The 144,179-nt window shown below is 43.6% G+C and overlaps 3 protein-coding genes across 19 annotated transcripts; 2 read left to right on the plus strand and 1 right to left on the minus strand.

Annotated features, from left to right (window-relative positions):
• Positions 1-5,143: 5,143 nt before the first annotated feature.
• On the plus strand, positions 5,144-7,616 carry phox2bb (paired like homeobox 2Bb). The gene is made up of 3 exons (XM_035649583.2): positions 5,144-5,773; positions 6,414-6,601; positions 6,808-7,616. The coding sequence occupies exons 1-3, from the start codon at positions 5,533-5,535 to the stop codon at positions 7,261-7,263; spliced, it is 885 nt and encodes a 294-aa protein (XP_035505476.2). The 5' UTR covers positions 5,144-5,532; the 3' UTR covers positions 7,264-7,616.
• Positions 7,617-9,745: 2,129 nt separating this feature from the next.
• Positions 9,746-96,012, minus strand: LOC118319995 (LIM and calponin homology domains-containing protein 1-like). 13 transcript variants are annotated; one of them, XM_047334295.1, is made up of 30 exons: positions 95,867-96,012; positions 94,442-94,737; positions 60,698-60,768; positions 57,565-57,634; positions 49,463-49,569; positions 45,034-45,064; positions 42,103-42,213; positions 40,674-40,872; positions 34,071-34,329; positions 32,057-32,320; positions 29,373-29,756; positions 27,866-27,901; positions 26,233-26,359; positions 25,849-26,006; positions 24,996-25,476; positions 22,468-22,845; positions 21,724-21,832; positions 21,445-21,542; positions 21,225-21,330; positions 20,251-20,325; positions 20,091-20,119; positions 18,687-18,800; positions 16,695-16,787; positions 16,300-16,467; positions 16,109-16,203; positions 15,549-15,725; positions 14,682-14,777; positions 13,533-13,641; positions 13,326-13,428; positions 9,746-11,828 (listed from the first exon to the last, which is right to left on the minus strand). In XM_047334295.1, exons 2-30 carry the CDS (start codon positions 94,538-94,540, stop codon positions 11,803-11,805), a joined length of 4,173 nt encoding a protein of 1,390 aa, XP_047190251.1. In that variant the 5' UTR covers positions 94,541-94,737; positions 95,867-96,012; the 3' UTR covers positions 9,746-11,802. The 13 variants fall into 13 exon arrangements, with proteins under 13 accessions (XP_047190251.1, XP_047190252.1, XP_047190250.1 ...); XM_047334296.1 differs by lacking the exon at positions 95,867-96,012 and adding an exon at positions 95,586-95,733; XM_047334294.1 differs by lacking the exon at positions 95,867-96,012 and having other exon boundaries at positions 94,442-95,064.
• LOC118319305 (transmembrane O-methyltransferase homolog) lies at positions 81,431-104,589 on the plus strand. Of its 5 annotated transcripts, none has more exons than XM_047334308.1 (8): positions 81,692-81,941; positions 82,081-82,187; positions 84,803-84,890; positions 97,290-97,359; positions 98,492-98,778; positions 100,420-100,616; positions 100,695-101,025; positions 103,317-104,589. In XM_047334308.1, the coding sequence occupies exons 5-8, from the start codon at positions 98,523-98,525 to the stop codon at positions 103,376-103,378; spliced, it is 846 nt and encodes a 281-aa protein (XP_047190264.1). In that variant the 5' UTR covers positions 81,692-81,941; positions 82,081-82,187; positions 84,803-84,890; positions 97,290-97,359; positions 98,492-98,522; the 3' UTR covers positions 103,379-104,589. The 5 variants fall into 5 exon arrangements, with proteins under 5 accessions (XP_047190265.1, XP_035505484.2, XP_047190266.1 ...); XM_047334307.1 differs by having other exon boundaries at positions 84,803-84,886; XM_047334309.1 differs by lacking the exons at positions 81,692-81,941; positions 82,081-82,187 and adding an exon at positions 81,431-81,530.
• Positions 104,590-144,179: the final 39,590 nt, after the last annotated feature.

Raw genomic sequence — 144,179 nt, forward strand, 5'->3', positions numbered from 1 at the left:
CAGGACCCAAATGAGAGCAAGAAGGAAAAAAGAATATTCAATAACTAAGGTAACAAAAAAAACAAAATCCAACTCTCCAAACCTCAAATCCCAAACTCCTGAAATTCAGTAATGGCTTTTGGTTTTGGTGTGCCACCCCCTAGTCGTCGTCGCCCCCCCCACCCCCCCCCCGCAAAAAAATTCTGGGGGCGAAATTGGCTTAAAAACACAATGTTTTGGTTATGGAGGATAAGAAGCAGCAGCAGCAGCAGCAGTCGGGCCAGACTCAGGCCCCGCGTGCATCCGTCCGCCTGCAATAAATTAATAACAACCAAACAATGTGTCGCAGAGAGGCGGATTCAATTACTAAGTTTATTTACAGGGGGGGGGGGGGGGGGGGAGATCTCATGAAGGGCCATTGAGCAAAACGTTAAACGGCGCGCGCGCGCACGCTCGGTGGATGAAACGATGACAAGAGCCCGCCCCGATAAGAATTTAATTCCATCTCATTTCAGACAAATTTTATGAATCAAATTCTTGAACACACTGGCAAGGAGAGATTTAATGATCGCGTCTCCGGCGAAATCTTATTTCAGCGCGCGGGTCGATGGCATCTCTCTGCGTTAATGTCGACTTAGAGGTTGGAGTCATTTAGTAATTGATTCCCTTTTCTTTCTCTTTTTTTTTTTTTTTTTTTGCCCGCGTGCCAAGGGCCGCGTTTTGAGGGTAATATGTTTCCTAATCTTATCCCGCAGAATAAGATTTTTATGTTAATCCGCGCTGGCTGGACTCTTGGTCACTTGGGGGGGGGGGGGGGGGCTGCAGATAAAAGGCTCGGATGGGGCCGGAGAGGCCAGAGAGAGAGAGAGAGAGACGAGGAGCTGGAGCTCTGCGGGCTGAGGCATCTGGGAAACACAACAACAACAACAACAACAACAACAGGACGAGATAATGAGAGACAACATGGAAGCATAACAATAGAATTTGATATTTACCCAATCTGTAAATGAATCACTTTGTTTTCTGAAATCCGATGAGCTGACCTCTTGGATTTCGCGCTTCCTCTCTCACTCCAGCTCCATGTTTCACCTCAGGTGTTGTTTATTTGAACATTTATGAGGAGCTGTCAATACTCAAGAAGTAGATTCTGGGATGAAAAATTAAAAGTTATTGGTTTTATTCCTTTGCATCAAGGATCAATTTGTTGCCAGAGACGCAGGATAAAGACGCAGCAGGTGAAAACGTCAACAACAACATGACTCACACACAAACACACTGACGTCTTCTGTGCTGCACGTTGCTGTTTTTTCTTCCCTTTCTTCTTCTTCTTTCTTCCTCGCAGCCGCGGAGAGAGAAGAGGCTCCAGCTCCTAATTGAATTTGTGTCTCTTCTCCCAGATGTCACTTTCCATCTGTGTGTGCTTGGAAACGCGATGCGCCCTTTTTACGCACCGGCCTGGAACGGGAACACCCTTCAAAGTCTGATTTGGTTTTACGCATATTTTTGAAATTGCAACATCACAAAAAAACAACAAAAAATATATTTAAAATAAGATTATGATTCATTGCAGAATGAGTCCCCCCCCCCCTCAACCACCTCCTCACCTCACGTATATTCTCGCAGGTGACAGCGCGACCCTCGCCTTTATCCATCCCCGTCAAATTGAGACATCACACTAAATCGCCAGGGGGGTAAGGGGAGCATCCCCCACACACCTCCCCAAAATGATTTCTTTTTTTTTAATCTGCTCCCTCCCCCCTTGCAACACGCGGCCTTATTAATAACCGTTTTGATAAGCGTATACATGGAGGAGGATATTTCCTCGGGCGGAGTGAGTGAGACGTTGCCGGTGAGCTGTGACAGCGGGACCCTCCCATCCGCTCGCTCGCTCTTTATCCTCCCTCTTGTCTCTTTGCTCTTTTCTGGGGGGGGGGGGCGGGGGCTTGTGGATCCATCCAATCCGTCCGGAGACAATGGCATTTTGTTCCTCTTCTTCTTCTTTTTTTTTGTCCCCTGTCGACCCGCATTCCTAAATTGCTGAGCAACGATATCCAGTGCGCACTAAATGGAGAGGAGTTGCTCCCATAATCTATCCGCGGCCATTGTCCGGGCACTTGCCAAACGGGGGGTTGAAATTCAGGGGGTCTTTTGCACACACACCGCATTTTGCTGATTTATTTTAAGTGAGGCCATGCGGCCGAAGCCCTTTAACGTGCCACACAATTACCAATTAACTCGCGCCATCATCATTATGTTACTGTAAATCACCGGTCCGCACGCGGCGCTGCTGCGCGGGAAGACAACCTGCAGCCCACCACCACGGGCGCCTTTGTGCAAACCGTCTGCGCGCTCTGCAAACTTGCAAAAGCTCCAATATATGAAAGGAGATACAAATAAGTGCATCGTTTAATCCACTGCACGAGACCAAGTCTGTCGGATGTAATGATCCCACATGAAAAGTGTCACACTGTGGCTTCTCGGCTCACCCCGAACCAGCTGAAATAATTAAAAGATGTTGAAACTATAAAAGAGAGAGGAGGGAGGGAGGGTGGGTGGTGGGGGGCGCTTGAATAGCTGCTGGTGGTGGTGGTGGGACTATAGGCCGTAAGAATAAAGAGTGAAAGAAACCGATGGCTAAAAAGCTCTAATTGTGTTTGCCTCGGCGAGAATATCAGAAAAGACCCCTCGTTTCTTTGGGCGTTATTAGATTAAATTCCCAGCGATGGGGTTTTTTTTTCTCCTTGTCCTCGCTGCCAGACGCGTGGAGGGAGGACGGTGCAGCCATTTGGCTCCTTTGGTTTCAATAATCACATTAACCATTTGGTACAACTTTTAGGGTCCCAGCTCGTGTGTGTGGAGAGAAAAGGAGGGGGGGGGGGGGAATAAAAAAAGAAGAAGAAAACATTTACATAATAGGGGGTTTTGTGTCAAGAAAAGAATTAACTTTTTTCTTTTTCTTCTTCTTTCTCTTCCTCTGGTTGATCTCTGCAGAAGACAATGTGCACGGGGGAAGAAAGGGGGGAGCAACACACTGCAGCACGTCAGCGATTGTGGAGGGAAATAATTGATGGAGAATCGGAGAGGTTTGGTTTTTGAAACAGATGATAAAGACACTGAAGCTTTTATGGAGAAAATGTCAGATTTGTTTTGTTTTGTATTAAAATATCCCAAATTCATTCCTTTAAAATAAGAAAAAGTGATGCACCTGTTAATATCCCCTTGATCTTGTGTGAGAAAAATTAAAATATTAAACTGAGGATAAAGAAAGATTTACACCAGAAATATTTAAACTTATTTTTTTTTTAAATTTTGTTGACCTCACACGATGACCTGCGTTGACCTCTTATCAAATATCGTCTTCAATTTTAATAAACAAATGTTTTTATATCTTTTTTTCCCCTCCATCCTTCTTTAACTGTGATGAAAAATAAGATCAATATTGCAGAAGGACAAAATCGAATCAAACGACTCTGAGGTTCTCTAAGCCAAAAAAAAAAAGAAAAGATCCATAATAATTGTATAAGAAAAATTTAATAGGTTGTGAGACAAACGTTTATAATATATCCAGTGTCCAAGTGGATCATCATAGTCAGGTATGATCAAGAATATATTCTGACGTGAACCCACGACTCCGAGGATCGCACTCAAATGTTCCCATGTTGAGCCTCAGAAGAAGAAAGTCGAACACTCCATCTTCTAGATTTAATGCACGCAGCATCATTCGCGTTTCATCGTTTCGCGTTTTGATAATTTGGAAGAAAACAAACACAAACCCGGAGCTTCAAACGAGGACTTGAACTCGCTCGTGTGCGTGGGAGGGAAGAAGAAGAAGAAGAGAAACACACACCGCGTGTTGGTGCGTGTGTGCGTAAAGCTTCCATACAAAACGGTTCACCACCTTATTACACAAACCGAATTAACCACTCAGCCAATATTGTGCGAGCCTAAGAGGTCCCGATGAAAGCCCGGGCCAGTTCGTTACTTTCATTAGAACCACGCTATTTGCCAAATAAACGAGAATAATGAAAGTAATAAAGGCAATTAAGAACTCATTTGTATCATAAAAAAACCTAAAAAAATAAACACAGAGAAGATGACGCTGCGGCAGCGGTGCTGGGAACGTGTTTATATATTTGGGAAAAGGAAAAAAAAACGAAGGGACAGTTATTAGTTTTTATTTCTGTGCGTAAAGTTCCAAATTTCGGATTTGGCTGATCTCACGAAATGAGAATGCCTCAAAATAACTTACTGTAAATTACAAATAAAAACAATGAGAGAAATATGTGAAATAAGCACGTGAGGTGAAATGAAATGAAAGAAAAATAAATAAAAACAAAAGGGGGGGGGGGGGTTGTTGGAACAGTCTGGGTGTGATTGTTATGCATCCTGGGAAATACACCTGCACGAGTCAGTGATACAAATCCCGAGTCAGTGATAAAAAATAATTTCTCTCTGACAGAAAAGAGAGAAAAAAAATCATCCAGGTGAATATATGAAATCCAGGTTTTTTCTCAAAAGGAGGTTTTTCCTCGATAGTAGGAAAAAGAACACGGGCCACACTTACTGGAAACAGAAAGGAAAAATGTCATTGAAACCATCTGAACTTGATTGTGATGAAACTGGTGTTACACATTTTTTCTTTCCTTACAATAAGTCCCTCATATCTTAACCGAGATAGTGAGGTCGTTTCTCCTCGATAATGTCCGTGTTTTGGCTGCAGGAGAGCACAGCAGCAGCAGCAGCAGCAGCCGGAGCAGAGACGGGGAAGAAAAGAGAGGCAGAGGGGGAATACTCTGTGAAATCCATGCCCAAGGTATACGGGCGCTTAAAAGGCTTAAAAGCTCGGAGAAAATTGGATCAGGGAGAATCGTCACCCAACTTTCATTATTTCCAAGTGGTGTGATTGAATTAAAGGGCAAGATGGTGGTTGGAGAGGAGAGGAGAGGAGTGGGGGTGGAGGGGAGGGAGGGAGGGGGGGCTGTGGTGGAGGGGAGGGGGGGGGGGGTGGTGCGTAATGGCGTGGTATTAAATTCTAATTAGAGATGCAGGGGGATCAATGATAGGGAGGTTGGACAGCCCGGGCCCCCAGTGCCAGCCCAATAGACTGATGAGTTATTGTCATGTAAAAAAGCGCCGCGGCAATAAGACCAAACGCGCCGCTATTGTCCAGGCGGAAAGAGCCAAGTTTATTATGAGGACTATATGCTCTAGAGACCTCGGGCTAGGCGGCTCTTAGGGGGCTTTTCATAAAACAGGGCCAGGCTCCTATAAAGGAGGCCAGTTTTGGAGCGGGCGCCGAGCAGTGAACATCTACCCAACAACCGTCCAGCCTCCTTCCTTCCTTCCTTACCATCCAGTCCTAAACCAAACCAGTCTCCTCGTCTCCCCTCCCTTCCTCCTCAGACCGCGCGTCCTCCTCATTTTTTGTAATTTTTTTTTTTTTTTAGTTCCTATTATTTTTCCGTCGACCCCACTTTTGGTTGGCGTTTTTTTCTTCTTCTTCTTTCTTTTTCCCTGGAAGTGCACCTCTCCAACTCCACCGAGCCTTCTCAAATGTATAAAATGGAGTATTCTTACCTAAATTCCTCCGCCTACGAGTCATGTATGGCCGGGATGGACACGACGAGCCTGGCATCGGCCTACGCGGACTTCAGCTCGTGCAGCCAGGCGAGCGGGTTTCAGTACAATCCCATCAGGACCACTTTCGGCGCCACCTCCGGCTGCCCGTCCCTCACGCCGGGCTCCTGCAGCCTGGGGACCCTGCGGGACCACCAGAGCAGCCCGTATGCCGCAGGTAAGCCGCGCGGCTCCGGCAGCCTCCTCGGAAAGAACCGGGGCGTATTATAAAGGACGCCCCTTGATTGCATTTGAAAATGGAAATGTGTTTAGTATTTACCAAACGAAATTTGCTTACACAAATGAAAGAATTTATCGCGTTAGGAGCGATTGCCGGCAAGAGGTAATTCGGTTACGGGGGTTACACTATCCCAGTCACACACACCCAGAAAAACCGCCAACAGAATTATCGTAAGCTGCCAAAATGATAGGCATAATTTATTTACTTTGCGATGAGACATAAAGCTTCGGAAAATAATTAGATAACCCAAACAGACTATAAGCTCATTATTGACACCGAATTGGGAGAGTTACCGTGGAGCAACGAGCCGGGGCAGAGGGTGCGGGGGGAAACATTATGACAAGTTCTCAAAACTCGAGCCTCGAATCTGAGCAGCAACAATTGGTTTAACATTACAATTAACCACATCACGGGTCAGCGGCGTTATCAAGTCGGAGCGGATTCACGTGGCGTAATCGGATTGAAGGATTTAGAAGCACCTTAACTGAATTTTATACAAAATATTGAATTTGAATTTACTCCTATTTAACATCGGAACAATTTCACACCGGTGACCTCTCCGTTTTTTTTTTTGTAGTTCCCTACAAGCTGTTCACGGACCACGGCGGACTGAACGAGAAGAGGAAGCAGCGGCGCATCCGGACCACGTTCACCAGCGCCCAGCTGAAGGAGCTGGAGCGGGTGTTCGCCGAGACGCACTACCCGGACATCTACACCCGGGAGGAGCTGGCGCTCAAAATCGATCTGACCGAAGCCAGAGTGCAGGTACGCCACCAGCAGCCGTTCGTTCTCTCCAACCGGCGCCAACCTGCGCAATTACGCACAATTACGCACGGGGGAGATATGCAAATAAGAACATTTTAACATACTTTAAACACATTTTTTAAACACATTTTTGTGACATAATAGCTTATCTATTAACTATTTTTCATATCAATAACGGTTTAACCTTTTTTTTTCAATTCCTCCAGGTGTGGTTTCAGAACCGGCGCGCCAAGTTCCGCAAGCAGGAGCGCGCGGCTGCAGCGGCCGCGGCGGCTGCCAAGTCCAATTCCGGGAAGAAGTCCGACCCCAGAGACGACGACAGCAAGGAGAGCAAGTCCACCGACCCCGACAGCACCGGGGGACCGGGCCCGAACCCGCTGCCAAACTCCAACTGCGGCGGACCGAGCCCCACCGGCGGGCAGCAGCAGCAGCAGCAGCAGCAGGTCAACACCACCGGGAACGGACAGGTGGTGGACCAGGTGAAGAACTCGGTGTCCAACGGCGGCATGGGGGTGACGGCGGCGGGCCAGGGCTGGGCCACCGCCCCGGGGACCATCACCTCCATCCCGGACTCGCTGGGCGGGCCGTTCGCCAGCGTGCTGTCGTCTTTGCAGAGACAGAACGGAGCCAAAGCGACACTAGTAAAGACCAGCATGTTCTAATGACAGCAAGCAGAGCAGAAGGAAAGGGGACAACGTTTTCCTCCTTATCTCCGGAGACTGAAAGGCAAATTGCCCTGCAAGACAGACAATAATGGACAATAACACGCAGTTTAAAAAAAGAAAAAGATGACAACAACTCCTCTTTGTTATTTTTACTTTTACCGCCTTGCAACGTTTTTCTCGTGGCCCAGTTTAACACCTCCGCTGTAAAATATCCATCTTGGCAAGTCATACTGTCTTATATATATATATATATATATATATATACATATTTTCTTTCCTTAAAAACAAGTTGGGTGAAATGTTTCCAGGGCCTGAATATCCCGAGGAAAGACATTTTTTTTCACTATACTAGTATCAGCAAAGTGACGCCTGCGAGCAAGATGACACATCTCATCCCGAATCCAAAAGGTCCCTCGTGTTTTAAGGAAAAAGAAACAACACACACATACATATTTCAGACTGAACTCCGGATGAGGTGACTCGTGGAGGTGAATATTTGATGAGCAAACACAAGACGTCTGCGCCTCGTTCGGCTTCACCACATCACATGTCAAGAGGTCAACAGCCGCTTCTGTTCCCGAACTGAGACGTTTGCGGAGCGGGAGGATGACAAACAGCCAAACGTCAAACTGCAACACACTTCAACTTTTCTGTCGAACGTCACGACCTGCTGTGTGGAAGAAGCCTCTCACATCAGATGCATTTGATTTTTTTCCTGCTCAAGAGTTTAGTTTCTTTAAATTATCGATATGAAACACAATAATTTCCTCGAGAGAGAGAAGAAAAAAAAATAAGAAAAGAAAAAGGCACAAACTTACTGCAATGTTCAAACCTCTGACAAGGAAATGTGTATATGTTTTGTGTGTGTCTTTCTACGGCAGTGTTTTTTGTGGCTCAAATTATTGTATAGTGTTAATACGTATTACTGTCTCCTCCTATAGTTGATCCATAGGCCATAACTCCCTCGTAGATCGATCAAACAAGTCTCAAATTATTATTTTTTTGGGATGTTTTACACATAATTTTCCCCCTTGGAAGAATTTATTTTGGGTAAAAAGAAAAAAAGAAGAAAAAAAAAGAAGGGGGGAATGGATGCAAACGTTGTATTTATTTCTATATAATTTGCATGTTGTCTATATTTGTCTATTGATTTATTTTTATTTTTACAATGATTCTCCCCCCCCTCCCCATTTTGTGCGAATTATGTAAAACATGTTATTTTTTGTGTCCTGGGATCTGAAAGTTATTTATATGTAGGTAATGAATGCTTATATTTAAGAAGGAAATATTTCTACATGTGCACATAGTTTTCCAGGTGTACCATTCAAATGGTTGTTGATGATAAAAAAAAATCATAATAATAATGGTCCAAGTTCATTTTGTCTTTTTTTTCTCCTTTGGACAAATTAGGGCAAACGAACAAATGGAATATTGTTATAGAAAACTGCACATAATCTAAGTTTACAATGATTTAAAAAAAAAAATTCTTACAAGGTTGCGTTTGAGAAGGCCTCAGACTTCAGCACCACGGACAGCACCGCTTCACAATCCATTCAGTATTCAAGATTTATGTTTTCCAAAAAAGGAGAGGGAAGTATTTGCCTTTAGGTTAAGAGAACCGTGTATGATAAAGAAAAAAAAACTAAAACAACGAATATGTTACTTAGAAATATAAAGAATAAATTCTGGGACAAATAAGATCAGTTGATCCAAACAGGAAGGAAATGGCACAATGTCAATCCAATTATCATACATTTTAATATTATTTGAAGAAAAGTGTATTTTACAAGCTCGGCGATGGTTTGGTAATATATATTTTTTTCAAATACACTGTAAATTATGAATCAAAGTTGACATTGAAACGTGTGAAGCATTACAAAATATTGACAACTGAGGCGTTAGAACTGCGACCAGCGTCTGGAGTCACATCAGCGTTTATGACAATATTCTACTTCTCCCTCTGGGGTCGTTATTTTCTGGTAAATGCAATTTTTTGTCAACATGGTAAGAGGTGAAATTGCAGATTTTCCCAGAATTATAACATTTTTCCCCCTTTGCCTTAATCTGAGCTCAAATGTGTCAGAATTTAAGACAAATACATATTACATAACTCTTTGATTCTTATGTCTGTCCATAGTCGACTTTAAATATCGGCTATGGACAGACATAAAATATATTAAACTTAATGCAGTATTAGTATTTTTATCATAATTTCTTTGCGTATGGTTTTTGTTATTTGACGTTATAGCCTGGTTATTTTGAGCACAGTTCATGTTACTGTTTCAGCCAGGTCTCCAACCTCAACCGGCCAAACCGGGTTAATAAAAGGAAAAATTTAGGATAAATAATAAATCATCTTTCACAGCCAATAGTTCACCTGCAGTATCGGATAAGTATTGATCTTCTTTTCTTTGTTTCATCAAGAAATTAGATTGTTTTTTCCCCCCTGGCTTCAAAAATACAAGACAAAGGCACATTGTTTTTTTTAAATGTATAACATTTTATTTATAAACATACAGTATGCTATAAATGCCATCGCATTTAAACATCAAATTAATCTATATTTTCGGATAGTGTTCAGGTGAATATTACAATAAATACAGAACAGACGTAAAAGGTTTTTTTTCCATTTCCCCCCCCGTTGAAGACGACCGTCTGAATATAGAGCTCCGTCTCAAAGATCCCGCTATAAGAGACTCGGCCGAGATTTATTCAAGAACTAAATGAGGATTTAAAAAAAAAAAAAAAAGGAAAATACACAAAATCGGAAAGAGAAGCTTGAAAAGACTGCTTGGGAGAGGTGAACCCGGAGAAGCGTGGCTACAGGCGGCGGCGGAGGAGGAGCAGGCGGCTGCTAAGTTTGCTCTCATACGGCAAATCATTTGGTTTCAGGCTTAAACGTGCATTTTCTTAAAAACATCCACAATACGTAATCGAGCTCCTCTCATACGAGTTCATGAAAAAAAAATAGGAAAAGAAAAGAAGCGGCTGACTTAAATGTGTCCAGCTGGCGGCACGGATCTTTAGTTTTTCTTTTCCTCCCCCCACCAAATATCGCACAGGTGCAAACTGCTGCTGCTGGTTTGTGTGTTCGTCTCAACCTTCTGCTGTTTCACTACATGGAACGTGATATTTTTACATTTTTTTATTTTATTAAGTGAATCCCTACCACTGAGCAATTATCAAAATGACCTCAACTTAATAGCATACAGAAAGAATTCTATATCGCTCTAGAGTAAAAACATTCAAAATAAAATCAACGGTTTCCCCCTGCAGTTGTTTTATATATATATATGTATATGTACTCGATATTCTTCCGGATGAACAGACGTATTCCTTTTTCCTCGCCTTGGGTTTATCACTGCAACTCACAGAGGAATGAGAAGGGGGAGGGGAGGGGGTGTGAGGATTGAAGGGGGGTTGTTTTACGTGAATATAAACTGTACTTATCAGCTTGAGTGAGGCGAGATGTGAGGGAGGGCTGCAGCTCGTCCGTCCGCAGTATGAAAATTTGGCCAAATCCCTCCCTTCACAGCCCCAAAAATTAAATGTGTGTGTGTGTGTGTGTGTGTGTATGTGTTGTTGTTGTTGTTGTTTGTTTTCTGCACCACTTTCTTAAGGCACATTAAAGTCCTGACTTCTCCCGAGCAACAACCTTCTGTTACTGAACTACATCCCACAATGTGCGCTTACAATATTAGACGATTCATTTTTATTCTGAGCGCAGGGCGAGTGACATCCGAGAGGGGTCACCGCCTGGGCCAAAGGATCAAGAACTTACCATGTAGTGGATTTATTGTGACCTTCGTTTCACTTTCTAAACGTAGTTTGTAAAAAACTACTGTGTGTTTTCTAGTCTCGTCGTCTCGCCGCAGGGACATTTAAATTATTAATATAATTCAGATCCAGCCTGTGAAGAGAAATAAGTCCAATCGGAGCTGCCTCTTCATTTTTCCAGTTCTAGTTTTTGGGGATTCTACATTAAGAAAATCGTGAGAACATGATATACTGCGTTTCCATTAGATGGAGCTGAATGCTAAATATTCACATTTGTTTTTCCAATCCGGGAAAATAGAATCTTATTCTACTTAACCAGGATTCGAACGCCACATTTTCTTTGTGTGTGTGTTGGTTCTGACGGGACAGGAGGTCGACAGACGCTGCCCGTAAATGCTATTGTGTTTTCTTTTCAACATGGCCGCCGCACCAGAACAGTCTCTCTCTCCCTCTCCTCATGATGACACAGAGTCTGTGGTGGTGGCGCGTGGACCAATCAAATCCAGATTTCACTCACGTAACAAGATGACATAAACACAAAGAATATATATATATATATATATATATATATATATATATATATATATATATATATTTCTGTTAACTGTGCCCCCATGATGAATCTTCATTGGTTATTCGAGCAGCAGAGGACGCGGGGATCCCGACGCGCTGTGAAGGACATGATTTGCAGATAACCGGGTTAAAAAACAGGGATGAGAGGTTTTCCTCCGTGAACCTTGTGCTTTTTCCTGGCGAGCGTCACAACGTGGTCGGCTGTCCGGCCGCTTGACAGGAGAAAAAATACAGAGGGGGGGGGGGGGGGGGGGGGGGGGGGGGAAGAAACACACATTTTTTCTTATAAATCACAATCGTTTTTTCTGGGATTTCAAAGGTCAAGGCAGTTCTACTCTTAATTTGGGATAAAGAGTCAAGACTCTTTTGATTGGATCTCCTGATTTGATTCTGTGGTTTCTCCTGATATGATATCAGCTTCTCAGAGGTTATTTCACCGCGAAGAGGAACTGTTTTGCGCAGTCAAGGTGAAGAGGGACGGAAAGTTACAGTCGTCCTCTCCCGACTGCAGCATCACTATTATTTCCTCTTCCTCCTCGTGCGGCTTCAGATCCGTCCCTCCGTTTTACCGCCGCCGCTCCACTGTGCATGACACTTCTTTATTAATGCGGCGGCGGTGAAGATTTTTTAAATATTAAAATCTCCCTTCGCCTCATCAGCCTCAGGCTCACAGCAGGGCTGCAATAATGGATCAAACCTTTGAAACGCACCTTGTGCTTATTCATCATAAAACAGCTTCAGACTTACTTTGAAGCAATAAATCAAACAAACATTTTGTTTGTGCTTCTGTCTGCTTCATGATCATCGTGTTTACTGCATCATTGGAAAACACATTTGTTCATTAAAGAAGGAAGGAAGGAACACTAACTAATAATTCTAATTTTTGAGAATGATTACATTCTGTTTATGAGCATTATATATCTAACGGGGGGGGGTTGTTCATTTATATCTGGTGGTTGTGTGTTTGTTGTTCATGATGGTGGATTCATTTCTTCCAACATGCTGACAGAACATGTCAATATTCATATTTGCTTTTGATGGATGAAAGGAAGAATTTGGTGAAACCATAGGGACGATGTGGGTAAGGAAGACTTGGGATGGGGGAGAGGGGTGAGGAAGACCTGGGTTGGGGCAGATGGGTGAGGAAGACCTGGGATTGGGAAGATGGGTGAGGAAGACCTAGGTTGGGGGAGATGGGGGAGGAGGAGCTGGGATGGGGAGAGGGGTGAGGAAGACCTGGCATGGGGGAGGGTTGAGTAGGAGCTTGGCTGGGGGAGGAAGACCTGGGACGAAGGAGATGGGTGAGGAAGATTGGATGAGGAAGGGGGGTGAGGAAGACTTGGGTTGGGGCAGATGGGTGAGTAAGACATGGGATGGGGAGATGGATGAGGAGGAGCTGGGATGGGAGGGAGGGTTGAGTAGGAGCTGGGCTGGGGGAGGAAGACCTGGGACGAAGGAGATGGGTGAGGAAGATTGGATGAGGAAGGGGGATGAGGAAGACTTGGGTTGGGGCAGACGGGTGAGTAAGACATGGGATGGGGGAGATGGGTGAGGAAGATTGGATGAGGAAGGGGGATGAGGAAGACTTGGGTTGGGGCAGACGGGTGAGTAAGACATGGGATGGGGGAGATGGGTGAGGGAGGAGATGGATGAGGACGATCTGGGATGGGGGAGAGGGGTGAGGAAGGAGAGGGGTGAGTGTTACTCACAGCGGGAGCGGATGTAGCACTGGTGGCAGTTGAGGAGGCCGTTTCTGATCCGCACGTCTGTGCCCGTGGTCGTGTCGCCCAACTGTCCCTTACACACCCCACACTGCAGAGAGAGAGAGAAGCAGAGGAGGCCATTTTGATTCATATTCCAGTGATCAATAATAAACTAAGAGAATCTCTCTCTCTCTCTGTGTGTGTGTCACCCACCTTGAAGCAGTGGATGTGGAAGTAGAGACTCAGCGTCTCGATGATCATCGCTGCACCTTTTCCCAGCGGCTGACCGCAGCTGGAGCAAAGCTTCCTCCCGCTCACCGACCTGCGGCGGACGGAGAGAGAGACACGACGCAACCTTTTACACATGAAGGGCAACGATGGGAAGCACTGGCCCTGCAAGCGTTTCCTGTTGTGCCAGTTAAAACTATGATGTCATTCATTTGTGATTTGTCAAATGGGAAAAAAAAATCGAGAAAGACGAAAATGTTACTCAAAACACGACTGCGACAGGAAACTTTCTTACATCTTTAATGTCTAACAGAAATGTTAGTCTCAATGCAAGTTATCTGTATTTTTTTGCTTAAACAGAGTCATAATATGATATTAATAATATGCGGATATTATTAATATCCGCATATTATTAAAATAGAAAAGCCTTAATATTGTATTTATCATATAAACAGGGTTCCTACACATTTTCCATACACAAAATGTCCTTCTTCTCTGTAGATTTTTCAGACCATAGTTGACATCCAGTAAATATTATTTACATAAATGAATTTTATTATGTAAATAAATAAATCATTTTAGAAATCCAACTCTTAACATTTTACATTTCGACTGTTGCTGTTATTACGTTCCACTTCATACACAGAAAGTCACGGTTTCTCAAGAAAGTTGATTGTGATGTTCATATGCAGATTGATATTGAAATATTAATACCTCCAACATTGACTAGAATTGAGAGAGAGATTGAGACGGACAGTTTGTATATTCTAAAATCTTTGGATTCACGTCTGTTTCGACTTCAGTCTGGAAACACAAAATATTTTTTCCAGATTAATCCAGACCTGGAAATTCCTTAAAATGAAATTCCATACTTTTCCATACTGCGTAGGAACCCTGTATTAAAACTCCAGGCAGGGTGGAGGCAGGTTACAGTGGAACATGTTATGATATTGGGGGGAGAGATGGAGGCTGCAGAAAGCAGGAAATGACAATGCAGAAATGAGCGGCCGTTCCTCCCTCCTCCCTCCCTCTGTTCCTCCCTCCCTCCGTTCGTTCGTTCCTCCCTCCTTCCCTTCCTCCCTTCCTCCCTCCCTCCGTTCCTCCCTCCCTCCGGGTCTGTTTGTGATGCAGTACCTGTTGGGTGCTGGAGGCAGTGAGTCTGGAGAAGGTGGACAAGCTGCAGGGGGCTGTGATGGGCTGTGGCTCGTGTTATTATCAATGGGACCAGCCCTGGAAATGGGACAGCAACATGCAACATGATGATGATGGACTCATAGATACAGAGACACGATTGGCCGCAAGAGTATCAATGTATGAACCAATCCCCAAGACGAGGGGAAAAGCAAGTGATGTTCGGGCCAAATGCTTTAATCTTTGAAAATTCAGTGTTCCTCTCGCATGTGACTTTAGTGATGATGTTAAAAACACATTTTTCTCTCTCACTTTACATTGTGTGGTGTGGTTCAGTACATGTACAAGATGCCATCTGCTGGCCAACAAGGGAACTGACGCTGCAGCCATTTGAAATATGCTGTCACCAGGGATAAAATGTTAAAATGTTAAAAAACGAAAGTGCTGTATGTTTTTCAGCAAAAATTGTAAAAGGATCTGATGCACTCTTGCAGACACTGAGCTCCTAATCTCCTTCTCATATATAAGGGGGTAAACAAATGAATGTACAATTTTAAAATGGTAGAACTCATCGTCTTCCTCAAACAATGACGCCCTTGAATTGTGGAAGGGAACTGGACTGAAGGTCACTTTCTCTCTCTCTGGCTGTTTTCAGACATGAACCCGGGAAAATAGGGTTCTGGACATTCCCCCCCAGAGTTTGCCGTTCACATATGAAGAACGCAGCAGGAGATTCTCTCACTCTCTCACACACACACACACACACACACACACACACACACACACACACACACACACACACACACACACACACACACACACACACACACACACACACACACACACACACACACACACACACACACACACCTCCTGTCTCCCGCGGGCCGACTGGGCTTGTTGCTGTCTGCCGCGACATCTTGTTGTTTCTTCACCGGAGTCGAGGATTTGTCCGATGACGTCGGAGTAGGAAGAGGATGAGGCTTCTGGCCGTTCTGCAGACTGTGGCCGAGTGTCTCTGGCTGACTGCTGCTGTGACTCACTAAGCTGAGGATCACACAGAAAGGGGGAAACTAAATTTGAATATTTTCATCACATCATATACACTTAATTAACTGCACTGATCCCCAACTGAGATCACGTCTTTCTTTGTTGGAAAACTGACGTGACATTCTGTAACGTTGCTTATAAAAATAACTATTAGTGAAAGAAGACAAGAGCGAGATTTCACGTTTCACCCTCTTTCCTGAGATTCTAACTTGTCAGGCGGCTCCTAATTTCTCATAATTAGGGCCAAATGAAAAAAACAAAATGATTTGATGAGTGATATTGTCTCCTGAGCCTCATTCTAAGCCCCTGCGGATCAGTGAGGGTCTCCTGAAACTGCTAAAGATGCAACATGTCACTGCTCTGAGGCAGAGCTCGCCGACCTTCTGCCCGTCTTCATGCTGTCGTCAGCAGTGCTGATGTCACTGGTCCTGTCGTTCTCCCTCCGCTGCCCCTCCGCGCTCTCCGTACTCCCCCTCTGCAACATCCAATCAGGTGAACAGGGGAAGGTTAGCCGACCTCAGAACCGATGAGAGACTGAAACAACTATGCACAGTCGTTATCATTTATTCACCGACTGCCTCTCCAGAAGTTGCTGTTTGCGCTCCCAGTCGGCCAGCGAGCGCACGATGGTGTCGTGGGGCTCGGCGGCGGCGGCGGAGAGCTCCCCGCGGCTCGGGGACGGCAGGGCCGAGGAGCGGGGGGTCAGAGGGGTCACGGTCTCCTCCAGTATCCTACGCTCCTGTCGGGACGTGGAGAGCTCGGTGAATACACAACTCGCACACACATTTTAATATACATGTGTGAGAACACACACACACACACACACACACACACACACACACACACACACACACACACACACACACACACACACACACACACACACACACACACACACACACACACACACACACACACACACACACACACACACACACACACACACACACACACACACACACACACCTCCTCGTGGTACTTCCGCTCCTCCTCCGCCACCTCCCTCTGGGCCTTCTCCCACTCCTCCTTCAGCTTCGCCTGCTCGCGCCGGTACTTCTCCTGTCACCATGGCAACAGACACATGACATAACGGAGCCTCGACCAAGGAGGAGTAAGACTAAACTGTCTCGCGGGTGGGTGGTTGTTGGCAGGAAAAACAAAAGGGGCGATGCGCAGATATTACTCGCATCAAATGGACTTTTGAGAGGCTTTTTTTTTTTTTTTTTAAAGCTTCCCCGAGTCAGTTTGACGGTAATATTCTCTTCCTGGTGCGTCCTTGCTCGAAATCTAATCCAGCGAGGGGCTGAGCGTCCCCGCGCTGCAGTAACTGGTCGACTACAGATTTCCAAGATGAGAGATGCTCTCAGTATGTTCTCTGAATACGAGTGTCGACTTTGAGACGTGAATGAATGAATGAATGGCAAAGGTTCCTCTGTTATGGCTAAACTCTTTGCTCGGATCTGATTTGCTTGTTAGCGATAACAAAAAGCGGACAAAAGAGACCAGAAGCAGGCGGAAAGCAGAGCATGCAGAGCCTGTGGAGCGAAGGGTTCCTACACAATTTTTTAATCTCAGAAAATTGACATAAATCTTTTGAGTTGGCAGCACAAAAGGCACAAACCTTCTACGACATGGTTTATACAATTTTGTCCTTGAGTTGTGTGTGAACCCCAAAAGACAAAGATTTAAAGTGAAAGCAACACAGACACGACAGAGGACAAGACCAAGGTCGAAGCACGGAGACGACACAGTGTAAAAGACACAGGTGACGAGCACATTGATGCACCAGACATTCATCCGTTTTCAGTGCATCTCATCTCGAACGGCAACAAGAGAAAATCTCTTCATCTCGTCACCGTTGTTTTCTCTCGTGTTTTTATATTGATACTGTCGATGAGCATACAGTATAGTCGCGCATTCAAAGCGGACCCGTTGGATGTTTTTAAAGGAAAACACGGCGGGACCTGAGATGCACCTCGTACTGGCTGAGGAGAGAGAGGGTGATCTGGGCAGCAGCAACAGCAGCAAAGGACAAAACCCTTGAATGTGCCTGTGCATGACATGAGAGTTCTTCCGCTGCACAAAGTCCCCCTCTGGTGGTCGGAGTGTGCATCGTGACTTTAGAGGAGGACGTGCTCCATATATAAAACAAATATGGAGGCAAGCTTTGCAAGTAGCAATGACACGCAGTTAATTCTTCTGCCTGCGAGCTGAGCGGGTCAGTGACCGACACACAGAAGCTTACTGAGCTCCTGCAGGGGGCTAACTTCGTTTGACATGTAAAAGGCTTTAAGACACTTTGGTTAACAGCATAACCTTCTCACTAGCATATGAATGGCTATATGTCAACATCTAGTTAGTATAAATGCTGTTTAAACAGTTGGTTTAAAAGCCAGAGGTCATTTTTCTTAAAACTGCACAACATCCAAATGGAACTATCTGATAATTGAAGCTTGGACTTCACATCGACTCAAGTAGTTTTGTCAACACGTCATCGGTGACCCCCGTCTGCCCTTGAATCCATTTGCATTCGAGGCAAATTAAGAGACGGGAGTTTTGATTATAGTCTATAACAGAGAGCCTAGGTGTGTGTTATAATATGTATATTGTAGCAAACTATTTGAAAAGCTCTTCATCTTTAACAAAGGTAAAGAAGTCATATTTGTAGTGTCAAAGCCTTTGTTGGGTTTGACACGTCTTTTGTTATCAAAGCCTCGTTGATGTGTAGCGGCTGAACGTTTAACATAAGAATAAATATGAAGTTAAACTTTAAAGCTGGACTAGGTCGAGTGCGTGTTTGAATACTTAAATCAGCACGCGTGTGAGGTCTCATTAATTACCTAGATCTTAGGTTCACATCAACCAATTGTTTCTTTCTGTGGGACAAGTTGCTAAAGACTCTCTTCCCACTGAGCTCCATTGGTGAGTCGAACTCATGCGCCATGCCTCGCTGTGTACCTGCAGCATGCGCTCCTGCTCTTGCTGCCACCTTTCCTGACGCTTTCGCTCCTCATCCGGGTCCCAGGACCAGCGGTCGACCCGCCTGGCCTGGGGCAACACCGGCACTGACACCTGATAGACCCCAACAAACACACACACACACACACACACACACACACACACACACACACACACACACACACACACACACACACACACACACACACACACACACACACACACACACACACACACACACACACACACACACACACACACACACACACACACACACACACACACACACACACACACACCATGCACATATTCACACCCACCCAAGAAACGCACACACTCACACACAAACACACCAATGTGCACACACGTCCAACCACAGGAGAAGAAGGGGAAGGGAGGAGACAGAAATAGTTGGTCTACCACAACAGCACTACTCCAATGCTAGGCAAAGGACTCCTACTACGAAGAGAGAAGACAGAGAGGGGGAGAGAGAGAGAGAGAGAGAGAGAGAGATGAGCTCAGATGGAAACAAAAGCAGTCTCGGCCGTCGTCGTACAGCCTCCTCATCTGGCATGCTACACCGACAGCTGTGTGTGTGTGTGTGTGTGTGTGTGTGTGTGTGTGTGTGTGTGTGTGTGTGTGTGTGTGTGTGTGTGTGTGTGTGTGTGTGTGTGTGTGTGTGCGTGCGTACACCATGGTATTGTAGCTGAGCCCAGATACATCTGAGTCCAACATCTGCACCAAAACTTCACAAAAAAACTTCTACCCGTTACCTAATAATAATAATAATAATACCCGTATGGTATTTGTCGTGCTTACGAAATACTTTATCAGATTGTGAGACGTGTTTATTAGTATCCATTTAAAAAAAAATAGATACGGAAATGAGTGTTACATGCAAATTATCATATTTTGCTCCATCTGTCTGTCTATTTTTCTTTCTCTCTTTAAGTTTGGACTGGAAAATACTTGAGCTGTTGTCAGACATGAACTCACGAGTTTGTCGTTCACGCATGAAGAACGCAGCAGGAGATTTTCCTGAGAGTCAGACGCGTTCACAACAGCAGGAACGTTTCCGGACACATCAAGGTGAGGGGTGGCGCCTGGGCACAGTGCACATTCGCCTACCATGACAATCCTTCGGAAATTTTCCTGCTGCTCACTCTGACATCTTTCGGGAAACGATACGGAAACATTTGCGTTCTCACAGTTCAGGAAAATGTCCGGACTTCAGCGCACGTCTGAAAGCAGCTTTTACGAAGCTCCCTTAATCTCACCCGTGGGATTCTGTCATTTGTTCTTTTTCACTCTCTTTGTCTGCAGTAAAATAAACTCATGGTATCCACTGCAATGCAGGACGTGATAAGCCAGATGAGAAGCGGTGAAGGGGATTTTTTTACTCACGTTTGCACCACAATCCTTTTCTGCCTCCTCTGTAGAGCAAACGAGAGATAGAGAGAGAGAACGTTAGTCAGAAATACAATTTTAAAACAGACACTTTAGAAAGACATTGAGCACCAGGGGGGCGGGAACACGAGCTCCGCGGATGAATGAAAGTGTTTACCTGCTGGAGCGAAGAACTCCCACCGTAACTTAGGGTTGCTGTTTGCCAGTGGAGAGCTGACACTGTTTGTAAACTCTAAGGCGAAATGAAAAAAAAAAAAATGCAGGTCAAGTGAAAAGAGGGAAGGAAGGAAGGAAGGAAGGAAAGAAAGGGGAGGGGGGTGATGAGGGATAAACAGATGTGAAAACAAGGAGCTGGAATGAACATTAAGAAAATGTCCGTACATTTTGCCTTTCACGGATGACGAACGACAGATGAGATTGTTTGAGTCAGACGTGTTTACACGCACGGGGAAATTACGGAACATTGTGTGGGGTCTCGTAAGAGGCGGGTCATGAAGAAAATGGTGTTTTTTTTCTTGTTTACAGTCGTCGACATGCCCACCGGCGCGCTGGGAATTTTCCACAGATTTCCCCCCCGCTGTATTCTCACGTGGGCCCACTCGGACAATTTTTTCGGAAAAGTTCAGGAAAATGTCCGCACTACCGTGCATGTCTGAAGGGTTTTCCAGACAGTCCTACCGTGAGCTATAAAATCTCTGAGAAAAGACAAAATAGGGAAACCAAAACCGAATGTTTTTGTTTGAACATTTGCCAAATAGCGATAGTTTATAATTCTGTTGTACATGTTTTTTTGTTGGGCCTCGTTCCTTATTAGCGTGTGTTCCTGTCTCCTTGTTGACAAGTGAGGAGAAGACTTCACTTCCATTTCAATAAGGAGACACGACAGGTGAAACAGAGCTTTGTGACAACGGTCATGCTAATAATAAAAGGCTGATAATGGTCATAAATGATCAGCAGCTGTTTTGACTCTGTTTCCATCAACTAGCTCTACAAGAGCAAAACAGAAAGAGTGCCAGGACTCTTTCTCAAGGGGAGAAAAATGCTCATTTAAACGAGAGGAGGAAAAACCAGGAGGTGCATGGAAAAGAAGCTGCTGGCTTTGTGTTGCGTGTGTGCGCCTAGTTCACTGACCTGGTGTGATTTCCTGTGTCGGGTGATATCCAGATGATCCCGATGCAGCTACGCTTGGTACATTCTCTCTTGTGTGTGAAAACTCCTGGGAGCTGGTGAAACTCGCCTGAGGGGAGAATCACAGATTAAACGTTAATTGTGGCTGGTTGATCGCTTCCTCTTCCCTCTGGATACGTTTGGCGATACAAAGTGTATATAATAGTTCTGTTGGCAGCTTCACCTGTGAAGTTACTGGCGGACTTTGCTGTGTGCTGCTGACCAGACCGGAGATGTCCCGACCAGACGGTTCAGCCTTTTCTACTTCCTGTTGTTTGGCATCTGAAAACACACAAACAACACAACTTTGCCACTAATGTTGAGATCAACTGAAAAGCAGACAAGAAAAGGCGTAGAAAAGAGGTTTTTTCTATGGTTCTAGATCAAATTACAGTAGTCCTATTAGACTCAGCAGGCTGTAATGTCCTTGAGTCACCACAAGGTGTCAGCATGCTTCTCAGACCTGAAGGTAGTAGTGTTGGTTGAGCCGCAGCGTTTGAGTTGTTCTCCTCCGGAGCAGCTGCTGTCTGGCCTCCCGTCTTCCAAAAGCTTTCCTCTGGCTTCTGCAGCTCCTACAGGGACAACACAATGTTTACAAATTTACAGTGCATCTTGAGGGTCCAGACCGAGATAAAACTTGTCAAAAGCTTTCATACATTGTACAGTATAAATAGGATTTGTTCCAAATAATTTCTACACATGTAGAAGGAGAGGGGGACAGTGTGTCGTCTCTGTACGTAGTAATTGTTAGATGCAGACAGATTGAAATTGTTTTAAAATAAGAAAAACAAAAGCAGGACTTTCTAGTGCAGTGTTTAGGAAACCTAAAGTTCTACTGTGACTCCAGAGAACTAATTCAATTTACATTTAATCTAAAATCTAAGTGGGGCAATGCAAAATATTGTTTGTGCTGCAAAATCCACACTGGGTCCAAAGAACCCCCATTCGGCTGTTCATTGAAAACTATACCGTAAATAAAATGCTGAGCAAAGGAAGGTGCCATCCTGTGGGCATGTACAAAAAAAATCATTGTCAACTAATTAAACAAGTTTTGTTTTTTTTAAATACTGACTAAAGCAATTGAATATTTTTTTCAAAATACAAACATTTAACAATAACCATTTCAAATACCATATTTTTTCATTACTAACTTCATGCACTGCTTTATTTCAAGGTCTAACTGTCACCAACAACAACTGGTCCTGACCGCTGGCAGTGAGGTCGGCCGACTCGGTGGCGACGAATGCTCCGTTACTCTCTGTTCTCCGACGTCCTCAGAAGCTGCTTTGGCGCCACCTTGTGCCTCCTCGGGCTTTGTCGACACTGGGATGCTTCCTCCTCCTCCTCCTCCTCCTCCTCCTCCTCCTCCTCCTCCTCCTCCGGGGGAGGTGTGTGGACTGGGATGTGCGGGCGATGCTGCCGAGGAGGAGGAAGGGGCGGGGGCAGCTACAGAGCTGATGCTGCTGCTGTAGGTTTTGGAAGGTGATGCCTCGAAGTGAGGAGGAGATTCCCTTCCTCGACTCTCAGGCGTGGTGGGATGGTCGTCACTTCCTACGCTGCCGTTGACTCGAAGCAAACCGTCCGCCTGGATCAGAGGAGGACAGGCAGGGTGTTGTATGTACAGTATTATACTATTAATGCCACAATCAAAACCATCTAACATCAGTGCATTTCTCCTGTACTTCACATTTCTGATATTTTAAGATGTTTTTTTGTTATCAGTCTTCATTTGTGCAAAGGAGAGTGGGATAGAATTTGCTCAAGTGCCAACGTGCAGACAACACACCTGCACTGGTGCATCTAAAAAAGAATATTAAAATATCGTGAAAAAGTGAAAATGTAATACATCCTAAACTCATCACACGTGAACTAAAATGATTCAAGCTTTTTTTAAATTAAAATTTCTATAATTACAGAAAATAGTTGGCCATTTCTGTATTTGATCCTTTTTCGTTTGATCTTAAGAAATATTTGAATATTTTGAGACTTGAGTTTTGATTTTCATGTGCATGAAGGAAAGGCTTGGAATATTTCATGTAGCGTGTAATAAATATGAAAATGTCACTTTTTGAATTAAATTACCCCAACATTTACTTTCCTTATAGTATACATTTGTTTAAATTGCAACTGCTTGATTTTGTGTGTGATATAATATTAGATATTATATGATATTCAAGTGTGTGTTTGTGCAGACGAGGAATTTTGACTTGAGGCTCTTGATGTACTTCTACACATTAAAAAGTACCAATAACAATGTCTGGGGAGATAAATGTGGAGTTGAGCAAAGATAAATACATAGCAACATGCTGTATGACTTTATACTATACTTTATATGTTTGTTATAATCAATTAAAGCAAAAGCAGTTTAAGATTCCTCCCATCTGGTCCTGAGTTTGGGCTTAAGTGTTCAGTGATGTAACTCCACAACTAAAAACCCACTGTAGCTCATTTGTGCTCACTACCAGCCTCTCGTCTCCGTTTGTTATGGGCCATTCATGGAGCTCACACCACCACGCCGGCCCTCGGTGACAAAGAGCCACTAATGTATGTGTGAGGAGCTCCTGGTGAGCGGTAACTTAAGACACAGTGGTGGAGCTGGGTGAATGCAGGCTCTCAGTCGGCCCCCCCCCACCTTCGCCTCCACCTTCTCATCCTCACCCGGGACCCGCCTGTGTGGGCCCTCTTTGTCCGCCGGGAGCCCACTTCACATTGAGAGGGCCCTACTTGTCAACTTCTTAAGTCAATAGGGAACACAGGGCCCCATTCACAGCCGGGCTCCGGACAAGACATTCCAGAAAAGCGCTCTGCTCCGTTTGGTCCGATAATAACTTGCCTTCCCCCTCCCTGTACGCCACGACAAAACATAAGATCTCATTTTGAACATTTCCATTTGGACGTTTTTTTCCCTGAAGAAAAAGGAAATGGATCCTGTCGTGAGCACTCGGGGCTAAATTGAAACATTACATGCTTCGTCTGAGAGGGGAAGTCTTGTGTTCTCCAGAGGAATCAGTTTGGCTCATCACCATGGCGGTTCTGTGGCATTCTAATGTAAATACCGAGAGAGACGGAGGGGGATTTACCCATCGGCCTGCGAGGAGGGAAGCCAACACTGGGAAGGACAAGAGCTCGGCCTGCTACACAAGTGGTGTGGTTACATTCACCAAAAGCTCAATCGTTCAGTTTGTCTAGGAGGAGAACTTTATTGTCAAACACCTTTTTCCATTCATCCATCCATCCATCCATCCATCCATCCATCGTCTACCGCTTAATCCACTTAAGGGTCGCGGGGGGGCTGGAGCCAATCCCAGCTGACATTGGGCGAGAGGCGGGGTTCACCCTGGACAGGTCGCCAGCCTATCGCAGAGCCACATACAGAGACGGACAACCACTCACTCTCACATTCACACCTACGGTCAATTCAGAGTCTCCAATGAACATAACCCCATTCTGCATGTCTCTGGACTGTGGGAGGAAGCCGGAGAACCCGGAGAGAACCCACGCATACATGGGAAGAACATGCAAACTCCACACAGAAAGACCCTGGTTGGTTTGAACTGGGATTCGAACCCAGAACCTTCTTGCTTTGAGGCGAAATTGCTAACCACTACGCCACCGTGCATCACCAAACACCTTTTTAAGACAACTTTAAATGAGGCCGTAATCAGGGCTCTGACAAGTCACCCCTGGTGATGTCAGCGGTAAAACCATGAGCTCTCTCCTCAGACTCAAACTCACCTTGTTGGCCCACGGCTCGGCCGCTCTGCCTCGGAGCTCGAAGTAAGGCTTGGGCGTCAGCAAAGGCACCGGTTTGGGCGACAGGGCTCGCGTGGACGGCGGCTCGGACGAGCGGGAGCGGATCTGCGGCCGATGGTGGGAGGACGAGTCTTTGGGGAACTCCTCGATTCGCGCCTCCAGCGTGGCCGTGAACTTGGGGGCGGGCGCGGACTGCTGGCGCAGGAACCTCAAGGGCCCGTCGGGGTCCTCGTCGAAGGGGTCCGGCGTCGTCGGGGAGGCAGAGAGGGACAGGGGGAACGGCGAGCCGGCGAAGGAGGGGTCGGCGGATACGCTGCGATCCAGGAGCTGGGGCAGCTGCAGGCGCTCCAGGATCGCCTCGCTGATGGAGAAGCGCTGGGCGTAGCGCTGGAGGACGAACGACGCCTCCTCGGGGGTCCGGGCTCTTCGGTAGGCGTTCCGCAGATCCTCCTCACGACGCTCCCTGTTGTCGTCCAAAGGAAATTGATTTAATAAGACAAACCAGGTGGCTGACGTTAGCAGAAACATCCAACGTGGACGAACAAAGAAACGCACAAGACTTAAAAGGATTTAAAATTATTATTATCCATCACAACGAGAGTTCTCTTATTTCTAATTCTCTACATTTAGGTTGATTCTTCCTTTCTCACTTTTCCCTGTGGAAGGGGGAGGAGTCACAGTCACCTTTGAGGTTGTACATTAAGTTCCCTTCTCTGACAAAGACCTACTTTTCCACTACTCTGGTGCAGTTCTTGCACGTGCACCATCGGCGTCTCAGGTGGAACATTAGCTTGACAAGCGCTCGTCCTACTTGTTTTGTGTGTATTCCACGTACTTGTCCTCCACGATCTCTCTGTACGTCTTGATGCTTCTCCTCCTCTGCGAGGTGCAGGGCTCTCCGGTCAGCAGGTTCTCCATCGTCTTCCTCTCCTCCTCCTTCTTGATCAGATCCTGAGAAACGCTCCTCCTGCGGTTTTTCCACCGCGCCAGGTCCTGACACACACACACACACACAAACGAGCAAATTGTAAGTGTGAAAGATCCAAATTAAGACACAAAGCTTGGCTTAGTAGCGATGTGAGACATGCGGCGCTCTCGAGCACTCGGTTCAAGTTGTTTAATTGGGACACAGCGAGATATTACTGGGAGTTTTTCCAACTCAAGAGATGAAAAGGAACACGAATATTGATGTGAAGTGAGACAACGGGGAGACACTCACGTCCTGCCAGTGATCCTCCTCTTCCTTCAACTTGTTGTACTGATTGTGCATCAGCTCGTGGCGCACCTGACTGTGGGGCTGCAACATGGACTCGTCCTCGCCTCGCATGTCGATCATACTCACACTCCTGGGGACGAGAGACAGAGAGAGACAGGGAATATGGATGATGAAAAACTCATTGTACTGCAAGTACAGTAGAACATTGAATTTGTGTATTGGCCATTTAATCGGTTTCATACAGTCCCAATGGCCACAGGACAAAAACAAACACTTTGAGGCTAAACCTTTCCAAGTCTCAGCAGCGGTTAACAGGTCAAAAAAATTAAAAGCACCCATAAATGATTCATGAGGAGGAAAATACAGTGCAGTAAAATCTCATTTTTTAATTAGATGGATTCAAAACTGTGCATCTTCAAAGATAAACTCATGCCCACCCTATAGTAATGACTAAGATTTTAGATGAGCATCATTCTGCCGCTACACCCAAATCAAACAGCGTTTCTCCCTCAATGTCGCTTTGTCTCATGTGTCAATCTAACATTTGTTTAAAACAGAAAATGCATCACATTAAATGTCAAGACTCCATTTAATTGGAAAACATCAGCTTCATGTGCAGGCAACGGTTGTCGTGAAGCTTTTAGTAACATTCTGACGCGAGTGAAAGAGATGCAAAAAAACCCCCAACAACAGTATATTCATACAGGCAAAAAGCAAAGGTTACAGAAAGTTTACAGTATTGTTAAATCATCCGTTTTTAGATAAAAGGCAGGTACAGCATAGGACATGAGCACGATGATAAGTATTTCATGAGACATGGGATGCGATGTGGGGGGGGGGGGGGGGGTTCAAATGGTTGTTACGTGAAACATGCAGCAGAAGCACTGCGCTGATGTCAGAGCAGCATATAGTTTAGTAAGTTCCGTCCACAGCCGCTGCTCCAGGCACTGGAGGAATCGGAGAGGACTTTCAACAATATCCTCCAAACGATTCCTCCAAAACATATGTTTCATACATTACGGATTAAGTGTAAAGGCTAGGGACATTGTTTGACACTGGTAAACCAAACTGCCAAACATGTTCACCCCGAGTAATATCTAACTTATTGTTTTACAGTTTTTACTGCAAGTAGAGGGGGAAAAAATCTGCTGATTTGGGAGACAGTGTCCATGCAAAGAAAGATTTCATGTTGTTGAAATGTAGTGATACATCAGCCCTGGTGGAGTGTACCAGTACTGCAACACACGACTCCATGAAAACAGAAATCTGCATAATTTCCCGTCTTGACATAAAAGTGTAGTTTTGAAATTAATTGATCTCGGACGACTCAAAATTTTGCCTGAAAATGTATTTAATGGAGCTTCAACAAAAATTAGAGCACTTATTAAAAACTAGCAGATAATTCAATTTTTTTTATTATTTTTTTTAGAGTAAACCAGTCTGAAAAAATTGGAGAATATTAGTAAGAAATAAATAAAAGCAACAACAACTAAAACCTCTGACGTCAAGTATTTTAAGTTGTTGTTGGCAGTTTTTTCCTCTTCTTGCATGAATAAAAACTGGTCGAGCAAGGTTTTGCTTCGCAGTGCAGAGCGGCGCGACGCCGGGCAGCGGAGTGCTACAAAAGACAACTTACTGCGAATCATCCGACACACTATCTGTGTGGCTGAATCTACACAAGGATGGAGAGAGGGAGAGAGAGAGAGAGAGAGAGAGAGAGAGAGAGAGAGAGAGAGAGAGACAGAGAGAACACCGTCACAAATGAACACAGGTACATTCCAGAGAGAAACTCATCTTCCACTCCTGAAAACACAGTGATGGAGTAGCTGACAACAACGTAGTTATGCCAGATTAAATACAGAATACGTTCAGGACAGGGTTGGTGTGCCTGGTGGTCTGTGTGTGTTTGCACAGATGTATTTGTCAGTTCCCAGGTTTTAACATCGCTGAACCAGGCACTAGGGGGCAGTCTTATCCAAAACACAGCCAGAACAGGAGAGAAAAAAAATGACTGCAGCATTTGCAAAAACAAAACACTCTGCTGACACACAGCAGATGCACAAAGCAACAATCTCAGAACATTATCAAAGGCAGTAAAAATAAGCACATGCGTCTTTTTGTGTTTGTATTAGACAAGGACAAAGAGCGACATGAAGGATGTGGCTTCTCTTTTTGTCTGTGACCGCCACTTTTTTTTTAATGGAGCTGCCTCCGATGTCAGAGGGGTGTGAGACAAAGTGTGGCTTGTGGTCGCTCGCCACAAAAGGAAAAGAAGACTCAAATAAGAGAAGAGGAAGATCGCTATATGCCATGCGGTATTTGTTGGAGTAATTTGACGTGTTTTGATTCGTTGTCATACAGGGAATGACCAACAATGACAAATTGCATTTATATGTGTTTAAAGATGAAGATGAATTCAAACTTATTTTTTAGTAATATTTTTAGAGCTGCAACAGCTAATCGATTCATGTGATAGTAAATGAATCACCAACTATTTTGATGATAAGTAGTTTTTTAGGGAAAAAAAGAGCAAGATTCTCTGATTTCAGCTTCGGATTTTTTGCTCCTCCGTGACAGTGAACCAAACGAAACAACTAATCGATTAATCAAGACAATAATCGATTATGAAAAGAATCGTTAGTTGCAGCCCTAAATATTGTGGTCCAAACTGGATAAAATCCAATTCACCATCAACTGGAGTCATGCCCTGATCAAGTCTCATGAGGAGATCAAAGGTTTCCAACTAAGGTCATGCGAAGTTAATAATCTAACAACATTCTCAAATAATTAAAATATCTCAAATATAGCTTTTTCTTTTTTTCGTAAAAGCATAAAAAAAAAACAAGGCAGTGAGAAAAAAAAAAAAAAAAGAGTTTCCAGAGTTTCCATGCATTCTGTGTACAATAACAAAACATTTTAGGCAAAAAAATAAATTATAAATTTGCAGTCATGTTAAAAATCTCATGCGATCCTTGAGGTGGTTAAGTCGTCGACGCTCGTAGGAGCATCGCCGTGTGAGGTCAAGGTCACATGCTGAGAGTATTCAACAGTAGATTCCTTTAGTTAACACAAGTGGATATATATTTTGTTCCAACGCCGCAACCTTTCATAAAATGTAGTGTAGTTTGCTGGACGGGGCTCACGTTGCTGGAAGATTGCCGTCCAACCAGGGCGTCCCTCCTCCTCCTTGCGGGTCGTTGCTTTCGCTCAGGGCCCTGGCCTTCCGTCGGCCCGCCTCCGCCGTATCCTTTAAAGTCGTTGCCGCGGTGGCAGGCACGGGGAGGAAGCGGGAGGGACTCGTTTGCGCGGCGATGGCCTTAGGAGAGGTGGGCGTCCGACGGGCCCGCTTCTCGTCCTGCTCCGAGTCGCCGACTGGCGGCGCACCGGGGACCCCCTTCCTCGCTCCGGCCTCTGTCGCCGTAGGTGCGTGTTTTTTCCCGGGGCCTGTGGCGACCGCCGCCGCGCCGCCTCCCGCCAGAGTCGTCGAATGGTGGAAGAGTTCCTCCGAGCATGAGCGAGCTGGGGTGCTGCAGAGAGCAAAGCAAACTAAAAAACGAACTGCAGTCTGGTTATCATCCTACATCATCAGACGGCATTTTTCCTCCTGGAGGAGTCTAGTGTTCCCCCGACACATAAATCTAAGAAAACAGCACAGCGTGGTCACAAATCCATTTCGGAGCAGACTGGATGTGAAAACAAAAAAGAAAAATCCACTGAGCGGCGCTCCCGTGGTTTGTCACCCCTGTGATGAACAGCTAACTCTTTTTGGAGGCTTATTATTGGACTGTAAATTCCCAGAATGCATAGCAGGGAGAGAGAGAGAGAGAGAGAGAGACTGGCCTTCATTTCCAGCCTGCTCGGGGTCGGGGAAGGAAGACGGCCTCATTTCCTTACATCCTGAGGGTGGGTCGCATGTTCCGTGTTCCCTGTGAGTGTGTGTGTGTGTGTGTGTGTGTGTGTGTGTGTGTGTGTGTGTGTGTGTGTGTGTGTGTGTGTGTGTGTGTGTGTGTGTGTGTTTGTTGTTTGTACATGCAGGTTTGTGCAGTTTCTGGCAGAAGTTTTGACGGAAAGGTCAAGTGCAAACAGAAGCGGAGGCCCATCAATTGTGGTTTCTTGGTTCCTGCTCGTTCTATGTCTTCTTTCTCTACATTGCATCTATTTTTCTTTTAATCAGCCAAGTCCCCTGTTGTACTAAAGAGCAATATTTACCCGCGAAATGTCTGACGTCTGCTGAGATAAGAAACACAGTCAACAGCTCAGGGAGCTGATATAAGCTCAACTCCTCCATCCAAACAAACTGTAACAAACATCTCAGCAGTGTTTTGCTTAAAAAAAAAAAAAAGGGACGTTACAACACAAAACACAGATATGTTGGTGCGATTACAGCTCTTTTTGTTTAGAGGTGGCGACACAAAACTACAGAAAAAAAAACCCACCAGCTGTTTCCACCTAAATAAGCCTAGAACTCCCACTTTTCCCTTGGAAAACAGCTCGACACGTCAGATTTCTACCGAGGATCCCTTTCACTCCCTTGAAGTGCTGACAAGCCAATCAATGCCACCGCGTCAGTGCCAGAAAATAGCTGGAAACGGAAAAAATAGTGACTGTAATAAGCTCTTCCAACAGGCCTGGGAACCAAACGTCTGCCTGGCGAGGAAATAACACAGGATTGTGAAATATAACGAGAGAAAAGAACGCGCGGGCAACCGCACATGATCGCACTTGGACGTCGGGAGCTGTAAAATGGAACAACAACATTGTGTTTCTTGACAGCCCGTGATCCTCACCTTGTTACCCGACACCAGCTGTGAAATGCGCGGCCCTGGGATGAAGCATGCTGGGTAAAGGCCGCTGTATAATAATAACACTGTTGTTCCTGTTACCCACTCATTGTTGAGCTACGCGGGATGAGAACGGCAGTGGAAGCGATGATACGGTGACGATAGTGCCAAAGAGCACTAAGTGGCCCAATGGAAACGCCAGCTGTGACAATTGGAACCATTTTCCTACTTTCAAAAGAAAAAAGAAATTGGTCCTGAAGTCTGTGGACTATCCTCACCGACGGGAATATTGGTTTTGGACTGATGCGCCGCCGCTGAGATTCATTTTTCCAGTGCTTTGAGAAGTAAAAATAGAATTCACTTGATCTGTATGCTGGTGTAGGCAAAAGGCCTCAGCAGCAGTGACGCAGTAGTCGAATGCATCCCCCTTGGCAAAACCTGGTGCCTACATTACCCACAATGCAAGTTGACCAATGACGTTTGCTTGGAGTGTTATACCGGCGGCGGCTGATGAACTGTGACCTCGAGCTGCTACGTTGGAGCAGAGACGAGGAGCAGCGACAGGTCTGGTAAAGCTCACTCCTGTCTGAGATTGTTTTTCATTATTCAATGTGTCTGCCTCAAGTGACATCATTTGAGACATATTTATCAGACACCACACAGCAGCTCCCTCGGGAGACACAGATGGCTTGTGTTAATTTTTTCCACATAGTCAGCAGTGCTTCTCAGGATCTGTACACGGACTGCAATGTGTAATATCTGTGGCTTTTCCGCTTTAGATTAAAAATCAAAAAACCATATAAACTATTAATAATAATAATTTTAATTTTGAACGCGTATGACTGCGCTCACCGTATGTGACAGGCAAAATGTTTCGTAAAATGTCCGGAAAATTGGATCACATATCTAAAAAACAGCTTTTAAGACAAGTCATGATGAACATCATTTCGATTTGGTTCAGTAAGAGAAACTAGGAATTTCATATAAAAAAAATAAGAGTATTGGACTGATGATTTCAGAGAAAAGACATGAAATAAGGTGAAGACCTTTGCTCAGAGGTGACCGTCAGGTGAGTCACGGCCTCCGAGGGGGGCTCTGCGTGGGGCCGGGGGAGTCTACAGGGCGGAGGGTCACTGCTCCTCCTCGCGCTCGCTGAATGGATCTCAATGCGAGGTATGGATGATGCAGCACGCCTCCCTTCCTCCTCCTCATCCTTTACACTGTGACGCTCCTGGTGAATCGGTGTCTGGGGTTCAAGGGGCGGGGTGGGAGACGGACTCGGGGTGTCTAAGCTACGGATCTCATTTGGACTGTGACGTTAGCCGTTAGCCATTCACACACACACACACACACACACACACACACACACACACACACACACACACACACACACACACACACACACACACACACACACACACACACACACACACACACACACACACACACACACACACACACACACACGGGGGGGAAGGACGTTGTTATCAGTTAGCGACAATGACACAAGGGGAGTTGCAACGAGACGAGTCGCGAGGTGCGGACGACACACATATGTGGAGGAGGCAGAAGGGGAAACACAATGATAACATATGATGGAGAGGGAGAAAAAACAAAAGGAAAACAATAAATGCAAATTAACACATGCACTTTGATGGAACATAACATGATGGATGAATTTAACAACGGGGGCAAATGACAGCGCACACTGGGAGATGCACACAGGCACAACACACTCACAGTACACACGATTCCCTTCTGTGTATTATCCACCTACTCACGACTGTTTTTGGAAACGGCTGCAGATATTTGTTCAATCTCCCCGCTGTTGTCCTTCAATGCAGCCAAACAGTTATTCATCCAAACCTCAAAACACTAGCCCTGACAACCCCCCAACACTCCCTAACGCCCAACAATAACACTGCACACACACACACACGCGCACGCACGTACGCACACGCGCTGACGCAACACCCGATCAAAAGCACATTGTGGAATCTACTTCTTCAGCAGAAATCGGAAAACGTCTAAAGTGAATTCCACTGACGATCAAATTCTTAATTTACGATCTCGCACGGCGACAAGGCCAAACTGGCGAACGCCAATAAGAGACGTTTAATCTGCCTCAGTTTTGTCCATGTACAGTATTTCACACTCTCGCTTCTATATCAGAGTCCGAAAACAAACATACAAAACCCACATCTGGCCTCCATCAGCCACTCCCATCTGTACAGTACTGGGCAGGGGGAAAAAAAATCCAATGGCTGAAAAGTTTCATTTCAGACTTTTGTAATTTGAGCAAGTGACACTTGGAGCCACACAATTACTAAAATTGTTAAAACCTCAAAATCCATCCATGGAGATAAACACATGATTTGTTTTCCCATCGTTCTGTCAGTCAGTGAAGTAATTTTTTTTGCAATTGATAAAAACTGACCAAATTGTATTAATTACCTTCATGCTCTGCCTTCACCAACATACCACTTTGTCCTAAATTCCATAAGCTAATTTAGTCGAGCAGAATGGAGACTAAATCATCGTAGGTAGGTTTTTCGGCTACAAGGAGAAATGTGGATTTCGCTGCCACAAATAAATTGTAACAAGTTTTTTTTTTTTTTGCAGGAATCAATATCAACAACTTCATGGTCGAACAAACGTGTCCAGTTTATTAAGCTGTCAAAGTCTGTACCACCAGAGTCACTCAACTCACCTCAGTTACTAGATTTATATGTAAATGTCTAATATATGCAGGAAAACCATGTTTTGTTGTAAGTAATAATGTTCTCTGGACAGAAACGTGCAATGTTTAATGTGATATTTGCAATTGCTTTGACGATAAAAAACAAAATTGAGCATCTTCGCAAAAAACCTTGTAGTGAAAAGTGTCATTGTTATTCTCTGAGCACAAATCTTCAGTGTAAGGAAACTGAAACATAACTCTCTCATCATGTAAACTGTATTAAACAATGGTCTGGTCGGATTTGAAGATTTCGTTCGGACTAGCCTGAAAAACAACAACATTTTGTTGCTTCCATCGTTTGTCACCACAGTCACGCTCACCTGAAAGGTCTGTCGCCCCCTACGGGTGACGTGGCGGTGCTCCAGCTCTTGCGTGTGCCCTCCTCTTTGTCGGTTTTCTTCCTGCGGAGCGGCGCCGGCACATATCCGCTCTGGTTGCTCCTGTTGGGCAGGTACTGGTTGAAGGGCATGGCCGTTCGCAGCTCGGTGACGGACGTCCGCCGCGCCGACATGTCGTCCTTGCGGATGTCCGGCATCTTCCTGTGGGGGGCGCCGTCGGACTCGGAGTCGCTGCCGCGGCCTGTCCAGGAGGGGGAGACGAGGGGACGAAGGAGTTTATTAAATGGAAAGTTTAAATCAGAGATGAATCATTCTGTATTTGACCCCATAATTGCCATAAAATAAGCTTCCTCCTCATATGAAACTTAGCCATTTAAAAAAAACCCATATTTTTATTCAAGAGACAGTGAGAGAGAAGTTTATTTTCATTAAGTACAGATGAAGTCAATGATTCAATAACTGCACTTAGAAAGAGGTTTCATTTCTGTGTGATCTGATTGAGGTCACTGACTGAAAGCTTATAAATAAATACATAAAAATGTAAAATTACTTTTAAGGACACATATGATGCATATTTAGTTTTTCGATTTCCTCTTGTGTGTTAAATACTTTTTTTGGGTGTTAAAGGTCTGCAAAGTTAAAAAGCCCAAAGTGCGCGGTAAAGGGAACTCATAAAGCATGTCAGCACTATTCTCATCTGTTCTGTAATTTTCGGATTCGCAAGAGATTCAAATTTTAAGAAAACAACAACAACAAAAATTGGGGGCAGCAAATTCTTTTAACCTATACTGTGGCTAAACCGTCATCTGATTTGATTTGATCTTTATTTATCTCGAACCATTCACAACATATGAATTGCAAAATATTTTCCATGACATAGATCTCCAGTCAACATAAATCTTGTACATATATTTATTTTTGCGGCACTTATGATGAAAGCGTATGAAGGCAGCGGTGTCTCTAATGTGTTTTAATACTTTCTAAATGATAAAGGCTTTTGAAATTGACTGTGATTCCCCCTCAGAGCCTCCCAGAGAGAAAAGAGGCACCCGGCTGCTGAGTCATATAGAGACAGAGCGAGGCAGACTCAGAATGGGAGGGAGGGAAAGATACAACAAATAAGATTGGCAGGAAAAACTCACTTAAAACCTTTACAGTTTATAGACCCACAAAACATTATAGTGCCGCTACCGTGTTATTATACACAGTGCATTCCAGTGGCTGAACATAAATCATCCTCCAACAGGTTGATGGCCGTTTTTTAGCCCTTTCCTTTTCTTCAAGTCACATAAATCATTACTTAGATTTGTATGGTGCAGCTCGGGCTGACTAAATTCTAGCCTGCAGTTCGGAAGAATTCACTTAAGATGCCGCGGCGTCTGTCTGAATCGGGACATTAAGCATGACCGTCGGAGGAAACACCTGGCTTTGCAGAAGTGCATCGCTCAAGGACTTTCCCTGCTCCTGAGTCTTAAATTCCTCTGCGAGATCTTCCAATGTGATGTTTATAATTCCAGGGATCTACCTGAAGCACGTTGGGTTTTTTTTCACCTTAATTTAGCCCCTTTTACGCTCATTCTGCTCCGGATTCAGTAAGTTCAAACGGCAGAAAACGGATACCTGCGGCCTTGCTTTGCCCAAGGTCTCCCCCCGCCCCACCAAAAAATTCCTTTTCGCCCCCAAGATGCTCAGCACATGTGCTACTGGAATTCCCCTCCCTTTGGATGCATGTGTACTCAATCTATGACCTATGGATTTATGACTCAATTTATATATATATATATATATATATATATATATTCCAAGTATAAACCCACAATTTCAAACAGATCAAAACCCCATAAAGTCCTCCACTGGGTTTGAGCAGATACATATGGAAGCAACCGCAGCTATCAGTGGAAATAAATCTCAATTTTTAAAAAAAAACTGTTCTTCTCTCTCTTTCTAGAAATAGACTTTTCTTCAGTTTTATGCGGTCCAAAGGAAGAAAAAAAAAAAAAGAGATTGACAGAACAAAGTCCAGAAGAGGCCTGGAGATATCTGTAACGGTTCAATTATGACTTCTTAACCCATCGGTTGGGAACACGAGGGTCGATCCGTCTTTTAAGGAACAACACGTGTCTTTTTCTCGGGCGCGATCTCGTCTCCAGCCTCGTGTGGTAGCGCTGACGCTCGACGACGGGTTTTTTTTCTTTTCGTGGGGTCAGTGCCAATGCGGTGCCGGAGCTTCAAAAAGACTCATTTACATCAATAATCATCAACATGCCGTCGTGCCACAGGGGAAAAAAGGAAGAGCGAGAGGAGTCCGGTTCAATACGCGTCAGAAGTGACTGGAAGGCTGGAAGAGAAATACGAAATGCAGATTGACACTGATTCCCCCCTTTAAGACTTCTGCTGTCATTTAAGGGAAATAGATGATGACACTTTTCAAGGATGAAGCTTGGACACTATTCATACGGCCACAAAATACATGTATGAATCAGTCCCCCCCCCTTCCTCATGTGACACAGATGTGTGGAGCTTTCGTCTGGCTTGAGAGCAAGAAGCCTGCTTTTGTTTAGTCGTACAAAAGTACAAACTACACATTTTGACTGGTAGATCCGCCTCCGCCGCTGTGAAGTGTCCGGTTAGAACTGGTTCAGTTAGAGCTGACGGTGCTTTCAGACATGCACCAAAGTCCAGCAATGTTCCTAAAATATTCCGGAAGGGCTGTGTAGCTTTTATTTCCTGACGTGAATTGAGGACATCGCGTCCAGACATTTTTCGCCGTTCACATGCGGCGAACTCCGGGGCGTTCTGTGGCGTCTTCCTCCGGCGGAGTTCAGGACTCCAGTGCATGTCTGAGAAGCAAATGCCAGAACTTCTCCGGCCAGCAGCCCAGTTAAGTTTCCGGACAATGTCCCGAGTGAGCCCGTGTGAGAGCAGAGCAGGGGAAGTCGTTGCAGACACTTTATCGTCCTGTCCTGCCTCCTGCATCACCCCTCCACCCAGACGCCACCGAATGTTCCGGAGATGTTCCTTTTCTGCCTTACTCAATCAATCAAACTTTATCTATATAGCACCTTTCAAACAAATCAAATGCAGTTCAAAGTGCTTGACAAAACAGATGTGATTGACTCCGACGACCTCATGCTGCGTTTATCATGAGTGAAAGGCAAATTCCTTCGAGTTCGTGTCCGAAAACAGATTCAACGACTTAAAGAATTATTCTATAAACGTGTGTGTGTGTGTGTGTGTGTGTGTGTGTGTGTGTGTGTGTGTGTTGGATTAGAGTTATGTCCTCAAACAGACAGTGTTACAGTAGGTCAGATATGATCATCTAAACACGGCAGATAGGATCAGCTGTTTGAAGCGGAGCGTGAAGGCGCGTGGTGTGAAATCCTTTCAGGCGAATCCGAGGGGCAATATTTTCTACAAAACCACCTCAGTGACGTCATTCAGTTTATTCTTTCGCTGCAAAATTAAGAGAGGGAGGAGGATGGCTTTACTCTACCAGCACCAGGAGCACAAAGTGCCTCTTTTATCAAAAGTGTATCCATGCAGACTTGGCCCAAACAAAGGAACACGGGCAATATTGAATTTCTTTCAGAGATTGAATTAAACTCATTTTTCCTGTTCCCTAATTACTGTCAGGAGGAAGTCGGTTTACAGGTCTGAATAGTGAACCTGTCTCAAGGCCAGGGGCCGAGTTCAGCCTGTGTGCATGTTAATAAATGGATACTCTTGTTCTGGGCGTAATCAGAGTTCTCTTGTGGTCGGTTTTGATGACGCCACTGTTGTCCCGTTCTCCCCTTTCCCACCTGCGCCTCCTGGGACTGACCCGAACACAGACATGATGAGAACAGCGGCTGAGGTCTAGAAATATGATCAGACATGCAACTCCGAAAGTGTTTAACTGAAAAAAAAAGTGACTAACCTCTTCATTCTATGAAGCCACAAAGAGGTTATGAAAACTGCATCATCAAATCAAGCACCTTTGAGAGGATGTGCAGTCATCGGTTAGCAATTTCCTCCCTTTGCTTCATGGGAATACAAGCTCCTTGACAACGTGACTCATCAGCTGGTGGTCACATGTTGCTGGAGAGAATCGTTGTTGCATTGGTTGTAAAAGCGAGAGGTTTTTAATTTAATGTCTTGTTGTGGCAGCTTTGCATTCTGACCAACTGCGGCTAATGTGGAAGAGATCTCACCTTTATTAATCGTTGAACGTCAATGAAATATGAGCCTGTTGCGTTTGTTTTGGATTCGGAGGATCCGATACTAAAATTGGCTCTAATTGATGACTATCGATGCACTAAATATGGCAGAGAATTTCAAAATTCCACAACCGATAAACAAGAGTGACGCACTACTTTGTTTACTAAAGTCGAATTTTGACCGTCTTGGGTTTTAGACTTCCCTCCACACAAGAACGTGGTCGGACTGGATGCTTGGTCTCGCCCTGTATTTTGTGAAACATATTTAACATTTCGTCCCGACGAGTTGTAACCTTTTATAGGCCGTCATTGGAATTTGAAAAGGGTCAAATTCAAACGCAGCGTAGCAATCAGCTGCTTCCAGTGACGCGTGCACACACTTTATTTTTAACTCCCTTTATTACTTCAACACAAACACAGAAAACAGCCTTCCAGCAGTTTTTGGCAGTTTACATTTGTATTTTATCTAGTTTGTATTATCTGTTACATCTTTTATGCGGTTTTATTATATCTGTGCTTCTTTATTGTACTATCCATCAGTGTGGACTAAGAGTGTATTGATCTCTAAAGTGAAAATAAAGTGGGGAAATCATTATATTTAATCATCTGCTGACCCAGGAATCTTTCTTTGAACACTGTATTTGATGCGATTGCATCCAAAATATTAACCATGATAACACTGAGCATATAGCAACATATGGAAATTCGTCCCTTGTTTTCAGGTTTCGTCATCGCTGACAGATGAGTCAAGTGTCAGATCAAAAAAAACCCCACTAAAAGCCTCCGTTCATACTGTACAACCGCACCTCTGTTTCTCCCTTGTTTCACTATATCACAAAGCTTCATCTCTTCCTCTATCCCGCGCTGTCAATCATCCCACTCCGCACTTCAAGCGTACCATTAAACAGCCGTAGCCAGGGACAACCGGCGCAAAACACTCGAGCAACAGAGACACCTTTGTGCGGACGTCAACGGCAGGACAGGAAATCCTCCGTGACAGGTGTCACAACTGTGCAGTGAGACGACGCACGCTTGGAAAAGTACAGTACAGTGCGTTAAACAGAAGAAAAAAAAAACTTCACAGAGATGCGGAAATAGATCGGATCAAAAGTGCAGAATCAAACGGAACTGATTCAGGGGAGGAAGATGATGGGCAGATGAAAGGACGTAGAGGAGGAGGAGGAGGAGGAGGAGAATTGATTCTTTCATCATACAATTACTCGTCCAAAGTAGGCGTGATTGTTACGTAATAAATATCTCAAAATAGAAATGTTGACTCTCGTCTTCGCACATTCTGCATAGATCTCTGAACGGGTATCTTGACTAAACAGATTCTTTGTTTCCACTGTAGTTTTTTTTTTTTTTTTTACAGTTAATCTCAGACAGAGCAAGCACCAGAGCAGGCTCCATGTTCCTCCGGGCTTTATTCCTCTCACAGGACAGATTTGTGGTGTGAATAACAAAATCATGACACGGGACTGAGTCCTGCTTCGTCTGATTGAAAACAAATGGGCCGCAAGGTTTTTTTTTTTTTTAAATCAGAGTGTGGCAACAGCTTGAATTGCTGTCGGTCATTTCCAGTAGAGAGAAAAAAGAAATAAATCTAATATATCTTGTGTTAAGATGTCACCTGACACTGGTGACAGTTACGCAATGTTGGCGGAGACTTGTGTTAACATCATACAACTGAAGAATGTGTCGGAACAAAAACAGATATTGTTATTGTTACTGGGCTTGGAGGTTTTTTTGACAGATTGACAACATATGGGGGCGACCCTTGAGCTGTCATGTAAAGTTATGTAAAGAATGTACATATGCAGCTTTTTTAAAAAAGTGTATGTGAATGATTACAGAACACTTTAAATTGTATTTTTCGCACTACAAAAAAAGGCAAAGCAGTTTTAAGACTAAAATTTGACCCAAACACAATCAGCATCGCCTCTACTGTTTTTCTGCCCTCTCGACAAAACCTTTATCTGTGTCTTAAATGAAACAATGGCCATAGATTGACTTCAAAACCCGACTGAGATCAGTCACCTTACTCTTTTGAAATAGCCTTTTAACCAACACTGGGTGTTGTCCTGTGAAAACACAGGGAGGAGGAACTACAGGGCTTTAGAGTACAGTAGAACTGGAGGGGACAATGCACCTCATTTATCTATATACTGTATCTGATCAACACAGTTGAGCCAAACAAAACAGTCTGTGCTGAATGACTTCCCTTCCTCAAGATAAATGGGCCTCAAACGACAATGGCTATTGAACAGGTTGGAACCTGCAGCCTTTAATTTAAAAGGGTTCGTCACCGTCTCCGCGGTATCGCACCTTCCCCACTCATCAATACTAGCATCAGCGATGTTCAAATGTGCATATATGTGAGGAGTGCTACCATCGCTGCTGCCGCGGGCAACCAGGACGTCTGGCGACGGGGTCTGTCTCGAGCGCGAGCCGAAGGAGTCCAGGCTGTCGAACGAGTCCTCGCGGCCGTGGCGCGGCGGGGAGAGGGAGTCGCTGCGCTCGGAGTCCCAGCAGTCGATGTAGCCGCTGTCGCGGATGCTGCGTTTCGGGCTCTCTGCCTCCTCCGCCTCCTGAACATTGACACACACACACACACCCGAGTTATACGGAGAGGAGTTTAAAAAGACATGTATACCTGGATATTGAGGGGAAATTCCCTCTGCACAATCAACTCCTCAGTTACTGTAAGTCTTGAATGTCGTCCGACATCCATTTATCAATCATCCTCTGCGTTTTCCCCCCTCTTCACTTTCTGCCGACATCCCCCCTTCATCACTCTCTCGTCACACCGGTGACCCCCCCCCCCTTTTGTCGGTCTACAGATGAAACATGCCGCTGCCGCTAATGCGAGGTGGGGAAAGGCCTTTCCTGTCTACCAAAAGACTTCCCCTTCCTCTCCCCGGCTACCATCTGTTACGCAACTCCCAAACTTTCGACAAAGTCTTCATTATGCTTTTCAAGTTGGATCTACTGCCATATAATTTCTGCATGATTTATGCCTTTTGACACACGCTTCGGTGATGACATCACAAGGTTTCGGATGCACCGGTCGGATCGGTGGATGTGTGCGAATCCCTTCAAAGCCAATGGCCAAGGTTTCAATTCCGAGATCAGTTTTCTACTGTGCAAGAGGTTTTTAATCATCTTTTTTTCTTTTATTTCATCACTAGCAAAAAATGTGTTGACTGACTTTGAACAAAACCTTCCATAAGGTCCATTTTCCATTCAATAAGCATTAGAAGTGAGGTGCGAAGTGCCAATTCATTCTTGAACGTGTGCACCTGATGCTCTTTCCTAAGATTTTCCAATCCCCTTTTTTATTATTGTCCTTTTTTTGGGGGGGGAGGGTTTGTTTCATGGAAACGTGGCTTTGTTTTGGTCAGCTGCACCAGCTGCGCGCACATCTGGGGAAGCCATTGTGCCGTGTTGGCAGTAATTCCTCAGCTGTACAGAACAGCAGCACAGGGGTGTCTAACCCTAACCCTAACCCTTTTGGGTCCGTTAAAGGATTGGCACCGCGTCAAGATGAATGAAACTGGAGCCCGACTTAACCACGGCTCCACGCTAGATCTTGGGTGGGGGAGTGTTATACGATGCCTAAGATGATTTCACCTACACTTACACGCTCATTCGGTGCATTACACAATAAACCATGCCGCTGGACAAGTTTCATCTCGCTCACAATTGTTAACCACAGGGATCTAACCTGCGATCTTCTGCCAACAAGAAAAGACAAGACCATTCCGGTGACAGTCGTACAGATCACAAGTCAGAATATCTTCGAATGGGACGAAACAAACCTTTCGCATCTGTGACAGCAGGCCCTCAAACTCTTTCAGGTCCAGCGTGGGCCCGTTGTAGGAGGTACAGCCGTTGGCAGCACGACCCAGCCAGTAGATGGTGATTAGAACCTGAAGGAGAGGAATTAACACAGTCAGGTGGCGTGATAAAATATGACAACGATTCTTTGTTTTGTAAAAAAAAAAGGGGAAAGGCTGACTGAGGAAGTTGCGTTCACTGCATCTCCCTTCGGAGTTATCCGGATAACTAAAATGCAGAATGTACAGATTTGTCTGTGGGCCACGGGGGACATCGCACAGAGCGGCACTGTTGGCAGAGCGCTCGCGGCTATATTTACTGTGTCCATGTCAACCGGCCGCTCCGCGGGGATTGATTTGATAAGAAAGCTCAGCCGTGGCTTAATGTGTTTATTTCGGTCATACGGTCAGTGTTAACACCCTCTGTCGCGCAAAACACGCGTGAAGGAAGAGCAAAGCAACCGGCCAGATCAGATCAGAGGAAACACAAAGATACAGTAGAGAGCGAAAAAATTGAACATCCACATCGCCATCACTTTATCTCAGCGAGATCAAAACTTCCGGCGTGGTTTTCATCGTTATGCAAATGACCTGCACAAAATGCCACTTCATATAAAAAGTACTGTGCTACAGCAACACTGCCCTTTGCCGTGGTCATGGGTCCCTTATCTGCACTCCCTTGTAGAAAAGGCAGAGCAGCAGATTATGTTTCTTCTCTGTCACCGAGAACAATGAACACATCCGTGCCAGCTCCCGTTGTAAAGTGGGTCACTCAGCACCGAAAATGTATTTCAGTTGCCCCACTAGCGTACTTCTAAAACACATCCATATTGATCTGCGCCGCGCAACCACAGCGGGGGGGGGGACGGACGCGCTCGCGTGATTCAAACATGGCAACATTAGACCCTACAGCAAACAACGCTTCTAAAAACCAGAAACCCGCACACGAGATATCACGTCATTGGGCGGAAGCACGGACGGTCGGCCGCGACGGCGAGGTGTCACACTCGCTTTGCCACTTGAGTTTCGGCGGCTGTCCGTCAGACCTGTCAAAGAGGTTCCACTCTGAACAACAATCCTCTCTTTGTTTCATGTGCAAACACACGTTGACTGATGCAAACACAAAGGCATGAATTAACTGCATGACGGGAAAAAGTAAATAATGCACCAACAGTGTGAACACATGCACACAAGCGCCAGGCATGGGACACATTCCATCACCTGTCACAATCTACGGACCTGTGCCGGTCCACAAAGATATATAGATTCCCTATACACACATTATCAAAACACACACGACCACAATCAGCCCCTCTCGTTCCTATACCTGCACCAGGTGTGAACTGTCATCTCATGACTCCGGCAAAATTCCACCCATTCACGCAGCGCCCTCTCTGACCCCCTCTGTTTGCTAAACATCACCTATTTTTTTTACCCACTCAGCAAATTCCCCTTGGTGCAGTTCCTTCACCTCTCGATGCGTGACGCGCAGCAGAGACAGCTGCTATCAAACCCCCAAGTCCACAGCCCGAGGTCTGCAGGGTAAATCCACAGTGCAGCAGGGGCGGCGGCGGCGGCTGCCGGGGGCGTTTGCAGGCCGTTGGGGTTTTTCTTTGTTGTTGCTGCTGCTATTGCTCGAAAGATTCTGGCCGAGATTCCCTGTGTGTAGTCGAGCTAGATGAGCTGCAGGCAGCCCGGGCCAGCTCTGCAGCTCCACACATTAACTTGTACGGTGCACGGCGGCGGCGGCAGCAGCAGCAGCAGCAGCAGCATCACAGCGCGGGAGAGGAGGAGGTGGAGAGTGTGAGTGTGAGACAGAGAGAGAGGCAGCACCGCTATGACTGCAGAGTGGGCAGGGCTAGTGTTATGTGCTGTACTTCTTAAAGCAGCATTATTGGGATGAAGGGAGAAAAGAAAAGGGGGATGCTGAAGTACATTTGAAGACACACAGAAAACAACAGGGCCCAGATAACTGAAAGAGTGATTCAAAAAAAACTGGTGCAGAGAATCATCAATGATTAGACGAGAAAGATGTAAATATGGTAGAATAAGGAGAAAAATACAGAGGAGGTCTGAGATGACGAGCATTATCTAGGGCTGCAACTATCAATTATTTTCATTATTGATTATTTTCTCGAATAATCGATTAGTTGTTTGGTTCATAGAATGGTGGAAAATGTCGACCGTGTTTTCCCCGAACCCCAAGATGATGTTTTGTTTTGTAGACACACCAAAGATAAGTGGATTTCTGTCACAGAGGAGCAAAGAAACCAGAAAATATTCACATTGAAGAAGCTGAAATCAGAGAATTTAGACTTTGACCGAGTAATCGCTTCTAAAATAGTTGCTCATTAATTTAGTAATCGATTAACTGTTGCAGCTCTAGTATTATCATTTACAAAAAACGCAAATACACCCATGTATTTTATATAGCACTTTGTTACCTTGTCTATATAAGTGCTGTATAAAGTTCTATTATTATTATTATAAATAGAGGGACAAAAAGAACAGCTGAAGCACAAATAACAGGAAATGAAGCAACAAAGGGACGAATGAGAATGAGCCACTTTCTATTTTAACGGTAGAATGAGTAGGTAATGGAGAGTGTGTATTGTGTAATACAAACAAAGCAAGAAGAGCTGATCTGAAGAGAGGGATAGATGAAGGAGAACAGTCTGAAAGGTTGAAGCTAGTATACATTGAGACAGCGCAGACAGAATGAAATGAACATTCTGTCTGATGTATTCAGTCTGACGCTGCTGTGGCGCGAACAGAAATGGTTCGAGCTGGAGCGGGCATGACAAGAGCGGCTGAAATTAAAAGACGACAGCCACAGCAACACAAACAGAAGCACCGCGCGTCCCGACGAACATACAAATGAGTCCCACTGTAAATCCAGAAAACGTCACTTACATTCTTGAGTTTCCGGCTGCAGTCGCTTCCCCTGGAGAGCGACAGAGAGAGAGACAGAGAGAGAGAGTTACATAAGGATATAACTGTAGACACTTTTAAGAAGCACTTAACTCCCACATATCAATGCGAAACTGCAGCATAAACATAACTTGTTGAAAAATATAAAAGGAATCTGCAGTGACTACAGCCCACGCAGGGAGAACTACCGAGCCTTGGCTACTGTACGTTGCATGAGATCGTACAGTAGGAGAATATCTCTGGATCAAAGAGCAAAGCCGCCTTTCTGGAGCTGCCATCTTACACCGATGTTCATCATTCACAAAGACAACTCTGTCTTCTCCTTTTTTTTTTTTCCCCCCCTCCCTCAGTGGTGGCCAGATGGTTCGACTGCCAAGTGATCTGCGGGAGGTGCAGAGCACAAACACCGCAGCCGCGGCCACTTAGCGCCACGCGCGCTGCCAAAGTGAAAAGACGTGGATCTCCGCAGGCGGCTCGCCACTTGAAGCTATAAATGGGAAGTGGAGTGAAGCGGTTTTTGAGACCGACTCCCGACACGCGCTGGCGTTGTGGAAATAAGGCAGATTGTAGTGCTGAGAGAGAGGGAGACCGAGAGGAAACGCATAGCCTGTATTCTCTGAAATCACCAGCAGAGGGCGACTCCACTGGTTGCAAAAAGAAGTCAGTTTCCATAGAAGTCTATGAGAAAATGACAAATTCTCATTTAATTTATAACGTCAGTAAACATTTTATGGTTCTATGGTTCAATCTCTACTTTCAAGTCTTCTTAAATACAGCATGATGATCATGTTGTAAATTGTCCGGTTTAGAATAAAAATAGACAATTTTCCTCCAAATATTTTTACTTCTGGTTTCAAAAAACACTGGCTGCAGCATTTCGCAGGATTGGTCGGCAGTAAAACGGGATCGTATCAAAACAATAATTCATTGTCAATCATATAAGCCAAGTATTTTTTTTCCCACAAATATAAAACTAATCCAGATATTGAAAACAAATTATCAATGGAAAACACATTTTCAGGTTCTTGAGTTAAGGATCAATTTATGTAGAATCTATATATGAAACTTTATATGGTCAACAGATAAATATACAAATAAACCTGTCATACCTAACTACATCCTGGTAATCAAATATAATTCATAGAACATATTGAGGTTTCTTTAGTTAATTGATTTAAATCATAGAATAATCTTGTTGTCGAACACAAACCACAACATAGTTAACTAAATATAGGAACTCTCTCTTACAGAAGGGACAAAATATTGACTTTATATAAACACAAATGTAAATATCATGAGTTTCCAAGGGTCACGAATCCCAACTCACTCAACTCAACAGGTGAAACCTAAATTGCCGTTGCAGGGGTTTTTCCATGACAGCGATGACCCGAGTAAGAAAGGAATGCAAGAGGAGGAGGAGGAGGAGAAGAGCGAGGGCGAAAGTAGCTGGAGGGAACGATGTGAATGCCATCTCTTTCCTCCTCCTCCTCATCATCATCCTCTCTTTGTCAGCCGACTGAATAAACACTGAGACAGGTAGACGGGTTCTCTCTGCTTGTAGAGGTAAACCTGAAGGACAAACCCCAGCGGATTCCATCAGATATTAGATCACACGTCGGGGCCCCGGTCAGCGTAAACATCTGTCATATTCTTTTCTGACAGTTTGTTTTCCCATCAGTGTCAGTACCCATAACCTTATTAAATCAATATTTTTAATCTGTGGAGAGAAACCTTCCAGAAAGGTCACGTTGCCTGAGGACTACTTTATAATTATTACTTGGGAATATCACAATGTGTATTTCTCTCAGATGGACTGTACTCGGTGAGAGTAGATGAATACTAATCTTAATACAAATCGATATTAGAGAAATCCTGAGGAGTTGTTGTTAGTCAGTAAAACTTTGTTGAACATCCCAATACATGCAGAGCTCTCCTCTCGGCAAACGGCCACATCAAACTGTTTCCATCGACATGCAGAGGAACAGGATACACTGTGTTTCTGGCCTGAGCTCGTCGTGTATCAAAACAACCTGTCCGTCTTTTTACGCCTCCCTGTCCGAACCCGTTTGCCAGATGAGAGTGAGAGCACCTGTCCAGAAAGACGTCGAGGGGGAAGAAGCACTGGAACCGTTTTCCTGTCGTGAGCTGCAGGAAATATACGCATCCTGTGCGACACACGGTTACATAACTGGAAATTAAACAAGGACACCAATTTTTTCCTATCAGGGTTTGTGATCGTCCACTTATTCCGAATGTTTCAGTGAACCTATTCTTTTTTTTATTCTCAAATAACACACGTTACATATGTCAACGAATCTATAGGTCAAAGAAAAAATATGATCAGTAATCCATTGTCATTACCCTTAATGCTCATGTTTGTATGTCTTTTGGGAAGCGGTTACATAAATGAGGACTATAAATAACCAGTATTTCCGGGATGATGTCAATTCCACCGCTTCCTCACACAACTGCCAACGGCCTCACGTGCAGAAAAATATGTCTCACCTCGTTCCTCATAGAAAAGAATGGGGGAGCAAAATCGTACGTGGCAGCGTATTTTACGTACCGTCCTATTACCTTCACGCATATCGCCCCATGTACGTGTGTTTGTCGGGAGGATTACGCAAAAACTGCTGATCTGATTTCCCTGAAACCTGGAGGAAGGACGGGAAATGGGCCACGATATAGCCCATTAAATTTTGGTTGGGATCCAAACAAAGGGGCAGATCTGGGACTCTCCCACCCACCGCCCATTTTCTTTAACACTGCGAGATAAGGCGTTTTTTTTTACATTTTTACCCATTTCCCAGGGACTAATTCGTGGATTTTGATGAAACCTTTTGGGCATATTTGGGAGACCGATATCTATGACTTTCCTCCTGAGTGCCAGTCTAGTCATTCATGGGTTGCGTTTAACTTAATTCACACGAAAACAAACTTAAAACACTCAAATTTGCAAGATGCACCAAGAAAAAAAAATCCAGCACATCTTATTAACTATGTAAACCTAGGATTACCATAATATTTGTAAGCTTGGGGCAAAAAAAATGAATTACATTATTAATGCCGAACAAGGCCTTATAAACAAGACAGGGTCTATTACTGTAAACTGGCACGTATGCTCAGAAACAAAAGCTACACGAACACACACACACACACACACACACACACACACACACACACACACACACACACACACACACACACACACACACACACACACACACACACACACACACACACACACACACACACACACACACACACACACACACACACACACACACACACACACACACACGGTATATATATTTAAAAAAAAAACACATGCACATTGCTTTGTTACCAAGCAACAAAGTAGGTGAGTCGTGGTTCAGTGGGTGATTTAAAGTCTCTTGTTGTATTTGCACAGAGACTAGTTGAGTTCAACAGATGTGCCATTGTTGCTCTACTGACACAGACTGACACAATCTTCCATTGACTCTCATTTACTTGTTTGTGTTAGATGTGAACCGGCCGATTGTCTGACGGAGGGAACGACAAGACAGTGTGACTGACCGAGGGTGACACACAGAGACACACACAACTTGTGTCTATTAACACACAACAGAAGTGTTCTTCATCATCGACACTCAGTACCATCACTTAATAAAACACAAAGCTGCCATTATTTTAACGTAAAATGTGAAAATATACTCATAAGGTCCAGAACGGCGAACAAAGGGATCTTGATGGTTTTATTTGCTGCAGTTTACAACGTCTAGAATGAACTTTGAACTCAACTCCTTAAACAGCACAGGAATAAAAGGAAATTGCATCGTCCACAACTCCATGACAACTGGGCAGAATCCATGTGATGATGAAGATCACGTGATATGATGGAGGGGTGCAGACTGCGTTACTCAGTCGGTACAAGAGTTATCTTAAACATATGACCAACCAAATACAAAGCCTGGCATATTATTATCAAGTCAATTGCTAAAGCTTTAATTTATTTGAAAAATATATTTTCTTTTCCTAATATGAGGAACCCACTAGTGCAAAACAATGCTCTTTCTTCATACTGCAAATTAGATTTCACGACTTTATGTTGACAACAGTCTGATGTAGTAGCCTTTGAACGCCATCTTTTTTTATTAATTTTATTCCTCTTAAAGGTATATACCAATTATTATGGTAGTTTAAGAATATTTTTTTGAAATGAATTGAAATGGTAGATACTGTACTTTAGAATAAATCTGTAGGGCACACACACACACACACACACACACACACACACACACACACACACACACACACACACACACACACACACACACACACACACACACACACACACACACACACACACACACACACACACACACACACACACACACACACACACACACACACACTTAGAGGGTCTTACTTGGCGGTGGGGCGTGTCGACGTGTCCTGCAGGTCTCCAGGGTCAAACAGCTGGGAGCCTTTCAGTCCCAACTCCTCACAGCCGCGGAGAAACACACTGAGGTTGTCCTGCACCAAACACACACACACAAACACACACACAGATTTCATGAGGGTAAATACACTGTTAGCAGACGCACAAGGCAAAGCGAGGTCGGGTTTATTCACCGCACAAGGTCTGGACTCGGATGACACACAGTCGGTCTTATTCATCCTTGAATCCCAAAAGTATTGAAGAAAAAACATGCTACGGGCTCAGTGGCTCTGCTACGCTTCAGAAAGAATAGTCTGGTTTATCAATGTCAAACATGGACACGCATGTAAACACAGCTGAAGAATCATCTCCTCACTCGGACACTTCACATTACCTGTTCTTCTACTGCGTCTTTTCTCAGTGACCTTGACATGAGCCCAACTCTGACCTTAGAACAAACCTGAATTAAGTTTCTGTTTGCATTGTAATTATTATTTCAATTTTTTTTATAGCCTGGCGCATTAGTCCGGTACCTCTGAGGTTCATTTTCAATTTCCAATAGGCGTTTGCAGACCAATGATGAGTGGCGTCGTCTTAATGTGACAAATTTTTAAATATTGGATACTTCAAGTCAAATGCTCGTTCATCAGCTGCAGCCCTGGTTATTTACAAAAGTCTCTTCCCGCCCATTATCAGATTAATCGGCTGTGATTGGACCGGCAAAGTTTTCTGCCGGAGCAGAAGCTCCCAGAATTCGTCTGGGTCTCAAGCTAATATATTTCATATTTATACTTCTCATTACCTATTTTTTGGTGGATGTTTCTATTTTGCTGCTGTAACAGATCAAATTTCCCCAGAGTGGCATTATAAAGGATTATCTTATCTTGGACTTAATTTAAACCATGTTTTCACCCTCACATAAAAATTACAGACCTATGAACTGATCAAACTGCTCATATGTTCCAAAAAAACATCACTCTTAAGGTCAACAACTGAAAGACAAAAGTATCAGAACACATCCCTACATGTATTAAGATAAAAGGTCACATTTCTCTTCAATTGCTGCACAAATCTCTACCCAACACAGAAACGGTGCTTTCAAGGTCTCTCTGTTACACCAACACAGAAATGTAGAAATGCAACAGCAAGGCATGACACGAGAGCAGACATTTCATTTCACCGATCTGAAGAAGTTTAGGTCACACAAACAATGAAAATCAGGATACCTGCTCGACAGAAACGTGACACCACCGGGCCTCTGTGGTCAGCAGCTCACCTGCGCCTCCTCCTCTCTCAGATTACTCCCGACTTTCACTCTGCACTTTAAGCTTTTCCTCTGCGTGTTTTTAAAATTTGCCGCTTCTTGTTTATCGCTCCTCGTTCCAGCTGCTCTCCCTCGATCTCTCCCTCCTCAGTCTCTTCCCATCCTCTCACGTCTCTCGCTCTCTGACAAACTCTTTGTTGGGTGGAACCTGAGCTGCGCTCGCCTCCCTCGTTCCCAGGTTCTCTCTCTCACTCTCTCTCTCTTTGTTTCTGTCTCTCTATCCTTCTGAGGGCCACGGCCAAACGCCCTTCCCTCTTACACCCCTCCCTCCCCTCCCCTCTGGGTGTCACCGTTTCCTCTCCACCCTGATTGTCCCGAGCACACACTCCATCTCCGTCACACACCAAAATACAAAGTGCACTAATATCCAACAACAGACATCAGGCACACGTTTAGACAAAACGCTGTCATACACAATTCTAAATGCACAGACACACAAAACTAAGAGAGACACACACAAGCTGGAGTAAGAATATATGCATCACTAGTACACGCACACGAACACACACACACGCACACACACAATCACTTTTTTCTCACGATCCTTTGCCATTTGTTGCAAAACACCTCCTCCTAACCCACCCTGCAGCGTCCTGTGTTTTGGGACATCTCAGTACATCCCCTCCACTACACCGCCCTTCACACACACACACACACACACACACACACACACACACACACACACACACACACACACACACACACACACACACACACACACACACACACACACACACACACACACACACACACACACACACACACACACACACACACACACACACACACACACACACTCGGTCACTGCTTCGTCAGATGACACAGTAATCCCTCTGTGACAGTTTTACTCCAAGGGGGACACGTACACCTACAGTGGGATTAACCGGGCCCGGCCCCCCCCCCCACACACACCCACACACACCCACACCCACACACACACACAAAGGTCATATTTGATTTCAAAATAAAGGTGCTTTCATCTTATTTGCATGTGTGACGGTTTATAAAAATGAAAAATGAAAAATAAAGTTATTTAAAAAAGAAAATAAATGAGTCATTACTCAGGGGATTCCCTTGGACCTGGTTTGTCTCAAGTGCCCAAATAAACTGATCCAACTATTTCCTTTATTTGTTTTTTTCCCCAAAACATTAAGTGAGTAGATAATCCACCAATTGTCATTGCAGACTATCGCATTGCAAACCAAAATCTATACCTCTACATCTTTACCGGGTTGAAAAAATATGGACAGGTAACTGCTGAACTTGCTCAACATCGTCTGTAATTGTTAAAAACGTCCGCAGACAGCTGAAGTGTCGGACAGTGCGCGCTCAAGTTATTCTTCCCTGCGAACGCACAGGATATCACTTTGGGAAGAGCTGGTTTTTAACCTGCACTTAATCCCATTTCGTCTCTGACAGCAATCCAATGTTCAGACATCATCATTGGACTATAAAAAGCAAAGCAGAGCATATGAGTGATTCGATAGATCATAATTAAATTTTGAAATATTAAAAAGTGCTGTCAAACAAGGGCTGCCGTCCGAGCGAGAAAGAACTCCAACATGTAAATCTTTAATCTGCACTGACACCAAGACGACGAGTGATTGACAATGCACATGTCGCACAATCTTTAACTGTAGGTGCTCCAAAAGAGATATTTCTCTCACATGGACCTGTATGAGGATATTAAATTTGAAGAAAGTTACTGGAAACTTCTTCTTCATCAGAGGGCAACTTCAACTTTAACCTCCAGCAGCTGCTAAACAATTGCGTCCCCCATTTTACTCTGTCCTCCATCAGCTGGAATTTAGAACCGTCTGCAACAATAAACAGCATCAGCAAAAAATGATTAAATGGGCTCATTTAGTGGGCAACTTGCGTAATGGCCCCTAAAAAAAAAATGTATTTAGTGGGCGTTGGTGTCTGTGTGAATTCACAGGTCACTGCCACAGGAAGCTGGGCGTCTACTGCAAAGAAATGAGTGACAGCAGAATGTGTTTGTAGAAGGATTGGGAGGTTACGCCGACACAAAGACCCCCAACTCTTTAAAAAATAAAGAAAAAAAAAGGGAATAAGTAATAATAAATTTGGGCAAAAGTCATCCGCAGTGTGGAAATACAAACACTTTGGAAAGATTAACAAGCGATGAAAAATTAGGCAGTAAATTACAGCAAAATGTGTTCAAGGGAGAGGAACAATCATCACGGGCGTGTGGTCGTATAAATAATATTTACAACTGAATCTTAATCTACGATACCGTTTCCAAAAATAAGGAGTTAAACAACAAATTACAGAGACAGCCAAATATTCCCGAATCTAATATTAATGCCAGTGCACATGCGATAAGTATTAGTACAGTGCATGCATGTGTACGAGGGTGTGTAACAATGAGCAAACACAGAACTCGGCAAAATCCATATTGGACTACAACCAAGGAAACACGATGGTTTCTCAGGGAAGAGGCGTCGTGTTCACGCCCTGATTCTGGGTCTTGACAGAATCCAGATGAAAGCTGCAGGACGAGAAAACAAGCCACTTGGATGTTAGGAGATATTTTCCCCCAATTCTTTTTGTGCCTGCCAAGGACAACAAATAAAAACAAGGCAGTGGGAGAACATGAAGGCGAGAGCCCGACTGGCTGCTCACTGCCACGAAGCGTCCCACTGATTCAGAAATAAAGTTACTGATGCTTGTCTGACCCACAAATCAATGCGACATCATCCGGCCAAAAAAAGCTGCAGCGGCCAATCAAACAAAGACATGCGAGTGCATAATATTGAGTGATTAGTAACGTGAACGTGGAATATCTATGACCTCACAATCATCCTTACAAAACACAAAATGGTTATTGATGTGATGTGTGTCAATAGGGTTTTCCTATTGATTTTTAAAAGATTGATTTAAGTTTTCTCAATGACTTTAGATTAAAAGCCCCTGCAATTTAAACTCTGATGCTTCAAATGCTTTTAATAGATCCCATGATACAGCGGGAACAAATATCTCAAAGCAGATTGTACAATCCATGAAATGAAGGTGAAAATTTCAAATTTAATAAAGCTAGGGTTTGACATAACAGTCGATATTGTTTGTTTTCTTTCCTACATATGCGTCACTGTAAAGTGACACCAATCCCTGTTGCCGCGAACTTGATTTCAGGAAAACAACACCTTCTTATGACCATGTGAATTGCTGCCATTCAGCTCGCAGGCCGATCGGCAACGCGTCTGTTTTGCAACACGTTGTTAAAAAAACAACCCGTGCAGCCGGGAGCGGAGCGCGCAACAAACCCACCCGTTCAGACGACCACGGAGCCACGCAGGCCGAGCTGAGGTAGCTGCTCCCATTACAAAACAGTCCAATCTCCTCAGAGACTCATTTTCCCATTAGCCCCCCCAAAACAGGAAGAGGAAGGGGGGGAGTAGCCTGTGTTTTATTACGATGGGCCAGATAACAGCAGACCCCTTGTTTGTGTGTTTCTCACCTCTCTAATCACAGCCAGGGGGAGGGTAAAAGAAAATCCAAAAGCCACTGGAGGGTAAGAGACAGAATTATGAAACGCTGGAAGTACGAAGTATCTTGTTGTTTAGACATAAATACACCTGGAGGGGGAGATTTTGTTGCTCTACAGCTACTGAAGTAAACATGTTGTTTTCAGTGCATGATTCATTTGTGCCGCTTCCGGCTAATTAGTAATGGTCATGTTACGTTTTATCGTCCCGTAATTGTCGTGCCTACGCCCAGCGCTAATGACATTGTTAAATAATGTAATCATTGCATGAATCAATCACTTGTGTTCGAGATAACATACAAACCAACAATCAGACAATCTTTCAAATATTACACTATAAAAAAAAATAAAAATGATATGGCTGTTGAATCAACGTCTCTAACCTGGCTTCTGTAATAGAAGGAATTTTATCATGTAGAAATGTTATTCACCTTTTGGTGATATCAATGTTAGATGTAAAAAGTTCTTCTGCAATTTTGGAAAAATGTGCAACTGTGCCCTGATTGATGAACCGTTGGAGTTGGACCGATTACAGTCCATGAGGCCACACATATATGAACATGATTGGACTACAGTGAAGAATGCAGGATGAAAAAAAAAAAATAATAATAATAAAAAAGTTGAGAAAAAACGACCGTGCACCATAGCTGAAATATTCCAGCGATGGAGTGATGGAGTACAGAAGGTTTAAAAAAGCTCTGATGGTATCATCAGTTGTTATTCTAGCTGTGATTGTGTGTGATGGTGGAAAAGGCTCGTGAAGAATGTGGCGGTGTAATTATCGGCCACTTATCGGCCACAAAGTCAGAGACGGCCCATTGGCAGCCATTAGTGACGCTGTGAGATAAGAAAAGCCATTTCAGCCCAAGACAGACTTCCTTGTTTGTTCTGCCATGCTGTGATCCAATAATACCCAGCATCCCCTTGTACCTTTTGTCTTTAAGTAGTACATCTTCCGTCCAAAACACCTGTACAGCATCTCTCGTATGTGATCGAAGTTTTAACCTCCTTCTGCCATCACTGACCAGAGATGCTTGTTCAACCTTTGACGAAAGCAATCACAAGCAATAACTTTGGTCTGTGCTATTAAAGATTTAAAAATTTGATGATAAATGTTACTCCTCATATAACATGAGGCAAATGATTGCTGGGGAGAAAAAACAAAGTAAATCAGTGTTTCCTTTTGACAATTAATGGAAGTCACAGAGGAAATCAAATAATATTTACCGCGATATTAAGAGGAAAACTTCATTTCCTACATGGCTGATACCTGATCCACTTATTTAATAAGGTCAATATCGATGATGCACTTTTGAAACAGGTGCATCACTAAAACTCAAGTCACAGTTTAATTAATAATTAAACTTTGTGCTTTGAGTATTTTGTAATCTTTATATGTTCATTCAACATTATCACCAACATACCCCAAAAAGTTCTTGACTGTAAATAAAACTTTATGGCAGCACCAGGTAAAACATTCAAGAGCAAATCAGTAACGGCAGATTGAAGCACATATAGTGCGAGCTTCAATAACCATCAACAACTTTCCCTCTGCCCGTGTTTACACGTCTTTCCTGGTGCTGAAAGGCCACTTCATCCATATCAAGGTCTTAGGTCATCATGAAAGAAGGGCTCTACTGTATTTCACTGTACTCCACTGAAGTGCATCAGTGTTCAGGTCGACTGAAATCCACAGACGTTCAACGCAGGAAGTGAGAACTTCCTCAAGATTCCTGACGGACGACAGTGTACAATCTTTGATTGAGGTTTCTTGGGAGAAGGCAACAGATCAAAGAATAACCTGCTTGGTCGAGGAAATGCAGTGTACAGTAAAGGCGTTAGATGATGTTGGAACATGGGATATGTTCAGATTCTTTCCGTCTGAGTATTTCACAGAAAGGTTTCTACCGTCTTATTGTAGTTACAGCGAGTGAACTCAGTGTCACACACGGCTGCTGATGGACACCTTGGCTGTTGCAACTGAAACTGAAGTTATTCAGCTGCAGTTATCTGTAATCAACACCTGATAAAACACCAGCTAGTTTATAAAGTCAAGTCTGTCCGAGCCACTAAACCTGCATGTCATTCGATCAGCGTCAGTGTCAGTGTCTTCAGTTGCCTTTGTTGAAACATAGAAGAAAACTGTTAGCTGTAATGTGAAACCAGGGCTGTGGGATATAATCAAAATTTCGTATCCTGCAGAAGTAAGTGAAGTCTCGGGCCGGAGTTTGTTTCGAGCATTAGACTGGACTTTTGTGGCCCTCAAACATTAACTCTCTTCATACGGTTTAATGTGATTTGTGCGTCGCTGGTAGAAGAGGTTAGTGGTGGAAAGTTCGTGCCTCTAATTTTCTTTTTCTCCTTTTGGCGATATGTGTCGCGTTCACGTTCCTCCATGACCGCTGGCATTGCCTTTGTTCAAATTTCCCGCCTGCATCTGTCTCGTCAAATATGAAAGACTGCAAATTCTGATATAACATTATGACATTAATGTGTGATTTGAAACTAAACTAAATAAACGATTAGAGTACAATATGACAAATATTATTGTCTCATGTTATTTCAAACATTCAATTGAGTTCAGGTTGGATGGACATTGTTCACCAATAAGTTGCAAATGCATCATGATAGTCACTAAAGTTTTGCCAAAAATGACAAAAATAATTTATTTAACTTGGAACGGTGCTCTGACAGCCCTTACGTCCACCCAGGCTCACCTACTGTATTTCATCATGTTCAAAAAAGTCCTGGATCTGCTCAATTATCCAGATCCACTCCAAAATTGAATAGGTTCTTCCTTGGGTCATGCCCCACCACTCCACAAAATAACATATAAATCACTCGAGCAGTTTGAGCATAATCATGCTGAATAAACAAACAAACGCAGATGAAAACATCAACCTACTCGGCGGAGGAAAATATGAAAACAGACGTCAACAACCATAGATGAAGATCTGACCTATGACACATAGGTTCGAACTTGGTTCGGGGGAGGTAACGGGTTACATCGGGTTTTTAACATTAGAGAGAACTGAAAAAGAGGGGAAAGTCAAAAGTATTTTGAGGGAGGGAAAAGAGAGGGAAACATTTGAAAAAAGAAAGCAGAGGAAGAGACACAGACATAAAAGCGGTGACACAAAGAATAAAAGAAAAGGGCAAGAGCCAGCATGGATAAAAGATTAAAGAGGACTGGTTGAAAGCTTCGGCGGAGAAGCTGTAACCTTGGCTTTTAATGAGGAAATAGTGCAGAGGACTCACCAGGCCAGCAATGGGTGTTGGAAGTCTGTTAATCTTCCTCACCAGGCCAGGTTTAATGGAGCTCAGCAACCTAATGGAAAAAGAAAGGGGACACAAAGGGGAAGGAGATGTCACAAGCCCGATTCGAATAACATTAACAAGTGGCCGAGTAGCAATGATTTGAAAATTTGTCCAGAAGAATATGTCAAAAAGACAAAACAGGCAGTGTAAAAAAAAAAGAAAAAAAATTGTGAACAAACAGTTCCTCAGTTCCCACATCTTTGTCTCTGCAGTTTCATCTTTGGAAGACAGAACGGTTATGATTCAGCCTTGTAAAGAACAAAAAAAACCCACGCCCCTGGAAACTCTTAAAGTTTTACATATCAGCCGCCCTGTGATGTTCACGGCCTTCCAGAAGTTATTTTGAGATAAAATTCAGTTATGGACCCTTTTTTTTTATTATTCCCTCAGTCTGCATCATCTACTTTACCTCAGTCAGAGGTTTCGTGCTTTGCGTTTCCCAGAATAACTTTCAAAGGACCTCAGAAGAAGACTGTTCTCACACACACAGCATGTGTAGGTGGGGAGAGAGTGAAGGCAACAGTGAAGGCAACGTTTCCCCCATTGCTTGGAATGAGAATAATGTTACAGTCAGCGCAGCTTTAATTTCTTTCCCACAGAAAAATTACCCAAATAAAGCAAACCTAGTGGATTTCTCAATTTCATCTAAGAAGGGTTTCTGCACGTAAGACAGATGATCATCGGTACAGACGACTTCTGCAGTATTAAAAAAATGTTGGTGGGAAAATTGTGATAAATTCAATTGGGGATGAGACAGTTAATCAATTACTAAATTAATTATCCAACTATTTTGATAATCGATTAAATGGTTTCAAGTAGTTTTTATGGGAGAAAAAAAATCTAAATTCTCTGATTTCAGCTTCTTAAATGGGAATATGTTCTGGTTTCTTTGCTCCTCTGTGACAGTAAACTGAATATCTTTGGTGTGTGGACAAAACAAAACATCATGTTGGGGGTTTGGGAAACACGATCACCATTTTTCTTTTACCATTTTATGAACCAAACAATCGATTCATTGAGAAAATAATGGACAGATTAATCGATAATGAAAACGATCATTAGTTGCAGCCCTAAGTTCAATTGTACTCGAGATAACTCGAACATAAAATCAATTTTTTGCCAGTTATCTGCAGGAAAAGGTCTCTCATTCTTGTCCACTGTTACAGTTTGAACTTACAGCCTGAAGATGAAGTAGTGAAGTGAAACTAAATGCATATATATATATATATATATATATATATATATATATATATATATATATATATATATATATATATATATATATATATATATATATAAATAAATATGATCTTATGAGTATGTACAGGGACAAAGACGTTTCCTGACACCTTGTGCATCAGGGGGGGAAATAAAAAAAGAGGAAGAGGTTGGAGGTTGTTTCACTTGGTGAATTATAGTGAGATCTGTCAACCATCTCCTCTCTCCTTTGCTGCTTGGCAACCACTTGCACGGTGTTAAGACGACGGGACGTGGAGGCTTGATGATTAAATCACACCAGGAACCTAAACGTTTGGGAGACTCGCCAAAAGGATCACAGCTCCGATCACCGCTGCTGCCAGAGTGCGTCCATGAAATCTGTCCGTCTCTGGATGAGCAGCTTCACCTGGACGGTCACCAAGTGACCTGACTGGGAATTTGAATGTATAAAATTCTGGTTTCAGTTTAGTTTGAATTCAAATTTAGCGGAAAGTTTGGTCGTAAGCCAAGGAACAAATGTTGAGAATTTTTACCGAAGTATTCATAATATTTCAAGATTTAAACTCTTGACAATTCTTGCCATTTGCTAATGAACTACTGTACTTAGTGGGGTGAAAATAAATCTGGCCAATGATGTTCGGGCATTACAATAATTGCATTTCAGTGAGGGATGAACATTCCCTAAACATTTGCTGTTGTCAAAAAATAATGATTGTCAGAACTTTGCCGTACGGCCAGAAGTTTGAGCTCTCTGAGGGATTATTGGTTTCTAATTATGATGACCATGAATAGTGATAGGTCTAATAGAGCTGCATAGTGGTAAGTCAATCAAAAGTTTCGTACACTCATGAAGTTTTCTTGCGTTCGATAAATTGTATGAAATCCAAACAAATCTAATCAAAACTTAATTTTCCAATGAGACACGATTAAATGACTAATCCTTTATGAGAAATGTTTGCAATCAATTTTTTGATGAATGGTGACAACGATGTGGCCTCGCTTCATAATTAACATTTCTTAATTACACTGGATCTCCCCCCTGCCATAAATCTCCTTATTGTGTGCGCAGAAATCATTTTGGAATCACTATTACTCCCCAATTATCAGGGTCTGTCGGACAACGGCACAATACCGACAGATTTCCCACGATATTCCAGAAATTCCTGAACCAGTCAGACACTGTTAAATTAGTCCTGAAGTCTGTATTCACAATAAAGACGGTGTAAACACTGGGGCCTGTGTAACTGAACTTCGCTGACAGAGGAATGCAGGAGATGGAAAGTGCAAATGACTGTGTGTGTTTTCAGTCTTCAGCTCAGCACCTCGGCTCAAGGGCGGGAAGACAAGAGTTCAAGTGGTGGACAAATTCAAAAATACGTCAGTCTTTTTGACCGCTGAACCGCAGTGCCGCGGCTAATCAGTGCAGGTATGAAAAGAAAATTATGAGTGGCTATTCTCCTGTAGGTTCTTTGTTTTCATCTTCCCATGAACTGTCAGGATGTTATGACACTAGTGAAACAAACACCGAAAAGGCACAGCCTCTATTCAAATGTGCCACTTGAATGAATTTTATAATAAATGCAGGAAAAGAAATTACTGGGGACTATATGTAAACATTGCAATTCTAACCTGCGCAGATCTAGATTCTCCTTTACTGTTCCAATCATTTTAAGTAACTACAGAAAAAAGTACACTTTTAAAGCCTTGAATAAAACTGTCAAATTAAAAGAACCCATTTATATTCTACAATCACAGTAAGAAATGCATCAGAGTATGAAAGCAAAGATAAAAAGCCTAACAGACAGATACAGTAAAGAATGTCAGACAAAAAATAAAAGGTGTAGTCTGAACTTACTCGCACAGCAGTATGCCATTCTCCAGACCTCCTCGGAAATCTCTGTCACCAAAACATCTTCCCGTCACAGCCTGGAGAGAGAGAGAGAGAGAGAACAAAAACGGAGCGGGGGTCAGATCAAAAACAATGACAACAACAACAACATGAAAAGATCATCTCAGTTTCTAAATCTCTAAAGTCCAAGACGCGCAAAAACGCCACTCGGGGAAACCGAGGAACAACAAGTGCAACAACACCTTTCATCAGCACTCGGCTCACGTCCTTCCCACTCATTGCAGGAACGGCACGGAGGGGAGCAGCACAAAGAGCCGCCGGGCCGTATATCAAGCCCCCTCTCTGGTTAACGGTGCTAAACGCTAACGAGCTTGACATAAGCCGCCGTCATCCTGACCAAAGGGCTCTGGCAGGCTAACGTGTCGTGACAGGGGGATTTATCGGGGGTAGTAGTTGCTCGGATCCTGAGGAGGAGGAGGAGGAGGAGGAGGAGAAGCTGTCGGTTTGCATGTATTTGCATGAGTACAGTGCATCGTCAGGTGTGTGTGTCGCTCACTCTTATCCCAACACATACACACACGTGTCATTTTCAAAGCTGCAAGCCAGAATTCCAGGTTCAGCTGCAGCACAGTTTAGAAATACTCAATAATGTTCTGTTATCTGCTGACTTTTGTGACCTGAGCCCGTTTAAAATCCATTTATTCACACAAACACTGGTAGATATATAGACATAAAAAAATGGAGGGTGCTTCTTTGGGATGCCCGTTTGTAGGCCTGTAACGAAAAATTACGCTATCAACTTATCTTACAATACATGAATATGAACTCACTCACTTTCATTGACCTCAATAACAGCCATGGTGTCTACGTGCATGTTGGTTGACAGAAGAATGAATGTCAACCAACATGCTTCGGTCCTCTCAGCTGTTCTCGTCGTATGATTAATCAAAGACTGGTTTGGTCTGTAAAATAATATTTTTCTAAAGGCACCATGTCTTCAAATTGCCTGTTTTGTCTGAGGCCTAAACTCAAGTCTAAACTTTGGATAACATTTCTCTCAGCGGTGACACAAATCGTGAAGGACTTGCACATGCAACGACCAATAGACCTATACTGCAGTCCCACATGATCCAGTATCACAAAAATGGTCTTAAAATTACGATAATATTGTTTGTCGCGATAATTTCTGGGACAATATTAAGCGCGACAAAAAGGAGTTGTCGTGACAAGCCAAAACAAATTACAAGATTGAGTTTCCTCTCGAGTTTCTTTCACATTTATTTACACGGCTATGGAAAAAAAAAATGTGTGAGTGTTGGAGCAGCTGTGCGTCTCCGTCGGCCTCTTGGCTCGCCGCGGCGCCTGGACCTGTCGCAGAGGGAACGGACTGCCGGGTGGCAGCATGTTAGGCCGTCAGAAGGCGAGGCGATAATGTCTAGCGTCAGCGACAGATGAAGACAGACAAACGGAGAGAAGAAAGTGACAGCCCATCCCTGAGCGCTGGCATTTCGCTATTCGCTGTCGCCATTTCCCGACTGCAGCGCCGCCTCCGACTCATTGTGTGCCTGGCGTTGACAGCACGAAAACGATGTGCGAGACCGCGGCGTCTGCCTCCCCGTACAAGCATATGGTCCATAAGACCCACATGCTGTGATTAAAGTATACTGACTTAGTACGGAAGGACACATACTGTTATTTGTTGAGATAACATCCTAGGGCGGAGACAGCTGAGTGGCAACGTTTGGAAGCAAAAAAGTATTAAAAATAAATAGGGTTTTGAATTCTTTTTTTTCATTTAAACCCAACAACGTGAAAATCAGAAAGGTTACAAATAGTTACTATATATTTATATAACTATATATTTCTAGACTTAGTTTGTGACACCAAAAATCATCTACTCTCCAAAACCTTAGCAAAAAAAAAAAACCAAGAATAAAATATCAGTTTCTGGATTCACATGGATTATGTCTTGGCTGAGTCACTTGCTGGAGTCTTGTCATCACTATCATGTTCCAAATATTCCCAGACAAAAAAAAACCCACAAGTAGACATTTTAGATTTGTGGAATAAGCAAATAAAATAAATAAATAAATAAATAAATAAATATATATATATATATATATATATATAATACAAATATTTTAGGAATTATGTATAATAGTGTGTGTTACGTAGGTATTATTATTCGTGAGCTGTAGAGTGCCAAACCGTATATACCCCCCTTTTTTTGTCTTATGAAGTTCCCTTAGGTGCAAGTTGTCTGGATTTCCCTCCTGTTTTCATGCTAAGCTTACTGTTCGCTGGCATGCAGCCATTAGAGAAAAGTCATCTTCCTCTGGGGAAGACAGACAGCATTATTTGTCCAAAATCCCAAAATTGTCCAGATCTATATTCGAATAGAGCTGATTCCTTTAAAGGTTTATAAAGACGATCTAACACTGGTAGTCTAAAGTCACTAGACTGCAATTTCTCAATTAACCAGATCAGTCTAATTCCGTCTCCAGGTCTGCAACAGAGGAATAAAGTAAAAATTAGAAAGGGGGGTTGTCTTCTGTGTACAACAACTCTATGACTGATCTAGTCATATAGCTGGCGTCTATATATAGACGCAGTCTGCAGGTTCAATTATTAGTAAATAACATTTCCACATTTTACACACTGAAAAAGACATTCCAAGATATACGAACATGAGGGAATAACATTCCCAGATCTTCATGAGAAACATGAGATACTGCAATCCCAGATTTGGTACATTAGAGAATCGTATTCCCAGGTTTTGTTCACAACAAAAGTAAGATACCATGTTCAGTGAAGCTCCAGTGGCCTGGATTCTTTCTTATCAGCAGCTTCCAAAAAAAAAATACTCATAATCTGCAGCTGAGCAGATGACCTTGATTTTGGAGCTCTTCAATAACTGTGTCAGGTGGATGTTGGTGCGGCGCTAAAACTGGATGACCTTTTTACTTCTCTGACATGTGGCTGTCAACCGTCATCCAGAAACCCCTCGGCACAGAGAGAATACTGTACGGTCACGTCTTGATGACTTCCTCACAAACACAAAGACGCATATCTCGCTGCTCATTGGCAGCGACGCTGCAGAGCTGCAGAGGACATTAACTTGTGTGCATCTGCCGCTCCCATAAGTGTCATCCTGAGCTGAGGAGCACACGAAACTCCAGTTGGGCCAGAGGGAACATTTAGTGAAGGACAGCACTCATTTGAACAACCTAAAACATAGAATTGAAATTAAATGATATCATATTAGACTGCACAGAAGTAAAAAATCTAATCGGCCTCACTGTTTTCACCTTTTTGTAAGAAGGTGGGCTTAGCATTTGCAGACTAATAAAACCTCCTTGAGTAACAGCAGGAAGCTACTGTACAGCTACATCGCTATAAAAGTTGAGATGGCATGTAAGGAAGCGTTATTTATTATAGGTGCACGGCATCCAGAATATAATAAAGCCATTTGAAGTCGCCGTTAAACACCAACTCAGTAATCCCCAGGAAGGGACGAAAGGAAGTGATAAAAACACCCACAGAAGACCACCCGGACGAACGTACAGTTTCCCGATCACAACCAAGAAGAGAATAGGATAAGTGTGATGCTGCTGGTAGACAAAAAAAAGAAAGAAAGAAGAGCAGCTTTTTAAAATCGAGCCAACGATCGCATCCTAAATACGCTGGAAACGTCTGGATCCGACTGTGTTTTCAAACCACAGCGGGGTCATACGAGGGGCCTCAATTAAAAAGAGGAATGTGTCGCGCTTGTTGTTTTCAGAGGAATGTCGCCCGCATTGTTTCACAAACAATCAAACAACGCCGGTTGGCTTTTTTTTCTTCTTTTTTTTTCCACCTCTTGCTTTTCACTTCCTTCCTCCCGGAAACCCTGCGTGTCAGGACTGAAGTCGTTCTCGCCGATGAACGTCCAAAGCCGTCGTCACTATTACTGTCACAACTTTGAAGAAGCAAAAGTAGATTTTTTTCCAAATCCTGTTCATTTGAGGGATCACTAGTGAGGGGGGAGGTAAATAAAATACATACGTCCGATATGGATTTTTTGGGGGCCGATGCCGATACCTATATTTGGGAGTACAAGATTCCAGGTAGATACATTGGCCGACAGAAATATCTTTTAAATCTGTCAATGATTCCTAAGATGTCGTTATCAAACCTTCATACACAAAGAAGGTAATGTAATTGAGGCTTGATATTTTAGTTTAACCATAAACTTTATCATAAATAACTACAAATTGAGAATACAAGTGCAACCAAATACATATAACTTATAACAAACATTTATTTTGCATAAAATGTAAAACATTAATGCACATTTAAAGGCTCAAATCAGTTGGTCGATAATATCAGTGGGGCTCATATAAACTAATATATATATATATATATATATATATATATCCTTTGCTTTTATGAATTATGAAATAGAAAACATGATGAAGAACCCGCATGAAAACTCCCTGGAGGCGATACTTTAATGATCCGAGAGATATAACATCTATGTGATGAGAAGAGATTCTTCTACAGTCAAATTCCTCTGGCATGGACCTGCAGCTCAAAGACACTGAAATGTTACTGCCAAGAAAAATACTTTTTTTTTTTTGACCAGCACATGGATAAAGCACCGGTAACTGAATATTCAGTCAACACAACTTCCAAATCCAGAGCTTCCTTTCACAGAGCCATCGAGCCCACGGCTGTATTGATAGTCAGTACTTTTTCCTAGATCCTGTAGAACTACCTTGAAGCAATCCCTCCACCCTGAGGGCCCTTCAATAAAAAACAGATCTACAGCAGAGGCCCCGCGTCGGACGACTATACCTGTCCAAAATGAACCACCACTAATTCAAGGTTTGCAGACAGGCTGGTGATCCGTGACTCGAAGATGTTGAAACCCCACTTACTGTATGGCCCTGAGGCGAAGTGAGATCGGCATGTTGAACAGTTGACAGCTGTGGACTCAAGAGGCTGCAAACATAAACAAGAGACATGTGCTCCCGACCCGCAGGCGCGCCTCGTCGTCGCACGACTGCTCTGTGGCATTCTTTCACTTTACAAGATGTCGTCTTCTCAAGTCCGTTGCGTAATCCCGACGGGACCCGGCGCTCTGCGGCCGAGTTCAAGAGCGCCTGGTAAACACGTCTTCTGGCCCTCAGCCAATAATCCCAATAATCTCATTAATTCAACTTTGCACGAGTTTGTAATCTGTAAATTGCTTCTGTTTTTTACAAAAGCAAACAAGTGGTCATCCCCCCGGACGTTCAGTAGTACAAACTTCGTGACATGAGCCGGAGGGATAGAGTCAAACAATACTATTAGGGCATGATTTGTTTTCTTCTCCAAGGAGGATAGAGAACAATGAAACCTCTTCATCTCTTGAGTGTTGCAGAACCTAAATCAACTGATTCGTGACAAAGTAGAACATCTCCCGGGTTTTGTCATCATAAAAAGACAAACCATGTCTTTGGCCTCCATGAGAAAATCTGATGCCTAGGAAATAGACAACCAGGAGTATTAAAATTGGTAACATCTGACTCTTGATATGAGTGGGGGGCTGAGGCTCATGCAGCTTCAACAAGTTCAGTGAAAGGTCAGGAGCGGTATCTGCCTGCGATCAATCACCCAGACCCTTTTCACAGGCTGCCACCGCCGCGGGGATCCTCTATTGTGACTATGAACTGTTTGCGCGGAGCTTGGTGTGCTGGCATGTCGGTGGATGGTAAGGGGCGGGGCAAGGGGGAAAGGGTATTGGAGGGGGGTGGGGTCTGAGAGTATTAAAACAGTAAGCTTCTAATGATTTTACGATTTTTTTGGGGGGGGAGGGGCAGTTTTAGTCTTAGACAATAATAACAAGAGTTCAAAAGAGTGGGAGGCTAAAGTTTCTATATTTGTATCTTAACATCTCTTCCAACTTAACACCACCAGGTTTGTTTGTTTCCCAGTTGGCATTCCTTGAACCCATCATACCATGACCTGGACCAAATAAAATAAATTAGAGTCGACATTATTAGATTTATCCATAAGTGAATCCAGAGAAAATTAAGGTGAAACCATTTGGATTAACGAGTAATCCTTAAATTATCTTCTTAAGCAAAAATGCCAAACATTCTCTGGCTCCAGCTTCTGGAACATGAAGATTTTTGCTGCTTATATAGTTATATAGGTATAAAAAAATTGTATATTGGAAGGCATTCTCAACTCACTGTGCTCTGGAAAACTGGGACCAAAGAGATTGCTCGAAAAAACTAACATCAAGTTTCCCTAAGGGAGACAATCCACGACAACCACAACATTTACCCACAGATCAACAGGAAAGATAATTATCAACATAATAAAATCAATATCATACGTTACATAATATTATAGCAAGAGCTTTTCTTGGTCAAAAAGTGGGACTCAGAAGCCACTCTACTCTCTCTTGCAGAGGGCAGACGGAGGTACGTGATGCATCTGGGTCCAATGTGGTCCTGGAAAACAGAAGAGCCCTTTTTTTTTTTCCTCGCCTGCGCCTAATTTTAGCATGCATCATGAGGTCTCGGTGAGTTGGCAGAGGTTTTATGAGATTTGGGCTAATATTGGAATCGTGCTTCTGAAGCACCGCGTGGCAGATCGCCGCTAAATAACCACAATCAGTCGCAGATCCGACCCCTGGCCACGTTTCCGACGGATCTGGAGACAGCGGCGCCAGGAGTACATATACATGTGCACGGTAAAAAGAGCCAGACAGATGATCCAACGAGCATATTCACACAGTCCATAGCCAAATGTAAACTGAACTCTAGGACTAGTATTTATTAACGGACGCAAACATATAGACTCACGGACCTCTCAATCACACGATGACATCAGCTCTGACACTTTGATGACAGCATGCGTTTTGCAGTAAACCTCAAAGCAAACATCCCCAGTTCATATTTGTTGCCGGGGGGTTGAAACGGGCCGCTCTGAGGAAAAAGCGGTTGAATTTTTTTTTTTTTTTTTTTTAAATCAAGTGAGCCGAGCCGGAACCACGGCGGAGTCGATTCCCAGTCCCCGGAGACAATGGAACAAAAGAGTGTTATGAAACATCGCAAGTAATGACAGTTAATAGAGCAACAATTGGCATGGTATCATAGTAGGGGAATCAGCACTGGACCGCAACAGTCCCAAACCCCAGATCCGGACCACGGCTTCTCAGGGGGACTATTTATAGACCGATTTGATGACAGCACACTATTTAGACTCAATCTTCTGTGGTGGGGGGGACCGTGTTTCACAGACTAAACCCTGCAATCTCCAAAGACCCACCTCAAAGAACAAGAATAATGACCTCTGTCAAAACAGAAAAATAAAAAAAGCTAAAAAACAGTCGTGAATTTCTAACACAGAGACATCATGAGAAAAATGATGCGTGGGAGAGCGTGTTATGCAAGTTCTCTGTACTGGATTAACACAAGTTTACCACACTCACATGTGCCAACCACACGCCGTAGGCAGCAGCAGTGAATTACGTTGATTTGTAGTCATGGAGAGCGCAATAAAAAGGGAAAGGAAGACATAAATAAATGTGCTGGTCAGAGGTGGAGAGAGGAGAAAAAGAAAAGAAAAAAAAAAATCACACTGAGCCAGATCAGTTAAACAGAAGATGTTTGCAGAAACAACATTTTACGTGATCACTACCAGACTGTTTGTCAGGGTTTACACTGTAAACATACGCGCAGTATGCCGTCTGCAGTCTGCAGTCTCTGTAAGAAAGGATTTTCAAATGTTCTAATTCCTCACCCATGTTTTGCACATTTGAAAAGACAAACTCACTGTTGCTCTAATTTCAAGCCGTGTTCCCAGGCACATGGTGGATCCTGTGAGAGTCATCTGGCGTGGGAAACCTTACGCAACCCCCCCGGTTAGTCATGTTCTGCTCCCACTCAGCGAGACGCACTGGTTCCATCTGAGCAGGAGGCTACTTCGTATTTTACATGTTGGACGTTAACGGTCAACTGACACTGGCTTTGAGCAGATTATACAATTTTCTATAGAGCTTCGAGATACAGTAAACAGCGACTATGTTGATTGTAAAAAGGAATAATTTTAAGCAAAAATCAAGTGGCAGTCTACCGTGACATCCCCCACTGGTTTGTGTGCTGCCGTTTTTGAAGCCTTGAATTAGGCAGATTGACCAGCACAATCTTGGTTTCTTTGCAACCGGACGTAGGAGCGGGGGGTTGGATCTGACTGAGAGTTTGTCCAATGCGTGCCCACCTACACCTGCAACCATGCACCATTGGATGGTACCAGCTGTCAATCACGCTATATCCTTGCCCCAATGTATACAGGGAATAATCGTCAATTTTACTCTAAATGGACCATCATGTACAAAATTAACATCCTGCATTATTTAATTTTGTCCACCATCTGCCGCCGTTTGATTTTGTTTTTGTTTCCATTTTGAGCACATGAGCATGTATAAACCCCCCGTTGGTGTTTAAAACACGTTCGTGTTTTTCATCCATTAAACAAGGGTCAATGGTGACATGTTGTAGTTATGGTATTGGACCACATGTGGGCCAAACTTCCAGGTGGTCTCCGGATTTACAGTGTGAACACAAACGGCAGATGGACATTCGTTCACAGCTTAGTCCATCAGCTCGTCTTGACGGACAGTGGGCACGTCTCCAGAGACAAAGGTGTGACATTGAAAACAGCTCCACTGTGAGGAAACGGACAAACAAGTGGCCCCCTGGGGCGCTTTTATGTTACTGTAACCAATTTATCGGGTGTTGCATGTGACATTGTTTTTTTTTTTATTTTTAGAAAAGGTTTCTGTGGTGACGATATACTGAATTTGCTGGAGTGTTTGCTGCTGAATTAAGGTACGAGTCATTATTTAATTGGACCACTTCTGTTCTGCAAGAAGTAGTTATCTGTTCAAATCACGTTTTACTCTAATGGATCGTGTATTTCATCGCAGTGACGCTATTACTTTAATTGCATCGATTATGCTAATTTTTCTATCCTCAAATACGCACGGGTGTCATTCATTACATTTACGCAGGTCATTTACACACTTTTCTGAAGTAAGAAGTGTTCGTGTTGTAACTTTCCTTACAGACAAATGTAATAATAATGTAGGATAACAGAACAAAAATGTTCTTGCGTGAGGCCCAATGCTTCTAAATCGGGTTTACCGTTTCTCTTTTTACAGTGTAGTTTGTATTGCATACGTTGCAGGACACTTGCAACTGGTCACAGACGGTGTTATCCCTTCAAGCTCTTGTGTTGCTTTGAAACATACACATCAAAACACAGACTGTCAGACGTCATTTCGAGATGACAGATGGAACTTACGGTCATGCAATCAGTGTGTTACCTTGAAAACACACAGAATGGTGACGTGTCTTGGTGCTGTTGAAATTCCTTTGAGCCCCTTAACATTCCGTAAAAAAACTTAACTTTTCTCTTGCTACTGTCAGGACTATCGTCAATTTCTTTCTTAAAGATCTAATCAGATTCTTGAGACCTCACCAAGGCCTTGAGGGTTTTGTTTCAGACTAACACAACAGAAATATTAAGACAATGAAATACAACACGTCACATCGAAGAGTTACACAATGGGTTCTTTTTAGGACTGGTTCCATTTTATCCTTTTCCCCAACGCACAGTAAGTTGGCAAGAAAATTATTATTTTATATTTTCACTGAACAGAAAGTGAACCTCTCACTCAAAGCCAAAGCACCACAAGAGGCCTGGCAGCCTCGAAGATGAAAGCTGCTTTAATACCGTATCCTTGAGGGTTTCTTTTTTTTTTTTTTTAAATATACTATACATAAGGTAAGTGCTGGCAAGCCTCAGTGTACAGCTGTTAAATCTCAAAACCGATCCATGTTCTGGTCTTGGGAAACTGATACTGATGCACTCACACCATAAGCTTTTATATCCAGTTTAATACCGACCACCTCTTCTTATCAACCCCTGCAGACAAACATGGCTGCAAGCAAAACGGTCCCGTCACCTGCTCTCCATTAGAAAGAAAATGTGCACACCGTGCATGCAGAAGCTATCGTGTTCAGCTAGATACTCTGTGAGGGTAATTGCAAAAGACAAGTGAGAAACTCGGGAGTGCGAGCAGGTTTCCCAGACTTGGCTCGGCTTTCTGCCTCCCCGCTTCGACGGAGCGGTGAGTCAAACCGTTATCCGGGGACGACGGAGCCACGTGGGACATCGATGTTGACACACAAGTTCAAAAAGTCAAATTACAACTCTGCTTCTTGTGATCTTTTGTGTCTTTCTTTCGCTCGGAAAGGGGGAATTACGAACAAGCAACCGCTAATTTGCTCGTGACACATGTCATTTCAAGTATGTCGGTAATAAACTTTGAAAAAAAAGGTCCAAGGTGAATTCTTACCCCTTCCGGCATCCGTCAAGCTTTAAGTGCATGGTGCCGGAGGATTCCAGAGCGTCAATGTCAGACAGTGCAGTCTCGGGTTGGGCTGATGGAAGACGCCATAATCTACGCTTAGAGAAAACTTTCTGTTAACGTGTCGCCAATCCCGATACTGACATGACACGAAGCGCTTGGATGTCTCATCCTGTCGGTTTTGATGCGAAGTGCAGAAACACTCAATTTACTCGTGGTTCTACTGTGGTGTAACAGTGTGGTGGTTCTTCTCTCACAAACCATCTTTGACAAGAGAGCGGCGTGCAGAGAGCACGCAAACTGACAACAGCCACGTTTAATTTGGGCCTGCCTTCAAGTTAATACGTTACAGCTGAGGCAGCGAACCACCAACAGGACGGTTGTTATTTTAAACCGGTGGCGGCGGCGGTGGCGGCGGCGGTGGCGGCGACATCAACCAGCTAAAAATAAGAAGCTGTACCGAAACGTTATCCGTGCTGCTTTGCTAATGATCTTTACAGATTATTGTTAATATCCGAGCTTGATAGGCCTGTCCATCATCATTTACCAATTCAACAGACATCACGTAACCCTACTGATATCACCTAGGAACCATGAACTGTGCTGTTGAAAAAATAAAAAATCTTGCTCTCAAGGAAAGTAAGTTTTTGGTCCAAACATACACAAAAAAATTTTTTTGCACATTTTAACTGTTTACCTTTTTCTTTTGTTTGAAGGCAATGTGTCAAGTGCAGGTCGGATAAATAGCAAGCATGAGACTTTTCATTAGAAACTTTTATAGATCTTTTATAGGAACTTTTTCAAACACACCACTATTTATATGGTAGCTATAAACTTAAATGCTTGACTGACTAAACGTTTTTTTTTAATTAACTGGCATCTTTATTTAGCAGAGTTTTATGTCCTTCCAGCTGTTAGGGTTAGGATTAGGGTTACATACTGGATACCTTCATGTCTCCCAAGAAAAACTCCCCCGTCTTCTGTGGGGTTGATAAACAGCTCCGACACAGACTCTCCCCTGGTGCATGTGTTTTCTTCAGGTTGCCAATAAAACCATTAAACTGCAGCAGTGGTTCCTGATCAGTGGTGATTGCAATTCTCCAAGAAAATAAGAACTGTATAGTGAAAAACTTTCTCTCCCTCTCTCTCTCTCTCTCTCTCTCTCTCTCTCTCTCTCTGTTTTAATATTTTAGATAAACCTGCAAATGTATTGTATTGTGCTGTATTTTAGCATGTCACGTCTTTGCAAAAGTTAGACAAACGCTACAGGAGTATATATGTTATACGTGGACGAGTTTGTATTTATAAATGTTTCCAAATCATTCCAATGAAAAATTCAAAACCCTATCCACAGAATCAACGGTTTTCCTTATCCATCAACTTGTCACTGTTACTCAATGAGGCTGAAGCAGCTAAGCAAACGTGCCACACACTCCAACACTGTAACTGATCACATGCCATTTCTACTCAGGCTAGACCAGCCCCACTGTACACTTGGCTGTGAATAAGAACGGGGTGGGAGCGGCCAGGAGCACCCAAAGTAGAGCAGAAAATGCTGTGGTCTTTACATTCAAACCATACACCTGGCATTCACACAGAGACCGCTTTCTTCCTTTTACTTGTTTTTCCTAAGCACATTAACAGTCTGAAATCCGTCCCCCGGTTCCTTTCCTTATGCCTCCCGTTCCCCTTGACTCCTGATAAGTCCCCCCTGATTAAACAAGCAAAATTCCCCTTCGACTGAAATGGCCTGGCCCCGAGCTAAATGTTAGTATTTCAGCCCAGTGCGTCCCATTTCCACCCTGATTACATGATGGGACAGTGTTTGGGTTGTGGATTAACCCCACTCCTGGCCCCCATTGGTGCTACTCACCTACGTTCTCCTCCTTTGTTGGTTCTCCCCAAATTATATTCCAAGCCTTGCGAGGCCTTGAGCCCACATAAGAGGAGAAGGGAAGGGAAAGAGAAGTCTTTGGACTGGCAATTGTCGTGGATAAGTGGCAACTCACCATGACGTCACCCATCGGTTTGTAAGCTGCCGTATTGAAGTTTAGCATTTTGTCCAGCGCCATCCTGTTTTTTTTGGGGGGGGGGGGGTTTAAACCAGAAGTAACCACATTTGGACGAGCGAGGGGGTACCGACTACGTCCATTTTTGTGGCATTTTTCTATGAGAAGGACGAGGGGAAGCTTTTGCTCAGGTCACATGGGGTGTGGTGTGAAAGGCATGTTGAAATCGATTGCAAGGCGATGCCGTGACTTGACTGCCATGTCGTTGACTGTTCTTTAATTTGCGTGAAAAGGAGTGGGGTAGGGGGACATTTAAATTCAGTCATTATTCATAAGCCAAGAACAATATTAGATCCAAAGATTTGTGCGTGTAGGCATGAAATGTACTGTGACAGTTTACCTTTGAAAACGAAAATGATAAAACCCAAATAAAGACACATGTTTGTGGTTTTACTTGGTGAACAGTGTGTGATTCAGCAGTTCCCTCTCTTCAAAGCACCTTACACAGAATTTTTAAGACAAAGCTCTGGGTACGCTATGAATATTTAATTCGAGATCAGCACTTGGCTGATCAAGGAGGAGTCTCCCCGTTGCCAGTACAATCTCCATGTTTTGGAAAATGGGACTCCAAAGGGCGGAACTTGGGAGTAGGACGGGAGACGAGGACTCTGGATAAAAACGTGGCTCCAACTACACTTTGAAAAAAAACAAAAAAAAAACAACAACACGCACATATTCGGTCAGATCAATGTCTTACATTATGTCTTTGATGTTTGGCACCATAAGTTTTAGATGTATTTAGATTGATACCTTTTTTGAAATGATTAGACCTAGTTTACTGCTCTGCTACAGCCGTCACTGACCTAAGCTGCTGCCTGGATGTATTAAAAGGCCTGTCGCTGAGATAAAAGTGAAACAAGGCTATTTCAAATCATGTTCATCTGAATTTTGAACCGGGTTCTTCAAAGTTTTGAAAACCCACTGCCCTCTCTGCAGCGCAGATGTAATGGAAAAAAAGGCTGAAGTGAAAGTAGTGGGGTGGAAGGGAAACGGCCTGATCTCACCAACAATGTCCCATCAGAGGACCAGTAGGGTGGGACACGGACGAACAGGGCCTCATTGTGTCTCCCACACGCTGGCTTTAAGACTCGTGTACGGGAGGGAATGAACCTTCAAACCTTTTTTCGACTCGGTACACACTCCGGGGTCTTCTGAACCCCCCCCCCCCCCTCCCCGTGATACAAATGCCGCCTCTTCAATTTAGTCATTACCCTGGGTGTCCAGAAACAAATCCCCATTCTACTAACCCAGCCTACTTCACATTCTTTCGTAGCTTTAGTGAAAATAGACACAGGAAGCGAAAGTGTGAATCAATGCACAAAGGAGAAAGTTTAAATGGTTAAATCTTTATGGGAACAGGTAGATAACTAATCAAACACACAAGTGGCTAATGATGGACCCCTACTGTTACTTGCGAGGTTTAGGGTTGGGTCTAGCAAACTGGCATATGATGATATCTACAGTGAAATATTGCAATGAACCATGACATTGTTTGGGCAGGGGAGTGGCCGAGTAGTTATATATTCGAGGTGGTGTGTCCGTAACAGACCGACAGCCCAAACCAATGTAAAGGCATAAAAAGTTAATAATCTAAAATTAAAAATTTAAAGGATCATCCACAACATATTCACAAACATTTACGAAGTGCAGTGTCACAGCAGCAGTTACACACAACACACCTTAAGAAATACACAATATATATATATATTTTTTAAAATATATATATATATATATATATATATATATATATATACACATTGCAAGAAAAAAGCTTGCAGACAGCTTTTTTCCCCGTCTCATTCAGAACAAAGTAATTGACCATCAGATTCCTTGTTTTGCTTTTTGTTTGGCTGGATTATCCACTTAAGGTCTTTGCCGTTTAGCTTCCATAATATCCACTAGGACAACAGAGGAGCATCCTGTTTTACTCTGTCCAATGTGGAATAAAGCACACTGTTGTTTATCTTTGGTTAACTCCAGTGTTGACAGTGCAGACGCCAGACAAACTTTTTTCTAAGTCGTGTACACAAGTTACACAAGGGAACTTTCCCCTGACCACTACGAGAGGCTTGTTCAGCTGCATTATAAGAATGAATTTCAGCGTCCCGCTTCTTTTTATGCCATCGTCCATCAGCCATAGCATGGTAAATATCTAAACCCTGGTGGTTTCTGTCCTCACACGTTAACCAAACCATGCAGACCGCAGCAGTACCTCTGCATAGCATACGTCCCCATATCTAGCCGGATTTTAGTGACAACCCCCCACAGCTTTGCAGGATCAGAAACAAAGAGCCTCCGTGTCAACACCAGCCCTCAGAGCTAAGCTTCCTAAGCAGTGGGGCTTTTCCAGGGGCCTTCACTAGTCTCCAATATCCTGCTCGCTACAATTTCCATGAGGCCAAGGGCAACATCCAGCTGCTGGCCACACTGGGAGTCGCAGTCACAGAGTCGGTCGGACAGACACGCAGACGCCCTGGTCTTGACTTACTGAGATGGGCATCTCGATGCCAGAGGTTTTACAAAGTGCTTTCATTGAACAAAGGGGCTCATGAACGAGCATGTAACATCCACTGAAGTACACTGGTGCTAAAGGAAGAAGTCAAAAGTCCTACTTGCATGGGACTGGTAACTTGATGAGGGTACTTCATTTAAACTGTTAAAAAACAATAGGGATGCACTGAATGTTCGGACACCAAAAATGCATTTTATTTTGTTCTAATTTATTCTTTTTACTTTACTGGTATAATGTCTGCTGGAATGTAAAAAAAAAAAAAAGATAAAAAAGTAAAAAGCACTTTGAGGGTATTTAATTTATGTAGTGGTGACAATTTTTGCAAAATAAATGAAAAACTGTAATTTTAATGATTAGAAAAAACGTGTTCAGTTATTTGGTATTCGGCCAAGTGTTTCAGCTGCCGAAAATTGTAATTGCGGTGCATCCCATTTAAAAAATATCATACATTTTGAAAGCAACTAACAACCCAACCTTCCAAAGCTGACTTGACTATTAATTTCCGCGCACAGAAATCACACAGAGGTCAAATCAAAACTGGAGTTCCTGGTTTTATTCAATTGGGGATCATCATCTATCATCATGAGACTGCAACAGTCACCCAGTTAAGACATCCAGATTAGCATCACTGGCAAACTGCTGCAATTACGCCATATCACTGGATGTGCCAGCTAATATCACTCCCATGAAAACAGGACTCAAGCATCAAGTTAGTGGTTCTCACTTCAGCAACACCAGACCAGGCAATGCTCAGGCATGATGCTCAGCACTGTATCCAGGCAACAGACCTCGAATATACAGTAAATACGAGATACGATGAGGAGACGTAGATTCATCTCAACGCTGTCATCTTTTTAAGGAAAGCGAGGACTCGTGTAGCCAAAACAAACAAAAACCCATTTAAAACTTTCAACGCGACCAGATTCCGTTCCTCTGCTTGCGTTCACGTTCAGACATGCGCCCCCCCCTCCCCAACGCTTTGTCCTCCGCGTGGCTGAACTAATCAGCAGCTTCGCTGACATACTGTGTCAACACGGGAGCACAATGCGGGTTAATCAGTGTGTTTACAGCGGCTTCTGTTATCACGATGTGTCGGACGTTTCAGATGCTCGGCGCGCGGCGTTGGTGTAATCGCCACGGCGCAAACATCCACTTGAGAAGCAAAACCCGACACCGATTCTATCACAATCTGGTTTTACATTACGCTACGTACGTAACACGTTACTAGGGCTGCAACTAACGATTATTTTCATTATCGATTAATCTGTCGATTATTTTCTCGATTAATCGATAAGTTGTTTGGTCCATAAAATGTCGATCGTGTTTCCAAAACCCCCAATATGATGTTTTGTTCTAACACCACAGATATTCAGTTTACTGTCACATAGGAGCAAAGAAACCAGAAAATATTCAAATTTTCACAAGAAGCTGAAATCAGAGAATTTGCAGGGTTTTTTCAAAAAACTACTTTAACCGATTAATCGATTATCAAAATAGTTGGCGATTCATTTAGTAGTCGATTACTTATCGATTCACTGTTGCAGCTCTACATGTAACTAGAATTTCCAACACACACACACACTGGGTAGTTATAAGTTACGTTGTTCAGAGTTCGGAAATAGTCGATGTGCAGTTTTTTTTTCATTTTACAATGATTTTCTCATACATGTTTTAACGACATGTTGAATATGAATAAAATGATATTTTTTATTACATCATATATTTTACTTCAGACAAGAGCGACATTAACTTGTGGATTCATGACAATCCAAGAGTCTCGGTAATGGACCGCATCCACAAACGAGTTAGCAAACTGTCTAATCGCAGGACGCAACACGGGATAGGTGAACAATTTGGACAAATACTTTGCAGATTTCAAAGTCGGGAAATGCTTCTTCCATCCCAGGTTTAGTAATTCTGTTTTTGGAAAAGTAATGGAATCCTTCGTCCCTGGCTAGGCCCCTCTGTCACCCCTGGGAACACGGGCGTCTGTCAGTCCACGTTAGCACTGTGAGCTCCCATTAGGGAAAGGGAAGCACTGGAGCCGGCCAGACTTTCCTTGCCCCCAAAAGCACAGAAATCCCGCCATTGTGCCTCTCCCGTGGGGGGCTTGGGGAAAGAATCCCGGGGACTGATAAAGTATCTTCCACAGAGAACAGGGCAAAAACAGAAGGTGACGAGAGAGTGATAGATATTGTAGAACGGGTACAATGGTCCAGAAATGATCCCAAACACACAGAAATAGAAGGTAACAAATTGTAGCAGTAGAAAATAGTGTAACTTAAAACTTGAATGGCAAAACAATCAGACAGACTAATACCGACCAGCTCCACGCATGGTGATTCAATTACCAAGTTACTGATTTACATACTCAATCACCTACTCGCCTCCGAGGAGAGAATGGTTCAACATGAATGACTTACAGTACTGTGCAGAGGTTATGTCCTGTAATAATCCAAGTCACGACAAGCAAGGATTAAAAAACCAAAAGAACAACACGCTGTGTGGCTGTGTGTGCAACACCCCCAAAAAATGTTCACGTGCTTAAATGAACTAAGCAGATTTTAAGAGGGATTTAGTTCTATGTACGCTAAAGCTTCTGTTTCAGCGTTGGATCACGAAAACCAATAGACTACACTTAATTACATGGCAGCCCTTAGACCTTGCAGGTGTGTGTGTGCGTGCGTGCGAGTGCGTGCATGTGGGTGTGTGCGTGCAGGCGTGTTTACTGTAAGCAATCCAAGACTGATGACTGATCAGGTTGGGCAGCAGGATCAACATTATTGTTGGAATTAAGCTTTGAAAAAAGAACGTCTTTGAGTTGGTTTGAATGGTTTCACAACAGCTATTATGCCTTAAACGTTGTGGTGGTGGTGGGGTGGGGGAGTCAGTGACTGAAGCTTAGGCTTTGCTCACATTGCATAAGTTGCTCAGTAGCCGTTGGAATGACTGAGTTTATCACTGAGAACATTAACAGTCCAAGAGTGAACAATGTGAGCCTGAATATCAAGTTCAAAGTTGCCCCTGAATGTGTCGGTCTGCAAACATGGGAACAAAGTGCAGAGAGACAAGTTCATAGATCTTATTTCTCATTAAAAAAACTAAACAAGGAAATAACAAGTTAGTATTATCAGTGGACGTGTTCTGTTTGAACTCCCGTAAACCGTGAGCTTCATTTGACTGATCAGACAAAAAACCAAGCGAGGGTAAGATTCCCATCCTGTATGATCCTTCTGTTCACCACATTGAATACATTTAGCTGGTGACTTCATTCACAGAGACATGCCATGCCTTCAGCAGCTGATAAAAGTTAAAAAGTTAAAAGAAAAAAACCCATCTGACATCGAGTGAGTTTCTGTTTGTGATTCCCCCAAAACCATTAGCGAATTCCAAGGAAGCCTCTCCGTCAACCCCCAAAGGAGGGTCGCGAACTTCTCGCTTCCAGCTGTGGGCTAAATGGGAAGATGGGGAAAAGTGACAACAACACCACAGTGAGGAGGCAGGACAATTTCCAATTATTAAAAAAACAAACAGTTAAGGCTCTTTCTCCTTGCTGGAGTCTGGCATGTGGATGGGAGGACCAAACGCAAGCAGGGTAGGGCCTATAAATGGCTGGCAGGATTTACTAGATTCTTATAATATCAATGCATAATTGAATGTATAAAGAGCAAAACAAACAAAATGGGCCCAGACAATTGATGTGTAAAACACATCCCCACTAGCTGCTTTTCAGGAATGGCGCGAGGTCAAAGGTTAAAGCCACAGGTCAAAGGGTAATGCATACATACAGATAACATTCTACTCCGGACCAAAAGGAAGAGGGAGGTGCCGCTGGCTAGATTAGTCAGGAGGATTAGCGTTTATCCGCCTGCTACCAGCAAGCTGATGGGGATAACTGGACTCAGGAGTCCAGTACTGTAAACTAAGACATTCCACTGTAGGCATTTAGTTGACACTCTTTAAAAAAAAAAAGGGGGGGGGGGGGGGGGGGGCAAGGCGTAAGAATTAGCCTAACTGTCAAATGAATGGCCGAAACAGATTTTTTGAAGCAGGTTTACCTTGCAATCTGATTACATAACAGGTAGTCCGTTTACTTTGCTTATCGCTACACCGTCTGCCAATGTAATCCAAATCAATGAAAAGCAATATTTAGAACAACGAGACCAAAGACTGAATTTGGCCAGCTGGACATAGTCTCCTCATCCCCGATTTCAAATGCATTTTTGCTGTGTTCTTGTATCGGGTGTAGTACTTCAATGAGTAAAGCTAAACGCCCTGTCACAATTTAATCGCTGCCGACATTTAAACACATTGCGTCCGGGAGGTGAAGTGCAGTAATGGCCGCGCTCCAGGACCGGGGGAGACTTTGAGCCTGCTGCTGTCGGGAGAGAACAGGACCTGCCGTACAAGTCAAACATCTGCCAGTTAGCAGATGCTTTTATCCCCTCCACTTCGGTGAGTGCTTTTTTATTTTAAGCGCGGTTGAGCCCAGTGGAAATCTGAACCTCCACCCCGACAGAGGCTGAATGAAGCCAGAGCTACAAATAAAAAAACCCTCCGCTAACTATTGTTCTAGTGCTGGTTGCCAGCCATCAGCTTTGGACTGCCATGTCTCGCAACAACTGCTTCGGCTATTGTTATCAATATGTTAATGTGTTATTGCTCGACCTTTACACTTAAGATTTTAGACTGATATAAACCTCACAACAGATTCATTTCTTGCAGGTGGTACTGATCAAATGGTATCGTCAGGTTCCAGTTGTCCGTCAGTGAGGTTTAGGTTTCTGGACAGCAGGTGGAGCTGTTTATGGATTCAGCCATGATGGTTCCATTACTCCTCTGCTGGTTGCCCAACTCTTCTTCTGTTCTACTCACTTGTAATCCCTTACTCTAATATAATGAATCACATAGGGCGGCAGCTAATGATAATTTTTTTATCGATTAATCTATTGATTCTTTTTTTTTTTCGATTAGTTGATTAATCTAAGGTTAAAAAAAAATTTCCAATTAATATAACAATAATTTTTCTGTTCAGTTGATTAATCTTTCGGTTAATTTGCCATAAATAAAAACCATGACTTCCATTAATCTTTCAAACTTTTACGCAAAGGTTTTCTTATAAGAACACTTACAACAAGAAATTTCAAATCTCAACTCAAAAAAAATAAGGCGCCAAGAATGCCAGAAATTATTTTAGGGCATGTATTAGTAATTAAAATGTGACAAATATGAAAATAAAAATAAACCAGTGACATATTTCAAAAAGAAATCTATGAATGAATGAACGATTTCAAACTCTATACTGCCGAGGCCCTTTTCGCATGTTCCTGCTCGAAAATGACAAAATAGAAATAGTGTACATCTCTGCAACTTCAGGGTTTACATGAATCAGAAATATGGGTCAAAGTAAATGAACATAAATTTAAAAAAAAAATAATTTTCACCTAAAGAAAGAAAGCATATATAAAGTTAATATTCTCTAAGTAATAATGCAGATGAAGCAAAAAACTTCCCTACACAATCCATGGCACAACACCCAAACATTATCTCTGCTAAATCTCCTGCTGATAATTTGAAGAAAAGCAAAGTCACATGCTTTAGAAGGGACATAAAACTCATTTGATTTCACTTATATGTCGCTTTAAGTATTTATTCCATCAGAATACAACTGTTTAAGCAAAGACGGGTGTTCATCTCTCTATGACAAACACTCTTTGTAGTGCTGCGTCATGACATCAGAGCTGCCAGTGATGGTAGGGTGTCATCTCAAAGTGATAAGTTGTCTTTGTGCTAGCTAACAGCAGCGGATTTATGGATCAAAGCACAACAAATCGTGACGAAACATGGAAGGTAAGACGTAGTTTATGTTTGTCGCTCTTGGTTGAGTTGGTTGTAGTGACAAGAAATGCGTTTGTAATGTGTGGAGTCAGAGCTTTCTTATGATGAGTAGCTGTTATTGTAAGCATTATCAAATTTTGTTGAATTTCCAAACACATTGGAAGATCTGTGTGATTTTGTTCAAGTTCACCACCAGCACCCTGAGGTCCTCCGACTCAGAAGCAAACTGGCTTGAGTGTCTATGGTGTGTTGTGGTTTTCACTCTAATGTCGTGCGAAGAATAACAGAACAGAAGAGGAACAAGCATGAAAACGTGAGAAAGAGAAAGAAAGCCGATGCTTATTCTCATGCAAATGGAAGCTAATGGTTTTAGCAGAATACCGAATAAGAGTCAGCGACGGCAGGAAATGGGAGGAGGAGCATGTATGTTATCAATCCTCCATTACAATATTTAATCTTAAACCAGAATGTATTCTACTTATATATCCTTCTCCTATTAACTTCTAGAACGATCACAGATAGAAAACATATTACAAATATTTTCTGTACTCCTAAAAGATAGAATTCTTCAATTGAAAATCAGACTCATCTACCACATCATTCAAGAAACTGAGCCAAGGCCATCAATCTGCCTCTGCAAAAGAAAAGATAGACAGAAATTCGCCTCATGTAAGTGACAGTAAACACAGTATTGACAGCACTGCTGCATCATGCAGGCCGGTCCAGACAAATGACAGTCAGCTGAGGGATGATTGTGTCACTTTCCAGAGTGTGGTGACAGCACGCATTGTGAGCTGGGGGGGAGCAGCGCGCGTGTGTGTGTTTGTGTGTGTGTGTGTGTGTGTGCACGTGTGTGTGTGTGTGTGGACGTGTGTGTCTGAATGGGATGGGATGGGGACCGAGGCGCGCAGGAATGTTGGGGTGAGTTGGCTGAGATTCATGCGCATGAGACTGTGTGTTGGAGACAATGACAGCCATCCCACTCCGTTCTAAAAGCCCCCATTCATGATGGACCTGAGTCATCTGGTTCTCTGCAGCGCCAGTGGGGGAAAAAAAAGAGAAAACATCGACTCCTGTTGAGTCGAACAATCTGATTCTCCAGCTGAAATAACAGACGGTATCTCGTCTTGTTTCATCGATTCGGTATATTTTTTTTTTATGAATTAACTGGGGAAGCATCCTCTACCTGATTTAAGATACCGTCTCTTTTCATTCTCAACATTTTGTTGAAACAAACACGACGAATTGCAGTCACTTTGAGAGTGAATGAATCTGAAGGACAACTGAAGAAGACAAGTTGATTCCAATAAGCGTGGATCAAGCATAAAGAGGCAATTCATGCAAAGAACGAGTAGGAAGCTGTCAAATTCATTGTAAGGACGAATTGAAGCTAAACGCTAACACTAGCATGGAAAAAAGCTTGATACAGCAATGCTAATCTTTAGCAGCGTGATGTTCATCGTTTTAGTTTAGCATGTTAGCATGCTACCACTGGCTAATTCAAAGTAAATTCAAAGAACAGCGAAGATTGACAGGGTATATTTAGTTTAACACATGTTCGGTCGTAGGCGATAGCAAGCCCGCCCCCTGGAGGTCGTAGATTTGAATGATCAGTCAGAGACCCCTCGGTTAAATGGGGGTAAAATCGTTCTATGATGTCAAGTTGTCGCTAGCGTAGTTAGCACGCATTAGCTGAGAGGGATAACTCGGCTTGTTAACTATATTACGTGACAGTTGCCATCATCCTAGAAGGTTCCGTCAAAACTGCAAGCTCAGTAAAATGTTCCTAATAAAAAAGCCAAATTTTAAAGGACCAAAAACAAAGTATTGGACAATTTGGAATTAAGGCCTGATAAAAGTTGGGATAGCCAATCGTTGGGTTATTTCTAACTGGACCGCACTAGTGAACTGCCTGTCCAACAGTGAGATTCTCCAACATCCCCATTGCCATGGCGCTAACAAAAATGGCCCAAACAAAATCTACTGGTGCTCCTCATATCATGAACAATAGAAACAGAGCAAGCAAAAAGACAGCAAGATAAAAGGAACAGGGGCATTTTTTTTCTCCCCATGAACCAATCAGGCACTGTTGCTATACGGCTGTCAGTCAGCCTGCCACCCGGCGCAGGTTGCACTCGCTCCCCCGGCAGTCAGAAGGAGTCCAGCTCCCCAGTGCCCCGGCTCGGAAAAAACTAGGAAACCAGCTCAGCCCACATGACCCAATTAGAAACGTCCCCTGGACAGTGGAGACGCATCCGTCTCTGTCACATCCATCAAACTGTGCCACATGCCTGTCAAGACCAGCTCCAGACATTGCGGGGAGAAGTGACTAACACCAAATTAATGTTTTTTAATTCCAGTTTCACACCAACAAAAACAAAGCTGCCCAGTACAGCCGTAGTCCACAGCTAAATATTCTCCAGCGTATGTGGGACAGGAGCAGCCCACTATTACCTCACAGATATTTGTTACAGCGGTGCACGTTTGCACAGCGCTTTCCCAGCTGGTGTAAGACCTTGTATTGTAACTGGTATATCAAAAGCCCCACAAAACAATCAATACATCTGAATTAAAATGGGAGGCATGCGACGTGACCCACATTGCCTGTGAAAAGGGGCGATCAATAGAGCGGTGGCAGATGACATGACAGAGGATGAACGCCCTGCAATTATGGGCTAAAGATTAGAGAACAGGGCTTGTGATTGAACTGTTTGAGTCCCTCAATGGGTCGTGAAAGATCCGCTTTTGGAGGAAGGGTATTTTTTGACTTTGAACAGTTGTGGTGGTGCCAGTCACTGAACAAAGCACATTTCAGGTATGGCCGCTTTCTCTCCTCCACAAGGCCAGTGCTGAATATCTTACTGTGAATAATCTTGATTGATTCAAAGAAGAATATAGGACAAAAAGCTTCACGGGAGTTTGGTCTGTCTGTTTCAATGCCATCTTTGATTTGTGGCTGCCGCTTAATGAAAGAGGGAGGCAGCTCGAGTAAAACTTGAAGAGCTTAAAAACTGGAAGAAGAAAGGAAAAAAACGCGGGGCTTTTCAGACATCCTGGGGCTTTGATGAGGACGTAGCACAATTAAATTCGTTGAAGACGGCAGAATAAATGCTACATCAAGAGAAAAAAATAGTTGTTAATGGCAGCGTCTTAATTGAAGCAGCTGAAGTTAGAAGAGAGACCAAGAGAAGGAAAAGTTTTGTCAGCCCATTCTGTTTTGTTTTTTTTAATTTTCCCCTCAAATGTGCCACTGTTTGATTCAAGCTTCTTACATCTTTTATCAGGGGGCTGAGAATCTGACATCATGCGTTGCCAAAAACAACTGCAAATAGTGTTGAGGACCCAAAAACGCCAACATGAAGTAAAAAGTAAGTGAGTATATGTATAATATATACACTTGCTACAAGACAGATATAAACAGTGTTACAGATACACACGCAAAGTACAAATGCACTCGAACTAATTGCGTGTCATGTCAAATTTGCTCCAACTTGACTTTTGGAAGAAGCGACAGCTCTGCCAAGTCCTCGCAGTTATATGTTGTCACCGACTGTCAGTTGTATTTCTCTTCAGAGTGAGTTGCACTAGTGTGTGGCAAGTAAGCACAATTGTTAACAGCTTCCATGCACACAGAGAGGCTGTGGAGCCCTGGCACACGGCCGACTGTACCTCCTTATAACACTCAGGTCCGTATGACCTGCTTGTGTGTGTGTGTGTGTGTGTGTTCTGTGAAAGACATTTTTCTCTTTCAGTGCATGAACACACAGGCCTGACAGTTGAACAAGACGAATACGTTCACCTTGTCAGAGACTTGCAACATGAGGCAATCTCTCACACACACACACACACACACACACACACACACACACACACACACACACACACACACACACACACACACACACACACACACACACACACACACACACACACACACACACACACACACACACACACACACACACACACACACACACACACACACCAGAGGGACACATTCAGGCTGAGCAGCAGATTGATCACAGGCAAAGGAGTAAGAAAGGTCGGAGAAGCACTGTAACATTTATGTTTCAACAAAAGCAACTAAGGCATCCTCTCTTTCAAGTTCATGATTTATGATTGAGACCAAAAAAACTAAACGCACGGCTACAGTGCAGTTTCAACAAGACAAGCCATGTCGACTATGAAAGGGTAGAACGAGTAAAAATAATTTTGTTTGTTATAACATGTCATCTAACTCACCCCTTCCTGTGTCCAATTTTATGTGGAGAAGTTTGGTTACAAATGGACTGTATTCATACAGCGCTTCTTCTAGTCTTATCGACTACTCACGCATTTAAGGGTTAAGTGCCATGGCCAAAGGACAGTACGACATGCCGACTGGGGGAAGCCGGGATCGAATCACCGACCTTCCGGTTTGTGGACGACCTCCCTATCTCCTGAGCCACAGCCGTTCCCCCGAAATTGTAAAATAAAGTAGCAGCATATTTTACTAGATAAAAGTTTTGCCATTTGTCCCCCCCCCCCCCTCCCATCACTGATTGTGTATGCTTCCTGTCATCTCCTTCAAATATCCACTTTTCATTATTGTAGGTGAACGGCAGCCAACAAATCCACCGCTCTATTCAGAAAAAGGCTCCTTGAAATGAAGGGCATTGTACAAATCACCTACAGGCAGCAGAACACCAGATTCACTAATGATAAGTGATTTTTGTACAGCTTTCTTACAGCAACTGCTCAAGAGTATGCTCAAGTTCTGGTGTGCAGTATAGTTGTACTGATGGTGTGCAGTATAGATGTACTGATGGAGGCTCTTTTTCATTCTTTACAGCAGACCAAATTCGAAATATTTTTTAAATAAGTACGTTATTAGGGTCACATCATCAGGAATGATCTATGTGATGGTGACCCAAGTTCACTCCACTCTACACATCCCACTTCTGGTGCAGCAAATAGAATAAAGCAAAAATGCAGTCGTCAAGGCCGATACACAAACTCCTCCTTTCTTTTTTGAAACACTGGAACAAATGAACGTCAGTGTTTCAATCACGGTTGCCCATTGTTAACGGAGAGGATTTGATTTGTGTTATTGCTCGGATTTATTTATTTTCATTTATTCTCCTTTTAGGATATGATTTGATATTGACCTGCACTATGTGTCTGCAAGAAAGTTTAAAAGAAAAACCAATGGATTTCCTAGAAACTACGGAACGTGGAATAACTGAGTGGATTCAAGTTACCTGCATGAAAACAAACGTACAGACATAAACACATACTGCAGAGGGAGGGGGGCTAATCTGCACCCTGCTTCGGTAATCCACCTCTTGATCAGCCTCTCACCCCAAACGTGCCTGCGTGTTCATAAAGACCCATCTGGACCCAGATTTGCTCACTACTGCAGCATTTGCATTAGTATATGAATTTTTGTTTGTATCCCATGACATACGCTTTTTTTCATATATACCAGCAGTCCAAGCCTATTGAAATATACAGAAAAAAACTTACATAAACGAATTTGAGCAGTGACATTGTTTAAAAAAAAGAAAAGATAGTTTTTAAAGATAGTTCTATTAGGAGTACTGAGTCATCAAGCTGCCTCTCTGAAACATTTAATCCGCTGTTCTTGCCTTTTTTTTTTCTATATGCCACCGTGTCGACACTCCAGCTCTTTTCCCGGCTTCACCAGGAGAGGACAGATTAAGAAGATCATAACCACTGGATTAGCATCTTACTTTCAGGGATTTCTCATTTGTGCGAGTGGCCCAAGCTGTATAGTGCGGATTTATGTACTGTAGTGGAAATGAAGGAGGTTAAATCATAGCGTTCTGCCGTAGCTGAGCTGAGTAGAATGTATATAAATATGATGTGAGCTGCTAAATCAATAGCCCCGCGGTTGCTTCAATGTGGGCAGTATTCTTGACTGTCAAAGTGCTGAAGCTTTCTTAACCAGACAGTTGCAATTCATAAAACAAACAGGTTGGTTGAGTTTTTTCAAGATCATGATTGGCACATTTTTTTGGCTGTTGAAAAAGGGAAACAGAAGAAATCGGTGTCAGACAAGAGATCTGTAGTTCCCAAAACAAAAATTATAAGAGCATTTTTTCCCATGTCAAATTGACACCGACAGATCACTTATCAAGAATCTTAAATAGACTACTCATGTACAAGTGTTTTGGATGCGTCTTACATACTGTACATTATGACTGCGGGCTGTTTGTCAAAACCTCCACCGTCTCCCTTTTGTACATTAATAACGCGGGTAAAATAGTACATATTTCTATTGATTTAGCAGTTCTTATTTGTTTTTTAACAGCTGCAACCTCTATTTCGGGAATATAACTTTTCTTTACTCTGATAATACAAACAGGCGTGAATCTAATTGATTATCTCTCTACTTAACTACAACGCACAAAGACACGGGCAGCTAAAATGAATCATGTCCATGTTTCACCTCGGTTCTTATCCAGGAATAAAACACTGAACTGTGGACTCTAAGCTCATCGTTTAAGCTCCGAGGTCAGGATGGGGGGTGGGGTGGGGGGGGGGGGTGTTGTGGTAGACCATGGACTTCCAGCTCATCGGAGCATTAAGGTGAGTGATGAAGGGGACATCCTCAATCCAGCCTGAACCCTCCCCTCTAACAGACGGGTTCCCCCCTCTAAAATTACATTCTTCCATAGCTTGTGGTCGTAGCAGCGCAAGAAGACGTGGGGAAGCTCGACACTTCACAAATCAGTCCACATCTGTAGGAAAAAAGAACGACAATGCCCCCGAACTGGGAATGACATCATGGAAGGACTCGGGGAACGACTACAGATCCTTCTGTGTGCATGGCACCGATTTTCCAAAACAGCCCAGGGCCAAAAACACAGAGGTGTGTGGTGCGTCGTTTTTTCAAAGGATGCTGCTGCCACGATATCCAACAGAAGAAAAGAGTCTATACTAGAGCACGTTCAGAACGTTAACATCTAGGTTTGATGCTCATCCTTGAGTGTAACTCGCAAAAACGTTTCCACAGGACAAACACACGGAGATGAATGTGCATTAGCTTCAGTGGGACTGACCTTGTGAGCTTTTGGTTAAGGTAGGGACACACCAACACAACGTCAAACGACTCAACTGGCCACGTCAGGCAAACACAATCCTACCTGGAGCACACCGCCAAGACTAAATCCAACGCCCAACCGGCTTGTATGTTCCTACGACTACATGAGCGGAAGTAGTTTGTATACGTCATTCAGAAAGGGAAACCTAGAAATTGTTTCTCTTTAACTGGTGTCTACTGGTGCTCTGTCTCCAAAGTAACACATATGCATCTACATCCATTGCCATCTAGACCGACGGTGTTAAGACTGGAGAGATGATAAACTGTTCTTAAGGGGAGTGTGGATGATCTCTCCCTGGCAACAAGTATCTTTATTTTTGTACCGTTTACTTGGCATGGTTCACCGTTTCCTGGCTGTTCAACGCAAAGTTTCCGTGGCGAACACCTAGGGAGCTGTCATCAAGTCTAGTCCCATCTGGCACTTTTCACCTGGCGTACGGTATCTCATTCCAGGCGAATGAAGTTGGCTGCAATCAATCAATATTTGTTTGGCAGAGAAGTCTGCTGTCTAATGGATGTATTCCATTTGCCGTTTGCACAAGACTTACAACATGATTTATCAAGTAAAAAATGTTGGGTTTTCTTTTTTGACTCATTTGTGATAACAAGGTCCAAGACAAGGATGGATATTTTTTTGTGTCGACTTCTTCATACTAAGGCTGTTTCCAATGACTAATATCCCTTTGAATTAAACAGAAATTAAAATTTAGTCATTCAGTCAACTTGTCTAAAAGAAAGAAATTGGTCAAAACTGAGCATGATTTAATCGGGATGACAGCAAAATAAGAATGAAGTCGCTTCCATGGTTCATCGAAATTCTTAAGATGATGGACAATCGTCAACGTAGGTATCTCTATTCTTTTGCTTTTCCGCCATATTTTATATGAAATTCAAATCTACTGTAAAACCAATCACGTTGCGATCTCCTGTGTTGTGACCCTTGTGTCCCAGTAATGTTAAAAGTGTCCCAAGATAAAATAAAAAGTATACCTTGAAAAAGCAGAATTGGGATGAAATCTCCAGTCAAAATAATATCTGCACCAAATAGACAATCTAATAACACGGATCAAGTCTGGTGATTTGACAGCTTCGCACGATGATATCACTGGAATGCTATCAGCCATTGGCATGCAGATGATATCATATTTTCCTTTCAGGGCATGTCACAAAGAAAGTTTGTATTATTCACGGCAACCTAAACGTGCCATGACATGGACAGAAGGAGGTGGCGGTGGGATTCAGGAATAGACGGGGGGAAAAAAAGGAACAGAGATACTCAGACAATACAGAACTAGTAGAGAGGACAAACCGAACAAGTTGAGACAGATAGGATAGGATATTATTCAGATGATGCGTTGTACACCTGGAAATCAAATGTAATGGAAATCAGACTGCTACTGTAAGAGGGATATGTATCAATTATTCGATCATCAATCAATTAGTCTACTGACAGGTAAATAACTGCTGTTGCGATTTCAATAATGAAATTGTAAATTGGTTGTTTATCAAGGAAAAAATTGTAATGATGAGATTTCTCCAGTTCCAGCTTCTCTTTGTCATATATATGAGTACCTTTACTATATTTATATATTTTGAATTTCTGTCAGAAAAAACAGAACATTTGAAGATGTCACTGGATCAGAGAAGTGACATTTCATAGACCAAACAATTAAAATAAATAATCAGCAGATTAGTTTATCATAAAAATATTCACAAGTTGCAAACTAAACCGCGATAGTAACGACTAGAAACAAGAAAACGTATTATCTTATCTTTTGACAAGGTGGGGCACTATTCTTGGCCAATTTTCCAATAATTTCAAAAATGTTATCAATTTGTTCTAATACATACCGCGTACTTATTAATCAGTTGGACACAAAATGTCTGTAATCGTAACAAGGCGAGCGATGCAGTTACGCCACCCTCCCAGTTATGCTTTGACATCAATTTGCCAGCAGCACAGTAGTCTTCAACCACCAGTGAGTAGAAAGCTAAGTCATCAAACCACCAAAAGGTGTTACACGACAGAAGACCCCGTCAGATGATATCATCAGGTTTCCATTCGTGCAGACAAGACAACCCTGTGGCTACATGACGCAAATCAATCAAGCTCGGCCGGCGGAGGGTTTTCCACCCTCATCAAAGGGTCAGTAAGACTCAGAGGAGCGTAAACACCGTCATTAGATGACAAGAGGGTGAGAGGAAGTGGCCGTCGGGGAAGTAATGAGTGCAGGTGAGAACGCATCGTATCAAAGTGTTTGGGTTTTACAGACGGGGGCCTTTGAGTGCCGTTTGTCTGGGCCCGGTTCCCATAGAGACAGCATTTTAAAAACACTGCTTTGCAATTCAAAGTGGTCAATAAGGGTCCGCTTCATTTTGTATAAAAGGAAATTGACAAAACCGAGGTGGAGCTTGATGTGCTTGACTGATTAAGACGTGCATCTTGGCGCTACCGCATGGAAACCTTTGTGACTGTGACAGCTCTGCTCATCTTTTCTCCTCAATGTTTGCCGAGCTGGCGATTCTGGAGAAAACATGACGCAAGCTGAAGATTCAGCAAATGTTTTTCCTTCTCAATAACGCTAAATTCAACTTTGTTTTCTCTTCGCAAAAAGCCATTTATGTGCAAACAAGCTCATGGAGGAAAGAAGATAAGTGTGACCTGAGGGAAAAGAGTATTTCTGCTTTGTAGGAAGTAATGAACAGTGAAAATCTCCCATCCTTGCTCCATGTCACAACATGTGTAAAGGATTACTTTTACATATAACGCATGTATGTCACACCTCGTAATTCACGTTACGTTCACCATTACAGTGTTGCTTCGGCAGCAAACATGACAAAATCCAACGGTGAACTATAAATCAGTCCCGAACACCAGATGCAACGACAGAAGGAACGACCGGAACATGTTGACAGAGAGGCATAAATTTGGTTTTCAACAGCAGCTCCCGGGGTCTCTGTGCACAGCCGAGTTCAAATATTCTCACCTTCCAAATCAAACTGAAATGAAAGAGTAGCTGCTTCAAGTTAATAATTTTTAAAAAAGGTCACCCTAAACACCCTCAAAAATAGCATCAGGATGTTATCAAACATGCCTCAGCATTTTTGCTCCGTATCAGAAGTAATCTCCAACACACCAGAAAACGCATAATCACATGGAAGGAAAGACAATTGTCTTCTGTGCAGTTAGTTACTTAGCTGCAGAAAATACTTTGAACAAGAAAACAGCGGGGGTCAAAAGTAAGACGGTAGATTCCTTTTCTTCGACCAACTACGAGGTGGAACTGTTAGCATTAGCGACGTGGTTGCATTCACCGCTGGTCGTCGAGTCACGACTGAGAAGAACCAATCAGGAAGCAAATGCGGGGGATTGTTTCCAAACGTGTCCGTTTCTGCCTGTGCAGGCTAAAAAGTACATACTGGGCCAACAGCGTTTTACAAAGTTCTTCGTTTCCTCCATAAACCATTACACTTAAAGTTACAGTGTGTAATTTTTGTACTTTTCTGGTGGCACCTGGCCGCAAACCAACTGAGAACCCGACAGGGGACACTTTATGGTGGCGCACCACTGATTCCATTTCCGGTTTCCAGCAGCGCTGAAAATTCAACGCAAATGCGACGTATTCTGGACCGTTTTGTGCAACAACAGTATTCAACACGACGCAGCAAACATGCCGACTCACACGGGTCCACCTCATGTTACTTTATTTAACTCATTCAAAGTTGACGAACAAACATTGTTGCAGGTGATTGTAAATATATGAACACATAGTTATGGACAATATATTCAATTTCTGTGAATAAGTTCTTCTAAATATTACACACTGTAGCTTTAATATTAAGCAGTGTGAGCATTTATTAACTGCAAAAACCGCAAATATAAAGTGAAACAAACATTGGAAAAAAGTTTTAGTTTCCAATAAAAGTGATAAACTGACGAGGTGCACAACAAAGATCACTGTTCTGATAAGTCGATGACAGCGGATGGCAAACAGGGGGCCTGTTGTATTAACCTCTAGCCTCAAGGCCGCACATCTGATATGACACAGCAGTTGAATATGAGCAGTCAAAGTTTGGCCGTTGGGTTTCTAACTGAGGCTTTGTGTTGGTCTGTTCATCGTGGAACCAGCAGCCGGTCTCTGGTTGCCTGAGGTGACTGAAGGACCATCGCCAGGTGGGTGTATGGGGAAATGAAATCAGTCCCAAAGGGAAAAGGGTGATGGAGGAACAACAACACAGGAGCGGTATCAGTTCACTCCCTTTTTTCAGCTCACCGCCCTGAGCTGCCTCTGTGATTCTGGGTCAGTAGTGGCTTTTTATAAAGATGTGATACAGGCCCCCGAGGATCGGCCCGTTATAGCTTCTGACACTGACACTGAGGATTTGTCTTTTGTCATAGTAATCTAAGATGAACATTTGCATTGGTTTAAACACGCACGTTAATAATTACTTATGAAAACATTTCAGATTGCTATAGTGAGATATCAAGAGTAAAGCCCAACTGATATGGATTTGTTAATTTTCCTACATCAATATATCAGGCTATATATATATATTTAAAAAATTCTATATAAAATAAAATTGGCAATGATTCCTTGAATTTCATTAGGAAACTCATATGACAAAGATATGTAATTGCTTCATACTTTAAAGTTTAACCTTGAGCTTTATTATGAATAACTATAAACAAAAAAGGAAACACATTCAAATATTTAGAACTACTACATACAACTATAAAAACTAAACTATTTATAAAACTATAATGAAAACATATGCACATCTTTTCTGCATTATTTATTTCTGTGAAATAAAAGTTTTCACTTTGACACATCCGCAAATAATAACGGCTGATTCCGAGAAAGGCTCAGTGGAAAAGAAACACAAACACAAATCTGCATTTCAAAAAAAGGAGAAACCCATTAATGTGGGTACACAAAAATGGTAGAGTGGACGGGGGGGGGGGGGGTTAGTGGGGGCACAATCCTCTCCTCCAGCACGGAGGCCCCATAATCCCTGCCCACTCCCCTGCTACACTTTATACAAAGGCTGCATGCCACTCTGGGCTTCAAATCACAGTTTTTTCCACCCCACACTGTCCCAACACGCAGCGGACAATGTGCCGGGGTCGTCGGCGTTCAGCGGGCTGACGGGAGGAGGACGCCTCACTGCAGGATGACAAAGTCAACTGCAATGGTGGGCAGGGCAGGGCAGGCACAAGTGCCGTGATTGAAACCCCCCCCCCCGAACAAAACCTTGTTTGTGTGATTATTGTGCACCGGGCTCGCTGGGGGGAAAAAATCCATTCCACATGATGCATTCATTGTTTTCAGCCAAAGGCCCCACAGCTACTGTACAATCACTCAGACCACAATCAACTGACAGGCTGCAGCAACATTCAAAAGCAGCATCTCTTGCAAATATTTGCAGCATCATGTGGCATTTACAATACTTACAAAAGGTAAAGTCATGTCAGGTTCAAATATAATATCTGTCTGTTAAACTCATTGTCGACTTTCTCTGACAAGTTATTGGAGGAATTTTATATTATAGGGGGAACAAATTAACCATATCTAAGACAAATGCACCATCAAGCAACTTTGTCAGCCACCACAGGAACTTTGTGGGTGAATATGATTGGAATTTTTCTGTCAAATATTGCTGCTGTGTTTTTGTAGTCACCTTGCAACAGGTGACGAAGCAATAAAAAAAAAATGAAAAAAATCAAGGTGCCGTTTTTAAAGGAGAAGGCGCTGCAGGTAACCAAGGCCACACAGACACAAACACACCTGCGACCAAAAGGACCCGGATTCGGACTCACCTCGATCCACGTCTGCGCCTCTCGAAACGCGGAGTCTGCGGCCGAGTCGGGGTGATGCTGCTGATGAGACTGTCCGATGTCTGCGACCGGACTTGCCATTGGGCGAGGATGATGCAGGCTTCGGCACTCGGTCTTCAACTATTATAAAGGAGCCTGTGGAGGTGACGTGCAAGCAGCTCGTTATTCCACCGACAGTGTGTGGCCGTCAGTCGGCCGGTTTCTTCTCTGTCGTGCTGGAGGCGAGGGGAGAACGGACCAGTTGCTGCTCGCTCTCCGGTCGCGCTCCTGTCGGGAGTCTGTGGGCAGAGAGACGAGCGAGCGTCAAGTCACACGCGCTCACTTGACGCGGCTTCCGGTGGGAGCGCTTAAAAAAATAAAAGCCTTAGTGGCTCGGATCAATGCTGCATTATTATAGGCAGAATTCGGAAGTTAGCGCTAGTGCCCGCGACCAACAATTATTTTCACTATTGATTAAGCTGTTGATTGTTTTTTCGATTCATCGATTAGTTCTTTGAACCATGAATTGTCATAAAGCGATGAAAAATGTCGATAGAACATACTGCTTTTTTTTTTTAATCTTTCTATTCTGCTATTTCTGTTAATACCTATCCCTTGTGCCAAATTTCCCTATTGTGGGACGAATAAAGGTACATCTTATCTTATCCTATCTAGTGTTCCCAAACCACAAGATGAGGTTCTGTTTTACAGTCCACATATCAAAGATATTTAGTACAGTCATAAGAGGAGCAAAGAAACCAGGAAATATTCACATTGAAGAAGCTGAAATCTGTGAATTTTGACTTGGTTCTTTTCTAATAAAAAACAACTTTAACTGATTAATTGAATATCAAAATAGTTGGCAATTAATTTAGTAATCGATTACAAATCGATGAACTGTTGCAGCACTAGTAAGTAAACCTTGTCTATACTATGGTCTGGGTAAGAAAAGAAAAAAAAAAGCAGTGGAATCACACACACTCACATTTTAACTACCAAAGCTTACATATCTCAATAAAACACTGTTAGTAGTAAGTAAAGATAAATAAATAACCAGGTACTAATAATCACTGACAGTCCTCAAGAAGCACAAACAAAAGCATAAAAAGAGAAACTTTGGAAACAAGACCCAAAATGGCGACCTCACCTCATTAAATCCATGGACAGGGAAATATGGCTGGTTAATGTACAAACTGAATTAATTTCCCAACAGTTATTAAATGTTATTTTCCCTTTAAGCTCAAACAAGTGGACTCTACACTCGTCTTACATTAGCAGTGGGCTACAAACATTTAACTTCCGTGTCGTGCTTCCTGAAGCTAACCGGCATTTTTAAATGACGCTAGCGAATGAGCGACGTTATCCCGGAGTCACGTGACTTAGCATCTCGCTTTTCAAACGCCAAACATTTCTCAACACGGAACCCACCGTGGAGTTGAATTCACAGCCAACCAGACTCCTCTGTTCGGGTGAAAGGAAGAAGACGCCATGGTTTGCGTTGTTAAAAATTAAAAAATAAAGTCCAAAGGTCCACAGTTGCTCATCTGCTTCTCAAACGACAGAAATGGCAACCGGAAGTAGGTGTAAGCCTTTATTTTGTCGGGTAGAAACAAAAAAGAATGTTACCGGAAATGACTTTTTTTAGGGTTAAATTGCGAATTTCAGAAGGAAAAAGCAAATAGATATTTTTCATATTCATAATCCATTCATACTGAAGCTAAAAGGGGAATTAAAGACATGCTTCTGTAATTTACTTGTGTTAAGGTAGTCTATTTTACTATGAACTAAGCTAACAGGTAACAGGGGATGTTAGTTTTTGGTAGCACCTTCCTAAATGAAATGCTCTATTAATTATAGATTAAATAATTTGATATTAAAAAATAGAGTTACTGTCAGCATCAATTCAAACTTATTATTATTTATTCTAAACATGCATGAGAACTAATGTCGTTGTCAAGTTGTTATGCTAGCTCAACATTGATTTCCTTCCATTCCTCCATTATATTTGGTTAAAGGCTCTTATTTTGGTGGCGACCCCCGCTTTGATTCCGCTTGTAGTCTATCGGTTCTTCGGGAACTTGACGCAGCCGGACTGACGGGAGGACCTGCACACCGCAGTATGATCATGATCCGATATCACACTCACCTCCACTGTATGTGGGGCAACATGAACTAAATATATATTCATGTTTTCTTAACAACTATACGATCATATATCCATCAGTTTTGGTTCTGGTGCAAATGGTTGATTTGAGTCTAAAATCAAAAGAATTAAACTTTATTTACTGTAAATAAAAAGTTTCATCTTGGTCACCGGCCATCGCGTCTATACATTAAGATTAAAAAAGATCAATAAAGAAATATTAGGCTATTCTGGACTAAGGTGGGGAAAGTTTTTTTAAGCTTTGCCATCCTCTTTTCTTGCCCTGAACAACATTTTTGCATCACATTCCTGCTCAGATTCCTCTGACTGAGATGTATCCTGTATAATAAAAGGTTAGACAAGACTTTCCCTGCAGACCTGCAGACACAGGGTTGGCTGTGATCCGTACATCTTTGCTGACCTCTTGTGGAGAAAGGCAGCAGCACTGCAGGGAAGTTCAGGAGGAGGAGGAGGAGGGGGGGGGAGCTTTCTAAAACAGGTGACTGTCTGTGAGTATCCAGACGGATTGCAGTTGCCACTCCTCTCTCCTCTGAATCAGAGGCGTCTACTTCCTGGATTCTGAAAAATGGATTAACGTTGTTTTCATACATGTTGATCCCCCCCCCCCCCGATCTGCTGCTTAGAGAAACTCATGTTTTTCAAAAGCCCAGCGGCTGTTTTCATGTGTCTCATGTGCTTGACTTACAGGAGTGACAGACTGTCCCACCTGTGTTTGACAGGACGCACTCTGAACCTGGAGGGGCAACAGGCAGCTTGGGCAAGTACCTACCTCTATGTTATTATTCCTGTCAATTCTAAGAGTTAAACATTTAACTTTATGTATTTGTTTAAAATGTTTTAATAAGCTATTACAATACCAAGAGTCTACATGCATTGTGTTTGTGATCAAATTGGACATTAAGCGATCTTTGTCATCATCTTATTTCAAGAAACATTTGGTTATAAGTTTAAACCTGAATGTTGAGTTTTTCTAAAAAACAAAACAAAAAAAACAATAAACTTGATATTCATTGTTAATAGATAAACCTCTGCAGAAACTTGTTATATTCCTGCTATTAAGTTTTTTATTACTTTTTTAAAAATAAGCTTGTTCCATTCTGTCATGTTTGGTATGAAGCCAAATGTATGAGTATATGCTTGTTTATGGTCTTGAGTGCCAGTAAAATTATGCATATCACAGAACCAAAATGATTAACTGAAATCTAATTACAGTTGTATTACATTCAGCTAATAAAATTTTGTTTTTATATATGCGAAGGGAAATGTTTCTATTTTAGTTTAAATTTGATTAAAATACTGTTGTGGCTTATTTACTATGCGTAGAGTCGATTCTCAAAGGGGCTTCACGTCCATTTAGGGCAAAATACTAATATTGAAAAGATATTTTGTAATTGTTTGATTGGCTAATCCCTCAAAGCATTGAGCCTGCTGGTTCTTAATAGCAGATTCATTCTGGGGAAGTCCTTGATGTGGCGTTTTAGAGACAACTGCAGACTCAGCCCTCCTCTATGCATCGTCCTGCTTTAACCCCACGCTGCCTGCGGGGGGCGCCAGAGGCCAAGTGTTTTTCCTCAGATTTTACAAGGCACTAGTAATATTGTCAAATCACAACCTGTTCAATGGAAATCTGAAATTAATAGGACATTGTCCCAATATAAGGTAGGAGGACCTATACCATTTAACCTGTTAGTCGGAAAGAATTGCAATATACCTCATCATTTATAACAAATGGATTTCATTTCCCCAAAAAATGAAAAATTTCAAAAACCAATGTCTGGATCCAACAAGAAACACAATTAATACACTTCAACTTTTGATTGTCAAGACGATATTTGTTGATATAATAATTATTTTCTGAAATCTAACAACCTCAGTTCCTCCCTCCACAGGTTTTTGAGATCCCTCCCAGCCATTCAAAAAATGTGGCTGTTTGCCGTCTCCGTGCCGCTGCTTCCCGCTCTCCTCATGGTGTCGCGCCGCTGCCGCGTCAAAGTTTCCTCGCTGTGTCGTCGCGCTCTGAACTGGGCGCTGGGGCTGGTGCAAGGGAGAGCGTGCGTGAGGAGCACCCACGCCTTTGTGTTCTCCAACTGCACCCACGGCAAAGTAGACAGTGTCCTGCAGACCTTTGACCTCTACGCGGAGACACGCCCCTCTTTATCCATCGGTCCAGAGACGGGTACGCTAGCACTGAAATAACTTTATTTACCAAATGAACAAAGTTACGTGGAACTCTATTCTTGGTGTCAGAGCAAAAGCTTAAGATGTTTATTGATATTGGCTGAAATCTGTGACCTGTCTGAGTGTTATTAAGTATTTAAAGTATTTGAAGTAACCGTAAAAGCTACTATTTAGGCACAAATCCAGTGGAAGCAACAGTTTGTTGGACAACAGGAATCAAAACCTTGCATCACAGAAATGTTCAGTGCCATATCAACTTTAAATAGTGACTAGGAAACTTTGAAGAATTACCAAAAGCAAATGCGACGCAAATATGAATTTCAAAATTATTTGGGGTAACACAACCCTTCGAATTCAATGTTGCTGATTTTTATCTCTTATTTTATTAGTCCTTTATCTGACCCATCTTGAGTCCTGGCAGAAGATATATGGAATCAAGATGGGCAGCAATAATTTAAAAAAAGGTTTGATATACATAAACAGGAACAAATGAAACATAGGAAGATATAACATAAACAGCATACCAACACAGCAAACAGACCAAAGCACAGAAAAGACAGTAAATCAATTATGGAAAGTTATACATTTCTTTGTCATTTGCTGGATTTGCTTTTTTGGGATTTGCAGTTAATGAAGTGTCCTGAGGGTGGCGCTCTTTCCCTCAGCTTTTTTTTTTTCTTTAGCCACTCCATCTGAACTCAGCCTGCTCTTTGTGACTTTCCATTTCTTCTTCTGGTTTACTATAAGGTAAATCCGAAATGAACAACACATTTTCCAAGGCAGTGCTTTAAAACATCTTTGGAAATAATTTGAATGCACTGGCTATAGGTTGAATGTGTAGTTCATTTAATGTATGTTCAAACATCATTTACAGATGTTTCGTGGAAATGTCACCAGTCATTAAAGTAGGTCTCTAATTTTTGGAAATGTGCTTTAACATTAGGGACTAAAAAGTGATTTGCATCTTACTTAAATTCCATGCAGGATATTAATAATATTAACAACATTGACAATTCTTTAGTTAGTTGTATCACTATGTTCTGCCCTCAGGCAGTTTGGTAGAAAATCACTAGATGAGGAAACGGTGGCTTTCATTTATTAACCTTTATTCTTCAGTGTAGTCTGTTGCTCCCTCAGCTTCATAAACATGTACCTCTTAAAGGAAATGACCAGGTTTTCTGATTCTTAATGTTACTCATTAATTCTGGATCAATTTGTCACAAACATGAAATATATATGGAAAGTTTAACTATATTAGTTTGTTGTACTATTACAATATAATGTGACCTAAGAAGTGAGTCAGTGAAAATAGTTTCTGGTCTATTCTAGCTTCCATTTATGATCCAAAATAACAACTCGTCTCAAATGTCACATTCGCACAAGCAGATGTCTTCTGTTTCTTCCTCGCTATAACCTTATTTTATGTTAAACCTCAGACATGCTATGACTCTGTATCTAAGATGTATGTATTCAAACACGTCTTATCTCCTATAAGAAACACTATGGACAAAATTGCGTCTTTCTTACTTTCGTTTACCTTCTACATATTTGATATTTACACATTTCCACTTTGTGCAAATCGCCTGTGGCCTATTGGGCTTCATTTCGTTTATTTCCTATTATTTTTCCCTCTCCTCAGGTGAGGCGTTGGATGACGTGGTGAGGCGTGTGCGTCCCTCCCGGGCGCTGGAGCTGGGGACCCACTGTGGCTACAGCTCGGTCCGCCTGCTGCGTCTGCTGCCCCCTGCTGGCAGACTGATCACCGTGGAGCTGGACCCGCTTGCGGCCGAGCTGGGGGAGGAAATCATACTGGTGGCTGGATTCAAACACTCTCAGGTGGCATAGTAATACACAAACAGAGGATGACTCTGAACAGGAAGTCAAAATCTAACTGAGAGACTCCGTCCTGCTCAGTTCCAGGTGTTGACGTCTCCCTCCGCCGAGGCCATCCCAGCGCTGCGTTCGCGTCCCGGGCCCGATCAGAGGGGCGGCGGGGGCTTCGAGCTGGTGCTGATGGACCACGACCCGCGGCAGTACCTCCCCGACCTGCTGGCTCTGGAGAGGGACGAGCTGCTGTGCCGCTCCGGCTGCTCCGTCCTCCTGGTGAACAGGCGGAGACGAGCCGAGGATCTCGGAGAAGTCCTGGATCACATCAGGGCGAGAGCGGGCCGCTGCTGCAGCATCAGGACAGAGCTCCCGTTCATGGTGGAGATCTTCTACCAAAAGGAAAATACGGAGACAGAAGGTGAATGTGGGGGGCACCTAATACATACTGAATGATTCGATATTGGTAAGAGAATTAGAAGATAAAAACACGTACTCAATAAAGGATTTTCAGATTATTTTTTTAAAAAACTACGTGAGTAAATGGCAAAAAACAACATAAAATGAAATATTATTCAAATCTTTTTCTTTCACAAAGTTTGAGTCAAAGTTATTAATACTAATTCAATTAATTATACCACTAAAATTATACTCAAGTTACACAGCCATGCCGTGAATTGTATAGTTTTGGGATTGTCTGAGTTCACATATAGCAGAAAATAAAAGCATGGCATGAGAGACTGAATAAATAAGCTGCGACCAAATGACAGAAACAAACCTAACAAATAAAACCCAGTTATTCAAAAGGTACAAAAATTCTCTCAGCAACAAAGAATGAATCCGTAGATGTAGAGCCCAGAGTGACCACTGGATGGCGCACTCACCTTTTTTTAAAAGGACAGACTTTGGCCTTGAACTGGAGTTCGACTCCTACATAAAAAGGTCTTTAAAGGACAACGCCACCTGTTTTTGACGAGCTTACATGTCGCTCAGTAAAAATTTGTCTTTATCCAGGAACAGAAAAGTTGGATTTGTGGTGTAAAATCCTATTTGCTGATTTATCCATTAGGAGGTTGATGATCCACAACCCGTCTTGTTCTACTCCCTCTCGTGCACTTCTTTACTTTCAGACCCCAGAGTCAGAGTTTAAAATTAAATAAATAAAGCACTATTGGGGGGAAATCGCTCCCAGTCGATTCCCTTTCCCTCCATTTTTTTTTTTTTACCGGCATCAGCAATCTTGCTCTAAGTGGCCATGATGTCGGAGACGCGGCGTTCCAGCGAGCATCCTAAATGAGGAGAATCGCTGTTGTCTTCAGGGGCGGAACTCAGGTGGAGAGGTTTTTTTTCCTGGAATTAGCTCTCGTAATGGCACTGCCGAGGCTTCTCCGGAGCGGCGGGGGGAGGCCATTACATGGTTTAGAGACAATTTAGTGCGGGATTTAAATAAATAATATTTGTGCAATAACAGGGATTTAATTAAATTGCAATATTTCCAGGAGCCTCGGGGGCGCGCGTCCGGGCTCGCAGGTCGCAGCGTGGGGGGAACGTCGGAAGTGGGGATGAAATTATTCAGACTTGGGAGAGCTCGCTGCGGTTAAAGGGGGGGGGGGGGGGGGGGGGGGGGGGGGGGGGGGGGGGGATTAGACATGGAGGTTAGGTAATACGCAGAAAATGGATGAAAGCTTTGCGAAATTTCTTCCAGTTTTTAAACATTCGCCGCGATTGTCCCCGATGAGCAGCACAGGTAACGGCGCCGGCATGAATACTTTATAATCTCATGTACACGGGTAACTATTTGCACATGTTGGGGGGGGGGGGGGGGGGGGGGGTTGCTTCTGTTGAATCAGACTTTGAGGGGGAGGAAAAATTTTCCTGATTTCCAGGAAACTCTTGATGCCACTGGGCCCGTTCATTATGCATTAGCTGAACTCTGACCTCCGTCAACTCCCTCGCACTGCAAAGGAACATGGATCTCAACATGCAGCAGATATAGGAATGCAAACTGCACTGTCTGCTCACCAACTAGGCAGTAGTCCTGCGAAGAGCTGCAGGAGCAACGAGCAATGAACTGGTCTTTTGCATAATCAGCTCCCAAATACGACTACTTGAGACGTTTTTACATCAAGACCATTTGGAGGGGGGGGGGGGCGAAAAACCCGGTGACGACGCCCCCAGAGCCAGCGACTGTCTGCATGAAAGTCCAAAGAATTGAATTATATTATTGCTAATTAGCAATCGGGAGCATTTCACCACGTTGGGAACGTTCAGGGTGGTTGTGCACTTATTTTGAGAGGAGTCTTTGGATTCTGTTTGTTTGTTTTGTAGTTTCTGCAACTAGCCGATATATGTGTATGAAAGTTTTTGAATTATGACCCGATGTTTCCTTTTTAATACAGAACAAACAGAGCGTCTGTTGGGGATGTTGTCACGTTTGACCCCCAGCCCACTGACACTCATGTAGTCACATGTTGGTCGTCTATAATGAAACAAAACTACACTTGTGTTTCAGTTAACCCATCATGCAGTCTTGATGCTGATTAACTTATGGTACAGTGTATGTATTCTTTTGAACGCTCCCAAGCTCACCGTTAATTCATTTCTTTTGAGAGAAATGAATTAACAGTTGTTTTCCCCTCGGTTTGTTTTTTTGAATCTCTTGTTCTCTCTTTCCTCCTCCGGGACCCCGGCGCGTTACTCTCTTGAGGGAAGACATGACGAAGTCAGCAGATCAGCTGACAGATTCTCGTGCTGAGTCGCGATGGGCGGACTAAACCGCTTTGCGAGATGAGAGGGCCCCTCAGAGAACCTCCACTGTTATTTGAAATGCACAGATCAGTCTCTCAACCAATGTCTCCAGCCAATTTTTATTTCATGTTATGACACTAATTACGCAGAAAACCCTAATTACAAACCCCCAAAAACTTTAATTCCAGGCCCCCCCCCCCACCCCCACCGTTGGGCCCTGGGTAGTCTGTCCCCTTTCTACACCCGTGTGGGGACGTCGACAAATGTAGATGTTTGGCTGCAATGCGTTATGAAATTAATTTTTTTAATACTGGTAGAGGTCCCCGAATGCTCGGTGTGTGTGTGCGCGCACGTGGTTACACAAAAGCAGAGAAAGCTTTAATGACTGCTCATTAGCTTCTTCTCGGCTCCGATGGTCTCCCATCAGCATTCCCACAATGCAAAGTGTGTCGGGCCCAGAGAGGTGGTCAACTTCTCGGCCGTCAGAGGTGATTTAACGTTTCCCCTTCCGCCGGCCCGTCAGAGCCGCCGCTAGTGTACACAACAACGATGTACGAGCAAATGTAAACACACCGCGCCCCCCCCCCCCCCCCCCCCCCTTTCCTTCAAAGTCAAAATTTGACGGGATCAGTTCCTGGGTTCCTCCCTCCGTCAGGCTGTGACCTGCCGAGGCCGGAGAGCGGATGTAAACACAGCTTTCAATTATAAATCAAACCCCCTACAGAAGACCCGCGCTCCGCTGCCCCGCGGGGGCTCTCGGCAACAAAGGCCCCTCATACCCCAAAATACCGCCCCCCCCCCCACACACACACACACACACACACTATGCACTGCTCTGGGAACCTCTGGCCCACAGCCATTCGCCCAGGACAAATCCACAACGGAGACAGAAGCCTCTTCAGCGGCAGAAGTCGGAGATATGCAGAGAATGTCATGTTCATCTTTTGTGCTGTGTTGATCTCTGACCCTACACTGCTCTTAAAGTGAAGCGCCCGGCAGTGTGCGGCGTTTTCTTTTTCTGGATGTTGATGATTTACATAATTTCATCACGTTAGGATGACTAAAAATAATCAACCCGTGGATATTCTGTCCCTTATACATCGAATTACGATTCCATGCAGACCAGAGAAGATGAAACAGAACCACTGCGGATTCAATGCCCCCTGACTGTACTGTCCTTTCTCTTGGGGTTTGATTAAAGTGGAAGCAAGTCCTCGAAAAGAAGGGGGGAAAAAGAGACAAAATGACCCACTTGAGTGTTTCTTCACCTGACAACATTGTCCGAACCTTTCAAAACTGTTATGATATTTTCTTCTTCTTCTGATCTGCCACTTCTATTTCCCACAAGGCCTAAGTGTGTGTGTGTGTGTGTGTGTGTGTGTGTGTGTGTGTGACAGGTCAAGCTGCTTCACATGGCCACTAGATGTCCTTGTGAGGTAAATCAAGAGCCATTTCCTTTCATGAAAAAAAAATTAATAAGAAAAAGTAATCACCCTCCTGAAAAACACATGTAACAACACATGTGATCTCTGCCCCTCGCATCCATATCATAACACATCAGCGGGACGCCATCACGTGTGTGTGTGTGTGTGTGTGTGTGTGTGTGTGTGTGTGTGTGTGTGTGTGTGTGCCCTCTCCAAACTGTGCCTGTTACACAGCAAGAAAGATTAAATCAGTTTTGTGATGCAACGACGCTTCGGTTCAAGATCGAAGGTTCTTTATTGTGATTGTTCTGCTGCAGAGAACAACGCAACAAAGAACATTATGCAAATATACACATATAGAAAAACACAAATAGAAAAGTATAGAAATGTAAAAGGTATAAGGGATTATTCATTTGGTTTTGCTTTGGACGACAAACTGTCTTGGTAAGCGTTTGTGTTAAAGTCAGGGGACACTTGTCGACGATTATGGTTTAGAAAATTGAAAAAAGAAACACAGTCTCCAGTGTTTTGTTGACCCATTCGTCCGCTCATGACCTCGTCCATCTGCACATTCTGTGGCTCTCCGACAACATCGCACCGTTTCCTCGTTTGCTCCAGACGGACGAGAGTCATCGCTGCTCCAGTGCCGCTTTGGACCGATGCTGTCCTAATTTCTGTTTCCCGGGAGGACCACCATCTCCTGTAGACATTTGTTCAAACAATAAAGCGCCGTCCATTCTTTTCTGATGGCAGAGACGAAGGCAATGCAAGCTGCTTTGCGGTGTTAGGGTCGGGGGTCGAGTGGCTGTGTAGTGTCTGTATGACTGACATAGATTATAGTCTGTGTCTCATTAATACTGTGTCACTTTGCACTATCTTTGGAAACTATACTGGACCTCAACCAAACTATCGATCATATCCATATATATATATATATATGGATATTTTACGTGTCTAAATTTGTCTATATTTCATTTCCAATGTGGCATTTCTCACGGCAGCGTAAACACACATTACAGAAGAGTCATTTCAAATTCACAACATGTTCCTTCTCGGGCGGTGAGAGAACAAAGCCCCCGACCGGGTTCATCAAGTGGAGTGGGCAGAGTGAAAGTGGAAAAAGGAGACTACTGATGGCCTCTCAAGAGGCCGAGGGACTTCTATATTTGGTGCACTGTGATAGCCTCCCGCCCTCACACACACACACACACGAACACACACACACACACACACACGAACACACGGACGCCTCCACGTGCCTCATTTTGTGTCCACCTCGGCGCGGTGTGTAATGATGTTGTGTCCTCGCGTGTGATTGCCGTCACTTGTATCTCCCGCATGTCATCCGGAGGAGGGGCGGACAGCCTTACTTTTGGACTATTTTTACTTTGAAGGTATTGCAGTGGTTTAAAAAAAAGAAGAGAAAAGTTTTACAGGCTCCATCTGTGGCTGCGGAGGAGAGGGGAGCATCCATGAGTGTATTTTATTTCTACTTGATGCGACATACGCTGCATTCATTAGCTGCTCCCTTATGTGCTATTCCTACCCCACCTCCTGTAATTCACACTTTTTCTCAATTTCAAATGATTAATGGTAATATGCCACAGGCAGGAGAGTCTTTGCAGAAATAACACGCTAAATTAAATATTAAATAGATTAAATGCAAAAAAAAGCGCGATGATGATGGTTTATTGTAGTATTGCTGTGAGAGACAAAACTTCTATACAAATGTACTTATCCATTCATTTACACACACACACACACACACACACACACACACACACACACACACACACACACATACAACCAGGAAGGCTTAGCTGAGCCATCATCAGATCAGGTTGGATACCCGCTCCTTTGCTTCTGAACCCATTGAAAAATGAAATACGCTCAAGTCCTTTCTTTTAATCAATAGATCTGACGACGTGAAGTGACTCCACCACCCGCCCCTGACCCAGACTTCAACCTGCAACACACACACACACACACACACACACACACACACACACACACACACACACACACACACACACACCCACACCCACACACACACACACACACACACACACACACACACACACACACACACACACACACACACACACCCTTCCCCTGTGGAGAGAGGGAAGATTGAGAGAGAATAGACCTCCTGCCACGCGGCGTCTTAAGAGGGTTGAAGCCGCTGAGATTGTACTTTCTCTGGTCCAGGTTGAAGAGTCCTCCTCCTCCTCCTCCTCCTCCTCCTCCTGAGTCAAGTCTTTTTATTGGGTTGGGGGGGGGGGGGGGGGGGGTCGAGACGTGATGTCCATGTCTCACACTCTGGTCACGGCGAGTAGACGAGACGTCCCTTTGGTGCTGAGGGAAAACTGGACAAGCACAACTACCGTCAGATTCAGGAGAGTGCTTCGTTAGAACTACAAATATAGATATTATGGTGTTTTTTGGCGCCTATTTAACGTGTTTCATCATCACAGTATTCACCCTGACACTCAGTAAATGTACACATTGGCAAGAAAGTGAATGTTCCGAGACTTTGTCTGTTGAGGTGATGAACATTAGAGACGCTGCTCAATGGAGGCCGGAGGGGAACAACAGAAAGAAGTGATGTTTCAGGTAAGTTCTGCTTACAGCTATCATCTGCATTGTAATCACATACAAACTAATATCAAAGAAAACTTCTGTCTGATAATCCCAAACCCGGAGTTTGTTTGAGTTATAGCGCAAAGATCTAAAGGCACTTATTGTAAAGATGAGATGCCAGTGGGAGGCAGAGAGGTAAAGGTACAAAGTTCATCATGATTTATTTCTGTCAGAACAGTTGTACTCACCACTTTACCGGCAACCGGCTACCCAGTAAGTAGTTCATCCCTTTGCTCTCAAAACACCCTCAGCTCTCCGCGGCATTGATCCAACAAGATGTTGGAAACCTTCCTTTGAGATTCTGCTGCGTGTCAACATCATCGCACCAATTTTTCGGCCGTATATTGGAGGTGGTGGTGTAGTGGTCAGCGCTTTGGCCTCACAGCAAGAAGGTTCTGGGTTCGAGTCCCGGTTCAAACCAAGCGGGGCCTTTCTGTGTGGAGTTTGCATGTTCTCCCCGTGTATGCGTGGGTTCTCTCCGGGTTCTCCGGCTTCCTCCCGCAGTCCAGAGACATGCAGGATGGGGTCAGGTTCATTGGAGACTCCAAATTGAGCGTAGGTGTGAATGTGAGAGTGAATGGTCGTCCGTCTCTGTATGTGGCCCTGTGATTGGCTGGCGACCTGTCCAGGGTGAACCCCCGCCTCTCGCCCAATGTCAGCTCTCGCCCTTAAATGGATAAAGCCGTAGACGATGGATGGACGGATGAATATTCCAGCTGCCAATCTCCTGCTCTACAACATCCCAACGGGTTTTTCTATTTTGGATTTAGATCCGGCGACTGCGGAGAGGGACACTCAACTCACCGTCATGGTCACAAAACCTGACTGAGAATGGTTTTTTTTTGCTTTGTGACACAAAGAGCATCATCCCGATTGGAAGCATCCATTAGAAGATGGTAAAACGGCGGCCGTAGAGGGACGCGCAGGGTCAGCGACAACACGGAGACAGGCCGTGGCATTCAAATGAGGATTGGCTGATATGAAGGCTCCAAAGTGTGTTAAGAAAACATTCCCCCCCCCTCACCATCGCCGGCCTGTGAGCGTTGACACAAGGCAGGGCGGGGTCCGGCGATTCGCGCCGTTTGATGCCAACTCCTGACCGCGCCGTCTGCAGCCTCAGCAGAAAATCTAGATTCATCCGACCGGGGCCGATGTTTTTCCAGTCTTCACGCCGTCCGGCTCTGCCCGAGCCTGTGTCCGCCGCAGCCCCCAGGTCTCCTGCTCTCGGCTGGCAGGAGGCGAACCCGTTGGAGAAAAAAAAGAAAGAGAAAAGAGTGGTCATCCGAGCAACCGTGGCCTTTTTACTGTCAGCGCCCGACAAGTCGGGGCCCATTCTCCTCTGACGGCGCTCATCAGCGAGGCCTTTCTTGGAGGTCTGACGCCCCCTGGACGTTACGTGAAAACGGTGGGCCGAGTGTAATTACTCCAATAAACGTACATCGACAGAACATCATATTATCATTGACCTTTTATATATTATTCAGGCGTTTGCTCAGAGCTCACCAGGGTTGAAAAATAGATTGTGTGGCTAGACGCCCTGTGTGTGTGTGTGTGTGCGTGTGTGTGTGTGTGTGTGTGTGTGTGTGTGTGTGTGTGTGTGTGAATACATGAAGCCCAATGTTAATTTTCTTGTTTTCGGTATGGATTTGGACTCGAGTGTTTTATTAATGGACCAGTTGTGCTTCTGCATCATCAACCTTTCGAAGCCCACTCAGGGTGTTTTCGATGTCGGGAAACAAAATGCACTGACAGAAAAAAAAAAGGAAAAAGGTGGGCTGGAAAAAAGAAAAAGAAAAGAGAATTGATTGCTCTGCGAGTTACCGGGGAAATAGGAAAATGAATAGCCACTAAAGAATTCTCGCAGGAGAGCACACAGAAGAAAATTATTGTTTGACTAAAATGTTTCAGGGCACATTCCCCATCACCCGCATCCATCATTTCAAGGAAACAGAAAGGGAATTAATTATTATTATAAAACCCTGTAATAAATTATTAACACAAACAGAAACAGGTGACTGTGTGAAATCAAAGGCGCTTCATGAGGTTTTATGTCAAAAGTCGTCGTTACAGTACTTTTGAGATTTTGAGGGAAATTACAAACAATGAGCGACACTTTCATAAACCAACATGAGTTTGCAGCTTTTACTGGCCTCTGAAATATACTGTATGTCACATGGGTCAGATAAGTTATAAAAATAATAATAATAATAAAAACATAATTTTGATATTCTCATCAAATCATTGTGGTATCCCAATCAATATTTGCGGTCGGGGTGTGGTCGAAGAGTCAAATCGGCTTAGGAAGTTTCCAAAATCTTAAAGTGACCCGGAAGTATTTGATCGGCGGCCATGATGAGAGCCGTTCGGATTCTCTAAATGCATTGGAAAGGAGCTTCGATGCCTCCTTTCCTATCTCCTTTAGCACTGGAGCTTCCTTTGCGAAAGAAGAAGAGGAGTATGAATATGACCCAGAAGAGACGCACGCCGTCATGTCAGGTACCGTCACATATGAATCATTTACATCTGATGTCACACGGTGGTAAAACACTGAAACATGCTGGTGGAGCCGCTGATGGGTTTTTTTGTGGTTCATCTCCGGAAATTTGTAGTTCGACCACGACATCCGCCGTCGCGTGACGACGTAGTTTAGTGAAAGTGGAGTCGGATGCTCTGAGCAGCGCTGTCGGCTTTTCCTAGAGTCCTTTACACCCGTCCTTGACCTCATGATGTTTTTTTCCACTGAGGTCAAGGAACGGTAGATAGGAAGGACACTTCGACCTCACCACGGAGCTTCCTACGCGAAAGGAAAGGACAAATAGACGACCCACAATTCATTGCGGCAGCGATATTTAAGCCTCAATCCATCAATCCGAAGTAGTAGAAGTAGCAGTTGTGGGTAGCAACAGTCATTCCAGATGCAGTTTGTAGTGTTTGTTGGTTTCAATCAGCTATTTGACGCTCAAGAGGACGATCGACCACTTTGTCATCGGCTTTCCGAGACCCTGTGCAAATTCTATTTCTTTTCCTTGTAATCAGATGGTGTCATTATGTGCTATGAATGAGTTTAACTGGGTTTTACTCTGAAAACCTTGAGCGTGAGCGGCATGAATAAAAAATAAAAAAATAAAACATCATGAGTGCATAATTTACCGGCATTCATGTTGTAAGAGGAAATGATTTGCCGGAGGTGCATGGTACGAACTCACTGTGCGGAAAACAAAACGAAAAGTAGCTATTAACCCTGTGTGCAGTGAAATGCAGCAGCTTAAGTTTAAGTATTATCTGGTCGACAAAAAAAGAAAAGGCACTTAGATACGGGTGACACGTAACATTTTGACAATGGATGACCTGAAGCCCGCTGTTCTGACATCTACTCACGGCCGCGCAAGAAATGTATTCAGAGCGTAAGTGTATCACTTCATTAGAACGTTTACATTTTTCGTGCCCACTCCCACTCGATCACAGGCGGAACCCGAGATGCGGCGGCACGGTGACCTTCTGACCTCCCGGCAGCACCGACGAGAGAGAGAGAGGGAGAGAGAGAGAGAGAGAGAGAGAGAGAGAGGGGGGAAAGGTGTTTGGTTGTAAACTGGCCTTGACAGGCCTGACTTCTGGAAAGGAAGAAACAAAAGAATAATATGTGTTTTTACACAAGGAAGGGGGGGGGGGGGACCACACACAGAAAGAGAAACAAACGTCAGCCAGCTCCCTCATCCTGACGGGGGCGCTGCCATCTGGACTTCCCCCTCACAATGCGCAGTTAGCGCGAGTCTTGAAGTGGAAGAACCGCGGGCGGCTTTGGAAGGCGCCAAAAAGTGCCACGGTGCAGTCACGCGTCCCGGTGATGTGGTTTAGCTGTCACGAGCAATATCACCACAATCAGGTCAAACGGCACAACTCCGTCCCCCCGGACTGATTCGATCAGTGTCTGGTCTACAACCCCTGACCGCTTTAATGTCCCGCCGCCACATTCGCATTACACACTCATTTGTTTTCACTATCAAAGAACTACAGTAAAATCGGCGAGGGAGAGAGAGAGAGAGAGAGAGAGAGAAAAAAGATTTTTGATGGGACAGTTTTCTCTTTTCCTCGTAATGTCCATGAAATTATGGGGGAAAAGGGAGCAGAAGGAACTCAAATATGCACTGACACGCGATTAGTCACGCAACATTACACCGTGTTACGGTGCAGAGACGTGGATTTTTTTTTTGTTGACATTTGATAACCAGCAGCTACGCGTGCTGAGAAAAAGTCACGAGTGAGAAAATGTTCCAGTTTAGCAGGACGACGCGTGACCGACGGTTCGGTTGGAAAATCCAAACGTGCATAAACACAAATTTACAGCAGACAAATCAGACTACGGCCACTTGCACCGGGAGGTGCGATCGAGCCGGCGGCGTGGTGGGAGGGGCTTCAGAACCCCGCCCGCAGTTTCGTGACGCAGTCTCATGTTTCTTTTTCAACTTTCCGATAACGTCGGGCTAGCTGTTTCCAAAAATGGATGCTAAGCTAACTGGGCTGTTGGGGGGGAGGGGCCTTAATGCCGCGTCCACGCCCGATTTCAGTTACCTCCTTGCGAGTTGAACTCAACCAGAGAATATCGTTGCGTTCTCCGGTGGGATCTCAACGCCGATCGGCTCTTGGGCGACAGCGCGTCATCCTGGATATGTCGCCCCGAGTTTGAATATTTAAAAAAACTCGAGCAAGTTAAGCGAACGGTGTGAATTGCCGCGTTCGCGTCGTTCGCGTCGATGCGTTTGACATTGACTTTGTACGTCATCTCGTCACGAGAGGAGCGAGACAGTGGCGTCTACCCTCTCGACCCAATTCATTCCAGCTTTGTTTTCCACGAAGCAGCAACTCCCTGGTCCGTGTGAAACAAACCACCTCTGCAGCTGTCGTCTTCACGGCCTTCTGTAATAATTCACTAATGCCCCCACATTTCACAGTTACATACTTAATGCGTCGGATCACACTCGGGCTCATATGCTCGCAGGCGGGCGCAGGTCCAGCCAGCGTACGCGCGCACACACACACACACACACACACACACACACACACACTCACACACACACACACACACACACTCACACACACACACACACACACACACACACACACACACACACACCTGGACTCACACCAGTAAACAAAGACCTGGAGCGGAGCCAGCAGCTCCATTGTTTGAGATTTGATCAGCTGTGACCCGAACCCATTCTGTGGGCCCCTAATGAAAAGTCCATTTGGAAGACGGGCAACGTTGCCTCCTTCGTCTCATGTGGGCTTATAAAAACGAGGGGTAAAAACAGGATGGTGGACGGTGAGAGAGAGAGAGAGAGAGAGAAAAGAAATAAAGCGAGTCCACTTGAAGGGAATTTAGGCCATTTGGGGGATTCTTTGGAGATGGCCTCAGTTTGTGCGTTGGTCAAAAATAAAAGAAGAATTCTGTTTAGATTTCCTAAAATGCTGGGGCACCACAAACAGCCGTGGATCACACGAGGCTTATCCCGCTTCTGGGCCTAATGTGTCTATGGCTACTTCAGCGCTAATAGACTCACGGGAAATAAACTCAGCGGCTCCGTTTTGTGGCTCCTCCCTCGGCCCTTCGTGTGAACTACTATTCACTTTGAGACGAGGTTATTGTGGCTCGTTCTTCTTGGGGGGGGGGGGGGGCGTATGGGGCACGTGAGGCCGATGTTTGAGTAATGTCTTTGACTATTAAGTCTGGTAAATATTAGATGAGCTTCTTGAGGAAAGTCTCTGATTCGGAAGCTTCTCGGAATAAAGACAAACACAGAAACATGTGGTTTTTAATAATCCATTAATCGGTTCAAGTAGTTTTTATGGTGGGCAACACCAAAAGTCAAAATTCTCTGATTTCCCCTTCGTGAATGTGAATGCTGTCTGGTTTCTTTGCCCCTCTACATCAGTAAACTGAAAATCTTTGGTCTGTGGCCAAAACGAAACGTCATGTCGGGCTCTGGGGAAACGCGATCGCCATTTGCCGCCAATTTTCACGACACTTCCTGGACCAAACAACTAATCGATTATTGGAGAAAATAATCGACAGATTAATCGATAATGACAATAATCGTTGGGTTTGCAGCCCCGGTCGTATGCAAGGTAGTAAGGACAAGTGGTCTTCATGGTTGTTAGAGCGGATCTCTATGAACCTCTGTCACACGTCAATATATCTTTGATGAAACACAAACTGACCTTTTGGTGTTTTTCCCCTGCATTGGCTTTGTAAGTGTTCAGCTAACCCCATATTCATATTCATAGTCCTTTTTATGGCGCCTGAAAGGCAATTGTGCGAGTGTGCTAAAGGGCGGCTGCAGTATATGAGTCCAATCAAACGCTCATTGGACGGCGGCGCGCTCACAAAGCGCTTGGATATCGCACTGCGTCGGCGCCACCGCGGCTGGAACGCGGGGGCCTCGACCTTGTCGTTTTCATGTCAGTCCCGACCGCTGCGCATTATCATGCGTCACGTGGCTCTCCTTGTCAAGCGCAGGCGCCGTCAGCGGGGCCGTTTCGGGAGGAAGACGGGAGCCTCCGTAATGAGGCCAATCTGCATAGGCAGTGTGTGTTTTTGCGCCGTTAGTCCTCAGATTTAAGATGCAAATTCGGAGCCCGCGCGAGCCCCGAGAGTCACCTAACGAACCTCTTAATGCAAGCTCTGATTGCGTTTCGCTCGTCATAAAAAAAAAAGAAAGAAAGTGATTTGAGCGCTCCTCTGTTTGCATTAAATCTCCATAACGAGGGAAGACAAGGAACGCCTCGGCCATTAGCGCAGGGATTACAATTTTTAATCTGCTGGAGGCTCATTACGTCGCAGGCTGGTGTGCAGCGGGGAGATTGCTCAGAAGGAGAAATCAGCCATATTTCTTTTGTCATTGGACCCAACATCTGCTGTTGACTGTGATGAGGTGGGCAGAGCAGTACAGCGTACATGTACCTGACACTTTAATTAATCTTCATATGGACGGAACATGTTAATATTATCAGAAACAACGGTCATGAGTGACGTTCCCTGCATCATGCAAAGGATATATTTTGATAAAAACTATAATTGAACAACCGCATATACACACTTTGGATATTTGTGAATGTCTTTGACATTGCGTAAACTTGAAAATACGGCCTCTCTCGTTCTTGTCAATCGTCTTTTTTCTTTTCATGTTGGGACAAATTTGCCCTTCAAAAATAAATAAAAAACCGGATTCCAGCGACAAACACAGGAGCTGTGTCAACTATCAAATGAATATCTTAAGCAGTCTTATTCACCAAAAAGTGTGAAGATGAAGGTGGTTGCCAACACAAAGACGGAGCTTAACAGCCCCTGTCGTAGCGGTGAGGGTTGCCAGGCAACTGGCGGAGACTCCAGTGGTTTTTAACACTTCAGCTTTTGTATGAATTACACAAATGAGATTGCGTTTATTAAAAGCTTTGGAGGCGGATAGTGTCACCTGTGAACAGAAGAACTAGGCAAAGCTGTTTCCTCCTGCTCCAGGTTTATATTTAACAGATGGAAATGAAATTTATGTTGAGCTCCTGTTCTAACTCTCACCAAGATCGCTAATCTTTCCGGCCTCTTCCTCTAAGATATCAATTAAAACAGAGGAGTGTGATTGGTCCCAGATGACAAGGATCTGGAAGAACCCTTTAAATGTATTAGGGCTGCAACTCACGATTATTTTCAAAATCGATTAATCCGTCGATTATTCTCTCGATGAATTTGGACCATGAATAAAATCCCCGATAAAACCCCGAGATGATGTTCTGTTTTGTCCACACACCCATGACATTCAGTTCACTTGTCACAGACGAGCAAAGAAACCAGGAAATATTCACATTCGAGAAGCTGAAATCAGAGAAATTTGACTCTTTTTCTTCATAAAAACTACTTGAACCGATTAATCGATTATCAAAATAGTTGGCGGTTAAGTTAGCAGCCGATTTCCAATCATTAACTGAGGCAGCTGTCGTATGTATGTGTTTGGGAATCTGTCACCCTTGTGACTGCAACTTATATAAAGAGAAATATAGGAAAGTTGACTTTTCCAACAAGGTTTTGGACCAAAGAAACTTGTAGGTGTGGCTTTTCCCTGAACCCAAAAGGCCTAACAAGCCAAGAAACTGAACCCCAACTATATACCCCCCCCCCATTCCCTTTCCCCGTGCGGCAGCTGCAAATATCAGCAGCAGCAACCGCTGACCCCGCGGGTCTCGCCTCTTGGCGACGCGCCGTGTTTGTCTCCGTGTTCTTCTATAAATACGAGATAAGGGCCATGGCAGATCCCATGTGTGGCCGTGTGGTTAATTGACACGTAGCGTCGGTGACCCCCGGGCCTGGGCCCGAGCTCTCCACACCAGCGCCCCATCACTCACGCTGGGTAATTGGTGGACGGGGGGGCCCGGCATGAAACCGAGGAGCGACGGCTGACACAGTCAGTCGCTCCTTTTTGAACGAACCGCGTTAAGTGTCTGGTAGGAAAAGGTGTTTTGTTCCTCGTTTGTTTTGCCCCGAACGCCGCGCTGGGCCGGGATGTTCCTTTTTCATCAGCCTGAACAAAATGAAACATTCAGTCCGCGACACCGTCAATGCCCCGCTCATATCAAGATGAAACCGCGGCGTTGAACAACAATCCCCTCTTCTACCGGGGGGGGGAAACTTCAGAGTGAAACACAAAACAACAACAGATCAGAGAGACCCGGGCTGTGTCACTCCATCACGAGTCCCCGCAGACACGCTGCTTTGTCGGTTCCTCTACGGAGGGCGCAATATTTACATTTCATACATAATTCACTTTTGTTTGGTTTCATCGCCGACGAGCGATTGTGATCTGTAGCTTTCACGCAAATGCGGATAGCAAATCTATTCTCACTATACAGTGGATACGGAAGGATTGTTACGAGTCAGCCTCGTACTGTAGACGAGGGCTGCAACTAACGATTATTTTAATAATCTATTAATCTGTCGACTATTTTCTCGATTAATCGATTAAATGTTTGGTCCGTAAAATGGTGACAAATGTCAATCGTGTTCCCCAAAAACCCTCAAGATGATGTTTTGTTTTGTCCTCACACCAAAGATAATTGGTTTACTGTCACAGAGGAAATATTCACATTTACGAAGCTGAAATCAGAGAATCTTGACTTTATTTCCATGAAAACTACTCAAAATAGTTGGCGAATAATTTAGAAGTCGATAACTTATCGATTAACTGTTGCAGCTCTGCTGTAGACTGAAAGTGAAGCCGATGCAGAAGTGCCTAAAATAACAGTTTTCTGTCGAATGACCAGCAGAGGGCGACTCCACTGGGTCAGTTTCTATAGAAGTCTACGAGAAAATGAGTCTAATTCTCACCTGCCAACTCAAAGCACATTGACAAAGTCAGTTGGTGACCTGAGGCATTAGACAGGATGCGATTATAAACCATGATCCATCTGCAACTTTAATAATAATAAAGCATTTTGGTATCGTAAAGTGTAAAAGAATGAGACGAAGGGAGTGAAACCTGGTTGGACCCAAAAAAGAAACAAGAAAGAATGTGCCATTCAACCTAATCCAAGCACCGGTTATGTTTCCTGCAAAACATATTTGGCAAAGTGGATTAGCAGTATCTCGGAGTTTCGTGGCGACAACAATGTGAATATATAATGGACAATTTATTAAAAAAAAGATACTGGCTGGTATTACCATTAAAAACATTCCCTCAATCATAATCAACCCCCCCTCTCATCCTTTCTTTTATTCTTTTATGCAATATTCATCAATCAATAGTTAATATCTTCACTTTCCTTTTTTTCCTTTTTTTTTTTTACATTCAATTAGCATGACCCTGAATAGAATATGCCCTCCGCTGTGACCGTGCTCAGCTCCATCCTTTCTGAATTTCCACCCGTGGACGAGGTGACACAATGAACAGCCCCAGGTATTTTTTTTGTCTCTCGCCCCCCCCCCCCCCCCCCCTTGAATGAGTGGAAGTGGAGGAGGGTGTGAGTGTGTGTGTGTGTGTGTGTGTGTGAGATGGGGTTGAGGCGGGTTGCTGCAGTATCCCCAGGGGAGGGCAGCACAAATCCGAGGGAACAAAAAAAGCATCCATATCTGGCAGGGCTTTTGTCTCCCCTGACAGCTGAGTGTACCGAGGGGGGGGGGGGCACAATAATGAATTGGATTAAATGTGAAAGTAAGAAAGCATGGATGGCTCCTCAAAGGCCAGGGTGGAGGGATGGGGAGAGGCCGGGGTGGGGGGTTTGCTAATGTGTGTACAGTTCCAACACTGAGGCAGATCAAAGATGCAAAACTGGTGGGAGACTGGTGGTATAAGAATATATATATATATATATATATATATATATATATATATATATATGTATATATACATACTACAATTTTTATGCTTGTTAAACAAGCTCTCTGGAAAGTAATTGGCTTTTAAATGCTATCCGTGCTCCCCTTGTTGTCTCTTAAATAGGAACATGCCGCAAAAGAGCAGAGACGTTCGCGCCTAATGAGAAAAGATGAGCACGGCACCCACGAGTACATGGCATGCTGTATATATGAAGTGAGTAGATCACCAGTCACACACACGCTAGGCTGATGAAAAAACACCTGATACCAAACGGCGTAGTGCACAGTGCAGAGCTATTTTAATCAGCCGCCGTGCTCATTCTATATTCCATTACTCTGCGCGCTCTCTCAACGTGACCTTAAACCTCGGCGGATCCCTTCTTTATTGCCGCACTTTAATGTATAAATCTCCCGAAGAGAGAGAAAGAGAACGCCGGCGATTTTTAATTTGCAATTTATCGAGCCTCAGATTGTTGCGGAGATAATGATGAGATGTCGTGGTGGTCAGCGTTAATGCCTCTTAACGCTGACCACCACGGCGTGCACCCCGGCGACGTTTCCCCGCTAGATCTGCAGCTTGTAATTACTTTCAGATATCCTATAGCTCCGTAAAAGGGACAAGGCAGGGGGACCTCGCTGCGCGTCCCTGTCGAGGGGAGAACGCGAGGATGCGTTACTAAAAGGAAATTCTGTGTGAGAGCGCCGTCATATCGCTGCCGGTGACACGCCAGAAAGACCAGATAGATATTCGGAGACACAAATATACAGTTATGATATTGGGAAAGATGAAATCCATACAGCTGGGCAGACTCTCATTTAACCCCAAATTTGATTGCTCCTAGCACATGTCTGCAAGATGGGCTGTTCGAAGTTCGGTATGAGGTACTTGCGATCCAGGCCGGCACGGCGGTACAGTGGTCAGCACTTTCACCTCATAGCAAGAAGGTTCTTGGGTCCAACCAACCAACCAACCAGCCGGGACCCCGACCTCTGTGTGGAGTTTGCCTGTTCTCCTCATATCTGCGTGGCTTTTCTCCAGGTACTCCGGCTTCCTCCCACAGTCCAAAGATTGGGGTTAGGCTAACTGGAGACTCTAAATTGACCGTAGGTGTGAATGTGAGAGTGAATGGTTGTTTGACTCTGTATGTTGGCCTTGCGATGGGCTGGCGACCTGTCTGGGTGGAAGCCTGCCTCTCGCCCAAATGTCAGCTAGGACTGGTTCCAGCCCCCCACCCTGCGAACCTTAAAACGATATAGATAGTTGAATAATGGATGAGTTCGCAAATTATGTCAAAAAAATCTGTTTTGTCTGTGTGGAGTTTGAGCTGCTCTCAGTAGATTCATTACTAAGTGTAGTGAGCTGGTTTTAATTATACCGGAGTGGTGCTGGCTAACTGTCGTCATCACTGAGAGTAAGCCGTGATATCATGACAGGCCGACCTTGTTGTCTGCATCTTCCCAGCATCTCTGGATCTGTAATATTTTATTTTCGGCTTCTTCTTTTCAATTTGAAGTACGATTGCACAAAGTTATTCTCATGTCATCGTTGCTTTTTTTTTTTTCAACAGTATATAGCCTGCTGCATGTTGGTCAACAGTACACAACAGGGTTATTATTATTAGAACTCATTACATGTGTCTATTTGTCAGAAGCACTTTGAGGGCCTCGTCCTTAAGAGTGGGCTTTAGAAGTGGATGACGTCAGCCCTGGTGGAGTACAGCAGATGTTGTCAGCCGGAAATCGCAACAGTTACAATCGAGTAGCTATAATATAATAGTTATAATAAAAACTCTCCTTTTGTGTTTGCACATAAAAAATACAACTATCATAAAAAAAAGATTAGATGCATGTTCATCTAAATATACTCTTGTGTACCTGAACGACCTGAATAAAGATTTATTCAGGTCGTTGTAAGATTTAGTCAAACTTACAAGTTTGTAGTCAGTATTATTTTGTTGTCAGTAAGTTTTACATGTTAGTTTAATTCCAATACTTCTAAAACAACGTGATTTTAAGGGCTTATTTCCTGAAGGAAAATACATTTCTTGTTTGTCTGCTGAACAATAAAAATAATTCAACCCTTCACATGGAACCACACTCAACTCAGTCGTAATCAAATAACAATAAAACAGAAACTTTGACCAGAAGCAAATTATACCTCATTGTTTCCTGTGATGAGTCATCTGAGTGAGTGGCAGCTAACAGCCTCTTGTGACAACACGAGAGCACTCAGAGAGCGCAGACCTCCGCCAAGGCTGAGCAATCCACAACCTATACGCGCTGTTTCACCCAAAACCTGCGTTCTCATCTCCATCTGACCTACGTATCTTTAAAATGTTAGGTATTTTTTTGAAGGTATGACTCAAATGTCAAGTCTTAAGATATGACCCAAAATGTCAGGTGTTGCCCTACAGTATCTCAGTGACAAAATAATTCCTGTTGTTACCATGGCCTGAGACATATCTTAAGCTGCTTTCAGACCACAAAAAACAGAAAGAAAACGAAACCTTGAGAAAACTGTAAACCCTAGTGACACATTAAAGGTGACATATTACGCTCATATTCAGTTTCATACTTTAGATTTGGGTTACCACTTGAAAAGGTTTCCATGCTCTAATGTTCAGAAAAGGCATCAGTGTCCTTATACTGCCCGTTCCTGCAGCTCCTCTTTTCACCCTCCGTCTAAAACGCATGGATTTAATTTAGCCCCGCCCCCTCATCTAACAATAGTCTGCTCTGATTGGTCAGCTGGCCCAGTCTGTTGTGATTGGTCAACCGATTTCAAAAAGTGTAGGAAAATGCCACGCCCCTTCACCAGAGAAGTGGATATTATCAGATTTCAGGCGGGGTTACCCCCCAAAAGAGTCCGACTGTGACATCAGAGTGGCAGAGAAATCTGAACCAGTCGTTCAGAAACAGGTTGTACGGGGTTTTTTTTACAAAAAAACGACAGGGTGGTCCTTTGTCACAGTTTGTGGGCCGGCAGGCTCTACAGATACACACATTTATGTACACAAACACTGAAAAAGTGATATATTTTTTGTATAATATGGCACCTTTAACTCTTCCTGTATACAGTATATTTGATGTCTAAACACATGAACGATTTGTAGATTTAACCGCAGTCTTTGATTATGTGTTTGTGTTCATGCAGCAGATGAAGAGTTTAAGTTGAAGCCTCTCTCCCTGTTGCCGTAGCAACCACACACAGTTCTGTAGCAGCTCAAATATTGACAAGCATCTTTTTTATCTACTCCTCACATTGTTGGAGCTTTACAGTACCTGATCGTACTCTTCTTGTTAACGCCGTTGTTGTGATTGCGGTGTGTACATTTCAGGGCTTTTCCACAATCTGTTCACTGCAAACCGAGCCAAGTATTATACCGGCCAATGTGTTTCTAATGGAGCCACAGTCAGGACGTCATGTTCGGCCTCTGTTCCGCTGGCTGCTGTAACACGGTGCAATCTCTCATTCAGCCCCTTTTTTGCTTTCATCAGCGCCGCGACTCGGATCACGTGGAGACGTCGATAAGAAGTTCAAAGAGTTCACCTTCTTTCTTTTTAAAGGTAGAGCAGGCGCGGGCGGGTGAAAGTCAGGGGGCAGGAAGTGGTCGGTAACAGACACGAGGAGGTACACCACGCAGAAGCGCAAAAAGGGAGCAAAAATAAGCGTGAGGTCAAAAACTGGAAGGCAGAACCGGCAGGTACAAAAAGGGCCAGAAAGGTGCAGCTGTGATGGAGCGATAGACAATATGGCCGAGTGCAAGGAGCCGTATCGGGAGCTAATGGGGCAACAGGTGTTCAGAAGGTTATAGGGTGAATCAGGGGATTGGACGGGTGGAACGGGGTTCCTGGAGGGAAGGTGCAAGTGGTAGGATCAGAAAAGGCAGAGGAGTGGAAATGCAGAAAGAGAATGAATGATTTAGTTTTCATCACTGACGGGTTTTAATGGAAAACATAAACAGAAATGACCAAAGTTACTTTTAACAAAGTTAAATGATCAGTTTGTGAGCTCAGAAAGAAAAAGTACAGCTCTCAGGTAAAAGTGCAGTGACATGCATACAAATATCACTGTAAATAGATTTTGTCGAAGTCCTTAAAATAAACCAACTCTTTCTTTTTAAGCCTTTTTTATTTTCAGCTTGCTGGTTGAGATCTGTAAAAACAAAAACTTCCAGGGTTCAGTCTTCTCCGACCTTCTCTTAATACAGACGTGTGTAAACTAACCAGGACTCCGTAACCCGTCAGTCGAGTTGGGACGTTTGTCCCGTGAAGTTGTAGGACGTCGTCAGAGGCTTCGAAATGTTTTGATATTAAAGGAGCAATATTCATATATTTGAGAATTTGTTTTTATGACACCTTTGGTTTAATTATAGTTGATGGTAGTTGATTGATAGTTGACTATTGTACTGAAAGACTAAATATTTTAAAATACATCAATGAGTTAAATATCCCACGGCGACGTTACTGGAGCGCCGCTGTCGGTGTTGCAGAGTGTAGACTCTCTTGGTACGCCCCACAGTGATGTTTTCACACATCAGAATCACAGCACTACATCTGCGTCTGCGAGAGGGACGGCCATTTGCAGATCTGCAGGAGGTCCCTTGTTAGGTGGATGTAGAAAAAGTCACAAAAAAGTTACTCAGGCAATTTTAAAGGTCACACGTTTTTACACTTTTTTTCAGTCAAAGTTTTCTTCTCGATCTTTGGAAAGTATGTATTTGTGGTTTTAAGTACCAAATAAAGAAAAAGAAACCATCTGAGTGGAGTTTTAAATCTCCCCGTGGAGCTCTGCTGAAAAGAACAGGTTGCTCAGCCAATCAGAGGGGCAGACTGTTTTCTAAGTGACGCTCCAATCCATTAGCAAACTACAGCTAATGGATTGGAGCCTGTCACTGTAACTTGGTAGAACTCACTAGTAAATGCAAATGGTGATTAGTCGGCCGGCGCTGAAACGAGCCGAGAATAACAGACGGTCACACTTTGACTAAAAATGCTCGGCAAGACAAAAGTAATTGCGCTGATCTGCATCAAACATATTAATAAGGTAATTTGAGAGGCCAAACAAATCCCTGTAATTTAGACTGAAGAAAAATATAGAAGATTCCAGGCGAACCAATTCCTGCACAGTTGGACTATGGGTCTGGTTGGGTCGAGCTGGGAGCACAGCTGACTGCGGTCACTGTTTTGCTCTGACATCGCAAAATTGCAAAAGTTCTGAAAGCTCATTTTCCCCGAAAATATGAGCTGTGTGAATTTCATCGTGGATTGAGCCTTTTGATTCTGTCACGGTGTTTATACGGCACCCGGGCCTGCTTTATAACAACATCAAGTAAGACGTGTGAAGACTATTTGACCAAATACATCCATGGCCCATTCAAAAGGGCTTCGAATCAGGTGTTGGATCTGAAGAAGTCTCTTGGGTCAGATGTGAAATGTCTTCAAGAATCTACAACCTGCTCCTGAGTCAACACCCTTTTGAATAATTATGACTAGAGCTGCAACAGTTAATCGATTAATAAATCTATTAGTAATCTGTAAACTATTTTGATAATTGATAAATCGGTTCAAGTAGTTTTTATGGGGGGAAAAAATCTCTGATTCCAGCTTCTTAAATGTGAATATTTTCTGGTTTCTTTGCTCCTCTGTGACATGAAAGTAAATATCTTTGGTGTTTGGACAAAACAAAAATTCATCGTGGAGTAATTGGAAACACGATCGACATTTTATGACATTTTATGGACCAAACAACTATTCGGTTAATCGAGAAGATAATCGTCAGGTTAATCTACATGGAACATAATTGTTAGTTGTAGCCCTAACTATGACCTGAATGAATGAGAAACTCCACAAACAATCCCCGGCTCAGTTTCTACTTTAAAGCAGCACCATGTTACTATTCATGCCACAAAATCACAAATCATTTTTAAGAACGGATTATGAAAATCAGCACATATGCTCATATGTTTACCAACGCGTTCGGTTTGTGACGCTTCATCCCCGTGGGAAGAAGCAGACGACGTCACATGTATGGAAGTGCGTTTTTAATTTATTTTCCTCATATACCAGAATAACACTGGTGACGGGTCACACACTGTGAAATCTTACCAGGTGCGACTTTAACGCGGCTATTCTTATCATCCGCGCCGCTCGCTCGGCGTGTCTGTTTGTCGGAGAGAAAACAACTCTTTGTTCGAGGTTCAGTCGTAGTTAGACGAGACGTCACGCACTCGAGGCCTCCCCCGACGTGTTTAAACTGCACTGTAAATTGCATGTTATTGGCCCTCAGGCTGGCTGCAGCGCTCCGGAGGGCCCCGAGGGGAGCACCCCCTCGCTCTCCTCGGTGGATTTTAAAGGTCACGGCGGTTTCACTTCTCCGTCTCCCTCTTTCTTTCTCCGTCTCTCTCCCTATTTCTCTCTCGCAGCACCGAGAAAGGAAACACGAGCCGAGGCCCATTGAGAATATCGTTTTCTTTCTCCTGGCCCCTATAGCGCGTTTTCCAACACCGCCCTTGGAAATGCAATCGAAAGGCGGCTCACAGCATGGTTGATACACACAACGCGCTGTTGTTGATGCCCTCGGTGCCGCTCAATATGCGGGGCCGCGGATAATGGCATTCACCGCACAGTTGGCACTGGCTTCCTCGCCCATCTTTTGAACGGCTACACACATCCCTCACACTGTGCTTTGTGCTCGAGCCCTCTTGGTTAAACAATGAGAGCGCGGCGGCGACGGCGAAGGAAACAAACGGATCATATCCGCACACCCAGAGAAGAAGGAAAAAACCCCGGAGGAAGATGAGACTGTGTCTTTTCTTAAGCAACGTAATCATGTATTTTTCAACAGGCGGCGTTCGCAGGCGGGGGGAGGGGGGGGCGGACGACGACACAGTTTGAATAGATTGAAGTCGCCCTGCCACAGATAACAAGCTCCACTCGCCCGTTGCTGCATCTCAGCAGAGGAACCGTGATATCTGGCTCAGGTGCGATGATCATTTACAGGGATCCCGGACAAACAGTTTGGGGAAATACTGGTGCACTGTCATGTAATGTGCCGTCCTGGTTTTATTTACCCTGAATGGGTTCGGGTAGACAAGCAGAGAGGGGGGCAGCGGTGATTGACGAGGGGTTTTAAAATGATGTGTAAGACCATCAGGACTAAATGACGCGATTGCAACTCGGCATGCGGTTGTTAAAATCCTTAAATTCGCTCTAGGGACCAGTGGATGAGGAAAATTACTCTTCTGCCTCACTCACCCAGGAGGCCTGTGAAGGTGACTCTGCTAAAAAAAAACAAATACTAAAAAAAGCAAAAAATAAAGTGCGATAATGTGCACTTACACTTTCAAATGAAACCAAACGCTACTTTTAATTTATGACTCATTTATCCTACCCGAAAGTTGAATATGCAGATGAGCGTACGTCCATACACATTCATGAACTGTGCCTTGCTACAGGGTGTAAGCGGGTTCACAGTTAAAGATTCACAGTGACTGACACTGGATAAATAGCCGCTGCCTGAAATCTGGCTCTCCCCGGCTGATTGTTGACTGGAGTTTTGATTTAAATATTTATCATATGCATATTGGACCCCCTAAGGGCGGCATTTGAAATTACAACAGTCAGTCCGTTAATTACCAAAAAATGCCAGACAAGCTTCGGGATCGAGATGTTCCATTTTATTATTAATGAGCCGGGGAGTGCAGTCTGACATTTATGTTGGGGCTGCAGATGCAAATGAGTCTCTCTCTGTATGAGAGTCCCCCCCCAAAAAATGAAAGCGCATTGCGCTGGTAATCTGATTTGTGCAAAGGGGAGGGCTGCTTTCTGCCGCACAAGTTATTCGAAAATCTCACAATAGCCCAGATGTCTACGTGTATTTGTAACTCAAGAGTTGCTTGAGGAGTAATGGTATAAAAGTGCACCCGTCGAAACCATTTATTCCTACAAAGGAACCAAATCGTTCTGCAAAACACTGATACACTGATATAGATACAGACACTTTCTTCAACCCCGACCCATCAGCAGTTATCCTCAAGCGTAACGCTAAAGAATTCAAAATACAAGCCCAGTGTGTTTCTTTTTCTTCTTCTTCTTCTTTTTTTTGCTTTTTAACTCTACACAGTCAACTCATCTGTTTGAGTTGCCCCCCCCAAATTCAGACATCAACAGACATCCTTATCCGTGCGGACTCAAACTAAGCCTGCGTTTCACTCAGGTAATGTCCCAAACAAAAAAGATGAAATATAGCACAGAGACGGGGGCTTAAAAGGTCGTTTCTAATGCAGTCTGTAATGGGCTTTCCATATGTTCTTCGCTCCTGCCACCTGAATTCCATCAGGTCAGCTAAGTGGCGGGGGGGGGGGGCGGTCTCTTCCATAAACATCTGCCTGTTAGAGTCGAGGCTGCAGAGGGGCGGGATAAGAGTCTCCCAGGGGTTCCCGACAAGATAAGTTGTAAAAGCTTGGCCGAGGGTCAAAGGTAGCAGATATGAGATGAGGTGCATTCCCCCGGTGAACCGTCCTGTAAAAATACATAAATCACCCGGAAAGCCGTTGCCGCCCATTTGTTTTCTGTCCGCCTCTGAGCCTTTACAGGTTTTTATTACTTTTTATTATTTCTCTTTTGTTTTCCGAGCCTGAGAGATTCACCGAGATAAATCCTCCACTGTGACTCCCCTTAACTTTGCGGCTTGCCGAGGGGAGGAAATGAGGACGCGGGGAGCTGCTGCTTGACATGGTGACGTTGATGAAGAGCTCCCTACCAAGGTCTCAGACCGTTACAATTTAGGAGAGATTGATTATCCAATTAACAGCTGGCACAGCGGGGGGGGGGGGGGGGGGGGGGGGGGGGAACGACATTATGTAGTCAACATTTTCCACAAAGTGATGAGAACATTCAATATTTTTTCCATGAATAAATTCTGTAATAACGTAATATTTGACATGACAAGGATATTGATCCTTATAGGGATGCACACATTTAGATTTTATTAAGGAAACTCTCGGTCATCACGAGGCAGATTCCTCAAGTTGAAGTTTAAACCAATTAATGTTAGCGAGTCAAATTCATTATCATAATTTAAAAAACACAATTATCACAGGTTGTAAAATGGTTGACGGTATCACCTTGGATTGCGCCGGAAAGGCCAACGGGACATTCCCTCCCCACCATCTGCGGCCCACTGGTGTCCGTGTTGGCGTCCGCCTGAAAAGAAAACGAGATCAAGAGTAAACTCGGTCGTCAAAAATTCGTGGTCATAATGTCACGTTACGCAGGTCATTAAGCAGGCGGGATGACCGACGATAAGTCCCCGGGGGCGACGTCTGATCCCCCGTCCGCTCGATTGTTGAAGCAAATTTGTGTCAACACAATGGCAATAAGCCTCCCCGTGTCAAGTCAGCCGTCGAAAAACAGGATTTAAAAGTCTATTGTGCTTCCGCACGCTTGATGTATGTGAGGGAATTTGGCTCCCGACGCTCCTAATGGCTCCCCACTGTGACCGCATGTGTGCACTTATTGATTTTTTTTATGCTGGTCGGTCTGCGTATTTTCCATGAAAGCTTTTCACTCACTGCCGCTGATGCTTTGATTGGAATATCAATTTGTTTGGAATGTTTGATAGGGATAGTGTGGAGTACATTTTACAAGTAAGATGCACACACACGGGCGTAGCACTGGGGGGGGGGGGGGGGCAGACTACCATGGGCCCAAGGGTGGGGGGACCCTGGAAAGTCTGGAATTAGTGTTTTTTAAGTTATTAGTGTCGTTCATAATTTAAACATTGTCAGAATACATTGGTTGAGAGACTGAACTATGTTTTTCAAAAAAATTGTGGAGGTTCCCTGAGGGACCTCTCACCCCTTACAAAATGGTTTAGTCCGCCAATCACGACTCAGCACGAGAATCTGTGAGCTCATCTTCTGACCAGTGACTTTGTGATGCATTCCCTGCAGAAAGTAAAGTCTGGGTCCCGGAATAGAAAAGAGAGAAAAGAAAAACATTAAAAACAAACCGAGGGAAAAACAACTGTTCATGAATTTCTTTCAAAAGAAAGGTGAGCTAGCTATTAGCAAACTCCTACTACGACAGCTAGCTAGCTAGCAGCTACCTAGCTGAGATCGACACAGCTCCTATTGCTAGCTAGCTAACTGTAACTTTTACTACCTGAATACAGTAGGAGTTAGCTAGTTACTTTTAGAACAGTATCATAAATGAATCTGCATCATAGCTTCGGGGGCCCCACAGAGACTGCTTATGTATAGGGGGAAAAAATTGTCATTACACTCCTGCGCGGACACTGGATCTGCCACATAAAAGTGCAAAGTCATTATTTAAAACTGTCAGGACTTATTCCATACTGTATATTTGTTTCCTTTTTGCATATATATATATATATATATATATATATTTAGCCTGGCAACACATTCAAGAAAGTTAATATGATTTCATTCATCAACAGAAATTGGGGGAAAGGTGTCTTGTTCCTGGTCTGGTCTTACAGTTGCAGTTGGTCTTGTCTTTTACAGTAGTCAACTAGCAAATACATTTGTCCATATGGGCAAAATTTGTGAAGTCAAACTAAATGGATGCAGAAAACAAACTCTCTGAAACACAACCAGCTCACTTTCCACAAAAAAACTCCCGCGCCTGCCGATCCCAAAGCATATGGACCGAAAGCCGCACATGAAACATGGACATACGGGGAGGATGAAGAGACAGGATTTATTACAGCTGCCTAACAGAGTACAGCTGCCAATATTTTGTATTTAGATTACTGTAATCCCCTTTACATAGAATCTGTTACTCCTTAACAATTCCCCCCTCTTTCTCTGGGAGCAATTAAAAGGAGCTCCTTGAAGCTCTGGTCCAACAGGAAGCATTAGCAGACTTATGACTTCAAAGGCCGAGCTCAGATATACCACAGTGAGATGTGTTTTCGGGCTCGGCCTCGGTTTCCTTTCTATGACATAATGAGCAGAATCTGTTTGGTCTTTAGTGTTTAAAAAAAGACGGAAAATTAACATTTTAATTCGAAAGAGATTCACACAGCTGACAATAACAAATGTAGAATATAGATTTTCGAGAAGCGGAGATTTGAAGAAAGACATTGGCTCCTGAGCTTTTCTCGCAGAACCCCAGGCGGGGTTTTTATTTTCTCTTCATACATGTGGCTGATATGTAAATCGGCCCGGCATTGGGTGAGAGCCCAGCAAGTCATTGATTGTGAATGTTTTCAAGCCAACAGACGTGTTTCTCTTTCTAACCCTTTCCCAACTTTAACGCTCATAAATGCAAATTCTTCACACACATCTTTCGCATTGATGACCTCGGTCTTCACGCCCCTTTTACTTCTGGCTGTGTTGATACAAAATGAAACACCTTTGTTAACTCTTTTTTTTAATCACTCTCCCGTAGACTGCGAGCCAAAATGCTTAAACTCCAAAAGTAGAAGTGTTTCCACTTTGCCCCCGCCAGCTGCGGTTTGAAGTTCCCCCCATAAAGCTCTGATTTGTAATTCAATGCTGTTTCGAAATGATTTCATTTTAATGCCTCGGTAAAGCTTTATAGGAGTCATTACCACACTTCTGCAAAAAAACACCGTCACACACAATGGCATCGCTTCTAATCCTAACTTCCAGGTGAAAATCTTTGGAGTGTGAGACTGGAAGGGTAAATTTCCACCTGCTTCATTGCGAGTAGAGTAGAATTGTCTGTGAAAAAAGAATCTCTCTACCAACCTCTTGGCTCTCATCTGGAGTCATGGTTTTGTTTTTCCACGGTTCCCTCGTTTAAAAAATTATTATTTTGGCCTCCTCTGAACATTGTGGGGAGCTCGGATGACAAATTCTTTGACGTTTGTAGTTTCTTGCCGAGGACAAATGGGACACTTCCTCTGTTGTGCATTGCCTCTCACTAGGTTGCCTCACTGGACGCTCCCATGCCAGATGACAAGCTCCAACACTTTTTCCATATATACGTGTAAAAATGTTAAATGATTTTATAGTTTACATTTACTAATTGTTCTAATTTGTCAGATGCTTGTATCCAAAGCGACTCATATTTCCTCACCAAATTCCCATTTCAATTTGGAGTGTGACTTTACATTTGACCTTGTTGACGGCACCGTTAATGTCAGATGGGATGACCTGATCCCTGGCTGATTTTATTGTTGACCCATACACGTCCTTGAGAAACAGTTGGCCTTTTCCCTCCCTATCCTCTGATTAGATGATAACTATAATGATTTTAATGGACTGTCTTCACTTGTGCTAATTACTTTGTGCCATTAAGATACAATAGCGAGCTCGCGCAATCAGCAGTGAGAGCCCGGCGCCAACTCCTAATTGGATTTGGGAAAAATCCATCGCTTTTGTTGTTGTTTGTTTGTTTGCTTTTTTTCTTTCTTTTTTGCAGGAGCAACAAAAGATTGGCTTCACGTCATCAAGACGGACACATTACTCGCAACACAAACGAGATGATGTAATGCCGGGGATTAACATTGTCATTGCGCGCGGCTTAATCCGCAGCCAGCAGCACATGGGGAAAACAACTGGAAAATGTGAGCATGCGGTGGGAGTGGTAATACAGTTTCTAGCTCACCGGGTTATTTAAATTCACACCGGGAACCACCTGTTTAACCTCGCTCTGCTTTCTCCCTGCAGGAAACAGAAAAAAACCCTCCTCTCCTGAACACGGGTGTGCAAAACATGATGAATGGCGCCGTGGTCCGTAAGTGATATCGTTTCGCCACCTGCATAAGTAGAAAACAAGCTGATTTGAAAAATAGCCATTAGTTATTGTTGAGAAGATGGAAGTCCTGTGTATGCTGTCTCGTAATTCCGTCAATTGATGCCGCATGGATTCGCTCTCCCGTTGTGTGTCACGGGCATCGTGATGAATTCAAAAGGGTGCCGGTGGTCAAGAGGTGTTTATTTCATGGGCCCCCAGCCCACTGGCAGTCTTTTCATTTCTGGACATGATATAGAGCCCTGACCTGGGGGACATTACGCTTCGGGAGTGCAAAGATAGCTCTTCCTTTTGAAATCCAGCAGACCAGCAAATGCAGGAGCCGTGAAGCGGCTAACCCCCCTCTGTCTTGTGTTTCAGATGGGAGAAAAGGAAGAAGAAGAAGAAAAAGGGGGGGGGGGGGGGGGCGGCGGCTGTAGGTAAAGTGTCATCAGGAGCGGCACAAAAGAGCCAGAGATTACCACGGTCCAAATAGGTCAAGCTCGCCTTGACAGAGGAAGTGGGAGCGTCAGGAATTCATATCTCATCCTGAAACTCCCGCGAAACCAAGGTGATTTATTTTGACAGTACATGGGTCCTGCAGTACGAAAAGAAAAAAAGGAGTTCACTGAGGGGAAAGGGGGATGATAACTTACAAATGTAGAGGCTTTGATGCAGATACTGTATATGGTTACAACACAAATAACCTTCTTTTTATAGCACCTTTGAAAAACAACAAAAGTTACAAAAGTGCTCCACAAAGGACGAATGAAAAAGAACAGATCAAAGACGACGAGCAAAGTCTAAATAATAGCCACAGTATAATTTAAAATAGAAAAAAAACAGCAAATCCTAGACTACAACATTTAAATATCAAAGACATCAAATAAAACCCTCAAATCAGCCTATGTAAAAGCCATTCAGCAAAAGTAAGTTGCGAGAGAAACTATGCGTATCACACACAGGTTTTGTCCGTCTGTCTCGACAGCCACCGGACGCATTGCCAGGGAATGTGGTGCAGACATTTGCGAGTTTTTACATGGACGCAATGGATTGGCCGGTTGGGCTCGCGGTGCCCAGTCATTGTGTCCTGCAATGGCTTCCCCTTGCTAGACATCAGCGACTCAGCCTTGTCAGTTTTGAACACGTCGGGCACGGCCTCGCACGGCTGCTCCTGCAGCGTGACTTTAGGCCAGAGTCCTATTGAAAGCATAATCATATCATATAATAACAACTGATAGGTGCCTTTTAAATGATTTTTTTTTTCTCGCAGGCATTAGAAATATATCAGTTGACTCTGACAGTGATGTATAGTCCTCAGAGTGGCACTGACCCATATGTGATTGTTCAGCAGAAGACGCCACACTGCACCAAGCCATGCAGTCAAATGTCAAATCGGAAAAACTTGTTCTCCACCTTCTTCGTCTTTCTCTTCTGCAGCGCCGGCCTCCCCTCCACTCCCAAGCACACTTGTAATCCAATATCCATTCCAGCATGGAAATGAGGAGTAACAAGATTAGGAAACAATTTATATGAATCGTCCCATTTTCACTCCGCTGTTTACGCTTTTCCTCGGGAAAGGGAGAGGGAGGCCGCGGTCTCCATGGGAACTGCGGCCCGGCCAATGGCGGGTGTCGTCTGCCTGACCGTGTGACGTGCCGCCCGTCGAGATGGGTATTGAAGTTGGCAGCTGGAGTGTCTGCCCAATTTGCGTTGCGGAGAAGCAAAGGAAGTGCATTTCACCGGAGAGATCACTTTTAGCTCGTCTTGCACACAATGGAGCTTTTCTCCCCCTTTTAGTCATGAGTCAGACATCAAATTTAATGTTGTCATTGGCGTTAACACAAACAGTCACTTCAAGCAGAAATTGCGGCGGAAATGTTTGGCTTTATGATTTCAAAAGTGCTCGGCAGTGTTACGAAGTTGGAAGTGGATTAAAAAAAAGGTGCTTACATCTGTGTTTTACCTAATACCCCCTCTGGCTTTTATTGTCTGTGAAGCACTTTGTCGGCGCGTTTTGAAAGGAGCTACACAAATAAAGTTTATTATATAAGGCAGATACAGTACAGCTGAGCCCCCAGGAAAATGTGCTTCTTCCTGTTCAGGGCAATATGAGCAGCAGAGGCCTCGAAACTACCTGTCGACATTGATCAGTCACGCGGCGGGGCTTTCTCCGAGATGGGACTTGCGGTTATTAGAGCGAAGGGCTGTTAGATGGAGAAGCCTGTCGTCTGCTGCATCTGAAGGCTCAGGTAAGCCCCCGAGGAGACCCCCCCCCCCCCCCCCAGCCCCCCCCCCCCCCCCCCCCCCCCCCCCCCCCCACCACCACCACCACCCCCTCAGCCTCCGAGCACGTCAGCCCTCGCCATCGCTCGGATTTCAAGTCGGCAGGCGGCGGTGATGTATCTGCTCTCGCCAGAAGAAACTGTAAGGCTGTTCAGTGTCATGGATGTTTACATTTGGACATGAAACCATACTATGGATGCTGTTTTTATAGAGCTCTTTGTTTTCTCCTTCTTTAAAAAAAACCAAACCAGATATTAAAGGGGCAGTAAGCGATTTTGGACTAATATAGGGGTTTTTTTATTTTTGGGGATGGGAGACGCTAACCACGCTAAACCCAGGAGTCGTAGCATTTGTCGCTAACACGTGTCTTAGGGTGTCGGGGAGTGATGTTTACAAACCACACACGGATAATTTTTTCCTGGCACGCACAATGGACCGACAGCTAGCGGACCGTGAGGGGAATATTTGCTCGAAATTTTACGAAAAGTGTATTGGATTAAAATCACGTATTGCGCCTTTAATGGAGGGTTTGATCAATGCACATTCCTCGATTACTTTCCCTCCTGAATATTATGTGTAGCTTTTTCCGAATATCGCCTCTTGTTTTAAAAACGAACTCCTAACTTTTCCGCTCACATTTTCAACAGCTTTTAGGCACGATGTTTATTTTTTAATTTTAGCAACAAAAAACCTCACGTTCAAGCTAAAAAAAAAAAAAAAGATCAAATCGCAGCAGCATTATCATTGCTGCTCTGTTCATCACGGTGACATGTTACCTTTTTCACACCACGTTCATGTCGGATTTTGGCTTGTAATTAGCTTTGCGCCTCTCTGTTGTGAAAGACAGGAGTGAAAATGTTCTGTTAGTTTTTAATGGAGGTTATAGATTATAAAACGGCCCCTAAGTGTTAATGTTTTTCTTGGCGGTATGAAAGATTTTACAGTTGCTTCTTCAGGAGACCCTCGACCTCTGTTCAGTGCTGGACCTTTAGAGTTCTGGTTGGTAGAATTTGATTGATAGAAAAATCTTGGCGAGATGAAAGGTAACTCTAAATTAATTTTACACATTCAAGCAGATTAAGAGAGGGGTCAAAAACATTAACATCATTTTGTGAAGCGGAGGTGTATTTTTTGCCTCCTGTTCCTAAATTATTGCATTCATAACATTTATTTAATCAGGTCGTCTCATTGAAATCAAAATGTCTTTTTCAAAGAAGACCTGCATAAAAACAGAACAAAGATAAAACACACACTAACACACACAAACATCAGACACATGAATTATCTTGCAACCCTTCCATATTTTCTTTTTTGTAATCCTGCAGGCGAGGATCCAATCCTCCTACAAAAGATGTCTTTTAAACTCCCACAGTTGATGTTGTTTCGTGTGTGCGCTGACAACGGATGAAATGCCATGTGTGCTTCTCCGCTTCTTCTCTTTGCTCATGTGTCAATACCACTTCAAGGTATTTAAAAGTATTCGAAATATTCCCTAATGGCTCTGTGGAGCGGCGGCACCCGACAGTTGCTCCCCCCAACCCGCTCGCTCTTGCGCTTTGTCAGTATTTCTCTAAACCTCTTCTTTTATTTTTTTTATACTACCCATCCAGCCTCTGTCTTTAGAAAATCCCCTCTGCCCTATAGAGCCACACAGCAGGGCATATCTCTCTGTGGCTGCCACTGGCTACGTCTTTCACGACCAACAGCCCCATCGGACGGCATCAGAAAGCAGCCCGGGGCGTGTTCATCCATTAGCCAGGCCCCCCCCCCCTCTACTGTGGGCCAGCTCCATCAGGGAAGGGGGGGGGGGGTACCCCCAAAAGACCTGGGAAACCCCTTCAATCAATGGCAGAGATTACAGTAGTCACGACCAGCTGGCGCCTGCACCACACAAACGTCTTTGGTGTCTATGCAGGGGCCAATGTTACCCCGCTGCCCACCCTGCAAAACCCCCTTCACTATGGACTAAAGGGGCAGAGACCACCAGTGGCCCGCAGTCAAACCCTGTGTCCTATGATTGACAGTGCTGTTGTGTTGCATCCCTCCGAGCGGAGGTCACATAGTTTACCCCCACAAAGCTGTCTCGCGGTGCATTGTGAGAGCAGAGTCGTGAACCCGTGTTTGTCTTCGCATGGTGATTTGTTGACGATCCTCCGCGTCGTACTTTTTCTGTGACGAGTTCCGACAGCGACATGTTCAACAACATAAAGTTGTGATCTCTCAGATGCTGTCCCGTTATCATCATACTTTTTTCTTCTTTTTTTTTAAGCTCTTCTCTCTGCGGCACCCTGTCGACTGGCGTTCCAATTTTTCCCAGCATGCGGCAAAAAGAACATTCAGAGAGAGACGTCTTTCAGAAAGTGTCCCAGTGTTATTTTTCAGCGGTTCTTAAAATGTTCGCGGTCACATCGGGTGAACCTTGGACTCCGACGTTGCCAGGGAAGTGAGTATAGAATTTGTTTTCCCGCGGCAGCTGCGCGCCGGAACTCGACGCTCAATTCTACATCACTGCTGGGCTCCGTCAGACGGGTCACTCAGGTTTTCTCAAATTGGCTTGTTTTTATGTTCATTCAGAAAAAGAGATATCTTGATGACTGCCATTGGTTTTCTTATTGGGATCAGTTAACATTGCATGGGCAGAAAAAAATAATAATTGATTGTATTAACTTTACTTTTTGTGTACTTGTGTACTTGTTGGTATAAGTGCAGTGCCACAATACTCTGAGTAAGTTGAACGCTTCAGTTATACCTTGAGTTTTACTTTAACATAAATGATTGTTGAACGAGCCTCTTTTAGTGACAAAATACCATCTGCATGTTACCTGCTCAGCACTTAAAGGCCCACAAACAACAATAGCTACTAGCAGGTGGATACAGAGGAGTTTTGAGCGATTGAAGAGCCAAAATTCCAACTAGGAGTAGGTGGAGACCAAAAAGGGAGCTAAAAGTAGAATGAATCCTAATCTTACACTCTTCTGAATGACCAGAAAGATAACTACAGATGAATGTTGATTTGGCTCTATGTCTGTTGGATGTGTCGAGGATGTTTGCCAACAAGTTTTCCATATTAACCTAAAAAGGAAAATTGTTTATTTACAGATTGTTTCAGTGGTGGCCAAAATCAGAAAAAAAACTGTTAAATGCAAATATTTGACAAAACAATTTGTACTGTCTCATTTGACAAAATCAATAGGAATGAGCGTATCAGTGTATAATTTACAAATCTCAAATATATTTATTCATTCAGTCACTTACAGTTCACAGACATTTATTCAGCTGAGGGAAAATTCATGCTTACGTTGCCTTTCATGCACTTGCATAAATTCCCAAACCATGGTTGGGGAACAGAGCCCAAACAAGCACGGTGACAGTATTTCCCACAGATAAAAACACTGCTGAACAACTCTGTTGTTCATTGCATTTGAACAGAAAAGGACGTGTTTATGCATAAACACCTTTGTAGCTTTTTCCTGAACTGAAGTTAAAAGCAGGAAAATCTTTCAATAAGGCTAAGACTTGTTGCTAAAGCGAAACCTTGAGTAGTATCCTCACAAATTTGCAAATGGAATTTTAAAAAAAGTGGAATTCACCAACAATGAGAAGTTGTGAAGCCAAACCCGTAGTGTGAAATATACACAGCGCAACTGCCTTTTCATGGCCTTCCTTCAAAATGACCTCGGACGCCTCCTCTAACTAGCTCTCCGGTGGGAATTCTCTCATCCAGGAAACGAGGAGCAGCGGGGTGAAAGAGCGCCCTGTCTGAGCAGTCCGGTACGAGCTGCTCGGCTTCATGAATGTACATGTTGTGCCCTCAGCCAGGTGAGGGCACAATCCACAGGCTGTTACCGGGGAGTTTTCGTTGGCCCCTGAGGTTGCACAGGAGCGACGCGCTCAAAGACATCATACAAACCCCTGTTGGCTGCCGCCCGCCGCCCGCTTCGCCTCTGAATGACGATAGGGAGAGCAGCTCCTCTGGTGATGCTTTGAATTTTTGCTGGACGCTTGTTTTCTTTGGCAAAGGAGAGAAGAGAGTGCATGAGAGAGGGGTCGCTTGGTTGAGACGGTTCACTCCGCCCGCGGGTTCCTGGCAGCGATGTCTTCAAAGAGCGTCAATCATTTTGAATCCGGGTAACGTTGATTGGACTCTTGGTTTTGGACTCGGCGGGTAACCTGGCATGTCACTCACTGTGAGATGACAAGTGACGGCAAAATGTCACAGGATTCAAGTCGGAGCCCCCGAGCCAAATGTGGCCGCACGGATTTCGCCTCCGCATACTGTATCCAGTATTTTGTCCTTTTTGTCAAAGCTAAGAGAATAATTTCGGAGCACCCAAGGCAAAAGTGAACTGCTGGGGCTCATGCTCCATTCCCATTTGATTTGCTGGGAGGTTGTTGGATTAAAGAGATTAATTTGGGAATATGCAACACCGTGCAAACCTGAAGTTACCGAGGAGAGATTACGACAGATTCTGACTTCAAGACAGGACCTTAAGATCCAGATAATTGAACGGGACTGTTCTCCGGGGCCCTCATTAGGTCAGTTCACCTAATGAGTTCGGAGGTTTTAGGGCAAAAATGTCCACCTTGTCTGGTTGGTATCTACATCCATGTGTGTTTTACTCTTTAGGCAAATCAAGGGGCCCGTTACTGTATTGTACCGCAGGTCAGCTCAGCATAAAGTAGAAGATTCTGTCTGTTTTGATTTGTCAAAATTAGTGTTTTTTTCTCAGTGAAAGAGGAAATTTAAATTTGTAATTAACGTAACCCTCATTCCTTTTTGTGTATGCAATAAAAACCTGGTTGTCGCTTTATGGCCATAATCTGATAAGTCATATTTATCATATAGGAACATCAACATCTAGGGGAGCTCTCTAAAATGGATTTGAGTCAAGAAACATAAGCAGCTAAATGATCCTACAAATTTTAAACAAACCCACAGTTTCTAAAAAATAATATCGAAAAATTATCGAATTGACCAAAACTAACCATTGTAGACATCCATCACAGACTAACTTCCTGGTTCACCTTCGATCTAATATACTTGCCTTAATGTGTGCAGATTTTTTCAGGAAAAATAATAATGCATAATATTTTGGTTTACCATCAAATAAAGCGCTAAAAATATGTAACTAAAATTGTGTGACTGATTGTTCTGTCCAGCTTTGACTATTTGAGCAATAATATTAGAATTCATAGAAATAATGTCCACAACGTAAATGAAAAGATGACTGATACTCCAGATAACCCCCTAATTTAATGGAATTTACACATTAATGTAATTATTTGAAATGACATGCTGTGTGATTAACGACTGCGGCGCCGTCTCGTTGCCCTGAACCTGAAAATCATAAAGCGTACTCACGGTAACTGGACACTGCGGAGCCCTGTGTGTGATGAACTAAGTAACCAAACTTACTGTCATAAATACTTCATCGAGAAAATTGCTTCCAGTCATAAATACATAATGTGAACGTGGGAGGGAGGGGGGGCAAATGGAACTCTGCCAGACGTCCTGTTACGGGGCAACGCGATATTCATCACCTCGTAAAAAGGCAAACAATTAACCGGACCCTCGTATATCAGTTCCCAGTCACTTACAAAGTCATTGCCTCCTTTCCTGCTCTCATTATCATCACACGCAGCGGGAGCGCAGTGTACAGTAGTCGAGGTGAAGGGCAGGTTTTGTTTTATGTCGGTGAAGGGGTTTCCCCCCGTGTTCTCCAGGGGCTCCCGGGGGCCGGGGGGGCGAGAGTGGCGCTCTTAGCTTTCCACATGTCCCCGTGTGACATCTCCATTGTGCCGGGAGAAAACGCTCCCGCGGCGCGCCGCAGACGGCTTGGCGAAGTGTATGGATTTTGACAGTGAGACGTATATCAAAGCGGCCCCACTCTGCATATCACAACGTCCGACCCGGGGCCAGGGTTCACCGGCTAGAACCAATGAGACGGAAAGTTACAGGCTTTCTCGGGGAGTGTTTGTGATTTTCATTCGCTCGCCGGGTCGGACAAGTATTTGTGTCAAAGGTCACGGAGGCTCTGCACAAGTCTTTTTTGTAATACGCCCGGGGGGGAACCGCGGGTTATTGCTCGGATGCTCACCGATCAAAGCGAGAGACGATGAGCGGTGCGCGCAGAAAATGTTTAAGGAAGCTCTGGATGAAAACTTTCAACGACAGCGAATAGTTTATGTCTATAGGGATGCTCGCAAAAACATGACTGATGTCAAAGCATGTTCTCCTCTTTTCACTGTCTCTATTTTTAATTGAATTAATTAAGGCTTCATGGCGCAGTGGATTCCAGGAATTTCTGGAATTAATGTTTGTTTTTTTTAAACTTAATATTTAACCATGCTAGTCCCACGGCTCCATAGGGTTGATCGTGTGGATCTGTTGGTCGGTGGACCAGCTCGTCCATCACGTTGGTCCGGACGGAAATGTCTCAATAACCGAATGATGGATTTCAGTGAAATTCATGTTCCCCAGAGGATGAACCCTCCCGACTTTGATCCCCCAACACTTTCCCTCTATAGTGCAACCAGAAATATTGACATTTTCGGTGAAACATCTCGACAGCTGCTGGAGACACTTGCCAGGAAGTTTAGCACAGACATCCATCGTGCCCAGAGGGATCAGACGGACCCTGATATTTCACCTTTTTCTTTTTCTTTTTGGTACAGACCGTCATTTTGTTGTTGTTGTCTTCTGTTTGTTAGAATACGAATCCTGCTGACGCTTGTAACCCCATAAACTATTTCTCTTGATCGTCATGATTAGGTTCACATTTTTTTTTGAATTGAGTGAAATGTATCCATAACTCTTTGAGGGACTTCCACCTCAACTTTGCTGATCCTCCTGACTTTCCATCCGGCACCATGAGGTCAAGTTTCCATTTTGTCCCAATACTCTTGAACTAATGTCATTCCCATCATTCATCCATCGCCATCGTCCTCGTCTGTACTTTGTGCAGAGTGTTAGTAATCTAAACTGAGAGAGTAAATATGCTAAACCACACCAAACATACCGTGACCGTGCGTGTTCGTATTCCATGTTGCACATGTCTGTGCATTCTTCCTGCCTGGTTTAAAATATGTTCAGGAAATCAAAAAATTGCAGCAGGGCAGCGCAGCAACAGCATTCAATCATGCACACGTTTTTTCCCCCCCCAGTCTGATACAAAAATGCCGGACGAGAAGCGCCTCACAAATGTGCAACTGTTTCTGCCAAAAAGTCATAAAAACAAACTCTTGCTTCAACGCGTCGGAGAATCTGGCGATTTCGCTGTTAGTGGCCGTGTTGGTGGCAAACAGGGAAAAGAGTGAAGCAGCTCAGATTGAGACAAACAGCGCCTCTGCGTTTTTTATAGCCCATATCTCCACACAGCAAATGGTGCTGCGCGCCATATCTGGCCCCCTACATTATTTACAACTCCCTTTTATTAGGGCAATCTTGACATGTTTGCCCCGGTGATTGATGGGAATGCCTCTTTTGTATTTGTTTTATTCCTGCGCAAAAGTGGGCCATGGACTTGGGTCTTGCAAAAGAAAAAAAAAAGGTAAATATAATGATGCAAGAGATTTGCATCGGGGCATAGGATGGAAAGTTGGAAACTGAAGATTTTAGTTGATTATTGGGGGGAATTCATACGGAGGGGACACCCAGGGGCGCTTGGAGCATTTAACGTCACCGCAGCCAAAGACCAAAATGTAAATACACCTCGTATTAGAGTGAATGGCCAACATGCATCCAGTTAGTTCTTCATTTTTAATCCCGCGCAAAGCAAATCCCGAAGGCGCTCAGTCATCCATGAACACAGTGTCTAATTTGCAGTGGAAGGGGTAAAAGGTTATTTCAACATTTCGGAGTCAGAATCAATTTATTTTTCGAAAATACATAAAAAAGTAAACAGGATTTTTATGGTTTTGCCAACGAAACGGGCAAAACACACGCCGGTGATGCATAATAAAAACGAGCATGATCCGAGAGCCGCCGCGCCGCTCATTCTTAAAGAAGTGCGATGCGCTGCTCGTTATGTAGTCGGTGCATATTGCTCGGCTCTCCGCTCCCGTCGTGATTGGCACATCCATACAGTGAGAGCGATGAGCAGAATCCTGAAAAGATCTCACCTCAATAATACATATTTATATTAGCTGCTGTCGAAATGCGCTATTCAAATACGTCTAACCTCGCCTCAGCTGGGGGAACAAAAATGAATTATATATAACCTATAGAGACTCCGCTTGGCAAATAAGGGGGGGGGGGGGGGGGATAATACATAGTGCGAAGCGCTGAAGATGCAGTTTTTGAGCCGTTAAACCGGTGGGACACCCGCGTTGGTGAAATGTCAACGCCTGAAATCCATATAGGAGATAGATTCCTGGATTTGTAAAGGGATTTTCTTTGAAGCCAGATGCTGGTGAATATTAATGTCCAGATGAAACTATACGGTTGTCTCTCGGCTTTGTGCGGCACCAAATGGTCACGACAGCGCGGAGGCGCTGCAGACGTTTGTATTCTCGAAATGATTCCCTTGGCTGGGGTCAAATTCACCTCACTGCATTGGATCTCTCCAGAACACGACTTTGGATGAATGTTTTTCTTGGCTTGTAAAAGTTGTCGGGACTGAATCTCCCCTGATCTCAAGTCAAAAGGGAAAGAAATAGGAACTTATTCACAGAATACAGTTTACACATATTTTAGGTTGTAAATAATACATTTGTACAACTTACAACAATACAGTTCTGCAGTTCCTCTGTTGACACTGTACCTGCTATCAGTGGTGGTAATACGATACATTTACTCAACTACTGTCTGAAAACTTAAAGCCCCAGTGTGTCATTTTTGTAATTTTTCTGGCGGCATCTGGTGGTAAAGTTGCAAACCGCAACCCACTGAGTAACCGACGGGGGACACTTTTCGGGTCCACCTTGTGTAACTATATTTAACTTATTCAGAGTTGACAGAAAAATTGTGATTATACAGATATGAACACATAATTATAGACAACATATTCAATCACTGGGAATAAGTTCTTCTTAATATTACACACTGTAGCTTTAAGTTAATAGTTGCTTTTCTGATTCAAAATCTCATAAAAAAAAACACATGATGGGCTCATAAAAGTACACATTAAAATTCTATAATATTGAATTTGAAATTAGTGCAATACTGTGATCATCTGTTTTTGTATTCTTTATTCTTAGATATTGAATTCTCTATTTAAGATTTATGACATTTCTTTCTCTACTTGAGATATTATTTATTTCATTGTGTATTTATTACGCTGTGCGCTGGGACCTGAGTCTCGAAAAAACCTTGAACCTTGAGTACAGTATATGAAACGGTTCAAAGCGGCTCCACCCTGCAGCCTGCTGCAACATGAATCGCTTCAATAATAAAAAAAAGACCAACATCATTATGTATATATACAATAAAACAAAACTGCATCATAAGAACTCATTTGAATTCGTTGACTACACACTTTGCTGATGCTACTTCCACACTTTTACTGAAGGAATTAATGGAATATGTTTACACTGCCGTACTGTATTTCTACTTTTATTGAACTTAGAGCGACAGAATGGATTCTTATGCCACCGATGCTCGCCAAAATAAAGTTGTGTAAGAAAAACCCAGATGTAAGTTAAAGGAGTTAAGAATATTTTCACATTATTTTTAATTTTCCCTTTAAAAAACACTTTGACATGTCACCTTCCGAACTTGTTTGGTCTGATGTGTTGTAGACCTGTTGTCTATTAACTCAACCCTTAAACATGGAGCAATGTTATCATTCTTTTGGATTTGTGTAACTATCTTGAAAATATAGATTTCCGCACAATTGTCTTTTTTAGCTTGAGCTTGGAAAAACAAGTTCATGGGCAATGCAACCTAAACGAGCTAAAAGAGGCTACAAAGCTACTCTGGGTCAGAGGTCAATTCCTTTGTCACTGTGACTGATTCCTCTCAGTTAATCTTTTATTAATACAGAAAGAATAAATATTGATTGATGAAGTTTCATGGGTCAAAAACATAAATTCTTAAATGGTGGTGGACTGCGTATTGATTGCAACAGACAACGGCTGTATTCAAAAACGCAGTGAACAGATTGGAAATTTTTGTTTCATTGAATGTGACCACTTTTGAGTCGGTGATGTAATCTGTAATCTGAGCCAGGGGGGGCGGAACATTACAGACCCATTAGTGTCCGTCCGAACTACAAAAAAACGGACATGGATGCTTCTGAAAATCCACTAAACTGCCACGAAATGCATTTCCACTTTCCGCTGCCCCTCCTGTAGTTAACGTCCTCCCCTGACACGGCTTCTCCTCTTTCTTCTTCTCCTTCTTCTCTTTCCTGAGCGACTGATGGCTCATTGTTGGGGCGACAGAATTGTGACTCCCACACCTCGATCAGCGCAATCAGACGCATTATGTTCCGCCTCCATCACATTCTGAGGGAATGTCACGAGGTCACGCTGCAGCACGGAGGAAGTCAAGACTCCACTTTATGTTCAGTCCCATCTCATCCCATACGATTCAGTATGGGCATCGCTCAGACAGATATTGGAGCACAGCCGCCGTAAAAATGACCAATTTCCGGACCAATCATCAACTATTTACTGACTCTTAATGCAGTTAAACTCTTAAGTGGAAATGTGAGTATGGGGGAAGAGTAAAGTCGTAAATTAAATCACAATAGAGTCTCACATCCTCGTAGCTCAGGCTTAATTCAAAAAATTAATAAAATAAATCCTAAGATGTCATTATCAAACCTTTATGACGAAGAAATATAATCGAGGCTTGATATTTTACTTTAACCATAAACTTTATCATAAAAAACTACAAATAAAAACACTTTCAACCAAATATAAAGAACTTAAAATAAGAACAATGATGTTGTTTTATTTAACATAAAATGTAAACATACATGCACATTTTTTTTTTCTGCATTGTTTACTCTGTACAATGAACGATTTCATATTAGTAACCATGAGCGCTTCACACACCAATACGTCTGTGAAACATCATCGGCCATATATTGGTCGGGCTCTAACAACATATTAATGGAACATGCAAAGGTTAATTACAAAGAACAGCAGTACATAGCAAAGGCATTGATGGAAATAATGAATGCGTATCCATGCATTTATCTACAGTGTATGTAATCTACAGCATCTACTGACCCACATGCATATCCATATCCTACGTACAGACATGTACAGCGTAATGTATTAACTACATTAATACATAGTTTGCTGTGATACAGAGCGTGACGTTCAGCTTTGATGAAGTCTGTTGCCTCTGAAGGTCTGAAGTTTGTGTTTTTGCCCCATTGTTTTAGGTTGTGGGCATTTTTAAAGAAAGTTCACTGTGAATCGAAAACGGTTATTAATCTA

Source organism: Scophthalmus maximus, chromosome 9 (assembly GCF_022379125.1).
Source record: "Scophthalmus maximus strain ysfricsl-2021 chromosome 9, ASM2237912v1, whole genome shotgun sequence".
In the NCBI taxonomy this organism is placed as follows: domain Eukaryota; kingdom Metazoa; phylum Chordata; class Actinopteri; order Pleuronectiformes; family Scophthalmidae; genus Scophthalmus; species Scophthalmus maximus.

Excerpts from the sequence above, each read along its gene's own strand:
- phox2bb (XM_035649583.2), top strand. The coding sequence starts at position 5,533 with ATGTATAAAATGGAGTATTCTTACCTAAATTCCTCCGCCTACGAGTCA. Across the intron at positions 5,774-6,413 it reads GAGCAGCCCGTATGCCGCAG|TTCCCTACAAGCTGTTCACG; the intron begins GTAAGCCGCGCG and ends TTTTTTTTGTAG. Across the intron at positions 6,602-6,807 it reads TGACCGAAGCCAGAGTGCAG|GTGTGGTTTCAGAACCGGCG; the intron begins GTACGCCACCAG and ends CAATTCCTCCAG.
- LOC118319995 (XM_047334295.1), bottom strand. The coding sequence starts at position 94,540 with ATGGCAAGTCCGGTCGCAGACATCGGACAGTCTCATCAGCAGCATCAC. Across the intron at positions 34,330-40,673 it reads TGCCCGCGGCAGCAGCGATG|GCCGCGGCAGCGACTCCGAG; the intron begins GTAGCACTCCTC and ends CCTCCTGGACAG. Across the intron at positions 16,788-18,686 it reads AGCAGGAGCGCATGCTGCAG|GAGAAGTACCGGCGCGAGCA; the intron begins GTACACAGCGAG and ends CCATGGTGACAG.
- LOC118319305 (XM_047334309.1), top strand. The coding sequence starts at position 98,523 with ATGTGGCTGTTTGCCGTCTCCGTGCCGCTGCTTCCCGCTCTCCTCATG. Across the intron at positions 98,779-100,419 it reads ATCCATCGGTCCAGAGACGG|GTGAGGCGTTGGATGACGTG; the intron begins GTACGCTAGCAC and ends CCCTCTCCTCAG. Across the intron at positions 100,617-100,694 it reads CTGGATTCAAACACTCTCAG|TTCCAGGTGTTGACGTCTCC; the intron begins GTGGCATAGTAA and ends CGTCCTGCTCAG.